General features: G+C 58.5%; 2 protein-coding genes and 1 long non-coding RNA gene across 8 annotated transcripts in view; 2 read left to right on the forward strand and 1 right to left on the reverse strand.

Annotated features, from left to right (window-relative positions):
• Positions 1-6,865: 6,865 nt before the first annotated feature.
• On the forward strand, positions 6,866-117,035 carry AHDC1 (AT-hook DNA binding motif containing 1). 6 transcript variants are annotated; one of them, XM_065576959.1, is made up of 7 exons: positions 6,866-7,115; positions 7,579-7,699; positions 93,934-94,102; positions 99,404-99,441; positions 100,116-105,194; positions 107,208-107,861; positions 115,604-117,035. In XM_065576959.1, the coding sequence occupies exons 2-5, from the start codon at positions 7,603-7,605 to the stop codon at positions 105,149-105,151; spliced, it is 5,340 nt and encodes a 1,779-aa protein (XP_065433031.1). In that variant the 5' UTR covers positions 6,866-7,115; positions 7,579-7,602; the 3' UTR covers positions 105,152-105,194; positions 107,208-107,861; positions 115,604-117,035. The 6 variants fall into 6 exon arrangements, with proteins under 6 accessions (XP_065433031.1, XP_065433030.1, XP_065433029.1 ...); XM_065576958.1 differs by having other exon boundaries at positions 7,109-7,236; XM_065576960.1 differs by lacking the exon at positions 6,866-7,115 and adding an exon at positions 64,588-64,840 and having other exon boundaries at positions 7,583-7,699.
• Positions 34,877-38,265, reverse strand: LOC135977241 (uncharacterized). The gene is made up of 2 exons (XR_010594623.1): positions 37,267-38,265; positions 34,877-36,472 (listed from the first exon to the last, which is right to left on the reverse strand). It is a non-coding gene; the product is annotated as an uncharacterized LOC135977241 (long non-coding RNA).
• Positions 117,036-127,693: 10,658 nt separating the features above from the next.
• Positions 127,694-138,280, forward strand: part of LOC101940480 (probable methyltransferase-like protein 24) — a 15,098-nt gene continuing 4,511 nt past the window's right edge. The window contains exons 1-3 of the mRNA XM_008170969.4: positions 127,694-128,240; positions 137,123-137,221; positions 137,984-138,126. Coding sequence (XP_008169191.2) covers positions 127,719-128,240; positions 137,123-137,221; positions 137,984-138,126 — 764 coding nt within the window. The 5' untranslated portion in view covers positions 127,694-127,718. The remainder of the gene's footprint in view (positions 128,241-137,122; positions 137,222-137,983; positions 138,127-138,280) is intronic.

A 138,280-nucleotide genomic window follows, 5' to 3' on the forward strand; every position in this document is an offset into this window, starting at 1 on the left:
AGAGCCCCCCAATGGCAGGTTTAAAATGCATTACCTCTGCAGCTCTGTGTGCCGTGCTGCGTTTGATCAATTACCTGCTCTTCTGGGAAAGCGGCAGGTCTGGGGAGGTTGTACTGCAGTGCGGGCGCTGGACACCTTCCCTCCCGTACAGCCAGACTCGCCTACGGATGAGCCTGCAAGAACAAGCCCCCGCTCCTTGTCTGTGTCACAGCCGTGCTGGGAGGGTCAGGGCGCTGGTGTGCTGGAGGCTGGGAGGGATGGTCCCTGCTTGCCATCTAAGGAGTCAGGAGAGGGGAACTTTAACGAAGGGGAAACGGAGCCCCAGAGGGAGTCCGTGACTTACCACCGCTGGGGTTTGAGCCTGGATCTCCTGAGTCATTTCCCCCACCCCAACCCGTGCCAGCCTTAACCACTAGGCCATCCTCTTTCTCATGGGCCCAAGTGCGCCCGCTGCTCCTGTGGGCTCAGTGAAGGGATTTGCATGTTAAGGAGCTTGATGAATTATTGAAAAGCCCCCATGATGCCTCGCTCCTCCAAACCCCATTAGTGCAGGTGGGCACAGTCACAACGCATACGGGCAAGGGGGTGGGAGGGAGGAGCACGGCCTTCCTTCCCCCAACGCCACCCCACTGCGGGAGGACTCCGGGCAGCGCTCTGGTGGAGGTGTAGAGCTGGGCTGGGGGGCGGGGGATGGGGGTTTGCCCTCCTGACACGGTTGACGGTCGCTCTGCCGACCCAGCCCTTGGCGTGGGATCACCTCTGTATTGTCACCCTTTGCAACTCCCCCCTGGGAAGTGTCAGCTGGTACCAGCCTGTCGTTTTCAGGTGCCCTGTGTGTTATACAATGCAGCATTCAAGAAAGCTGCCAGTGACCGTGATTAGAGCCACAGGAAGGATCCCCAGTGAAAGAGCTGGGCCATTCGCTTTCGAGAGGAGACGAATGAGGCGGGATAACAAGGTAACTCGGGCACTCCTATTTACCCTCTCAGACTGCGGGAACAAGGGGACGCCCAATGACACATTCGTTGCCTTTTCATTTGATAAAAGGAAATTGTTTGTTTTTTACCTGATTAGCTTCTGGAACTCCCAACCACATGATAACGGTGAGCATGGAATTTAGGTTTCAAGAAAGGATTAACCCATTTCTCCGGCTGAGAATAGCTGCAGTTACATTAGCTAGGGTAAAATATGTAAGGCACAAACCCTCATGCTTCAGGGCGTAAGCTGATCACCATGGGACTGAGATCAGGAAGGAACTTCCTCCAGGAGCAAGTTGTTCTATACTAAGTGGGGGTCCCTCTGAAGCAGCTGGGATCAGTCATGGGGGCCGGGAGGGATGGCATACCAGGCTTGATGAACCATTGGTCTCAGCTGGGAGCCCAATTCCTGTGTTCCTATCATTTAACAAATATAACCTCATGTGGTCTCCTCTACCAGTCCCCGCCTCCCGCTGAAACCACCAGAAATGTCTGGTTATTAATGTTCTAACACCCTTTTATTCTGCTGACACCAGACGGAATTTCCCAATTTGACTCCTAGGCCAGGCACAAGTGCTGGCTAAGCCACCACTGCCGACTTCTGGGGGCACCAGGAGAAGCTGTTTCCCTCAGCACTGAACCAGACAGCACCGGGAGGAAGGCGCAAAGTTGGGCCGTCCCCATGCAGAAAGGATAACACACCAGCGGGCCTGATTCAGAGCTGATGCCCACTCTGTCACATGCCGTGGAGTTACTCCTGATGCCGGCTGCGCATACGCTCTCACAGAGGCACTCGGGATTTCTCTCACACTCACAGGCACATGCTGGGCGAACCCACGCCCCTCTGTGACACCCGGAGCCCAGCGATGCTGCCAGATGTCCAGCTCTGGACGGTACAGAGATTGCATTGCCACGGCCCTCCCGGGAATTGAATCAAACTAACCACAGCGATTTCCTGCTTTTCAGACTTGTAGGCTGCCACAAAGGTCTGCAACAACTCAGTTAAGATCTGGCCTCCTCTGAGGATGATTTTTGCTCTAAACCCCTTCCTGTGCCCCGGACCATAGAAACCTAGCTTCTGCCCCCTGCTCTGACCCCGCTCGTGATTCGATGCAAGTAGGAACAAAATAGGTTTACAGACACATCGCTGCAAAGGAAGTGTGCGTCTCAGGAGGCCAGTCCAGCAAGCCTATCTTTAAATGTAAGATGAATACAGTGCATAGGGATGTGCACGTTCTCGCATGTTCATAGCCGGGCTATACGACTAGGCCGTAGGACAGCCCGCTGTTCCAGCCTGGTTTTCTAGGGTTTCCTTTCAGGTTTACAGATGGAGAAGTCCCTACAGTGCCAGTAAAGATGAAACAAAAAGCCTGGATCCTGTGCAAAAGTTCAGCGGGCGACAGACCTGCGCTCAAACCCAGGCGCAGAGGAGGGCCGGCCAGCCAAGCCAGCCACAAGGTGGCAGCGTAACCCCGCACTCAGGCTGCTGGGAGAGAGAAACCAGGGCCCTGGGCGAGTTGAGTTCCCGTTAGCCCCTGGTGCGTCTCTGCTCCGGGAAGATCAGCGGGAGGGGGTTGCAGGGAGTCGGGCCCCCATGTGAACAGTGACTGATGGGAGGCAGGTGCCGGTGGGCGTGCCCCTCTTTGCAGGCGGTGGCGTTTTTGGCATGCACTCACGCGCGTGGTGGTGTGCCCTGCCGTCGACGGAAGTGCTCAAGGCCTTGCGCGTGAGAACTGACCCTGGTTCGCGAGCGCCGCCTGCCTGAGACCCAAGCGATTCAACGCACACGGGCCCCGGGGACTGCGCGTCGCTAGATTTCCCCCTGGCAGGGAATGGAACCATCCGGGCCGGGTCCGCCTAGACCTATCTGAACCGGGGCCTGGCTCTGGCCGACGCTGGATCTCGCCCAGCTCCCCCTTCTCTCTAGAGCAGAGCAAGTCGGGCCCTGGAGATGTTTGGCTCTACGTCCAAGACACAGGGCTGTGGCCTCTGTCTAATGGGAATGGAGGAGGCTACAGGGTGGAGCCGGGATCAGGACCGCAGCCCGTGTGGGTGCCCTCAGGCGATGCAGTCCCTGGGTGTAAGTGGGAGGGTTGTCTCAAAGGCAATGTGGATGATCAGGACAGGCACCCACTCAGGACTGAGGCTTGAGTGGGGATTTGGGCAACTCAGACCCTTTTGGTTGTTGTTTGCCAGCAGGGAGCTGAAAGCAGCGATGGCACCCGCAGCCCCGTGGTGGTAGGAGAGAGGATCTGTTCTTCTCTAGCACCTTTCACCCCAGGAGCTCGGCGCCCTTCACACGGAGTAACAAATTAACCTGGGTCTGGTGGCTCAATGTGATTATCCCCGTTATGCACAGGGAAACTGGGCCACCAAGAGGTGACGTGACTTGCCCGAGCAAGTCGGGGGCAGAGTTGAGAACCCAGGAGTCAGCGTTTGCTCTAAGCAGGGACTCTTGCTTTAACTCTGTGTGTGTGTGTGTGTGTGTGTGTGTGTGTGTCTAGGTATAGACACATGCCTGGGCTGAAAGCCATTACATGGTGAAATTCAATCCAGGGGCTTGGGGATAGAATAAGCCCAAGTGGTCTATATTGATTCTCGGGCCCCTCGGATTGAGTTACAGCCTTAGGAATGGCTCAAGGCCCGTGCATTGTTATTCCCCATTGGAGAGGCGCACGTAGAAATATTCACCAGTCTAAATATTCAGCTAGGATTAATTGCTTCTGGAACAGAGACCTATGCAGGTGGCATAGCAGCACAGGGCCTCCAGAACTAGGACTCTCGGTCCGGTTATAAAATGGTGACTGGGTCACGGTTTGCTAGCTGCCACCAGCACCCTGTATGACAGCTGTAGGTGTGGTCATGAGCATCACACCAACAGAAAGCAGGGGAGGAAAGGTGACGTCCTGTCAAAGGCAATGCGAATTTTGCGACTAGTTTCAAACCGGAGCGAGGGGATGCGGCAGGTCCTACCCGGCTCCTTTTCATTCCCTGGGGCTTTGGGCCAGGTTGTGATATATTTTTTTATGATAACTATAGAGATGAACTTCAAACCCGACAAAGGACTTGGACAGTTTTAAGCAGCTCTTTGATTAATATGTGACCTTTCGGTGCTGTGGATTAAATTAATAAATCTTTTCAATTTAAACCTATGCCGCTTGCAATGTAATGTTTTCTGTACAGTCTTCCTGGGGGGAGGGATTTGCTCCTTTTCTCTGCCTCAGCTGTGGGTGATGCCCACAACTCCACTATTGTGCATGTGCATTTACACCAAAAGAGGCAAGATTACTACCAGGTAAAATCCTATGAGATCAGAATAGGTGGATCCTTCTGGATTTTGATCAGTGACTAAAAAATAGCAGAAAATTCAAGGCTGACCTCATGGGCTAAATGATAAAAACAGCCTCTCCATGTGCTCACTCAAACAACACGGGTCGTGTGCATGTGCAAATTCTATCAATGAGCCAGGTGGAGAGTGCCCATCCTGTTTGCAGCTGCAACGTCTAATATCGTGCCGCTCTCTGCATCATCTGCTTACCTACCAGTCCCCGGCAGACCCACTGACGTCCCTGAGATCAATGGGGTGAGTGCAATGAACAGGACTTAGTCCTAGGTGTCTGTTGATACCCAAATATTAATTAGAATTGAATATACAATAAGCACCCTATGGGTGTATGTGTGGGTGATATATCCCGGTGGTACGTTTTCTGTTTCATCCGCACCTATGTGTTACTTCATTGATGACTCACGTGTGATTAAAATTCTAGTGATATTCCCAATCCCCTGGAGTTAACCCTTCACTCGTCACTCAGGAAAATAAAATGTCATAACAAACATCAGTCATATTATGTATTTTAATTGTATTGTAGCTATGAGCCTATGTGAAATTAACAATGAGCGAGTGCTTTGAGATCCTTGGAGAGACAGGCCTATAGAAACGCAAATTAGTATTTAGATGCGGAGATGCAGGGGGCAGGACACTGGACTGAGGGACAGGAGACCTGGATTTTACTCCCAACCCTGCTACTGACCTGCTGTGTGACCTAGGGTAAAACATTTCCCTGCTCTACGGGGAAAGGAAGTATTTGTTCACACAGCGCACAGTCAACCTATGGAACTCCTTGCCAGAGGATGTTGTGAAGGCCAAGACTATAACAGGCTTAAAAAAGAACTAGATAAGTTCATGGAGGATAGGTCTATCAATGGCTATTAGCCAGGATGGCCAGGGATGGTGTCCCTAGCCTCTCTTTGCCAGAAGCTGGGAATGGGCGACAGGGGATGGATCACTCGATGATTCCCTGATCTGTTCATTCCCTCTGGGGCACCTGGCACTGGCCACTGTCGGAAGACAGGATACTGGGTTAGATGGACCCTTGGTCTGACCCAGTATGGCCGTGCTTATGTTCTGTTCCCCCTCCTGTTTTGACTGTAATCTCTTAGAGGCAGGGGCTGCCTCTTACTAGGTGTCCGCACAGCGCCGAGCATGGAGCGTTACCAATCTTCGCCAAGACTTCTAAGCATTACCATGATACCAGTGATGCTAATGCAGTTCCTAGGGATGTCGATCCCTCACCACGTTCTACGTGAACAAAATAGAAAGTGAGAAATGGTCATGCTGTTTCCTAGTGCTTCAGGCGCAGCTTTGGATTTTGCACTTGCAATTTTACCATGCATGTTTGAAGTGTGTGTGTGTGTGTGTGTGTGTGTGTGTGTGTGTGTGTGTGTTGATTGGGCATGTGAGGAATATTCCACCACGATCCACTTTGTACACAACCCTGTCCTGCCAACTCCAAATGTTCAAAAATCACAAGTCAGGGCCCCAAGCACCATGAGATTGGCTTAAAAAGCAGCAGACTCTTTAAAGAGAATTCAGCTGGGGCTCTTTTCGTTTGCCTTCTGGTTTGTGACGCTTTAGGGGGCCTCGGCGGTGTGTGTGTGTGTGTGTGTGTGTCACATTTTCAATCTTTTGGCCATAACCAGGGGTTAAAAACTAACTTGTTTTTAATAAAAACTGAGAATCTCTTGTACTCACATGACTCCAGGGGCTGGGGCTTTAATAAATACACCCAATACCATGGCAATCCCAGCACCAGTGGACTCCAAGCACAAATTCACCCACTGTATAAGTCACATGGAGGTGGCTTGAATATTTAGACTGATGTTTCCAAAGCCACTGTAAGGGATTTGGATGCTTCCTTCCCAATGGGAATGGGGTCTCCGGATCCTTTTGAATGGCTTTGGAAATGTCAGCCGGAAAAGACACAGCCGCCCCATCCAGAAACAGGGCACCCCCTAGACCCTCCACCACCATTGCCCCGACCCTAGCGCTGTATCCTGCAATCCTGAGGCAGTGCAAGGCAGTCCCTGTCTGTCCTTTGCCAGCACCTGTCCTGAGCCCTTGTCCACGGCTCAGACCCTGGTGCCACCCCCTCCCAGTGCCCTAGTCTGTCCACTGGCTTATCTTAGTCCACCCTGTGCTTTGCTGCACATTGGGCTACCGACATTTGCCTCTCAACTGCCCTTCTCTCCAAATCTGCCTGACCACCTAAGAGAAAACCACTGAGTTTTGGCAATGCTGAAAAAAGTGGATTTTCCCCATCCTGTGTGCGTTTAGGTAGCGAGATAATCAACGCCTAGCTCCCTGGGACTGTATAGTTCTCTTTGTCTCTCCCCAGAATATCCTAGCAACAGCAGGGAGGAGAGAACCAACTCTCCAGGAGCCCCACTGGAGCGGCAGGAGAATCCCCACCCGCAGTAGAGAGCCTATGACACACACACCGCGGAGCAGTCCCGCTTCCACCCCGCAGAGGGCAGCGGTGCCACATCCCATGAAGAAGGGGAAACAAAACAAAAAACTAAAACCCCCGAACCAGCCCGTCCTGCGGTTCCCAGCGGGATGCGTCCGGCGGTGGGTGCAAAGTTCAGCCCCAAACTTTGCAGAAGTTCGGGCGGCCGGGCGTGGCGTGGCTTCCAACGCCGCCCGGTTCCCTCCACGCGCTCCGAGCCCACGCACCCCCAGCAGCAGACAGCGCCGGGCACCCCGGCAGCCCAGCCCCGGCTCGGACTACAATCCCCGGCATGCCCCGCCGGAGCGCTCCCTGGGGTTCCGGCGGCGGCTCCGGCTGCTGACAGGCGAAGGTAAGCAGAGCTCGGAGGCAGGCGGCGGCAGCGGCAGCAGCAGCCCCCAGAGCTAGGGAGAGGCAGGCGGGAGCGAGCCCGGCAGGCTCGGCGGAGCCCGGCAGGCAGAGCGCAGCTGAAGGCGAGAGAGGAAGGGGGGAGGAAGAGGAGGAGGAGGAGGAAGGGGGGGGGGGACGAGCAGCCTCCGCTGCAAAAGCCAGGGCTCTGCTCTGTGTCTTCATTTCCTTTTCCCACCCAGCCCCGAGAGCCGCGGCGGAGGGTGGAGAGCGATTTCTCCCAGGCTTGCAACCCCCCCACCTCCCTCTGCTCCTGGCTTTTCTTTTGTGCGGTTCCCAGGCAGGCGGAAAGCAAGGGGGGGGGGATCGGAAGGGGGGGGTGGCTAGGTGGGGGGGGGGGGGGTCATGTCCAGCCGAGTTGCCGGAGGAGAATGTGAGCAGAGGCGATGAACATGCTGTCATTGAAGGTGGCCGGTGGTGCTGAGGGCTCCATGAATCTCTCTGGCAGCAAAGACTCAGCCCCGGTGGAAGAGAAAAACCTCCCGCGGCGGGCGGCTTCGGAAGGGCTGGGTGCCCCGCAGCCGGCTGGTGAGTCCCAACCTTTCCTCTCCCTGCCCCCCCCCCCCCCCCGGGACCCCCACGCTGCTCCGCTCGCCCGGGGCTGCTGCGTTTGCCAAGCGACCCCCCCTTTCCTTTAGCTCATTACTGGGAGGGGGGGAGGAATCTAGCAACTTGCTGCAGAGTGCTTGGGCAGCAAACTCTGTGGGGAGGGGGTTAAAGGGCACCGTGCAGTCCAGATGAAACAGCCTTTGTCTCCCAGTGTAGCGGCTTGGCAGCAGTTGAGGCCAAGTGGGTTGTATTTCTCTGATTTCCTGTCCGCCCTCCCCGAAGCCCACACCACTCCAGCGGCTGCCTTGCAATACGCTGCGAGGCAGCCACCTCTCCATCTCTCGGTGGCTGGCTGTGTGTGTGTGTGTGTGTGTGTGTGTCCCACCGCCACCCTTTACCAAAAAAAAAAAAAAAAAAACCTCACTCCCTACCGAAAATCGCTTTAGGTGTAAACACTAATCTTGCCTTGCACATGCAGATGGGGCGATGCAGGCAGGGGCCGTGCATTTGAGAAGCCCCAGAGTAAGAGGATATGTTTACTAAGTGGCGGGGTGGGTGGGTGGGGAGCTGCTTTGAAAGGGAAGGGTGGGTGGCGAGGGGAAGGGGGGGGGGTGGAATGGAAGATCAAGCCAACAGTCCTTTATTATTTTAGCATGTGGGTTTGGTTCGAGGCAAAAGCGTGGGGGTGTCGGGGACAGACGCCTCCTGGCTCTGGCTCATTCCCCCCCCAGCCCCCCAGTTTGGCGGGGCGAAGTTGCATCCTCTGTGAGAGTTGTTCCCAAATTGCTGGAGTTTTAATTGCAGTGCGAGGAGCAAAAGCCGCAGAAATGTTTGGCAAGGGGGATATGAAGGCGGTGGGGGGGGGAGAGGTAAAGGCAGGGGTGGGGAGACATTGTCTGGCAAGCAGAGTTGTGTGCACGCGCTGGCGGGGGGTGTTACTAGAGCCAGCGTTACCTGTGGAACAAAGTCGCCTACTTCTTTAAATAAATAAATAAGCGTGGAATCTATGCATTTCCTTTTGGAGGGATGTGATTTCACAGGGTTCCTCTGCCTGCCTCCCCCTGCATGTGGGATCGCTGAGTGACAGCTGTCAGGCTGGCTTCTGTCCACTAGAAGGCAGGCGGCAGTTATAATGAAGGATGTCAACAAAATTTGTGGTGATATTTCTTTTCTCGCGTGTGCGCCTGTATCTCTGGTATATCAACCCAGCCCTTCCTGCTGTGCCTCCCCCCGCCAGCTCCAAAGGGGTGGGGGCTGCTGGGCAGCAGAGGGATAGACCTTTGGATGGTGGGATTTGTGGGGGGGGGGGGAGTTTTCTTTGTGGTCCATAAAGGCCTTTAGTTGCAAACATGGTGAAGGTGCTTGGCTGAAGTATCCAGGGGGGATTTCTGCACAAAGTTGGATGCATTGGAGACCCTGCTGCTACCTTAAATTTTACAGATCTAGTTCTTAGGGGCCAAATTTTTTGTAAGAGTCTTTTTTCTTTTGGGTATTTTTTTTTTTTTAATTCCGTTGGTGCCAAGGCGCTGCACCCCCTGCTTGCTAATAACACACTGGAATTCTTAGCTCAGACCCAGTAACTCCACTGAGCGGCACTAGTGGGAGACCAGAACTACCCCCCTGGTGCTTAGTTGGAAAACACTGAGATTCTTATACATCCAGAAAACCAAACTACCCTATAATCCAGGCTGAGGAGACTGACTACTCCGCGAGCTCACTTGGCAGGGGCCGGTTTTCTCCCCATGCAAGACCAGGTGGCCAGTGCATAGAGAACTTGGCATGTTGCTTTGGGAGTGGAGATCAAAAGCCCTATTCTGAGCCCAGTTTCGCCGCTATAAATCCAGCGCTCAGTGGAGTGACTCCAGATTGACACCAGCGTGACGGAGAGCAGAAGCGAACTCTAAGGACTCGGGCACCGATTCAGCAAAGCACTTGAACAGGAGCTGAAGACCCACTGAATTCAAGGCGACCTCTTCAGAGCTTTGCTGAATCGGGGCGTGATGACTCACTAAATGTCCCCTTGCAGTGACTGTCGTCTTGTCGGGGCGGGGGAGAATGCTGCTCTTTATACCTGTGCAACCTGAATAGGCCAAACCATACCTGGTGCAACTCCACTGCAGCCCATTGCCTCCCGGGCCGTTACGTGGCGGGGCGTTTTTAGCCCATTGGACCTGACTGTGCCCTCACTCGTGCTGGTTTTGCACTGAGCAAGCACCCCACTCCCTTCCTCTAACGCATATGCAGAATAGTCTGGCTCTGTTGTGTTCAATGGAGCTGCTCCCGGTTGGCACCAGCGTTGCTCAGAGCAGAATTGGCCCCGTTGCCTTGAATGTGGGGTTGAAGGGGAAGTCTTGGCATGGCCGTGATGCAGCGTTGGGAGCCGGAGGCTGGTGAAGGAGAGGCGATGGAAGGTTATAGGAGGCTTGAAGGGGCTGGCTGGACAGAGTGCCTGCCCTGGCCTCCTTAGAAGAGGCAGCAGGGACCCGGGGCAGTCTATTTCTGCTGAGATCCCGAGGAAAGCTCTGGGAGAATTGTAGGCTTCTATAAATAGCATGTGTCAGCCAAGTGGAAACAGGGCCTTGAAATGCTCCTGCTATTCTCCGGAGTGCTGCAAACCAGCTCTTGGTAAACAGGGCTTTGGTGAGGAGGGCCCTTTCCTACGTCTGGACTTGTAATGTGGGTGGATGCGGGGGATTTCTGCCTGGAACTGGAGCCCAGCACCCCACAGAGAAGGGCCTCTGGACACCAGCCTGTGGCTCTGTCTGGCTGGATGTGTGGTGAGTCCTTTGCATTGGCGATCTTCTCCCTTGCCCGCGGTGCACCGTAATGGTCAGTCAGGTATGTGCTGTCCTGTCGGGCTGAGCCTTACGAAAGTGACTAGTGATTTTGGGTGCCCAACCTGCCGGGTTTTCAGTAAGTGCTGAGTATGCTCTCTCTGAAACTCAGGCCCCTTTAAAGTGGATCAGGTCAGGCCCCCAAAATCCCAAGTCGCTTCTGAAAATCCTGCCCCTCTGTATGAGTGCATATGATCAATGTATCTATTGTCGACTCGCTAGATCCGTGGGGGCTCATTGTCTTCTCCTCTGGCATGCCACCATTGACTTGGAGTTATTCCTGGTTCTACACCTGGTCTGAGCGAGGACAACTCGGAACGGAGATGTTTAGCAAACCCATTGTGCGGGGGGGCGGCGTAGACCGTGTTTTTGGCCAGATCCCTGGAAGGGTCATGTGAAACGTACAGTAGATCCGTACGTTTTATATCCATGTGAAATAAAATCCAGCAGGAGATGCTGTTACATTTCCAGCCCTGCTGATAACCTGGACCTCTGTAGGGAATAAGAATAAATGTTCAGCTTTCCCCACCACCTCCATGTCAGGTGATGCACGACGGGCGCTGCAAAGCCCTGACTTTTGGTGGGTTTGGGGCAGACAGGTAAAGCTTTGCTTTCGAGCTTGTGTGGTATCTCCCAGGCTGGGGAGCATGAAAAGTGTGTTGCCCCGTGGGCTGCTGGTTCACATCCCTTCCCACACTGGTACTCGCTGGTGCAATTCGTTGCCCCTCGGCTCTGCTGTGAGGCATTGTCTGTTGCACAAGAGTGCGTTGCAGTGCCTGCTGTGACTCCGCCTCTCTGTTGCACACCTGTTCTGGTGCTTTGCACAGTTCCCCAGGACACTTTGACTCTCATCCATAAACGCGTGACTGCATTGCTCACTGGGGCATTTGTGCACTCCTGAGGCAATGCCCTGATCACCGTGACACACACCAGCCAGAGAACGAATGTATGTGCAAATGCATCGCACTGTGCCCTATGGCTCCTAGGCTTTGTGCACGTGAGTGTATTACTCACTGTGAAATAACTGGTGTGTCCCCCTGTGCGTTGCAGGGCCAGTCATAATGCCTCCTCGCACGTACTGGTGCATTGCACGGACCAGCAGGACACCTGTGCTTCTTTGCACGCTGTCCTGTGCAGAGCACTAGTGCACCGCCTCTCTCCTGCATGCTCAGACTGGTGCATTGCACTAACCGTTGCCATGTCTCTTGTGTGCACACGCACTGGTGCATTTTATCATCCACTCTTTCACCTTTGCTTGGGCACATGGGTAAATATTTTGTTTCCACAGCAAAACGTAGCTTTAAGGCTGGAATTTTCTTTTTCTTCAGATGTGATCTCTGAGGCGCCTGCTGCGCTTCTTTGTGGGGTATATTCTGGAGCCCGGGATGACAGGGATCTGACACGCTCTTGGGATAGTTTGCGGCATAAAGAGAAACAGCCTGGAGTTTACTGGGCTGCGTTCGGGGCCCAGGCTTGCTTGCTGTCGAGAGGGTAGCATGTGCTTGCGATGTGATAAGGTGTGTGTGGGAGAACACGTGAGGAAAGCGTCCCACTTCCCGCTTGGCAGTACTCGTCCATTTGGGCTGGGAGCTTGCTGAACTGGGCTCGGTCTCAGCAAAGCACAAAGATACATGGCGGGGGGGGAGTCGGGGGCTGAGTCCCTGTTCCTCTCTGTGGATTGGCTGCTGGGGCTGCGTACGGGGAAGATCGGCGCGACGATCTCCTCTGCGGGGCTGGCGTCAGTCACCGGTTCCATTGGCCGTCACAGAACCGGGTGTCCCCCTGCGTCCTGGGTGCAACAGCCAAAAGCAAAAGTCGGCATCCGAGAGTCCTGCCGTGACCCGGGGAGGGGCGTCAATGGGAGTCACGTCCCTCTCCTTCCTCCCTGCGCCCCGGCACTGCACCTTCCCAGCACCAAGACAGGCTGATGTTTTCTTGGCATGGGGAAGGCTGCTAGCCCCCAATGCCCTCGGGGCGGGGAGGTTCCTGGGGCATGGAGAGACCACTCGGGGATCTAATTAACAACCGGAGCCCCCTGGCCCAGGGGAAGCAGGGTGCTGGGGGGGATGGGTGGAACGGGTTTCCAAACAATGGGCTGCCCGTTGGGGCTAGTTACTTGCCTGGGCAGGAGGGCTGCCCCAGGGGAGCATCTGTTAGAGCTTGCAGGATGCACACAGAGCCGAGCCGGGGAGAGAGACGCAGTGTATGTGAAGGTGGTGTGTCCCCCTCCATCTGGGAGCGAGCTGCTAGAGAGAAGAGTTGCCTCAATCCAAGGGAGGGGTGAGGCAGTAGCCGCCTGGGAGACCCCAAGCCCTCCCCCCAGAAGCTCTGACGGCAGTGGTTCTGTTCCCAGCCCTGCGAGTGGGATCTATCGGTTAATGGAAGTGGCTGATAGCGGCCCGTGGTCTGTAGCCTCCAGTTGGGTGGTCAGCGTCTCTGCCATGGGAGGGGGGTAAGACCAGACCAGGTTTGTGGGACAAAGGTGAACCTGGCTCTGCGTGCAAGGTGTTGGAGAGGGGGAGACGGCGGCCTGGTACCCAGGCCAGGGGAGTTTGTTCTGCATCCTCTGCCAGCCCAGGTGGGCAGCAGCAGCCCCGTGAGGTGGTGGAATGTGACTCGCAGGCCAGGCGTTGCTGGGTGCAAAGTGCGAGATGCTAGTGAGAAGTGGCAGCAGCCGTTGGGCCCTCGGGGGGGCGGGGGGGGGAGGAGAGAGATCCCAACCCCCCTCCAGGGAGGGCGTGAAAGGGATGCAGCAGGGCATGCTGGCGGTGGAGCAGGAGACTAGGTCATGTGCCTGGGAGACTCAGATTTTCATAGACATGGCAAGTCGGGGTGGGTGTTGAAGAGGCCACAATGGGGATTGTGGGGGGATGCCCCATCAGAGGCACGTGCTTAGAGATGGGGGGCTATTGGGGACCCCCAGCTCAGAGGAGATGATGGGTTGGTGAGCCGAGACCTGGATGGGGAGGGGATGTGTGTGCAAAGGCAGGAAAAAAGACGCTTTTTAGGGACCGAGAGACTCCCCTAGGCACACCCCTGGGGTGGAGAAGTGGGGCGAGACACATTGACGTCTGGCAGACAAGACCAGGGAGGGCAAGCGACCACTCAACATAGGTGCGTGTGGAGATGTGGGGAACGCCGACGCATCCTCAAATGGCAAGATATGGGGAGACTGGAGAAAATTGACCGTGGTACTGGTCTTCCGAAAGGAGGACGCCATGATCCTGGCGTTCGCTGGCCAGGAACTTCTATCCTCCCACGTTAAATAAAGGGGCGCACTTAAGAGAAAAATGTCAAAGGTCCCAACCCTCTAAAGTCTTGTGCAGTTGCTTAACGTCCATGGGTCTACCCAAGCTAAGCCTGGATGTTAGTCTGCGCAAGATCAGGGTCTAAATATCTGGAGGTTAATGGAACCTTGGCGCAATAAAGATCAAATCTTGCAGTGCTGTAAATCCAGGTGGCTCTTTGGAAGTGGTTGAAGCTACGCTGATTGACCCCAGCTGGCCCCCAGGAATTTACCCAGAATAAAATGTGATGGCTTTGCTTGGGATGATACAAGGGGTACTCTTAGGGGAGCACAATGGATGAGCTGTAATGCACCTGGATTTTAGTCGCGTCTTTGATAGGGTCTCATAAAATCGTCTTGGCCTGGAAGGAGACCTGTGGGGACCGAAAAGCGGCTGAAGGATTGTGGTCAGGCAGGGGTGATAAGTCAGCGCCTGGCCCAGTATTAGGGGCCTAGCAGGGGCTGCTTTAGAACCAGTCTTGATGGTCCAGAAGATACTAAACTGGGAGGAGCCGGGAACGCCAAGACAGACCGAAAAATAACCCCACGGGCTCTGGAGAGACCAGAAAATAACGAACGAAGATTTGGGTTTGGTGGAGGACATTCAAGTTGGATGGGACTTTGCTGCCAGAATGAAATTTTGACCCAAGATTGAAGAGGGGGGAAAAGCCATAACGTTTAGGGAAAGTTATCTTCCTCTTATTTCGTTCCTTGTTTTCCAGTGTGGCTAGTAGAAAGCCATGGGAAAACTAGCCGAACCAGATCTTGGATGAGAAGGGAGGAGTGTGGGAAGGAGTAATGGCCTGGAGAAACCGAAATGTGACAGTGGGCAGCAGGTTGAACAGGGAGGGGTTTGCATACTTGTGTGCTGGATGATAACAAAGAAAGCCAGAGCAGCCTTGGGCCTCTGTGCTCTGATACCTGGAACAGGGGAAGCTAGTGTCCTCCTTCCTCCCAGTACCACCCACTCCCTGCTTTGTGTGATGGGGGGCTGGGCTGTATTGACCGTCAGGGCCTGTTGGAAGGACCAGCAGGGGAGGCTGACTGGGATCTGGGGGAGGGTTTTATTTGTGCTGTGATTTGGAGGGGTTTCCCTTGGAGATCCCTTCTCTTGCCTACCAATCCACCAGCCCACTGGCACCTTTGTAACGCTTCCTGCAGCTCCTGGCGTTTTTATAAGTGACAGTAAATCTATAGGTAGTTGGATTATCCCAGCACCAGTGCCCCAGGTCTGCCATGCTGGGCTCTGGGCATCTCGTAACCAAGGAAGAACTGGGCTCATTTGGAGAGGGAAGAGGAGCAAAACCGATTCGGGGCTGGGGAGGCTGACATGGGGTTGAATAAGGATAGGTTGGCTATGGGCTGGAGCGAATGGGGCTGGGGGTATATGCCGAGACTGCAGGGAGATTAGTTTGCATGGGCCTGGGAGAGGAAGGGAGGCGGAGGGAAAACTTTGGTTGCTGTCAGAGGAGGAAGCTTCCTGGCAGTGGGAGCTCTGGGAGCGTGGCCTAGTGTCTCGGGGCACGTGCTAAACCAGTCCGCGTAGCGCGGCTCTGAGCCTGCTTTGGCCGGGGACGGGGAGCTGGGCTCGGTTTTTAGGTACTTCTGTGACCCCTCTTACTATAATCCCTAAGTGCCTCCAGTCTTCAGTGTGTTTGTCCTCGCATGCCCCGGGAGGCCAGGCAGCGCTGTTACCCCCTTGTGCAGAGGGGGGACCTGAGGCACAGAGTGATAAAGTGACTGGGGGTGTGAGAGGAAGGTCTGTGGCAGAGCAGAGAATTAATGCAGGGCTCCCAAGTTCCAGGCTGACGCCCTAACCCCTGGGCTCCCCTTCCTTGCTACCCATAGGTCTTTTCCATCTCTGATTGCTAGGGGTCCATACGCGTCGTGCGTGCTGGGGTGGGAGGGGAGACCCCAGGGATTTCTCCATGGCAAGGGAGGCTCCTGGTTCTGCAGCTGGTGGAGGGGCGTTGGGCGCATACTGTAACATGACCCTGGCCTGCTCTGGCCCAGTGTGGGCTTTCCCCAAAGGATCCTGGGGCAGTGTCTTGGACCATGTCCCCGCATAACCAGGTTTTAGCTGGTTTCTCTGCATCCCTCCTCTGTGCCGGCTTCCCCAGCAGCCCCCGCTCACATGGTGTGTTCTCCCGGGTGTCCCCAACATGCACACCCGGTCCGCTGGCTTCCGCCAACCGCGGGGTGCTAACGGGATGTTGTGGCGTCTCTCCCCCGCTCCCCAGCACAGCCATCCCTGAAAAGCTGCATCCTGGGAGGGCCGGGGGTGAGCGTGATGAGAACTCCAGGCCAAGAGGGAGGGGAGGGGAGGGGACAACCTCGTTCGGGACCCCCCTGTGTGGGAGCCCCTGGGATGTGCAAACAAGGGAAGCAGTGAGGATGGGGGTGGGCCTGCCGTGCCTAGGGGAGCTGGTGGGGTAGAGAAAGGCAGGATGGCAACAAGGAAGCACCCACCTCCTCATCACCACCTCCCCATGCCCACTCACTTGGGGGCTGGGGCGAAGTCCCTTGGGGAGGGCCGGGGAGAAGAGGCCTGGGCTGACCCATGACCAAAGGGGGATGCCGAGCATCTAGGGTGAGACTGGGTGCCAGGACCTCAAGCGGCGGGCAGGTGTCTGCCGGTCCCCAGGGCCCACTGCTGGGTGCAGAGTGGGGACGACCGCTGGTCCTGACGTGGGTCTAGCGGGTGCTGTGGGGAGGAGCAAAATGGAGGGGCCGAGCGCTGTGTGAAGGGGTGGGGGTGGCCACCCCTCCCCCCGATGTGCTAGCGAAGGCCGAGGCCCAGTCCAGCTGCTCATGTTGGCTCTCGATGCGTCCCAGCTGTCTGCTGGCCCCTGGGAGGTGCTGGGTAGCGGGGGTGGAGAGAAGGGGACAGGGCAAGGGACGAGACCGGGGGGGGTGTCTGCCATTTGGCTGCCAGGCGGGCGTGTGTGCGGGGTCCGGCTGGGGCCTGCTCCCCGTGAGCCAAGCTGCCATCTCGCCCCTGGGCTCGGGTGGGGGGGAATGGAGGTGGGTGTGGGGAGCTGTCGCCTGGCTGATCAAAGGTGAATTCCTGAGCCAAAACCCCAGGAGCTGTAATCCTCGGGCTGCAGCCTCCTGCTTTCCTGTCTCCCCCCCATCCCCCCGGCCCCACAAGCGAAAGGAGCCCGGGTGGAGGTGCCTTCCTCCCTCCCCCCACCCACCATCCAGGGGGCTCCTCATCCCAGGCAGTGTCCATGTCAGCGGTTTGTAAGGAGATGAAAACAATCCACAAAGCTTGTTCTCAGGCCTGGCATTCTCCCTCCCCTCTCTCTACCCCCCCCCCCGTTTTCTCCCTCCCCCTTCCCACCTCGGCTCCTCTCAGCTGCTTCAAACGCAGGGATGCCCCGAAGGCAGCAGAAGCACCTAGCGAGCACACACTAAATATTTGAACATTGATGGGCAGGCGGGAATTTTGCCTGTGACCCGCCTTCCCACCCCCCCACCCCCATGATCCCTTCTCCTCCCAGGGCGATGGGGCAGGAGGGACAGACATAAGAGCGGCCATACTGGGTCAGACCAACGGTCCATCTAGCCCAGTATCCTGTCTTCTGACAGTGGCCAGTGCCAGGTGCCCCAGAGGGAATGAACAGAACAGGGAATCATCAAGTGATCCCTTCCCTGGCGCCCATTCCCAGCTTCTGGCAAACAGAGGCTAGGGACCCCATCCTGGCCCGTCCTGGCTAATCGCCATTGATGGACCTACCCTCCATGAATTTGTCTAGTTCTTTTTTGAACCCTCTTATAGTCTTGGCCTTGACAACATCCTCTGGCAAGGAGTTCCACAGGTTGACCGTGCGTTGTGTGAAATTCTCTGCCCTCTCTACCCCGCTGGCCATCCCCATGTTCAGGAAAGGGGCTGTGGAGGTCTTTGCTCTCTGCCAGGCAGGGCATAACGAAAAACACCAACCCGCACCCCCTCCGGCAAGCAGCAGGCCTCTTTGCTAGAGGGGGATCTCGGCTACCTACGGAGAGCCCAGGAAATCAGCGGGCATCTCTTCGACACAAAGCTCTCTATCTGCCGCCCCTGGCACACAGATGCATGCACTAGGAGCCGCAGGGCCTGCCTACGAGCTAGTATCCCATTGCTGACACCAGCATGCCCCCAGCACACACTTAGTCTCCCCCAAGCCAAGAGGCACTGTCCCCCCATCACACATATCTGCACCCCCAAAATGTTCTGATACACACACACATCCCCCCTGCAGAGGCCTGCAGCTCCCCACCAGACACAGGCAAACATCTGCTTTCAGAGCCATCTCCCCCCCCCGCCACGGCTTCCCCCTCCCCCAGGCTGAGAAGCACCCTCCAGCCCAGCCCCGAACCCTGCAGGGGCTCCTGACTCCCCTCCCCTCCCCAGCATTCCATGGGAGTGAAACACAAGAGCTGGCAGGGGCCGTCTCTCTCTCTGGCCCGCTCTCTGATTCCTGAACAAAGCCTCCCCTAGTTCTCCTGGGAGCCAGGGCTGAAACAGGAGAGGCAGCTTCTGCTGCCGCTGGCCTGGAATGGCTAATGATCGTTCCTCAGTCCCACCTCGGCTTTGCACTGGGAGAGTCAGAGCCCGGGGTCGGGGCTGGCGCTGGGGGCACTGGGGAGGAGAGGAAGGGGCTGCAGGGGTCTGTAGCTCATCTAGGCTGGTCTGGGTAGTTGTAGCTGGCCCCTGTGGGGGTTTACCAGCACACTCCCTTCCACACTCCCATCTTCCAGGCCTTCCCCAGAGGGCATGCGGTGCTAAAGGGTGTTCTTGCCTCTGCTCTGGGGGGTTCCCTGTGCTGTCACAGGGCTACAGTGACTGCTCAGCTGTGACCCTTCCCTGGGGACCTCTCGGAGAGGAAGTTGAGATGCAACAACTGGAGTGTAAGCGCCTTACAGGCAGAAATGCTGGGCCAGTTCTGCTCTCCCTGCCCCCGGCTGGAGGGCAGATCAGCAAATCCGGATTCCTTCCGGTGTGGCCGAGAGCAGAACCTGATTGCTGCTATCCCTGCACCTCAGCAAAATGCCAGGCACCCCGGTGGTGCTCCCAGGATTACAGGGATCTCTTGGAGAAGACTTAGAAATCAGTCACCCTGGTGGATCGGGGGCGGGGGGGGAGCCACCCTCATGGATTCTGCTAAATTCTGGGGTCCCCAGCAGGTCCCCTGCACTTACCTAGCCCCGGTCGTCTAGGGAGCTCACTGCACTTTGCACAAACCTCACAACTGCCACATTGCGAGGTGGGTCTGTACCATTATCCCCATTCTAGAGATGGGGAAACTGAGGCCTGGAGCGGGGCTGTGACTTGACCAAAGCCAGGCTAGAATAGGGCTTTGTCAGAGCCAAGATTAGAAGCCAGGATTACCTGGCTCCTAGTCCGGTGTACAGGCCACCGGACTGTGCCATGCCGGTGGTATTCAGGTGGGCACATGTGAGCCTGCTCGCTCTCTGGGTACATACAGCAGAATGAGGCTTCCCCTCCCCATCCGCCTCCGGTGAAGCAAGCCCCTGTCGGAGCGCAGTCCCCGACAGCGAAGGTTATTTTAATGGATGCATTACTTTAAACGAACCCTTCGCCATCTGTTCCACCCCCTAATTACGAATGCAAAAAAAGCCCATCTCGCAGCCAGCACAGGAGAAAGTAAAGATATAAGTGATTTAAATGCATGTAGCCACCGCTCTGCAAGCAGCTGGGGTGGGCTGACTTCCACTCCTTCCTTTCGTCTCCTAAAGTGGGGCAAGTGGCAGGGGGCAGGGCCTCTGGTGCCCCACGCTGAGGGTATTTCTTCTTGCAATGGGAAGGGTGGCTTTGCTGGAGAGCAGGCTCCGGCTCTCAGGTGGGGGCCGCAAGGGGGCACCTTGTTCCCCTCCCCCGCAGGTTAGCTTTGCCCCACGGCTAAATTTCTCAGCTCCTAGGATTCTGAGTCTTCAAAGTGCAAGGAACCGTTTTCTGCCTTCGTTTGCTCCAGTGCATTGTGGGAATGCCAGCGGGGTGGGGGGGAGTGTGCGAGAGAAAGAGAGAGAGACACAGCTGCATGCCGTTTCAGACAAACCCTGGTTCTAATCAGCTCTAAGCCGTGCCACCATTGACACGTTCAAGGCAGCTATCCGGTCAGGATGCTGCTTATTAGATGTTTACGCTGCAGTCGTGCCTCGAGGCCAGGCAGTTTGGGACCCGGGGCGCTAGGCGCTGTACACACAGCTGGTAAATGACGGTGCCTGCCCCATAGAGCTTAGGGGGTGAGACTAGGTGACTTGCCCAAGGTCACAGGGGAAGTCGGTGGTGAAGCAGGGACTTGAATCCAGGTCTCCTGAGTCGTAGGTTAGTGCGCTAACCACTAGCCCATCCAGCCTACTAGTAGCCCCATGCTATTATGGCTTATATGGCACCATATGTGCACAATGGTGCCTCACAGGCCAATGGCAGAGATGAGACCCTCAGTCCAGGGAGTTTCCAGTCTAAGCTAGATGAAAGGTTCAATAAAAAACAACCGATCACCCCAGGAAGAGAAGCGAGGCTTGTCGAGGGGGGAGTAAGAGGGTTAAAGCCCACAAAGCGCAATGGGAGAGGTCATGTCTCGGAGAGAGCGTCGGCTGTTCCCAGGGCAGTGGATCATACGCCGTTGTGTGGTTTCCCGTATTTCGGGTCCGTCAAGGTTTCTCGCAGCCCAATCGTGCAAGGTTGCCCGGTGTCCTCCGCTCCCGCAGCTGCGAGCAGCCAGCGCTTGGCACCGTTGGCCCCAGGACTTTGTAACTTTAAAAGGAAAGCTAATGCGAATGCCCCTGTCTGAAGGGTGGCTATTGAAAGGGTTGGCAGGGGGGCTTTGTCAGCACCACCTCCCTGTAAGAGCAGCTGCACAGCTCTTCAGCGCCTTGCTACAAGATTCGGAGGGGGAGCTGCTGGAGTCACATGTGGGGTCATGGGACAGCAAGACGAGGGAGTGCCAAGAGACCCATTCTGCGCCCTGGGAGTAGGGGTATGTGCGTTAGACTGCGCTGGTGGGGCAGAGACCACGAGGTTCACCCGTCTGCAGAGTCATTGCCAGGCTGTTCTTGGGGGACCACATTCTGCACTCGTTCACACCAGTGTAAATCGGTTGTCTTCAGAGCAGTTACTCTGGATTGACACCAAGAGCAGAACCTGGCTGGTAGTTTCCAATGTCGTCATTGCAACTGGCTCTGTTGTGTATTACGTACGTGGAGGGGAAAGACTATTAACAACTGTAGGGCAAGATTTTCTAAAGTGGCTAGTGATTTGGGGGGCCCAAATTGGGCACCTGAAAGGTGCCTGATTCTCAGAGGTGGGGTTGCTCGGTGCTTTCTGAAAATCAGGCCTCTGTAAGGTGGCACCAGAATCACTAGTCACTTTTGAAAATCTTGGGCATATTCTTTGACAAGGGAGCTGAGCAAAACTCCTAGCTGTCCTCCTCCGTCTCGCAGAGCAGGAGAGCCTGAATCAAATGCAATGGGACCATTTCTGCAAGGGTAATGCCCCATTTCATTCCATTGGTTTGACCAGTCAGGTCAATTGATATGCCTGAAAATCAAGTGCCACACGGAAGGTCGGGGTATGTTTCTCCTAAGTGGTGCTGCAGGTGTGCATGCATTTGTGCAGCTTGTGCACTCAGAGACATTCTCTGGCCCTCAGCAACGCCCAGCTCTCATGACATTTTCTATTTTTTCTTAAAGCCCCAGCTCCCGGAGTCATGTGATTACAGAGATTCTTGGCTTCCATTTAGGAAAAAAAAAAGTGTGTGTTTCTCCCTCCTTCCCCCCCCCCCCCCGAATGGTTGCAGAGAAGCTGGAAAACACAATCCCTAAAGGGTTAAATACTAGAAAGCAAATAAAAGGCCCAAAATGTGTTTTTTTTAAATCTCGTTATTTTTAAGCCAATCTCATGCTTATGGGGGTCCTGACTTGAGATTGTTGATCACTTGTGGGCAACGATTCTGTCTTCTGGGCGTGCGTAGGGCTGTGTTTCTCTCTCTGGACGGACACACACACACACACACACACACACACACACACCCACCAAGGGATGAACTCTGCCAGCCCCGCTGCACAGTGTGTATTATCCCCCCCTTACAGATGGGGAACCGAGGCAGAGAGCGGAGAAATGACTTGCCCTGGCTCCTGCAGAGAAACTGGGGCAGAGAAGGGCATTGGACGCAGATGGCCAAACTCTTTGCCTTGTGCCTGACTCCACCAGATCCAGCCTTCCTCTCTGGGAAAGGCCAGGGGGGCCATGGGGTGGGTGAATGATGGGGGCGTGGGAGCCGTAGGGAGAATGTCACAGGCTCTGCAGCCAGCTCGCTCCTCCTGTCCTAGGGAGGGGAGGCAGGTGGGTGAGGGGCAAATTTGATCCTTTTTGCTGTCCCTGGGAGGGGTGGGGTCTGCCAGTGAGTTCAGGCCCACCCCCAGACTTGTCTGTGTTCCTGGGTGCTCCAGTCTCTCCGTGTTCAACTGCAGCAGATGCGCCAGCACTGCAGGAAGAGGGAATTAAGTTGGGCTGGAGGAATTTTAAAGCTTGCTGCAGGCCTAAGGGTCTTAGACACCCCTGTGGAGACGGGCAGTCATGCAGAATTAATCCGAGCGGCAGCCCGGCTCAGCTTCAGCCAGTGCAGATCTTCAGGAGAACAAGAGGGGAGTGGGGTGGGATGGGGGAGCATTCTGAAGGAAAAGGCAGCTCTCGATGTGGAAATTAATAATACAAAATTCAAGCTCTAACCTGGCCTTCCCCGGTCTCAAAGGTGGGGGCTGGTGGGGAGAGGAGGCGGATGAATTCTGCCAGGGCTTAAGGAAGACTTGTCGGAGATAGCAAATGGACCCCCACTGCTCCGACAAACAGCAGGTGTGGGCTTCGGGGGGGAGGGTGGGGGGCCGGATTCTGCTCTCATGGCCCTGACAGAGGTCGCCTGGCTTTGCACGTTTGTGTGTGTGTGTGTGTCCACCAGAGAAAGCGCTCCCTGATATCTCCCCCATCTGTCCCCCTGATGGGAAACCTCGCAGCCCTTCCCTGGATGGCTTCGGCCCGTCTGCTCCGGGGGTGCCTGGGCTTTAAAGGGAAGGCATGTGGGGAGATGGGGAAGCCTGGGCCGTCTCCACATGCTGGACCTCCGTGACCCGCGTCACGTGACCGGGAAGAGCCACCGATGAAGGCTGATCTCATGGAGCGGCAGGCCCCGGATCATGTGGCTGGCGGAAGCACCGGTCTGCAAAGGGGCTGCGGGAGGGGGCAGAGGGGCCTGATATTCCTTCCCCGCCCCCTCCTGAGTGGGCAGAGCATGAGGAACGCCCAGGCTCGCCCTTCCATGGGAGGGTGGGAGAAGGGGCAAGACTTCTGCAGACCAATGGGAAAATTCCCCAGCCCCCTCCCCCGTGTGCAGCCCCCCGGATTTGGGGCCGTGCCCGGCGGGGTCGTGGTGCTGTCGAGTGCTCTGCAGCTGTTGCCTGGCCCTCTGCTCCTGGGTTTTATAAATAATGCAGCACAGAGGCGTGTTGGCAGAGCGCGGTGCAGACAGTCGGATCGAAGGAGCCTTCAGCACAGAGCGAGAGAGGGAGGCTTGTGCAACTTGAACCTTGTGGTCGCTGAAGGTAGCCAGGCTTCGTCTGGCTGGCGCGTTCACCTGCCCTCTGCTCAGCCGCCCGGGAACAGCCACGGGGGCCCACTGGGTAGGTCTGCGCCAGCTGTCTGGGGAGCTAGGCCTCAGGGGAACTGCTTCCTTGTGTTTTGGAGGTGGCGTCCGCAGTGGCTTTCAGCCGAGGCCCGCTGGGTGCTGCGGAGGCCTTAGCTAGCCGCACGGCCACGCTGGGCCGAGGGGAGGTCTCTCGTGTCCACTGAAACCGAGGGACGGGGACTTGGCCAAAGACGCTGAATGGCAGAGATGGGGGTAGGAGCCAGGCGCACTGACCGCCAGTCGTGGGTCCTGACACCCAGAATACAGCTCAGAGTCAGGACTAGAACCCAGGTGTCTTGACTCCCGAGCCCTGGTCCTTTCCCAGAGCTGGGAATCGGACCCAGTAGTCCGGACACCAAGCTCCGTGCTCTCGCCACTAGACCCCGCTCCCTGCCCAGGGGAAGGGGGTGTGCATTTTCCGAGTGTAAAGGTGCGTGTGCGTGTGAGCGAGCCGCAAGGAGACTGCTGATCAGACCGTTCTGGGGGCACCCCGCAGAGTCTCCAAGGTGACACCCACACACCACGGGGGCCCTTGCGCCCGCGCCTCGTGGCTTAGTCGCCCGATGGCGGAGCATGGCTTGAAAGGTTACCATAGCAACCTGCCGTTGCTAAACTAACCTGAGTAAACATTAACGAGGCAGCCAGAGCCCCGCTTAGGTCGGGGTTGGAGGTTGGGATGCTCAGCGGGGGGTGGCAGAGGGAGCCGCTGGGGGAGGAGGTGGAGTGGGCAGTGTGGAGCTCGCTGGGGGGGCGGCTTGGGGCTTGGGCCCTGCAGGGATTAGGGCAGGGGGGTCCGAGGCCTGTCGAATGTCCATGGTTCTGCTTGTCTTCCCTACGCCCATCTCCCCTCCTCCAGTCACCGGCAGCTTCGGGCGCAGCCAGCAGGAAAGCCAGGCTGTCAGTGAGGATCTAGGAATGGACTAGAAAACAGGCTTGAGAAAGTATTTTTTTCCTCTTTAATTGAATTTCCGGCTGCGGTTGGACAGAGGCCTAGGGAGGAGTGTGGTCTATTGGCCAGAGCAAGGGGCTGGGAGTCAGGACTCCTGGGTTCTCTCCCGGGCTCTGCGTGGGAATGTGGGCCAATGGTTAGAGCAGGCGTCGCTGGGAGTCAGGATTCCTGGGCTCTTTTCCAGACGCTGGGCGGGGGTGTGGTCGAAGTGCGGGAATAGGAGCTGAGGCTCCTGGCTGCTGTTCCCAGCTCTGGGGGGAGAGTTTACAGCAAGGGCCTAGGAGTCTGGACTCCTGGGTTCTATTCGGGTTCTGCTGCTGCCTGGCCGGGTGACCCTGGGCATGTCACTTCCCCTCTTTGTGACTCGGTTTCCCCTATAAAAGGGGGTGAGAACACTTCGGAAACCTTCGTGGCACAAAAATCTTTCTGCTGCGTTACTCTAGCTGGCCTGTTGGCTGTACGTTGAGTGAAAAGGCCCGAGCCCAATGGGCAAGTGGTTCCAGGGACAGGGCATGGGGAAGGTTCCCTCCCAGCTAATAGAAAGCCATGGGGCTACCTGTGTGGAGGGGAGCCGAGCCTGTGAGCGGGAGATGGTGCGTCAGCCTGTGTCCCAGACCAGCTCCCGCAGGAGCGGCCGTGGTGCTGGGAATTCCCGGAGAGCCCTGCGCAGCCAGGGCCTCTGGCGCTTACTTTGGGAAGGAGCAGAAAGGGCCAGGCTCTTGTCCTGGGGGTGGGGATCGTGCAGGGAGCCAGGAAGTTGCACTGCAGAGGGTGGGGATTTTTTTTTCCCCCCCAGCTCCGGGCTGCGTGCGAGGGCTGTTGGTTTTGTTTGATGGGGGGAAGGCGGCTTTGCGGGCGACATGCAGATCTGCGGTGCTTCGAAGAGAGTGGGCTGCGGGTGGGCAGGCTGGAGGGGAAACCCCTCCAGTGGATGCACAGCAGCTGAGTCCTGCCTGGGTGTTAACACTCTTGTCAAAGAGCTTCAAAGAACTGAGCCTCCCAGCCCGCTGGGCACGTAGCCAAGTGTCTCCGCTTTACAGATGGGGAAACTGAGGCACGAGGCCTTGAACTGACTTGGCCAAGGTTGCACGGGGAGTCAGATTAGAACGCGGCTTCCTGGATGCCCGCCGGGGGCCTGGACCACAAAACGGGCCTGCGTGGCATAGGGTGTAAATCAGGGCAGCATCTGGTCTCCATGTGACATGGGTCTGGCCCCAAGCGCTGGGAGCTGGAGTCAGCGTCTGAAGTCGGTGATGCAATTGACAGCAGTGGCATGACTGAGATCAGAGTCTGACTCTTGGCTCCCGGCCCCTCAGCTATCAGCGAGGCACTGCCCTGGGTGCAGGTGTATTCCCTTTCCTTCTCCAGGGATGGGGGTGAGTCCCCGCCCCTGGTCCTTCAGCCCGGGAGCTCCCCTACGGCCTGGGCTCCAGCAAGGGAAGACGTTACCTGTGGCCTCGAGCACACCTGTATTTTCTCGGGATGGGTGGATGGCCGCAGCCCCTGCCCTGGGCTGGGAAAGGCGAGAGGAGGTGGGCATGCTGAGTTTGCAGGAGCTGCTTTGGGGGAGACCCCCCTGTGTGGGGGGGCTGGAAGGATGGCTCTGTGCGCTGGCTGCAGCTGCTCCCCTACCCCTGTTAGGCCTGAGCCCATGTGCGCAGCTGCTGAGGTCACCCCCGCCCACACACACACACACACAACCCCCACATCTCATCTCAGGGCTCCTGCTCCCCTGGGGTGTCTGCCCCATATCCCCTACTGTGTCCCCCCGGTGTGGGAAGCTAAGCAGCACTTCATCCCTGGGCCCCCCTGACTCTGAGCCAGCTGGCGGCGGGCAGGGGCCACCGGCGGCTGTGGGTGGCAGCCTGGCTTGTGGCACAGGGCCGAGGTGCAGGGAGCGTTCCGGGGGCGTGTGCGTGCATTTGTGGTGAGGCTAGGGCGTTTCTCGGCAGCCGCCGCCTCGCCTCCCCCACCTCCCTGCAGTTGCCACAGTGAGTCAACTGCCCGGGTCCCTCCCTTTCCGGGTGGCTTCTCTCTTGCTTTGTGGGGTACGGTGACCCCCGCAGAGCCAGCGCCCCCCGCAGTCAGAGGCGGTGCCGAGCACCAGGATTTGCTTGTTCCTCTGGCTGTTTCTCTCCCCTGGCCGCTGCGCTTCCCGGTGAAATTGGCGATGATTGGCTCATGGCAGTCCGGCATCAGTCACGGAGAAGGCCCTGTGCCCCCTCATTTGTGTCTCGGGGCTTCAGGACAGTAATGGAGCTCATTAGAGTCGGAGGTGCAGGTGCCCTAGGTACCTTGCTCATCCCAGAGGGCTGTTAATGAGCGGCCGTTAACGAGCAGCTCGGCACTGCACTGCTCACTCCTCCTGAGTCTGAGTGAGGGAAGAGGCTTGATTTGAAAGCAGGACTCGCAGGGCTGTGTCTGAAATTGCAGAACTGCCTTTCGGTGGGAGCGGCACAGCTGTGCCTGGGTTTGACAGGAAGGGGTTAATGAAAGGCCAGTGGTGGCTGGGGACAGGCGTCTCCTCCCTTGCCCTGGGTCTCAAAGGTCCCCCTGGTATTTATTTGTTTGGTTGGGGCCTGACATTTATTTCTTCTTTTCAGTGCGGAGGCTTTCAGGTTCTTTTCTTTGCTACCTGCTACCCGCTGAGTATTTGTGCAACAAAGCTTTGCTTGTGATTGCACCGCTGCCTTTGTGCAAAAGTGCTTCCGTGGGGATCCGTGTGTTGCACGGCTGCCCCTGGGCCATAGTGCTTCGGTATTGCAGACGCGTGGTTGCACGGCCTTTGTGTCACCCCCCCCCCCCACTCCCTTGTGCACTGCTGTTCCTTTCCGGGCATCAGCCCCCTCGGCCTGGCTGCCCCTCGTCTGACTCTGTGGCAGTGCCCTCCCCCTTCCGCCGGCTGCTGCGATTGCTGTCGTCCTGGGAGTTTGCGATGGTCCTAGTGGTTAAATGCTGATTGCACTTGCAGGCCTTCTGGCCCAGTTGTCTAACAGCCTGAAACCTGCAGGAAGATTGAGTGGAGACTCCCTGCCAGCAGCCTGCTGATTTCCTCTCTCACATCCACGCTGCACTCGCACCTGATTAGGCTCAGGAGCCACTTTCCTTCTGCCTGCATCACTGCAAAATAAATCCGCCTCTGCTTTTCCCTCCCTCCCCTGGGCCAAACTGTCGGCCCTACTGGCGCCTCCCTCTGCAGCTACTGGCTGGGTCTGGCATGCCACGGCCGGGGAGGTGTGTGCAGCCTGGCATGGGGGAAGGATCTGAGTGCTGATGCCAGCTCTGCCACTGACTTCCCCTGTGTCCTTGGGCAAGTGACGGCCCTTCTCGGTGCCTCGGTTTCCCCAAGTGCTCTTAGCCCCGTTTTCCCAGATGGGAAACTGAAGCACAGAGGGACCGAGTGACGTGCCCACAATCCCCCAGGAAGCCTGTGGCAGAGCTGGGCTTCAGCCTGAGCCCGAACCTCTACACTGCAATTAAACAGGCCCGTAGCCCGAGTCCCAGAAGCCCAAGTCAGCTGGCACGGGCCAGCCGCAGGTGTTGATTACCGTGTAAACACACCCAAATGTACTCCGCACCCACAGCGCCAGCTGAAGCCAATGGGAGCTGCAGGTGCTCAGTGCTTCTGCAGACCAGGCCCTGGGCACCTCAGGTGGAACGTCTGAAAACGCAGGCTCCCAAAATTAGGGGCTACTTCTGAAAAAGTTTGGCTGTAAGCGCCGTGCCTCGGTTTCCCCATCTGTGGAAGGGGAATGAGTAACCCGTTCTGGGGTTGCAGGGGGCGGGGGGGAGATAATGGTTTCATTAGTGTTCGGGGCAGGCAATTGAATGCAATCGTGGTGTTTGCTGATGGTGGGGGGACGCGCGGTGAGGTGAGGATGGGCCCGTGAAACCAGCTCACTTCCTGCCCCACTTGGCTCCCCATATCCAGCTCCATCTGCGCCCTGCATGTCAAACCTGGCCACAGTGCTCCGGTCCACGTGAGGCCGCCTGCCTGCCTATGGCCCAGTGGGGCTGAGAGGCGAGGAGAGTTCGGGTTAAGGGGATAGTCGCTAATGTCCCTTCCCCCGCCCGCACGCTTCCTTTCTCCATCCCGGGCCTCTCGCTGCCAGCTGCACTGGGCTTGCAATCTGAGTAAGAGACCTCCTGGCTCGCTTGCTTAGAGCGGGGCAGTCTGTGCGCCTCATAGGGGGCAGCCGGGAACCCCCCACGTCTTCCAGGTGGCGTGAGGGACGGTCCAGCCCTCTCGTGGCGCTCTTCAGGGGTGGGTGGGTTGGCTGCCTGGGGCAGGCATGGCTGGCGCCCATGGGGATCATCTGTGGGAAGTTGGGGTGAGCTTGGCAGATTGGGGCGAGGGTTGGGGGGCACTTAGCTGGCGAGAGCAGGCAGCGGGGAGGGGGGAGAGGAGGAGTCATAATGTGGGGGATTCTGCCCTGGCCCGGTCCTGCTCAGTCTGGATTTGGAGTTTATTCTATCAGCCACTTCCTGGCCTGGGGGGAAAGGGGTGTGGCGGGGCAGGGAGCTGAGGAAGGGGTGTGTTACCGGTGGCAGGGGTGGGGAGCTGGAAGAACGGGGCCGTGGCTCCGTTAATGAGCTTTGGGTTATGTATGCAGCGCTCGGGCTTTATCCCTGTCCCCGGATGGCCACATCCTCCCATCCAATCCAGCCACGGTGCCTCGGCAGCAGGGTTGTCTTCCGGCCGGGGCAGGTGGCGAGGTCAAGGTCGCAGCTGGGCTCTGGGGCTGGGGCCCATCTCTGGGCGGCGGAAACCACAGGGCACCTTCTGCATAGTGTGTGTGTAGGAGCCGGGGGCGGGGAGAGGGACCCCGGTGTCCGGGTGCCAGCTGAGGCTGAGCGTGGAATGGCTGCCGGGTTGGCACCAGCCATCACAGCCCGGCTGGACCCTACCGAGCCCTGGGGAAGCAGGTGTCCTGCTGTCGGCTCCTCTGGCCTTGATCCCCCGCCCCTCTCTACGGGGGTGTCGCTCACATACCCCTGCCCCGGGGGGGCCAGTCCTTCGCTAGAGGAGGGGGTGCCCCTCCCCCACACACACACTGGAAGATGGGCCAAGGAGGGGGATGAGCTAAGACCAAGTGGTGCCTCGTTCCACCCTACTTTCCCTCCCTCTCTCCCCTGCCGGGGACTCTTGCCCTCCTCCCACGCCAAACTCCTTCCTCTTCCTCCCCAGTGAGGAGGCAGGCCAGCCCAGCCCAGCCCAGCAGGCAGGCTGCCGCCAGCAGTGATCAGCTGGGCCTCTCCTCTGCCACCTGCTACGCTGCCTCTGACTCACTGCTTGCATCCGGGCCTCCCCCCGGCTCACAGGGCCGTGTGGCCCCAGGGAAGGGGGTGGGATTCTGCCTCGGCTGGCACCGACTGGCCCCATCGCTGCCTGGCCGAGGGGAGTTACTCGCCTGCGGGCGGTTCCAGTCCGAGGCAAGGATGGATCCTGGGCAGACGGGCGGCTCTGGGGCCCTTGCCAGCCACTGGACGCGAGTCCCTGGGCCTGCAGCAAGCTCACAGCCTCGGTGCTGTAGACGTTTGCTCTAGGGGGAAGTCAGGACACCGGGGTTCGATTCCCAACCCCGCCCCGGGTGTGTTTGGTGACATGTGTTTCCATGTGCCCCAGACACCAGCCTCCACCCTGTCCCGCTCAAGCCAATGGCCAGGCTCCCGTGGGCTCAGGGGCAGTAGGGACGGGCCCCCGTAAGGCCGGGGCTGGCGTCCCCACGTTGTGGCTGGGGAGGCAGCCGGAGAGGGGAGATAACATGTCCGCGGTGACGCAGTGAATTGGGGTCTGGGCTGGGCTCAGAGCCGGCGCCTCGTGGTGCAGGCTGGGAGGTCCCCGATCGTGCCTGGCCGAGGCGATTGTGGAATGCACCGTTAATGACGTAGTCAGTGGCCATGATCCCGCACTGTGGGCTGCTAGTTCGGATCCCCGTGTCTTTGTGCAGTCCCCGTGACATCAGTGTACGCGCTAGCTCTGCCCGGGGCATGGGCAGAGAAGCGTTGCTATGCTCTGTGCAGTCTTATCCTGCAGCCCCAGCCGTGACCGCCTGCCCTTCTCCGGCAGAGCCCTGACCCCCGTCTGTGAGGCATGGGGCTGTGACGTCTTTCAGCTCGTCCTCAATGCTGCTGTAGTGTAGTGAATGGAGGGCAGACGGATCCTGAGCTAACCGGGGTGGGCGTTTGGATAGAAGGGGGTCTCTCCTCCTGCGAGCATCCTGGAGAAATGGTGGGGATGGGCCATGGGTCGCTCCCAGCCAGGCCCTGCTGGTGTATGGGGTTCCAGGACTCCCCGCCCGCTCGCCTACCAGGGTGATTTCCCCCTGGCTGGGCCATGGGGCTGGGCCAGAGCTCCCTGCACATCATTAGTGAGTCAGGTGCATTGAGGGGAGAGTAACCCGGTGGAGCAGGAGTTCACCCCGTGAAGGCTGCTGGGCGCGAGGGGGAGGAAAGGGTGCGGACCTCACTGTTGCTGCAGGCGGCTCATGCTTGGCTGCAGATGGAATGGCCCCAGGTGTTGCAGGGAATGCGGGCGGCTTTCTGGGAAGCTGGAGGGGGCCGGGTGGGGGCTGGGCAGGAGGATTTAGCCTCATAAATCAGAGGTTCGTCCCCCCCCCCCCATTTCATCTCTCGCCAAACCTGCTTTTCCTGCAGGCCGTGTGCAAGGCCCGTGTCCCTGATCATCCCCAGAATGCAAAGACTGGAACAACGCAGCCCCACTCCCGTGCAGCTAGGGGTGGGATCTCCAAAAAAATATATTGTCCTCCCCTGCTGTCTCACCCTTCTCTCTACCCCTCACCCTCCCGTGCCCCCCACCTCTTCCCGTCCCATCTCTTCCTCACTCCCCAGCCTGCCCCTGGGCTCTGAGCCCACCCGGATGCTGCAGCCCAGGGCAAGTGTGTGAGATCTGCCCTGCACGGCCCATAACCCTCAGCCTACCCTGGCCCGGTTGCACTGCGGACATTAGACCGCTGACGCCGGGTGGGGAGACTTCTAAGTGGTGGTTTGATTCGCTGGTATCCCGGTTAAGGGGCTTTGGAACAGGGACTGTGTTGGTCCAGCGGCTAGCCCAGCGGGGGCCTGACCCAGACCAGGGGCTCCTAGGCGTGATCGCAGTGTGGCTAATAACCAGGGGACTTGGGGGGGGGGGGTCCCCAAGGTCTCCTTCGTGTGAAAACAGGCCGGTGGTTGCTTGGTAGCTCAGCTGCTCCTCCTGCAGAGTCCCCCAGCTGAAGTCCTAATCCACGGTGACACCGCGACCATCTCCGCAGCGGCTAATTGTGGTGTCCCCAGCCGAGGATTACGGTTTAAAGTGGGGAATAAGCAGCGGGAGCAGATGAGCTCCTAAGCAACAAAGCTCCTGTTTTCATGCAAGCGACTTTTATTATTAATATAATTAAAAGCCAATGGGAGGGAAAACGTGCCTCTGCTGAGCGTTCCCTGCAGGGTTGGCTGGGCAGGGGCAGTGCCGCAAAGCTTTCTACCTGTCGGTGAGTGCGTAAGATCCAGCCTGCGTTTTAGGGCATCCTGCCAGCCGTCAGGCCAGGAGCAGAACCCAGGAGTCCTGACTCCCTGTCTGCTGCTCTGACCATTCGACCGCGCTCCCTCCCAGGCTGGGAATAGAACCCAGGAGTCCTATCTCTACACACTCGCCCCTTCCTTCCCAGCTGCATCTCACGCATGCTTATCCAGCACCTTCCATTGGAGGGTCTCCAAGTGCTTCGCAGACATCATAGACTATCAGGGTTGGAAGGGACCTCAGGAGGTCATCTAGTCCAACCCCCTGCTCAAAGCAGGACCAATCCCCAACTAAATCATCCCAGCCAGGGCTTTGTCAAGCCCGACCTTAAAAACCTCTAAGGAAGGAGATTCCATCACCTCCCTAGGGAACCCATTCCAGTGCTTCACCACCCTCCTAGTGAAATAGTTTTTCCTAATATCCAACCTAGATCTCCCCCACTGCAACTTGAGACTATTGCTTCTTGTTCTGTCATCTGCCACCACTGAGAACAGCCGAGCTCCATCCTCTTTGGAATCCCCCTTCAGGTAGTTGAAGGCTGTTATCAAATCCCCCCTCACTCTTCTCTTCTGCAGACTAAACAAGCCCAGATCAATAAACATCCCCAGGCCGGGTCCCTCCCAGTCCTCTCTGAGATGGGTTCTGTGGTGCTGTCCCCAGTTCACGGGGGCGGGGGGGAAGCTGAGACTTGAAGTGGGGAAAGTGACTCGCTCACGGTTACACAGTGAGTCTGTGGCAGGAAGAGAAGCAGGACCCTTGATTCCCAGCCCCTCCCTGCTCTAACCACTTCTGCCTCCCCACTCCCCTCCCAAGGCCAGGAAGAGAACCCAGGAGTCCTGGCTGCCAGCCCCGTGCTCTAACCACAAGACGCCCCCAGGACTGTAATGCAGGCAGGTCTGTCTCGGGGGTAATCTGTGCTGAGCAAATCTAAACTCGGCCCCTGTGAAAGGGGCTTTGTATACGCAGGGTAGAAGCAGGCCTGGCTCCTCCCTGGACCGTCTCTCGGTCCTGTCGTGCTTCCCCAGGCTGCGCCTTTGCATCAAGGCCACCATTTATTGCTTCCTGCTCGGGAAGGTGACACAGTCAGCAGCTGTGGTTTAGCTCAGATCTGTCTGGCCACGTTTCCACAGCTGAGCGATAAGCGCAAGCTCCTCGCTAAGAGCCTGAGCCGCTGGGCCCGGCGCAGGCCGGTCTCTGGAGACAATTCTCTTTTAGAGCCACGGGCCTCAGGTTTGCCCCGTTCTCGGCGCTAGACAGGTGAAAATGGTGCTCGGAGCGTTGAAACCGCGGCATGCCTGGCATGTTCTCTTTAAACAGAACTGACGTGGATTTCGGGCTGGGCGGAAGTGACCCTGGAGGCCAGAATGATCCACAGAGCATCACGTGGGGAGCAATTCGCAATGCCTACCCACCCATGCCGGATTTGAACCGGTCACCTAGAGGTGAAAGGCTCCATGTTTCATTGTCAAGCTCTGCAGATGAGCGGAGGAGGAGGGGGAGGAGTTTTCTCCTTTCTGTACTTCTGTGGCCATCCCCACTGGAGAGTCTCCTAGCCTTTCTCCCTGGCGTTCAGTCTCCATGGCCCATTCAGTCCTGGGGGCCTCTGCTGAGCCTGCCACGATGCTGATTCTCAGGCTGTGAATTTCTGACCCGTAGGAACTGGCCTGAGACGAACCCATTCGTTTCAGGGAGCCCATCAAAAGGGGAGGAATGCGCAATGCCTACCTGCCCATGCTGGATTTGAACCGGTCACCTAGAGATGAAAAGCTCCATGTTCTATTGTCAATCCCCTAAATCTGAGCCAACCAGCCCCACCCCGCACGTGGCCCGCTCCAGCTCAAGTGCCCTCCCAGGGTGACTATTAGGCTGTTACAGCTGGCCACCTGTGGAGCACTTTGCCGCACTCAGGAACTGCCCTCCTGTAGCCCCCAGAGCAGGTCTCCCCCATGATCTGAACCGCGATTAGCCTGGCAAACCCCATGGCTGCAGTAAGGTCAATCTCCTGCTTTTTTAAACCCTCCAAAGTCCCTTCAATCCAGTCCCGTATATGGGCGTTTCTGGCTGCGCTGCCCAGAGGGGAGCAAAATGACCGTGGCGGTGCCGGAATACCCAGGCTATTTATGTCACACCTTCGAGTTTGTCAAAGCCTCCTTCCGCCTATCAGTGTGACAGAGCAGTGCCGGCAAACGGCAGTTCTTTCTAAGCGGGTGCTTCTGCCTGGGAGCTGCCGGTGCTCCGGTGCCTGGTGTGTTTGGTTTCTCTGCGTGGAAATCGGGGAGAATCGGCACTTTGGGGCGAATGCAGGATCCTTTGGGAGCTGTCTGAAAGCAGCCGCTTGGCTGGAGGAAGCCTGCTGCTGGCAAAGGGGTGTGATGATGGGCTGGGACACAGGAGACCTGCGTTCGACGCTCACTTCGGCTGTCTGCAGCGTCACCGGTGTGCCTCAGTTTCCCCTCCCACTCCATCTGGTTAGGTTATGAGCTCTTTGGGACGGGGCCGTCTCTCACTACTTTACTGTGCAGCGCCTAGTGCAGTGGGGCCCAGATCCCAGTTGGGCGCCGCTGTCCCACACCTGCTAACTAAGGGCGATGCTGAGCCCCCGTGTCCGTGCTGATTGCCTACCCCAGGTGCCCGCGCTGGCCTTGCTGAGGCCGCCCAGGAAAGAGAGAGAGAATTTGGTGCCTGGGGCTTGGCTCTTGGAGGAAAGTGGCTTTGGGGCAGGGCTGGATGTGCATTGCGCATTCCAAAGCAGGTGCCACTCACCTGGCCAGTTAGACAGGTAAGGGGCCAGAAAAACGGGAGAGAAGCCTCAAATCTCTGGCGCTCCCTCGTCTTCCCATGTGCACTACGTTTGTGCCTTCTTGTCCCTGCACTCAGCTGCAAGGCCCCGATCCCGGCCACGTTCAGGTCTCTCCTAAAGACCTGCTTTGGCCATTCTGCTTGGTGACAGGTATAGAAGTTGCCCATTGTTCCCCTTCTCCTAATGCCCGTGGATTGGTCCTTAGACTCTACGGTCCACCCATCCCTTTCTAGCGGGCACTGCCAGAAATAATGATACACAGTCGACCAAGTACTTGCTCTCCTCAAATATTCCCCTTCGAAGTTAATGTGGGGGAGGCGTGGTCACAGGAGAAAGGCAAGCGGGATTCAGCGCTCCGTGCCACTCGGTTCCCTGGGCTGCAGCCTCTCGCAGAGCCATGTAGTACCCGCGCTTGGTACGCCCACATTTTGAATACTGCGCACAGATGTGGGCGCCCCATCTCAAAAAAGATATATTGGAATTGGTAAAGATTCAGAAAAGGGCAACAAAAATGATTAAGGGTCTGGAACAGCTTCCATATGATGAGAAATTAGTAAGACTGGGACTTTTCAGCTTGGAAAAGAGACGACTAAGGGGGGATATGATTGAGGTCTATAAAATCATGACTGGTGTGTAGAACGTAAATACGGAAGTGTTATTTACTCCTTCTCATAACACAAGAACTAGGGGTCACCCAATGAAATTAATAGGCAGCAGGTTTAAAACAAACAAAAGGAAGTATTTCTTCACACAACGCACAGTCAACCTGTGGAACTCCTTGCCAGAGGATGTTGTGAAGGCCAAGACTATAAGAGGGTTAAAAAAAAAAAAAAGAACTAGATACTTTCCTGGAGGGTAGGTCCATCAATGGCTATTAGCCAGGATGGGCAGGGAGGGTGCCCTAGCCTCTGTTTGCCAGAAGCTGGGAATGGGCGACAGGGGATGGATCACTTGATGTTTACCTGTTCTGTTCATTCCCTCTGGGGCACCTGGCATTGGCCACTGTCAGAAGACAGGACACTGGGCTAGATGGACCATTGTCTGACCCAGTCTGGCCGTTCTTAGGTTCTTATGAATGCTGGGGGATCATAGATTGGCTGCTGCAGGCAGGTTCTCCCAGACCTGCCCACTGCAGGGCGTCTTGCGCCTTCCTCTGAGTTCGCTTCTGTCAGCCACTGAGCAAAGTGCCTCCCTGCTCTGATGCTGTCTGGCAGGTCCTGGGATGCTAGGGGTGGGCGTGGGAGACACGCTGGTCTGAAAGGTGGGTTTGTGTGCAGAGGTGAGGCTCTGACATCAGCATATTGAGGTTGATGTCCCCCCTTAAAGCTGCCCTGCCCCTGAAATGAGAACCCAACCGTTATTTCCCTGGCCTTTGCTGGGCTTTGAAGTCCTGCCAGTAGCACTCTGCAGATCTGCCTCATTAACAGGCAGCCAATTAACACCTCCCCCCCACATTCAGTCCCCTCGCTCGCTTGCCCGTCCTCTTGTTCCCTGGCCCAGGACCAGTGAGAATGGGGATGGAGGGGTGGGGGCAAGCCGCGGGGCAAGCACCCCCCTCTCACCCTCCGGTCCTTGTAAGCTCTGGCTCTCTGCATTGTCCTGTCCCATCCTGCTGAGTCCGTGGCCTGATGGTTCATTCTCCTCGATTCTGGCGTGCGGTGCCGGGGCTGCTCTCTCTCTGGACAGGAAGACGAATGAATTCCATTACGGGATCGTGATTTTATTCCACGTGTCAGGGAGTCGGAGATTAACTTGCTCACCAGTCTGTGACAAACCCAGACACACACATACACACACACACACGCACGCATAAACACAGAGGTGTTTGCACGCCTGCTGCAGGTGGGGCTGGAGTGGTGCACTGATCCCTCCCCTCCCAGCAGGGCCCGCAGGCAGACGTCCTTCTGCGCTGCAGCCCCTCATCCAGTGGGAGCAAATGCCACTGCCTTTGCATGGAAGCCTTGCAGCATGCACCTTTCCGGGGCTGCCCCCCCTGCCCTCCCCCACTCCTCTCTAACCCATGGGGCAGCAGCCTGAGGGTGCAGAGGGGGAACCTAGGGCGAGCTACAGGATGAGAACCTATGGACCGGATGGAGCTCCTCGGGGGCTGGTTCAGGTTCATTCGCAGTGGTGGGGGGGAACGGTGGACTGCTACTCTCACTTCCTCGGCGTGGTCTCGAGAGCAGCTGTCGTCCGGGTGTCTCCGAGCGCGTCAGCCTGCCCTGGCGAGCGCTGCGTTCCCAGCAGGGGTGTGGTGGTTAAAAAAGAAGTGGGGAAACGGCCCTGTGCTAAACTCCATATTCCCCAAGTGAGAAGTGTACGGCTGGCTCCCCGGGTGGGCCCCACCCCACTGCACCCCTCCCCAGTGCAGCGGGGCTGCAGACCAGGCCTGTGCTCCTCAAAATAGGCCTTAAGCAGCTTGTCAGCGGTGCCTGGCCTTCCTGCAGGCCCCTGGCACACAGGTAGCATCACCTTCAGCGGTTTTCCGGGTGGGGCAGTGAAGTGCCTTTGCCCTGGGGAGGGAAGGCCTGGTGGCCCGGGGTGCGTCGTTAGAGCTGGCGGAGGAGGTGTCCCTGGCGGTGGGCCTCCTTCAGTCTCGTAGCCCTCTGTGTAATCCCTGGCACGCTGGCTCCGTGTCACTGTTGCTAGGAGAGGGGGTCCCAGGCTGCCCTGCGCGGAGTCGGCCGCGGGTAGGGAAACAGGAAGGCCTCCTTGGCCCCTTCTCTGGGCCCTGGCCCGGCAGGCTGCTCGCGGGGGGGAGGACACGGCAGGAGGGGCTGAGTTAGCACAGCTGCCTGGAGGACTGGAGCGACAAGCCGTTCAAGGCTGGAATGGCGGAGCCTGACTCCCGAGTACCTGGCGAAATGGCACCGGCGGTCGGGGGCCGTGCGTCTGCCGGGGCTGCATGTGCCACATGGCTGCAGTGCCAGGGAGAGCTCGGCCCGGCTCGGCTCCGCTGGCTGCGTGTTAACAGCCAGGAAAGACGCACGCACGCAGGCAGTAATGAGCCAGGGAAGAATAGAAGGGCTGGGGAGTTGCAGTTGACCTTCCCAGTGCAGCTGGCGTCCTCCTTTCCTCTCCCGCCCCGCCCTGCGCTGATATGGGTGCAAGCAGCTGGCTATGTTTGCTGGAGGCTTTTGCATTCCACTTCTTGGGTCACTCGCCTTCTAGACCTCTCCAGGGAGCGAGGCTGCTGGGAGCTGGAGCAAACAACTGGAGGGCTCGGTGGGGGACAGACCCCAGCGTGGGGGGGAGAGGGTTCCCAACACCATGGCCTCACTCCTCTTGCTGCCCCCCCCCCCCCCGGCTCCCCTTGGGGTGAAGGATTGTGAATGTTGCATGTGAATTCCTGTAAGAAATGGGATAAGTGTTTGCTTCCTTGTCTGCGTGGCCCTGAGCGTCCGTGAGGGGCAGGCAGGTATTTCAAGCACCAAGGCAGGTTGGCTCCCATCCCCGGGGGACGGCTATGTTTTTTTTTTTTTTGCCTTTGGAGCTCTCTCCCCTCCCGCCCCCCCACCATGCGGGCACATGTTTGCCTCTTGGGGCAATTCCTGGGGTGGGCGTCAGTGAGATGCCAGGGTCTGGGAAGCAGGGTACTCCAGTTATGCGTAGGGAAAGCCTGGGGCGCGGTATTGTCTGGGCATTGCCTGTATCATGGCGGGGGGCCCGCTAGGTATGTCATGGTAGTCTGGGAGGTACCCCCGCCTGGGGGTTGGTGGCGGAGCGAAGCCAAGGGAGGGGTGAAGGCGGGTTTCCCATGACACAGTGGCAGGTGGAAATTGGGGTGCGGGTGAGGCCTGTTCTGGAAAGGAGAAGGAAGTCGGCCCCGTCCCTGCTTGGTGGGTCCCCTGGTTCTGAGCAGGCAGAGCTGCCCGCATTGTTCCTGGGCTGGCCTGGTTAATGTGTACTGGAATGCGCTGTGGAATTCTCCCTGGGAAGATTAAGGGTCTATGTGGAGCCACAACAGCGCAACATGATTCAGTGCTGAAGGGAGAAGGGGAGGGGTAAGTGTGGGGCAGGGCGGAGGAAGAAGGTCCATGGGGGCCAGGCTCTCCCAGGGAGCCTGGCTGCATGGGGGAAGGTCAGGTTTGGCCAGATGCAGCCCCTCCACCCTCCCTCCAGCGCTTTGCACATTAATGCAAATGCACAGGCCTGAGTGGTTCATTAGCAGCGTGTGGAATGGAATAATGCATCCGCATCCCATTAGCCTAATGAAAAAAGGGAACGGGCACCTGGAACAAAGCTGCCGACTCTTGGCTAGTGTCCTGGAGCTGGCGGCGCTGGGGCCCCCGCTTGCATCAGCCGGGTAACTTCAGCGGGCGCATCCTTGGGGGCCGGGGATGCCCAACTCCCTGCGAGGGGAGGCCAGTGAGAGAGGTGCCCGCTCTGGACAGGACAGGGACACACATGGACCGCTTCCCTGGTGCCTCGGTGGGGGAGTGTCTCCTCAGTCTGTGCCAGGCCCAGATGGCCCAGTGTGGGGTGGATCAGGCAAGGGTGGGCAGTTGAGCTCATGAGCGGTCAGCTCTGCAGGGAACCTCCACCCTGCAGAACAGTACCCTTGGCCCCTGGCCTGCTTCTGTGGCTCCCCCACGGCTCTGACCCTTGGGGCGCCTGGGAATCAGTGCCCCATCCCTGCCACCCCCTGGTTCTAATGGCCCAGGCAGCTTGCTGGCTGTGTTGGTGTCTGGACTGGGGCCCAGGGAGCACTGGGGCCAGGGAGCGCGGCGGGTGTGACCCGGAGCTTGGAGCGCCCATGGCCCCCTCCCCCCCCCTGAACTGGCCACATCCTGATTAGGATGATGCCGGGATTTACTCTGACAAACTTGCTCCATTTGCTTTGCAGCGTCCCCGAGTGCTCAGCAGGGCGGAGGCTGCTTGGACTCCGCACAGGACCACGCGGGAGCAGAGGCTGGCGGGGGCTGGAGTGGGGGAATTTGGCTCCTCTCCTGCCAGCAGGAGGGGCCGTCCAGACGTGGAGGAGTGTTAGCAGACAGCTCCTGCCCTTCTCCCTTCGCCCAGCCTCTCCCAGCAGGCGGCGCTGGAGGGAGCAGCGGGGGAGTGTTAGGTGTGTGGGAGGGAGCGGGGCAGGAGCAGGGGATTCCCAGCAGGCGGCGCTGGAGGGAGCGGGGCAGGGGCAGGGGGTTCCCAGCAGGCGACGCTGGAGGGGAGCTGGGCAGGAGCAGGCAGTGCTGGAGGGGAGCGGGGCAGGAGCAGGGGGTCCCAGCAGGGGGCGCTGGAGGGAGCAGCGGGGGAGTGTTAGGTGTGTGGGAGGGAGCGGGGCAGGGGCAGGAGGTTCCCAGCAGGCGGCGCTGGAGGGGAGCGGGGCAGGGGCAGGGGGTCCCAACAGGCGGCGCTGGAGGGGAGCGGGGCAGGAGCAGGGGGTTCCCAGCAGGCGGCGCTGGAGGGAGCGGGGCAGGAGCAGGGGGTTCCCAGCAGGCGGCGCTGGAGGGAGCGGGGCAGGAGCAGGAGGTTCCCAACAGGGGGCGCTGGAGGGAGTGGGGCAGGGGCAGGAGAGTCCCAACAGGCGGCGCTGGAGGGGAGCGGGGCAGGAGCAGGGGGTTCCCAGCAGGCGGCGCTGGAGGGAGCGGGGCAGGGGCAGGGGGTTCCCAGCAGGCGGCGCTGGAGGGAGCGGGGCAGGGGCAGGGGGTTCCCAGCAGGCGGCGCTGGAGGGAGCGGGGCAGGGGCAGGGGGTTCCCAACAGGGGGCGCTGGAGGGAGCGGGGCAGGGGCAGGAGAGTCCCAACAGGAAGCGCTGGAGGGGAGCGGGCCGGGGGCTGCCCGTCGGCCCCAGCAAGTTTTGAAAATAGCAAAGCAAAGCCCAGCTCCCCCTGCCAGAGTGCCCGGCTCCGCTGGGCAGTCGTTCTGAGCCGGGCAGAGAAATGCCCTGGTCTCCGGGGCTGGGAGAGGGGAGGCTGAAGGATTAGGAGACGCGTAGCCAAACAAACCAGGCTGTGCCGGAACCAATTAGCCTCTAGCAGGCAGCGTTTCAGATGCTGTTATTTCTGCCTCTGCTCTCCCTCCTTCTGTGTCTCTCTGCCATTCTCTCTCTCTCTGGCTCCGCGTCCCCTCCCCTTCCCCGCACGCCCGCCCGCCCCCAGCATCTCCTCTGTCTCCATTCCTCGCCGTGTCGGAGCTTGTTTTGGGCAGCGCAGGGTTGGAGTGAGTCACACCGCGCCACGCGGAGGGGATTCGAGGAGACGTCTGCTGTCGCTGGGCTTTGGGCCGCTCTGGTACCGTGGGTGGAGAGCGGTGTGTGTTTTGTGAAACCCCCCGCCCCCTCACCCGCCCGCCCCCCACCCCGTCGCCCGCCAGCATGGCCGGGGAGGGGGGGTCTCTTGGCCGAGGCAGCCGGCGGCTGAGTCACGGATGAAACTTTAGAGCCGTTGGAACTTCCTCCGCCGGGCCCCGTGCTGGGGGAAGTGGTTTATCGGGGCGACTGGGCCGGGCATGTGGTTACCCAGTTTCCAGACTGGGCCCAGCGCACCGGCGTGAAACCAGGGGCTTTATATAGAAGCCCGGCTCTGAGGCGAAGGAGGAGAGATGTCTCTCCCATCCGGGGGGGGGGGGGGGTGAGGCAGCCTAGTATTTCCTGCTGGCCCCCTCCCCTGCTGATCACAGCCATCTCCTCCCCTCGCCTTGAGCTGCACTGGTAAGATATTGCAGTGCCACTGGATCAGGAGATTTAGGTCAAGTGCTCAAGTGAGTGGAAACAGCCATCTGTGTGGGGAGAGGCCAGGCCATCCGGAGCCCAAGGAGCCGATGGCCAGCGTTGCAGAGCAGGCCTCAAGGTGGGTGAGGAAGAGAGCCAGGCAAGGGTGCTGGCTTAAAAAGGCGCCGCAGACTCGACGGAACGGGCGCTCTTCCCGTCTGCGGGCTCACGGCCTCCCTTTGTCTCCTTCCTGCAAAATAAAAATAACCCCCCCACCACCACCATGCGCACGCACGCTGGCAGGGCTGCTGTCAAATGGAGGGGGAAAGCTGCCGGAGCTGCCTTGGCCCGGATCCAAGACCCTCCTGACATCTAACAGGAAGGTGTGTGTTTGGGGAGGGGGGAGGATAAAGCGATCCGAGTGCCAGGCAGAATTAGGCCTCGATCCCAGCCCGCTTCTGGGGAAGGCTTGCCAATCTCCCTGCTGATAATGATCTAAACCAGGAGGAAGCATGGCCTAGTGCGTGGAACAGGACTCCTGGGTTCAGGCAGGGAACAAGGGTGGAGCAGCGGGGGACTGGGAGTCGAGATTCCTGTATGTTCTCCCAGCCGTGGGAGGGAGTGTGGTCGGAGGGTGTTGGGGAAGAAGGTATTTTCTTACCGTGAGTTAGCCAACGCAAGGTAAATCGTAGTGAAGACAAGGCCGTTTGTAGGGTTCATGTGTGAGCAGATCGGGGCAGACTCCAGGGGCTCTAGGGTTTGCCCCAGCCTGTGAACTCATGGGAAGACCAAGCCGGGGTAATTTTAAACTAGACTTTTACCTCATGTCAATTACACGGTAGCTAAGGCCACACCTTTGTCCTGGTGAAGACCAGGCCTGAAGGTTAGAATCAGGACTCCTGGGTTTTCTTTTTGACTCTCACTGACTCATTGGGCAAGTCACGTCACATCTCTGTGCCTCAGTTTCCCCATCTGTAAATACTATGAGCTTCAGTAAGCCTGTACCACCTTCCCCAGAAGGTGGCATTATATGCGTGGGCGTATATTGCTGTAGTGTTTGAAGACCCCCAATCAGGTAGCCGCCGTTGTGCTAGTCAGAGGTTTACAATGTTCTTAAAAGGTCTTTGAGATCCTCAAGGGCAAGGCACCAGAAGAAGGTAAAACAGTGTCATGAGTAAGTTCCCAGGCATCTGAGAACGGCAGGATGTTGGGACCGCAAGGGATCATCCTCTGGGTAGGAAACCAGAGTCTGGCATTTTCTGTCCTTCACCTGCCGTTCTTTAACTGTCTCTGTGTTTCCTGTGGAGTTCTTTAATTTTCTGATTGCGTGCATGTGACGGAAAAGAGGAAACCCTTCAAAATCCTGCTGTGGGCGGGCATATGCAAACCAGGCTCTTCCCTGCAGGTGGCACTGACGTGGGGTTGTGGGGCTGGCCCGGGCCTGCTGACTCAGCGTTCCGAAGGCAGGGGAGATTTCCTGTCCCGCAGTTTTTGGGTGATCGCATAAGCTCCAAAGTTAGAGGCGTGTGTAGGCGGGGGGCGAAGGAAAAAGCCTTTCTGTGCCATCTTGTCCCTTCCTCCAGACCCGGAGCTGCGTTAGTCACCACAGTGCTTTGCCCAGTCTTGTTCCAAATGGCCCAAGCCGAGGGGGCTCTCCTGCCCCCCTACTTGGGAGGCCGTTCCTCAGGCTAATGGATCCATGGCGCTGCTAAAAAGCTTTGCCCTGTTATTCAGCCTATTTACATGGTCATTTCATCCCCATTGTGCTATGGAGGTGAAGCATTGGCTCGGCCAGTGTGTAGCTGTTTCCTGAGGACGGGGTTTGTCTTGGTAGAGTGGGGTTATTTTGGGGGGCAGGGGGTGGTGAGATCCCAGTGCACACTTAGGCCTTGGTCCTTCCCAGAAGCTAGGAATGGGCGACAGGGGCTGGATCACTTGATGATTCCCTGGTCTGTTCATTCCCTCTGGGGCACCTGGCATTGGCCATTGTCGGAAGACAGGACACTGGGCTAGATGGACCATTGGGCTGACCCAGTGTGAATATAATGGCCGTATATGGCCATTCCTAGGTTCCTATGTCCTTCAAACTGCTGCCAGCGGCTAGACCCCAGCACCCACTCCGAGTCGCACCGATGTCAGGCCCCGCTGGCCCTCCCGCAGCGTGACGCCCGCTAACCCAACGGGGAGGAGAGGCTCCCCAGTGCAACGTTCTGCTTTTAAACTGAGCCGCTCTCTCGCCTTTCAAACCGGGCTCCCAAGCCAGCCCTGTCGCTGGGGGGGGCTTTGTCCTTTCCGTTTCCTTTCGTGATTTCGGTGGCTCTGTGCAGCTTTGAGGAATCTCCACTAGGAGCGTGATTTGATTTGATTTTCCCTCCAGGAGTCCTCGCTCCACTTTGCACTTGTTCTGCCGGCTCTGTGTGGCCCAGGGGGTGAGCAGCGCCTCCAAGGAGGAGGCGTGTGGGCAGCCGGTTTGGTGCTGGGGAGGGGTAGTTGGGGCAGGAGGAGATGGCGTCGCACATGTGTGTCCGGAGGGATTGTGTGGGGCTGGTAGGGAGAAGGGGGGGTCTGGGATGGATGGAGAGGCATATGGGGCAGTGATGGGGGACTGGGTGAGAAAGAGGTGGTGTAGGGTGTTGGGGGGGAGGTACCATGGGAGCTTAGTGCTGGGGGAAGGTTGGGGTCAGGGGGTGGGGTGGTGGTTAGGGGAAGGGAGTGACTATGTTGATTTCCCCGAAGCAGGGGATCCTTGGGGAGTGCAGTGGCTGGGGGCCGGCGGGTGGAAAGGGTCTGTGGATTCCAGGAGCTGCCAGTTCTTTAAAAGTCTCGGAGGGCTCCATTAATTCTTTAAATATCCAGCCTTTCCAGGTGGGTTTTGTTGAAAATTAATTTCCGGAGCTATTTTAATTTCGCTGTAGTTAATTTGCTGTTTATTTTAATTAATTAACGTTGGGTAAATCTCCTCCCGAGCATCCCGCAGCCGTCTGTGGTGGCCGAACCCGGGTGGGAAGGGTGTGGGGAGGGAGGGGATCGCGGGGGCCAGGGGCGCAGGAGGGAATCTTAGCCCCCTGCCCCATTCCTCTGTCCCGCTCGGTCTCTCGCCCCTAGAATGGCCTGGAGGATTTGGCTCTCGACCGGAGAAACGCATTGGGAGAGATTAACTGGAGCGTTCACTCTATGTCCAGCTGTGCTGTGGGTCCGGCGCCCCAGGTCAGCATGACCCATCAGCAGCAGGAGGCAGTGATGCTCCAGGTCCCTGCTCCATCGCCCAGGGAGGAGCCTTCGGCTCGTTGAAGTCAAGCTGAGGAGCAGTGTAGTCCAAGAGGTTGAGCGCTGGCCTGGCCGTCAGGGGATCTGGGTTCTGTTCCTGGCTCTGCCGGTGGCCTGCTGGGTGACCTGGGGCCAGACGTAAGCTCGTCAGGGCAAGGATTGTGTGTGTGTGTGTGTGTGTGTGTGTTTGTGCAGCGCCTAGCACAACTCCCTCCCTGTCCCGGAGATCGGCTGGGGCCACGAACCACCTGCTCCCCAGCTTCTCGCAAGGGGATAGAGCCCCAGGGCTGGGGGGCTAGCGGGGAGAGGAGAGCAGGGAGCTGTGGCAGGCACAGGGTCTGCAGAAGCAGTGAGGAGACTGGGGGGCGGCGGGGCCAGGGACCGGGGAGTGTGCAATGGGGCTCTACCTCCTAACCACTTTGTGACCGCTGGGGAGGAAACAGGGGTGTCCCCCAGGAGCTCCCTGCGCCTCCAGTACTGGGTCCCCCTGCCCCAAAGGCTGTTGGGCCTGGCCTGTTTCATCCCCTCGTGCAATGCATAGTCCCCCTGCCCCGGGTTGCTGCTCTCCCCTCCTGAGGAGCATCAGCTGGCCAGGCTGCTGTTGAGAAGGGCCTGCAGGCCCCGGGTGTGTCTCCATCCTCCCCCCGGGGGCTCAGGCCAGTGGCACCATGTGGCTCATCTCCTTCTGAGTCGGGCTCCCCCTGCCAATTCCACACCGCCCCCTAGGCCTCCCTCCTCAGAGCCCCACCTCGCCCCTCGGCTCCCGCTGTCCGGGCCTGACCTCACGGGTCCCTTGCGTTCATTGCGGGTGAACGCCAGGAATGAACTCTAGTCATCGGGGGGCTATCGGGGCCCACAACAAACAAACCAAACCGTGTGATGCTCCCAGATGCACCCCTGCCTGGGTTTGTGGCCTGGCTAATTCCGGAGAGGTCAGTGGGAACAGCAGGGGCTCTGCAGCCCTCACAAGGCAGAGCCCCTGGCCCCGATCCTGGGCTGCGTTTGAACCCCTTTCCCCCTCTCCTGTGCTGTAGAAGGGCTGGAAAGCAGATGGGTCCCCTTGCTGGGAATTCCCCCACAACCAAGAAGTGGGGCAGGATAGGTCAGGTAGAACAGACCGATGCTGCCCCCCTCTGCTGGCTTGGGAGGGGGTGTGGCCAGAGCACTGTTTCCCTGCTTGCCCAGGGTGCTGGAGTGGTCCGAAGAGGCCATAACTTAAAGCAGCATCTGGGGCTACCCTGCCTTACGTGAGCAGCCAGGCAAACCCTCAGCCAAGCCCAGAATTCAAGGGGCACAAAGGTGGCTCCTTCCCCCAAATTGGGGCCCTGGGCCCTGGCCCATCTGGCAGTGCCCCGCACATTTTGGGCACTGGAGGTGACAACCGCTGTTCTCTCCAGCACTGGGGCCATGTGGGGCTCTGCGTGGACAGATAAACAGGCCCATTTCTGACCTCCAGGAGCTTGCAATCTGACTTAGACTCAACGTAACCCCGAGCCCTGGGCCATAACATGTTGCAACAGCTGTGCTCGCTCCAGCCAAATTGCTGGGCTGACTTCAGTGGTGTCCTGAGACCGTGGAGGTGGAAGGGAGTGGTGAGGGTCTCCGTGCGTTTGCAGAGAGCTAGTCCTGGTGCCCAGGGCACTGGTGAATCCATGGAGACCCTCACAACACCTTGCAGTTACGCAGGGGAAGCTGGGCTCTGGACCAGCGAGGTCCCTGGAGTCTTTCCCTGCTGCACCGTGGAGCGTTGGAGGGTGGGGTCCGGCCAGAGATCTTTCCCTTGCAAAGCAGTCCAAAGAATGGAGGAGTTGAACTTGCCGGTGGAAACCTAAATCTCTCTAGAATGGAATCGACCCAAGGGGATGCCGGGCCAGGGCGCCGTCTGCGAGCACGCGCACGCTCGGTGCACGCCAGGGCCTTGACTTCTCTGATCCGGGGGATCCAAGTGCGGGAGGCTTTGAGGAGGCTGCTGCTAAGAGGTGGCAGGGATGTGCTGAGCCGGGAAGGGTTAATGGCACCAGGACTTTCGGAGAGTTCCCCTCCCTCCCCTGCCTGCCTTGTGTTCTTGGCAGGAGGCTCCCCTAGATAAGGGGAAGTGCACAGGGGGGAGTCGACCAGAGAGAGCCTTGGTGCTGGCAAGGAAGCAGAGACCTTTATTCAAACTATGTGTCTGGAACCAGCCTCTGGGAGCAACAGAGAGAGACAACAACAAGGACCCAGGGGTGTGGTGGGGGAGGGAAACGCCTGCCTGCCTGTTACATTTCACCCTCCGGCCCAACCGTCTGGTGAACGGCAAAGCAGGCTGGGCTGGTGGGGAGGCAGGGAGGGAGCAGAACTGTGTCTGTGCCTAAAGTGAGTCCAGATCCGCTCAAACCGCAGGGCTTTGGAGGCACTGCCTGTCCCGAGTGCTGGGTGCACAGCCAGCCTCTGCAGAGAGCAAAACTCCCAGGCTGTAGTCGTCTGCCTGCCTGCCCCTGCCTCGGCTGGCCGCTTCGTCTTGGAGTGCAGAATAGCCCAGCTCCCCAGCCCGCCGCGCGCAAGTGGGAAGGCGTCTCCCCAGCGTGCAGAGGAGCGCTGTATGGCTTAGCGAGGGAGGGAGCACTGCCTCATGGTTAGAGCAGGGCGAGGCGGCAGGCGACCAGAGTGCTTTGCCGCAGACTTGCTTGGGGCCGTTGGACAAGTCGCCTTGTAGGGGCTGATTTGCAGAGGTGCCGAGCAGCCATGAGGGATTTTGCCTGGAGCTGGCTGTGCTCAGCACCTTTGAAAATCAAGCCCTTTAATCACTCCGTGCCTCGGTTTCCCCATCTGTAAAAGAGGGATATTACTGCGCTGTGCTCTGCTGGGGAGAGGGACTGAGGATTCATTCATTAATGTTTGAAAAGCGCTTAAATAATTCACCACAGTCAGTGGCAAAAGAAACCTGGCTAGTGCATCAAGCCCCCTGCATCAGCCTCTCTCTGCGTCCCTGAGCATCACTCACAGCAGAGCGCGTAGAGACAGGAGGGGAGCAATCCGGAACTAGGAACCTAAATGGGTCAGAGCCTAAGGGTGCTGCAGGGAGGGGATCCTGCAGACTGGGCTATGCCCTCGGCAAGTCTGGGCTGGAAAGTTCTTACCGGTAACCCCAGTTATGCTGGTGATGTTTCCAGAGCATCCCCTTTGCATGTGTAAATCCTCTCCGTTAGCCCAGGAACGGCTGCCCTCGCCCATGCAAATGCACATATAAGCAGATGCATTTGCAGATCCAGTGCACTTGCAGATTACTGGGGGAAATTACTGCTGATTTATTACCAATGCGTTATTTGTATTCTGGTTGTGTCCACAGGCCTTAAAGTAGGATCAAGGCCCCATTTTACCAGGCCCTGGGCAAACATGGAGCGAGATGCCTTGTGGAAAACGTGGAAGATACTGAAACGATATGACTGCCCTAGTACTTTGCACGTGTATAGAACCGTTTGTGCTTACTGTGTCCTTACTTAAGCAGATGGTGTGGCCAACTGGCTCGAGCACTGGACTAGGACTCTGGATACCTGGGTTGTGTTGCCAGTTGCCTGGTGGGTGTAAAATGGAGCTGTTGATACAGACTCCTTTGTAAAGTGCTTTGAGATCGGTTGATGAAAAGTGCCATAGAAGAGCTAAGAATCATTATTATTAGGCTCGCAGAGGCGAAGTGATTTGCCCAAGGTCACACAGTGAATCGGTGGTGGAGACAGAAACAAAATCCATCCCTGCTCTGGCCACTTGCTCATCCACCACAATCGATCTGTTTGGTAACACCACGCTACACGCTTGTTGCAAGGCCCCACTGAAGTTGCTTGGATTTAGTGATTCGTGTCAGAAGTTTGGCTGAGGCCCGAGAACAGGGCTGGTTGAATTATTTCATTTTTGATGAAAATGGCTTTTTGGGGGGTCAAAATAGACATTTCTGTGGGAAAATGTTGATTTTGAGAAAATGGTGTGTGTGGGGGGGGGGGGTGTGGCTTCGCCAAGAAACGGCACATTTTCTGGTTCTAGCAACTGAACATTTTCAGCCAAATCCCTGCGAAATTTTCAGCTTTGGCAGCCCGAAACTGAATCCGCTTGCAGAAAAACGTCCATGAAAATGAATTTTGTTTTCCATTTGGGGGGAGGGAGGGGGGAGAAAGACAGAAAAGCATCTGCGGCCGTGTCCTACAAACAAGCCTGTTGCGTGAGCCTGGGCTGTATCAAAAGTTCCCGAAACGTGGGGCTTTCGTTCGGATTTTGGAACTTGAATTGCAGTTTCGCTCAGAGAAATGCATAGTGAGTGTGAGAATGTATGCGAATTCCTATGACTCAAACGTGAGGAGAGGTTCCTACATCCCCCCTGTGAACTGAAGATTGTCCCCGCCCTCCGTTCTGCCGGGCTCCAGGAATCTGCAATGCATTACTCTTTGCCTCTTCTTTATCTATAAAGAAGGTTGCCATGAGAATGGGATCTTTGTTTCACAGGGTGCATCTACACTAGGCGAGCAAGCTGCTGCAAGGACGCGCCACTGGCATGGAGTGGCTTGTCCTTGTATCGGGTCAGTGAATCCAACCCAGCATCTGACGGAAATGCTTTCGCTCCTTCGCACGCGGTGCACACAGCCTGGCTGCGCCGGTGCATTGTGGGATGCCTGTGGCACCCGGCGCGGTTGCTGAGAGCAGAGGCTTTTGGGTAACTTCCAGATGCGGGACAGAGTTAGGAGGAGCAGCTGAACGGAGAGCCTGGGTTTTTGTTTGGGTGGTTTTTTCCCCCTAGCCACACCGGGGAGAAATCCATTATACGAGGCATCCGCTCAGCCAGAGCCGAGATAAAGGGCTCGTCCCCCGGCGTGGCAGCCAATGCTTGTGAAAGGCCTGGATGGCTGGGCCTGGGCGCATGGCACTGCCAGCTGAGGTCATTCCAGGCAGTGGTGGAGATGGCCTGTTCTGCAAACAAAAGGGCTTGTGCCTTGAACTCCATTGCAAGGCATGGGGTCGGGAGAGCACTTAGAAGGGAGGGGCATTGCGTTATTCACAAAACAGGGCCTATCTCTGCTCAGGGGCACCTGGCCCCTCCACACCAATAGGATTCGGGTGTCAGGTGGGCAGCGAGCAGCAGGCTTGCAGGATACCTTAAAAAGCCCAAAGCTCCTGTTTTCATGCAAATTCCTTTTGTTCAGAGTGAGCTGGGAAGGCTGGAGGAACGGAGGTGGGGGATGACCTCTGGGGAGACAGGGGTAATCATTCAGCTGGAGTCAAGATTCAAACCTAGTGCTCTGTGAGGCTCTCCTCCAGTTATAATCAGGGGAGAGGGCCGCCTGTGCTCGGAAGAGGCCCGCCGCTGGGACAGCCGGGCTGACCCAATTCCAGACTGAGAGTCCTCGACATCCTACGACCAAAGCATCAGGGACGCTGGAGCTCCGTGGGCAAAGAAACAGCGACCCTGGTCCTAGACCTCGCTGTAGGCAAAGCCAGGGGTCTCTTGCTCCATTGCCAAAGGCCTCCCAGATATTAGAAGGTATTAATCAGGAGAGCGGCTCTCTGTCCTCGCCTTATCTCTGTCCGTTCCCGGGCAGATCACGTGCCCCTTCACCGAGCAGGAAGTTGTGGGAGACAAGCTCAGGCCATGGAGATAGAAGGTGCCTCTGTTTTTGCGAGTTCAGCTTGAGACACCTTGAGCCTGGCTCTCAGAGGGGCCAGACCTGAGCGGCTCTACACACTTCCCAAAACCAGGCCCCTGGTGTCTCAAGGGCTCTTGAAAAGAGCAGCCAAGAACGCTAGACATCTGAGTGTGTCGCCGTTGGACGTTGGAGCCACGCAATGGCCAGTGTGTCTGGATAGGGCTCTCCAGAAGCCATCCTTGGAGATACAGAAAGGCGCTAAGCCCTGACAGCGGGCAGGGCAATCCCGGTATATAAAAACTGGGGTCCTGGTCCTGGAGTCCCACGGGGCTACTCCCAGGAGGAAGGGCTGTGGGGTCAGGGCCTGTACGTGCGGTAGCCTGTGGAATCTGGCAGACTCTCAGGGGCCGTGAGAGCGAAGCTCAAAGGGTTTGGATTATGGTCAGAGGAGCGCTGATAGATGCGTATACATGCTGCAGCCTTCATAGCCATTGAGGGCAGGAGGGACTCTTGCCATCCCCTGGTCTGATCTCCTGCAGAGCACAGACTGTAGCAGTGCCCCCAGCGATTCCTGCATCACGCCCCATTTCCTGTTTATACAGTGAATGGATCCCCGGGAGTCTTAACCAGTCACCCGTTCGGGTGGATGCACCCTTCCTCCACACGGGGCTGGCCTCAGCGTGACGTTTGGCCCTGGGCAGGGCTGCTGTGGTACGTGGGAGATGTTCCGAGACCCCTTCGCGCCACTCCGAGCTCAGGGCCGCGCAGGAGCGGCTCTTAGCGGGGTTTGCAGCAGGAACGCAGTCCATCAGGATACGATTCACCTTTGGCAATTTCCTCCCGGTTCTCCAGTCAGCCACAAAATGATATTTCGTAGTATTGACATCAGGGCCGTGAAATGTGACTTCATTCCTAGCCGGCAGCGGAGTAGGTTTGTACACAGGCACCGGTGAGCTATTTAGAGTGTGACCTTTTCGGGGCAGAGGGTGTCTCTTGCTCCATCTGAACAGCACCTCACACGGCGGTGCCCTGATCTTGCCTGGAGCCTCAACAACATGACTGCAATCCAAATAATTAGAAATACTCCTATTTTGTGCGTACGTCTGTCTAATTAATCCCATAGGAAACTAGGGTTTGCCAGGCCAGCGGCCAAGCTAGCATCTAAGAGTGGCCTACGAGCATCGTCCCATAATGCACCTGATCAGTTGTGCGTCTCTGTAGATGGTGAAGTAAGAGCAACTTCTTCCTGATCCCTGAGGTGCTCAGCTCCTACCCTGAAGCCTGGAACTGGTTCACCCTTAGCCTGTATATAACGGATAGTGGTGGTAAAAATTATCCAGCCCTTTTCAAATCCAGCCACGGCACATGACCCCGAAACCTCCACTGTTCCCAGAGGAACAGTGCCTAAAGAAGCAATGTCTTTACCTGGCTCTATCTTCAGTGACCCCCTCATTCTCTAATGATGGCGCCGCAAAGCAAAGGAGCGTCTGATCTGCCCCTCGCAATCGCAGATCCGTGCACTAAGCCTCCTGGTCTAAAATGTAAATAACCCTCGAATTTCTGAAGCTCTTCGGCCTGGGCCTCTCCCATCCTTGATTTGCCGACCTTTCTTCAGCCTCTCCTGCCCCCTTTAAGTTGAGGCAGCTGAACCTGGGTGTCGGAGCTCCCCCTGTTCTGCTCCTGTTTGTACCGGGGTAATGGCAGGTGTGATTTTAGAGACCGGAATTCCGCCCATTGCTGGAAATGAGCGAGCCCTGATTGATCTTAGCGGTTGTCTTCTGGCAGCACCTAGGAACCCGAACCAGGGAGCAGGACCCCATTATGCCAGGGGCTGTACAAACACATAGAAAAGACCATCCCTGGCACACCAAACCTACAGTATAAATAGTCAGGCCAGATGAACCGATCTAGACAAACAGCTTGTCAGCTGTACAGCCCTTGTAAGCTACTGTCCCTCCCCACTTTTCCCCTCCCCAAACAAGTTTCCCGACTATCAGGCTGCCACAGCCGACCTTCTGCCCAATCTAATCTGTCTTGCATTATTTCCTGTCTCTTTATTAATGCACCCAAGCCTCCTGTTTGCTTCTTTCACTGGAGTAACCACAAGAGGGAAGTTGGAGTGCTCGATGATCCTGTCAGAGCACGGAGAGATGTGTATAAACTCATTCATGGGTCTCCTGCCTTGTGATCTGTGGAGTCAGAAGGCTTTCTCTGGGAAGCAGCTTGCACTGACCACTGTCAGAGCCGAGACGCGGGGCTAGATGAACCGTGGGTTTGATTCAGTCTAGCGAGCCCTATGCTCCTATTGCAATTTATTTTGTAACAAGAAGATCATGCTTTTGATCAGAGCCCAGAATGCTGTGCCCTTTGCCCTACGGCAGGGTGGCTGTAAGGTTCTGAGAGACCCGCACAGGAGGAAAGTTGCATCAGGATTTGTCTTCTAACTAGAGCTGGGCTTTTCAAAGCAGCCTAAGGGATTTAGGCACCCACCTTGCACTGATTTTCACCTGCCTTAGGGCCCTTAGCCTGGATCGGTTTCATGCACGGCTGAAATGCGGCTTGTGGTGGGGTGGGATTGTGAGGGGAGTTAAGCCCGGTCTGCACCGGAATGCAAAATGGTGCAGCCTGCAGCCTTTCTGGAAAGCTGTTCAACGGATGGGCTCCCTGCCGTTTGATAAGTCCGTGCTGCCGGCCGGCCTCTGGGAAGGAGGGGAGTTTTGCTACAGCATCCCCACCCAGAGCTGGGTTTGGACTGGGCGGGAGGGGCTCCTGCAGCAAAAATGAAGTCAGAGTCTGGCTGGGGAATGTTTTTCCCCAGCTCGAGTTGGGCGGAGGAGATAGACCCCACCCCCGAAGAGAGCAATTGCTGCTCGTCCAGGAGAAACTGGTGGGTAATTGCACACGGGTGGTAGCAGTAGTGTAGACAGGGCACAGGCACTTTTAACCACTCTCACTTAACCCAGATCTACCCCTGTCTACACTAGTGCTCTCCTCCCATTGCTGCCGCTGGTGGCGCCGCCTCTGTGGAGAACCCCGAAAGGCACTAGCAGAGACGCAGCCTAGTGAATTATCTCAGTCCATTCTGTGGTCCTGGTCCCCCCACCTCGTGTTGATGGCATCGTTTCATCACCCAGTTTGCCAGCACTTCATGTGAACGTAACCCAGGCTCCTGCCGTGCTAGGACGCAGCCGTGCTCAGACACGATCTCACGCTCCAGAGTGGAGGTGAAATTCAACCCGCTGTAAATGGCTGTTGCTCCGCGGCGGTCGTGATCTCCACCAGCTGAGATTCTGGCCCGGTGGCTTCTCTAGGTTGGAATGCTCCAGCGGCGTGGGTTACCTGTGCAGGAACCCAAGTGGGCTTTGTGGTTAGGCCAGCACATATGGACCTGTTGTGGGAGACGAAGCCAAACGTTGAGCGGCTGTAACCACTTAAGCCATGGGGCAGTTGGGTCTAACTCTGCCCTTTGAAATCATCTTGCTGCCGTAAAAGAGGTTTTGATGATGATGATTTTTTATTATTGCAAGTTTTAAATAAACTGGAGGGCTGGGACTCAGGCGATCGGGGGGTTCTTCCCAGCTTTACCCCTGCCCTGTTAGGTGACCGTGAGCAAATCATGTCCCCTCTCTGTGCCTCAGTTTCCCCATCTGTAAAATGGGGGTAATGCTACTGATTCTCCTTTGTAAAGCGCTGGTGAAAAGCACGGTATGAGAGCCAGGTGTTGTTATTGTGGGGAAAATGGTATATCCACAGCTCAGCGCCGCCAACTAGTGCTGGCAGATCAGCTGGTGGGACTGTAGGAGCACAGTGACTGGGGGTGTCAGAGCTTATGAAAAGGTTCTGGGCGGAGGGTTTTATTTTAGAATGCTGTCTCTGGACATGGGCCAGAAAGGACCCCGGAGACCTAAAATAAAATATTTTCCCAGTCGGATGCCTGTGATTGGAGGATCTGCTGCTGCCATTGTGCTGAGTGGGGTTTTGCAGCTGTGTGTCTCCGGGTGACAACCCTGCATGGTTGTGTGTGTGCGCAGTGAGAATAATTGGAACGTCTGGAGCACTTTGCTTGCGAGGGTCTCCAAGTGCTTTTAAAAAAAGTCCCTTTGTTAATCATCACAGCTTGAGGCAACCGCCTGACCCCTGCTTAACAAATGGGGAAACTGAGGCAGAGAGCAGGGTGGGGATTTTTCTGCGATGACACGGGGGGCTTGGTGGAAGACATGGGAATAGAACCAAGGAATCTTGACTCCCAGATGCCAGTGGCTTTCACTCTAGCTGTCGGGTATCCTGGTTTGATGGAGGCAGGGACTGTCTTTCATTATATGTTTGAAGAGCACTCGGCACAATGGGGACCTGATCGTGACTGCCTTTAGGAACTTACAAAATAGTATTTTCACTTCTTGTGTTGTCGCTTTAGGATCTGAGATGTATGTCACACACTCACGCATGTTTTAAAGTTGTAGGAGCGTATGAATAGCAGTTAGAGCAGGGGAAATGAGAACTGGGACTCCTGGGTTCTCTTCCTAGCTCTGTCATTGATTTGCTATGTAGCCCCAGTCACTGCCCCCTCTCTGCCTCCATCTGTAAAATGGGGGTGCTAACCAACCCGCCAGGATACTGGCGGGGTTCTGGCTGCCAGTGTTAAATTTCCAGATGAATGACCATCTGCAGAGGGCTGGGGAGTCCCCAGGTGAAAGGCATCATCGTAACTTAAAATGTGCTTTTCCCCCCAATTTGTAGCACTGAAGTTAGTATCCGAAGTGTCTCTGCCACCTCTCAGCAGGCAGCTGAAATCTACAAGGGAGATCGTGTCCTTGCTCTGGTGGATTTTCCCCACTGTCTCCCTCTGTGGAAAAGGGGGGCTCGGAGTGCTGGAAATCAGGAAAGAGGGAGTTAGAAGAGAGCCTCCCTTTGAAAACCCTAACCTTATTTTCCCAGGTCCAATGCCAGTTTCCATGGAAACAACAGCCGGGAGCAGAAACGGGAACCAGAATCCAGAAATGCAAAGCCTAGAGCTCCTATTAATTTCACTCGCTGGATTCCAGCTCCCGTTTCCCCAAGGAAACTGACTTCAGATGGAGGAGAATATAGGAAGGCTTTCTCTGTGGGACCACAATGGCTGCTCCCACCGACTCGGCCAGAGCCCGAAGCTTGCATTCCAGGCCAGAACTGGGCCTCATTTTTGTTGCTTCAAGCCCTGTTTCTGGAAACGCAGTCAGAAAAGCAGCCGGCAGCTGGGGCCAAGGCCTCGCCTTGGGAGATTTCAGCTGCTGGCTTCCTGCTGGGGGATGCAAGTGTTAGGTTCCAAAACCAGCTACGGATTTGGACCCATCTTGGGACAGGCAGTGGCTGGGCTGAGGGTTAATGAGCTAACACGTTCCAGCCTGCACTGTTAGCAATTTCATTCGCACACATACCACGGGGCGGCTGGAGATCACCGCAGTCGGGATCTGTGTCAGCCAGTTGGGCTCCTCCTTTCACGGCAGCCGTTCTTTCCTCGTTTTAGAAACGATGCCACTTTGGTTGGCTTTTTAGGCTTTTGGGCTCTTTTTTCTGATGTGGCTTATGATGATTTAATCGTCCTCTTTATTGTAATTGTCTGAACGGGGCCCCGAGCACCTTGGCCGAGGAGGGGAAGGGCATGGCTTCAAATGTGTACCTCTCTGTGGGTGAGCGTATGCTCTGTGTATCTGGATTGTGGTGCCCAACGTCTCAATCTGCACTCACGCCCCAGATGTGTTGGGTATCGCACAGACCTGTCCCTGCTTCCCACTTGCCATATAACCAGACACAACAGGTGGTTAACGCAAATGGAAAGAAAGACCAAATAAGTTGAACAACTGTGAGCAACATAAGAAGCAGTGAAGATATTTATTATTTGTTTTCTGATTGTGCGTAGGACCCCCAGGCATGGCCAGGCCCCCCTTGTGCCAGGCACTGTACAAACCCAGACCAAAAAGATGGTCCCTGCTCCAAAGGTGACAATCTAAGGGTGTGTGCGTGCGCGCGTGTGTGTGTGTGTGTGTGTGACACATGTAGGCACTGAATGCCGTGCACTACCTGTATATTGCTGCTCCTGGCTGGTCTTGGCAGAGGGGCTGGGGAGCGAGGCCCGTGTTGCAGAGTTCCTGTTCAGAACAGGAGACGGATCAGAACTTCTCCAAGGTTCGGGTGTGTCCGGAACATGGGTTTGGCCAGCCAAGAAGTTTAGCTCCCGTTCCCAACTCCGCAAGCCCCAGGAGGATCCAGATCCAGTGTTTTGATTTGGGGCACGGGGGTGCTGGAGTGAGGGGGGGCTGAAGCCATGCAGGGAGGGCTAGAGCTAAGCGGCCTGAGTAGAGGCTCTGGGAATAGGGGAGGTATTTTAGCCCGAGTCCGGTGCAGTGCAGTGAGGGTGCTTTGTGTCTCAGCAGTGCTCGCTCTGGCCCCGAGCTCCCTGCTCGCGTTCTCATGGCCGGATGAATGCTTTGCCGAGGGTTTCAGGCTATTCCTCAGGGTCTCTTTCCCGGTCTGCCGGCTTGGCTGGGGGAGGGGTGTTTGCAGCCTGACGGAAGAGAAGCAGAAGCATTGGACTGGAGGCAAGAGCAAAACATTCCCATTCAGAGAGGGGTTGGGCTGCTGTGTGGCGCCTGCATCCATCTGTCCTTACTGTCCTGCTGTCCTAGGAGGGCGTACAAACATATGCAGAGACCCTAGGCTGGCACACAGTTAGGGGAAGGCTGAGGGAGGGGCAGGATTTTAATCAAGTCTATTGTATGTGCTACGTGCGCACCTGGGAGTCAGGACTCCTGGGTTCAAGTCTTGACTCTTCCCCCTACTGGCTGGGTGACCCTGGGCAGATCCCAGCCCCTTCTGGGATGCAGGTTTTCCCATCTGCAAAATGGGAATAAGGAGACTTGCCTTCCTGTGCTGAAGTGCTTTGAGGGTCTCTGGTGACAGGTGCTGGTCAGATTCGAAGTTGCATTATTGGTCTGGGTGTCTTGCTGTTTTGCGCGTGTTATGACGTGCCCAGAAGCGACTGAAATGGGAGCTGTAGAAATACTTAAACAGAGATGGGCCCGTTGTGTATTTGGTTCGGCAAAACCTGCTGGGCCAACTGCCTGTTCTGCAAAACCACAAAGGGCTTGGACCTGCCATCCCATCTTTTGGGCTAAGCTGCGTGTGTACAGACAGGCCTGTGTTTTCCCAAGTTCATGGGCCTGCAGGCTGGAGCTGAATGCGCTCCTCGGGCTGTGCATGTGCAAATCCCCGCCTTGCTCTAGCAAAAGCGCTTGTGGTGTAACACACACGGCGTGTGATGTACACATGCCCTAGCGTCTCGAGGGTGCGCTAGTGAAGATTTCCAGCAGCTCTGAGAGGGTGGCATTGCTGCAGAATAGTCCAGGAACCCAGGAGTGTCTTGAAGGCAAATGCCGGTGCCACCACTGATGCCCTGTGTAATATTGGCCAAGCTGCTGATGACCTAATTTTCCAGAGCACCCGAATGTCCGCTGAAGTTGAGCGGAGTTGCTGAGTGCTTGGCACCTCTGAAAACCAGCCCATTAGCCTTTCCCAGCCTCTGCTTCCCCATCCATACAATGGGCACAGGGCTACTGCCCTCCCAGGCGGGTGTGCTGCGAGCGGGGCTCGGGAGCGATTGTCCGGGCAGAGCTTTGGCGCGAAGTGTCGAGTGGTATTTCTCTCCCCGTGCTGTGTGTTGAGGTTCTGGGATCTGTGCAAACTGACCGGTTAACACCGGCATTGTGTGCCCACACCGGTATACATCATTTGCAGACGGACAGGTATTAAGATCCATTATGGATAACTCCGAGAGAGAGACGCTATTAATAATACAGACACATACAGAGGGAAGAAAGTGCACACTTGATTCTCATGCTGCTACCAGGAGTTCTGAAACTGGCTCTGGCTGCCTCTTCCCACACGTGACTGCAACACAGTGGGTAGCTGACAGCCCAGAGAGACTGGCTTGGGGCCAGGAAAAAAGCAGAAAACACAATGTCTGTGCATATCCTCTCTCTTAAAATAACACTCCAACACCGTCTGAGACGAATTAAAATAAGATCAGGAGCGATCTTGCAGGGAGAGACGGAGGGAAAGGCAGGCAGGGAAATGTACATGGCTGGCTTTCGTCAGCCGCTGCCGCATGGATGCAGCCGCCTCTCTCGCTGGGTACAGGGCTCTTAGGTTTGGAACTTCAGTTTAAAAAAAAAAAAAAAGAGAGAGAGAATCCAAATCCATGTCAGGAAGCGGGAAGGTGGTGGGGGGAGAGAACCATGACGTCGTGTGTACTCAATGCCCAACACATGTCGGTCCTTTAGGGGAGACTTGGCAAGGCGAGGGATTGCGAGCAGAGCCTGCATGATGGAGATCATCAGGAATTTCCTGCAGCTGGAGAACACACCAAATACCAGAATGAGCGCGCGAGAGAGAGCGCGAGAGAGCACAGGGCGGCCGAAGGGGGGAGAGGAGAGAACTTTAAATAATCATTAATGAAAGCACCGCCAACGACACAAAGCTGCTGCCGCCCCGGTGGCTGGCGGGGTTGTCGGGAGCGAGCGGGAGCCGGGGAGGAAGGTGCTGGATCGGAGCAGGGCTGGGCGGTGGGGACACTGGATCGAAGAACCTTGGCTCTTGGTTTTTTTTCCATCCGTTGGTTTGCTTTTTTTTTTTTTTTTTCAAGGCATGCCGTGGGCTGGGAGGCTGCCTTCGGCTCTTCCAGCGCGATCTACAGCAGAGACGCTGGGTTTTTGCTTCCTTCTGTCCGACCCTGTCCCCTCCCCTTCTGATACATATAGGATGCCTTTCTCCCCAGCTGCATCCTGGCATGGAGCATGGTGGGAGATGTCTCTGATTTCTTGACCCTGGGACGTGGCTGAGACCAGGGCCTCGGGTGCGTGTTTCCCCGGTGGGACTGTGGCTTGGGAAAAGCTTGTTGGCTTCAATGTTTGTTTTTGAAAAAAATCAGCCCCTCAAGTGCCCAGCTTGTTTGCAAAACACTGGCTGGACTTGGTCCGGTCGACCTCCGCTCCGCTTCCTCATCTGCTCCCTTGGCTCATCCACCATTTGCTTCCCGTCTGCCCCTTCGCACCAGGGGCCATCTCCTCTGCAGTGCCTGCCATGTGGCTCCCTCCCCCTTAGATCTTCCCGTCCGGGCTCTTCCCGCCCTAGTCCTGTAGTGGGGCAGGAGCTATGGCTGCACCCGTGTTTCTGGTTAAAGGGGATGGTTCATGTTTGCGGTATTCCCTCCGCGGCTCTGTAGATCTGCAATGCAATTTGGGAGGCCTGGGGGATCGGGGAGGCAGATTGTTACTTATCTGTATTGTGGTAGCACCTACAGGCCCCGGTGGCGGATCAGCGCCCCTTTGTGCTAGGCGCTGTACAGAGCAAAGCTAGTCCCTGCCCCACAGGGGATGGATAAGGGTTAAAAGCAATAGCACTGGGAGCCTGCTTCCCGTCAGGGCCTGTGTTGCAAGGAGACAAGTTAGTGCGGTGACGCCACAGGCCCCGAAGGGCAGAGATCTGCAGCAGCCGTGGGTGTGCTGAGTTTGCAGGGCATGCAGCGAGCTGAGCGCAAGCAGCTGTGCGTGGAGAACCCTGCAGGCTCCTGGCTCCGCCACTCTCGGCAGCCCCGGATTAATGTCCTGGGACAGGCTTTGTACAAAACGAGCCTTTGCTGGGGTTGGGAGCCGCTAATGCAGCCAGGTGCAGGCTGCCCCCTCCCCCTCCCCGGCTTCTCCCCCTTGGATTTAGTACTTGGCTCTGCAGATGCTCACTCTGGCTCCCTCGGGCGGGCGTGGGGGGGGGAGAAGAGATCAGAAGGGGGCATCTCGCAATGCGGGAGCCAGGTAGCTGAAGGTCACAGGGAAAATCTGGAAGTGGAGTTTGGAGCTGGACTGGAGAGCCCTCCGCCTTTGATGGCGGGGAGATGGGAACAAAGCCCGGCAAAGGAGTTAGAGGGGAAGGGAGCAACGTCTCTCTTCATCCAGGCCCTCCTCTGCCAGGGGGCTGAGTGCCGGGCACGTCTCCACGGGACTGGGTTCCTTGGGATGTCCCAGACGTGTGGTGGGGGGTGGGATCTATGCAGTTGGGAAGGTTTGTGTTTTGCTTATTTCCCTGTGGAGCCCCTGTAATGAACCAGGTGGAAGGGCTGGACGGGGGTCCCAGGGACCAGCTCGTGCATTATTGCCAGAGCGCAGCCAGCTAATGGAGAAAGCAAGCCCCGGGTTGGCAGTCCCTGAACCGGGCACCTCGGTAGCGCCAGCTATTCCAGGCCACAGCATCTCCTTGACCCCAGCGCCCACATGACATGGCTCCTGGGCCCGTGCTAGGGATGCTGGGAAACAGCTGATCTTATTAGCAGGGCACAAACTTGCCCAGCGAACCCGAGGCCAAGTGCAGTAGCCTGGGGCAGAGGGAGTGGGAAGCCCGACTCCTGGCATTCTGTGTGGGCTTGTAGCCGAGAGCTGTGGGCATGTTGTCTTCCCCGCTCCCTGTTTTTGACGTGGAAGGAGCTGCTGCTTGTGCTGTTGGGGTATCAAGCTGGGCAGTGGCTTCCTGGGCCTCTAGGTTGTCTCCTTAGCCAGGCACGTTCCTGGCCTTTCTCCCGTCTCGCCGGCAGGTTCCCATTTCCACCTGGGGCGGCGGGAGCATAAGGTGCTGCCAGTGAGGGACCTGACCTGCAGGAGGCGCTGTGCCAGTGACGGCGCTGCGCCTCCTGCCGGCGCATGCACGCTGCATTGGCTCTAGAGAAGATGGCGAACCCCTGTCCGTGACTCATCCAGACAGGTCCCAACACTGCTGCGTATTGCTCTGGCCCCTGGCACCTGCTTTGCAAGCACGACTTGGTGACACACACGCACACCCCCGCACAGCGGCCGAGCGCTGTTCACACCCAGTCTGGGACTTACCCAAGGTCACGCGGCAAGTTAGAGGGAGAGTCCAGGATGGAATTTGGCAGCCTTGGTGTCCAGTCTGTTGCTCCGACTTCAGACTGTGCTCCCCTCCCCCAAAACAGAGTCCCATCCCCCCCCAAGCTGGCTTTTGGCCTTGCCTCTGGGGTGGCTGCTTCCCAAACAAACCCCTGTGGGGGGGGGGGACACCCGGGCTGAACGGGGAGTTGACCTGGTTTGGTTTTTCCATTGTTTCCCTTTGCAAGAATCCAGAGGTGCCCAAATGGAGCGGGGCGCCCAGTGATGGCAAGGGGGCAGGGGAGGCCCTCGGGGGGGGTGACTCGGGGCTGGCGGGGGAGGAGGCACCGGCAGGCTTGCTCCTTCCTCTTTGCTCCTCCTCTCCCCTCCCTATAGTTCTTCTTAATACTAGATTGTAAGCGCTCGGGATCTGTGTACTGCGTCTGTGCGGCACCTTGCACAATAGGGCCCTGGTGCTGGTTGAGGTCTCTGGGTGCTGCTAGTCTACAAATAACCCTAATAATTCATGGGCAAAGTAAAAGTCGTTACTGCAGGGAACGGAACAGGGGTGGAGGATAGTCCAGGGAGCACAGAAAGGCAGCGGGTCATACAAGGCATAGACTAATTCCTGCCCTAGCCAGCAGGGGGCACTGCAGGGGACAGGCTGGGAAGGGCCTTGCGTATGCTCTGCTAGCAGGGGGGCTGCCTCCCATCCCATCTCTGGTGCCGAAGAGGGCACTGGGGCCATCTCCCTCTCTGCCGAGATAAGGAAGTTGTCTCCGGGATTTTTGCGTGACGGGAATCTCTCCTGCCCCGGCTCGCTGATCCGCGAGGCGTCCCTTTGATCTCAGCGCGAGATGCAGCAGCCGCGGCCCAGAGAGGGGCTTCATTTTTACGGGTAATTGCAGGTCCTCTCCTGCTCCTCGGTGGGGGAGAGAGGGAAGAAAAGGAAGGGAGCAAAGAAAGAGAAGTGGGGGGAAGAAAGGAAAAGCAGAACGGATTTTTCGCTAACAAGCTTGAAACCCTGGGGAGGGAATTCGGGGTGGGGGGCTATTCCTTGCATCTCGGTGCTGCGTGACTGACGTGAGGAGCCGGGGTAACCCACCCCTGGCATGGTCAGTCAATGGTTAGCTTAAAATCGGGTGGATTGGGCACTCTGACAAGGGAGCAGGGGTGCAAAGCATCTCCTGCCCAGCTCTGCCACTGCCCCTCAAACCTGCTGCTCCAGCTGTGATCCTGACCTGCAGCCCCTGCTATTCCAGGCGGTTCTCCGGCCACTCAACCGCTCCGCTAATGCACAGCCATCTGCTGCGCCCCCTGCTAGGCCGGTCTTGGGCTCCCCACTCAGCGCTGCTCCTACGCTTGGTTCCTGACCCTATCCCCGGCCTGGGCCCTGCACAGCTCTGCCGAGGCCCCTCGGCCCTGAACGGCAGCCCCCCTGCGCTGATTCATCCCAATTCGGATCCACAACAGCCCCTGCCACCCTGGCCCCACCCACCGTCAAGTGCCTGCAGCCCAACTCCAGCGCCTTGTCCGGGAAGAGGCTGTTCCGGTCCCCGCCCAGGCCCATCCTTTGGGTCACTGCCTGGGATGAATGCAGAGCATCTGCAGTGCTCCCGCTCCCTCCCTGCCCAGGGACTGAGCTACCCACTTGGGAATCCACCTGCGCCTTGGTGCTGCAGTGGGCAAATGCCCAGGGGGCTCCCCTCCTACGCATGCGCTAAAACAGGCTCGGGGCCAGCTCCCGAGAGCTGAGAGGCGGTTCCCCCTCCCCAGCCACACGCGTAGGTCTCTGGGCATTCTCTTACGCCGGAGACGGGATGTTCCAAAGCTGACCTGTGGATCAGTCTGTCTGCTCGTGAGCGGTGGGATCCGCTGCCCGAGGGAAGTGGGGCCTGCGAAACATGGGGGTGCTGAGTGAAAACCGAACTAGTTGAGTTCCTCCTTTGATGGGTTTTCCGGCACGTCTGCTCCTGATTCTCCTCCTCTTGCTCCATGCCCGTCATTCTGCACAGCCTGTTAGCTCGACAGCCCAGGGGCCCCTGGCCATTGTAGCCAGGGCAGTCCCTGGCGTTGCCAGCAGCGGCAGCAGCGTTGAGCTCTCTTGCTGCCGTGGGGGCGGGCAGGAGGAGCTGTGGGTCCAGGTGGATGTTATGCCGTGGGAAGGAAGGAAGCGATGGAGGTCTGGGAGCAGCTTCATTGACCCGGAGATGGCTGGAGCTCAGAGCACGGGTCTCTAGGTTTGAGCTCAAGCGCCAGGCCCTGCGGCTGGGGCTTGTAACAAACTGGCACACTCTGCAGATGGAGGAGGCGGAAGGGGCACTGCTCAGGTTTCATCCGGCGCACACAAGAAAGGAGAACGAGAAAGACCCAGGCTCCCTCCTGGGGCTAGACCTGCCACGCAGACGGGGCCTTTGGCAGGCAGGAGCTAGACAGGGGGCCGCCCCTGGGGCCCTTCACTGAGCGAGATGGCTCTGGGCGCAATCAGCCACTAGCACAGTTCAGGGGGTGCAAACCCAGGCGTCAAACCCTGCCCTAAACTGGGGCCATTCCAGCCCTGTTCGGTCGACGGCACCGCGCCCGTTGGCTTCAGTGGGAGCTGAGCTTGCCCCACCCAGCGTGACCCTTGTCTAGTCTGGGAACAAGGTCTCCCCCGCCAACCAAACCATTTTACCCACTGCCTAGTTTAAACAGGACCCTAAAGCCGGTGTGGCGGGGGCCACTAGCTACTAGCAGCCCCTTCGCCCTTGCTAGCGGGGGTCAGAAGGAAGCGCCCCAGCCTGGATCTCTTCTTCTAACCCACCCCGCTCCATTTTCCTAAGCCGGTGGCTGAATGGCACTTGCAGGGGGCCGTGAATCATTGAACAGCTTTGCTCCAGTGCTGAGAAGAGTCTGTCAGAGGGGAAGGTCAAGCCGGCTGCAGGGGGACACTAGCACAATCCCTCTTGGCCCTTTCACCAGGGGGCCGGTGTGAGGCACGGCTGGGGTACCCGCCCGCACCCTCGGGCTCGTCCCTGGCTCAGCCCGCAGGGAGGTGACCGGGGATACTGGATTCAGCAAGTCTGAGCCTGGCATCTGTCGAATGTCACCTTACCCAGACAGTCTGTGCTTCCCTCTGTCTCCATATCAACCGTTCTGCTCCAACCACCTGCACGGGGGTGCGGTATCGAGTGGCTGGAACACAAGAGCCATTAGGCAAGAAGTATTAGCTTGCTGCCTCGGATCTGCAGCCAGTTCCCCACCTTCCGCCCATTTGCCTCCTCCCATAAATCACAGCTCTGGGGCCTAATCCCGAACGGCTGACTCACACTCTCCTAGTCCCACGGTGAAAGAAACAAGCTGAGAGATCCTCTTTCCCCATCCAGGCTGCTCTGCACGGCTTCATTTACTTTAACCCTGGGAATCGAGGGTGACGCCTCATACGGGCCAGGGCCAGCTCGGATGAGCTGGCAGCTGCCGGGGGCCCCTGGTCCCACCCTGACAAGGATGGTGGGATGGCCGCTGTGCGAGCTGCAGGACCGCGCAGTGAGGAACACAAGCTACTGGGAGCCGTGTGGGGACAATCCCTGGAGCATTTAAGCTGCCTCCCCCAGTAGGCAGGGACAACGATCCAGTGCGGTAGGCGCCCACAAGACCTGGGCTCGGTTCTCTGCTCTGCAGCCTTGGGCAAGTGAAGTCAGCTCGCGCTCTGTGCCTCGGTTTCCCCAGCTCTGAAATGGGGAGGGGCGGCTACCGATCCGTAGGTGAAATAATTGGAGACCTATGGGTGGGGAGAACTAATGCTAATGATCTCTCAGCTCTGCTGGGGACACAGCACAATCCCCGCCCCAAGCAGGCCTCGCAGAGAGCAGCTGTGGGGAAGAAGGAGGGGGGCCTTGCTCTGGGTCCTGCCCTTTGCAGATGGGGCCGGGGGGGGGGGGGGGGCTCCCTTCAACAGACCAGATGTTCTCACCCCACTGAGGGGCGGGTTGGGGAGCGAGGGCCCTGCCTGTGACTGGAGATAATGTGCACGTGCCCCAGTTACATTAAGCCCCTGGAGAGCCTCTGGGGTCCGAGCGGCCCAGAGTGGAGAAGCCCAGAGGCTGAGGGCACCTCCTGACTGCAGTAATGCAGGGAGGACAGCAGGGGGCCCTGGGCTTTGTTCTGAGTGACCCAGAAGCGCTAGGCGCTGTGCGCTCCCGTTCCCCACACCCAGCTCCAGCCCATGGCCAGGCTCTGCGTTGGGCTGAAACTAGGCAACAGGGCTTTGTGGGCTGTAGAGAACCTGAGTGAGCTCTCAGATGGACAGATGGACAGATCCCTGGGGCGTGGGGAACACGGACGCCTGTCTGGATAGCTAGATCGCTCCTTTGGCAGGGCCCCCATGTTCATTGGAGCCGAAGGGATGTTGGGGTCGGGGGATCCTCCACTCATGTGAATCGATGGAGCCCCATTGACGTCAGTAGATCTGGGCCAATTGGCACCCGCCAGCGATCTGGCCCCACGAGCACGTGGGCATAAGAGAGGCCTGATTCGGAGCTAGCGTAGCAACCGTTGCCGTCGGCGGAGTGGTTCCCAATTCGGGCCGGTGCATGAGATCGGACGTGCGTGGTGTGGGGGGGTGATGGCAGAGCCTGGCTGCCTGCGGGGGCATCCGGGCTGAGCGGGCTGGACGCGCCGGGCTCTGCCGTGGCCAGTGGGCCTGGCCCCGTTCCCCAACGCGGTTTGAATCCACTGCAAAGGGAAAGTCTCAGCTCCGCCTCTCAGCACCTGGTCCAGATCTGGAGGATGGGGGGAGAGAGATGGGCCATAGATCACTAGATTTGTTTTCCTTCCAGCCCTTCCATTGCAAGTCTGCCTGCTAGTGTGTAATTTTACCACGGTGCCTAAATGAGGGACAGAAGTAAATTGACCTTTTAACCCTTTTTCCTACCAAGGGATTATAGCCTGTTTCCTGTTAAATCTCCTCAAGAACCGGTTTCATCCTGCTTTGGGGGGGCGAGGGGGAGTCCAAGGGGGCTTTATTTTTCCTTCTCTCTCTGCAGTTCCAGTTGGGATTTCCAAGGCCTGCTAATTATCCCAGGCTGAGCGCTGGTGGTTGTTCCCGGTACATGGCCTGGGCTCCTCTCTAGCCCGGGAATGGGGAGGCAACGTGGAAAATCGCTAACAGGAAGGAGCCGAAGGCAGGGAGTGATAAATATTGAAAGGGTGGGATTTGGATGTGGGCGCAAACAGCTGCGGTGGTTCCAGTGTCACACTATCTCTCCACAGGTTTACTGACCCATTTCCATTCACACGGCTGCCAGTATCTTAGCAACTGCAACAGTCCCCCAAGAACAGGCATATTGCCTGCTATTAGTGACTGCTGCAACTGTGTCAAGGTTAGCCTGCTCCCTGAAAGCCCTGCAGTGTTTGTTTTTCACGAGAAGCCAGCACAGGCTGTTTTCTGACCCAGGCGCGCATGCGCAGGTAGAAGAGACTGGGTGTATGTGTGTGTGTGTGTGCTGGGGGGAACAGCCCCTCTCTCCAACCCAGCCCCCTTCTTCCCCGGATCGTGAACCGTCCGGCTGACCCATGCGTCAGCTCCCTGCAGCTTTCCCGGGGTGTCCCCACCATGCTTCTCGGTGTGCGGGAAGGGGCATGCGGTTGTATGCGCCTAGCTGCCCTGCTGTACAATGGAGCTGCGGGTATGGGCGACCTTAGCCCTTGTCTGGGGTGGGGATTTACCCCCATTCCAGCAATCGGTGGCCGGCCAGCCAGGGGAACCTTCTGGGCGGCAGTTACCAGCAGCCGGCCAAGCTCCCAACACAAATGGTGAGCGCCTTGGATTGGGAAGAACTGTGGCTGTTTGCACCGGGAGTTAGGCATTTGGGCCGCTAACTCCTTTAAGGTCCTTTGAAAATGCCACCTTGTGTCCACCGATGGGCCTGCTGCTTGTGGGTGAGCTTCCGAATAGAGCCCTGCATGGGACAGGGTTTTTTAATCTAATCCCATCCCTACTCCCACCTGCGCCCGCATTGTTTCTTGCGGTTTTATTCCACTCCCATCTGCAAAAACCTTAGATCCCGCGAGCGAGACAGATTCCCTCATGCTACTGGAAAAGAAACCCAAACGCGGTCGGTTAATATATATATAAATGGCATTCAGAGACAATTTTCACCACTGAAAGAATAAAACAAATCTTGCTTAAACCATTTAGTGTTTTCCTGCAAATTACCACAGTCTGTTTTTTGGGGGTTTTTTTGCCACCCAATCCTGCCCGCAACAAAGTACATTTTACCCACTCCCACTACTATGGCAGCGGGTCCAGTGGGACCCACGAGATCCCAGTCCCGGTGCAAAGCTCTGCTTCAGAGCCGTGACGTTTCTGCAGCTCCCGGCGTAGTGGGCCAGGCAGCTCCCAGGTGTTCAGGCACCTAACTAGCAGAGCAGATTATCACAAGAGCGTATCACCCAGCGGTTCCCACTGGGACACATGTGGCCTTGTATCCCAGCAGCCACCAGGCTGAGCTCTTGGGGATCTGGGCCTGAGCACTTTGGGAACTCACCCTCCATGTTGGTACTCCTAACACAAACGGGGCGGGGCTACCGTCAGTAATAACAGTCCTTCGGGATTGTTAACGCTTGTCCCTAAAACAGGTGCTCTGGCCTCAGAACACGCTAGCCCCGGGAATCAGTTTTTCCAAAAGGCTTTTTGGGTGGTTAGTCTGAAGTTGTGTTTTCCGCTACTGGAAGATTCCTCCATTTGGATGTTTATCTCGTATTTTTACCATTCAAAACCAGGCTGTTGGGATATCTTATTTTTTCCTCCCTAATGAAGTTTGGCAGGTGATTAGTCCTGGATGTGTCTAATCGGTTTTTTCCTTTTTCTTTGGCATCTTTGTATTGAAGAGACGTAAATAAATCAGGCAGTGGGGAGAGAGATTTAACTTTGAAAAGAGGCTGCTTAGAAGAGAAGCATCCGTAACTTTTTTTTATTTTCAAAGCTTCTTCTGAGTTTCTCCATCCTTGTGCTCGTCACAATCCTCTGAGGCGAGTGTGCGTGGGGGGCATGCCTGCTTGTGTACCACTGCCCTCTACTGGATAGAATCAGAACTGCACAACTGTGTGCCATAGGCCCTGTATTCTCAGGTGATCGGGGATCTCTGCACTTTGGCGGACCTGAGTTCTGCTTCTGCTAGGACCAGTGTGTGTGGAGCAGTAAGTTCCCGGGCATCTCAGAATTGGTTACAAGAAGCATCTCCATAACGGAGCTGCTAAGTGATTAAAGCAGATAGGTTGGGGGAGACACCCAGTTTCTCAAAGTCCCTAAATACAAATGAACGTAGTATAGTGCTGACTGTCTGTGGGGTAAGACCCCTGCCGTACTGTGTGTGTTGGGCAGGGAGGGGTCTGAGCCTGATTTACATAGAGATTTACAGAATGTTTTACAATCAAAGCGAAGCGCATCTCCTCCCTGAGTGCAGGGAAGGAGCTGTTCATTGGCAGAGCTCACCCACAGGACAAACCTGCGGTCGGCTCTGTTTTGGCCTTGTCACACATTTGCAGGGCAAGGCTGTGTTTGCCCCTCCAGAAGCCCCGGCCATGCGCCATCACAGTGCAGGCTGCGCAGAGTCACCGTGGCAAGGGGGTTGCCTTTGTACCCTTTGCCTGTTCAGCCATTGCCGCTAACACGCTGCATGCCTTCCAGGCGCACTGTAGGCCCCTGCCATCCCTGCGAACTAGCGCAGTGTCATTAGTCTCATATGCAGATGGGGAAACCAAGGCACAGAAAGGGGCAGGGACTTGCCCCCTGGCAGTACGCTGAGCCAAAGGCAGAGCTAAGAATAGAACCCAGGAGTTCGGGTCTAGGGCCAGAGTATTCACAAGGGCCCAGCTCCCGTTTAGTCACCGAAATAAGGGTCCAGTTTTTCAGAAGAGGTCAGGATGGTGGGTTCTGAACAGGCGGAAAACCTGGCCTTCGGTGTCCCACTCAGAGCTGTCAGGTGCTATTCCCCTTGAGTTTTTGGAAATCGAGCCCCAAACTCCCTTTGACTTCAGTGGGAGCGGGAGCAGGCCCCTGCTGTCTGTGCATCTCTGAGTTTAGACCAGATCCTGAGTATTGGTTCAGTGTAGCTTTGTGTCGGGGCCTCCCGTGTGCGTTGGTACAGCAATACCTCCAGGCCTCGTAGTGAGACAGTCCAAGCCCCAAAGTGCTTGTGAGCTCGATGGACAAGACAGACGACCAGGCACCAAGAGGGAAAGGGACTTGCCCAAGGTCACCCAGCAGGTCAGTAGCAGAGCCAGGAATAGACGCCAGGTCTCCTGACTCCCAGTCCAGTGCTCTTTCCATTAATCATGCTGCTGCCCATGTAAACAAAAGGTGGCCCTGGCCACCGCAGCTAGGCAGTGAATCAGAGACTTGTAGGACTGCAAGGGACCTCAAGAAGTCATCTAGTCCGGTCCCCTGCACTCATGGCAGGACTAAGTATTATCTAGACCATCCCTGACAGGTGTTTGTCTAACCTGCTCTTAAAAATCTCCAGTGATGGAGATTCCGCAACCTCCCTAGGCAATTTATTCCAGTGTTTAACCACCCTGACAGTTAGGAAGTTTTTCCTAATGTTCAACCTAAACCTCCCTTGCTGCAATTTAAGCCCCTTGCTTCTTGTCCGATCTCAGAGGTTAAGAAGAACAATTTTTCTCCGTCCTCCTTGTAACAACTGTTTATGTCCTTGAAAACTGTGATCATGTCCCCCCTCAGTCTTCTCTTCTCCAGACTAAACAAGCCCAGTTTTTTCAATCTTCCCTCAGAGGTCATGATTTCTAGACCTTTAATCATTGTTGTTGCTCTTCTCTGGACTTTCTCCAATTTGTCCACATCTTTCCTGACATGCGGCGCCCAGAACTGGACACAATACTCCAATTGAGGTCTAATCAGTGCGGAGTAGAACAGAGTAATTACAGGGCTGACCTAGGGTTCAGAGTGGTCAGCAAACTAAGGCTACATCTACACTACAGGGGGGAGTCGATTTAAGATACGCAAATTCAGCTACGTGAATAGCGTAGCTGAATTCGACGTATCGCAGACGACTTACCCCGCTGTGAGGACGGCGGCAAAATCGACCTCTGCGGCTTCCCGTCGACGGCGCTTACTCCCACCTCTGCTGGTGGAGTAAGAGCGTCGATTCGGGGATCGATTGTCGCGTCCCAAAGGGACGCGATAAATCGATCCCCGAGAGGTCGATTTCTACCCGCCGATTCAGGCGGGTAGTGTAGACCCAGCCTAAGTATGGATTTGCAGTTGGATCGGGCGGTGTCCTGCAGGGGCCCCGTGCCCAGAGATATCAGCCCAGCCCAGAGCAGGGAGATGAAGATTTCTCTCTGGGCGGCCCTGGTGAGCCCCCACAACCAGCCAGCTCCTGAACATCTCGGTGATGTGGACAAATTAGAAGGAAGCAACAAAAATGATTTAAGGGGTCGGAGGGATTGATTTATCCAGAACAATTAAAAAAGCGGAATCCGCTTAGCTCAGCCAAATGACAGCCAAGCAAGGTGGCGCTGAGACCTGTCTACCATGTCCAGAGCAGCCCGGGGGAGGAACCGTGCTGGTTAGGGTGGGTAAAGGGGATGCTCCTGGGCACGATGGTGCAAAGGGGTGGACGAGTCCCGGCTGAGTAGCCAGGACATTGTGCCCGTGGTGGCATCTGCAAGGCCTCCCTGACAGTGGAAGCGCCACTGGATCCTTGAGTTATTGCAAACCAGCCTGCACAGCCCAGGGCATGGTCCTGACTGGCTGGGGGGTGGACTTCGCCATCAGCTGTTTTTTGTCAGCGCCGTCCTGGCACGTGGGGCCTGGGACGGGACCCGTCCCCACCCCGCTGCTGGAACAGCTTACGGGCATCGCAGCGGTCCGGACTCAGAACTGAACTCCGGCTGGGAACAGAGAGAACCCAGGAGCCAGGGAACGCAGGGGCAAGAGACTGAAAGCTGACGACCAAGCCCAGGCAGGGAGGGCTGCCGAGCTCCGCTCTGGATTGAGGCGGGGGCTAATCTCGTTGGCCTCAGTGGAAGTTGCAGCCAGTTACCCCAGGGCTGCCTTTGGCCCAGCGTCTCGGGTTTAGAACCAAGTGGATGGCAGGGGAAGGGGTGGGGGGCACAGCTTGATCCTGGAGCTGGGCTAGGTGCCATCCAGGTGTCCCAGAGCGCCGGATGCCTCCCGGGCGTATCCTGAGATGGATGGCAGGGGAGGCTACAGCCCGGGTTTGTGCTGTTGCCAGCTGTTCCCGTTGTTGAGTCGCATTTTGAATGAGCCAAAGTTAGAAAAAAAACCCACCCCTGTTATAAAACTAGATTCTGGTCTAAATCCTGGTGGGCGGGGAACTGTGCTAATCCGTGGGGTTCTCTCTGCGCCCCAGGAACTACCCTGAGGGGGGGCCGTGGCAGGAGAGTTGGCAGGACGTGTTTCACTGTCCTCACCAGGCTACCCACGCGGGCTGAGGAATGGGGTGTCCCGTACCCAGGCGATCGCTCGGGGGAGAATTTCCGAGGTCGGCAGGACATAATTACCTGCCGGGGGGCTCTTGTGGACGTGGGATTGTCAGGGAGCACACGGGCCGGGGGAAAGAGGGCCAGGGGGGCCTTTGGCTCTTCCAGGAGTCAGCACCTCTCTCAGCACGGCGTCCCTTCGTACCTGTGGGGTCACTGAGTCACTGCTGACTCAGAGGGAAGTACACCCCATATGGAATCGCCAGTGCCGCTGCTTGAAGCAGGCGAGGTTTTCTTTGAAGATCTCCTACCCCAGTTCTGCACAGGCCACGCCTGGCTAGGTTGCTGGGATCTGCTCCCAGCCCAGCCTGGAATGGACACAGACATTTCCTCTGCTCCCGCCTCTCCTCCACCCAAACGTTTTGTGGGTCTCGCGGTCCGGGGGCGGTTCTATGTATTTTGCCGCCCCAAGCACGGCAGTCAGGCGGCTTTCGGCGGTGCGCCTGCAGGAGGTCCGGCTGGTAACACAGATTCAGCTGCGTGCCTGCGGGAGGTCCGCCGGTCCCGCGGCTTCAGCGTACCCGCCGCCGAATTGCCGCCGAAGCTGTGGGACCGGCGGACCTCCCGCAGGCATGCAGCCGAATCCACGTTACCAGCCGGACCTCCTGCAGGCGCGCCGCCGAAGGCTCCCTGACTGCCGCCCCCCGTGGCTTGCCGCCCCAGGCACGCGCTTGGTGTGCTGGTGCTGTCGCGGTCTGACCCTAAAGAAACTCAGCGCAGGAAGCTCTCCCCAACTCGGCAGTCAGAAAGCAGAGAGCTGCCTCCTTTACCATGGGTGTTTGTAGCTTACAGGAAACTGTAGCTTAAAACACTCAAGCTAATGAAACCAGAGGCCCTGGCAAGGTTGGGTAGGGGGTCTAGCCAGTACGTCTCCCTGCCCTGCGGTGCCGCGGGGAGAGAGGATCCTTGTCTGGGTACTGGGAAGGGAACTGGGGGCGTTCAGTGAAAAGACAAGGCGGCAAATTCACAACTGATGAAAGAAAATCCTTTTTCACCCAAGGTGTAAGTAGACGGTGGAACTCCATTGCCACAGGAAGTCACTGAGGCCATGAATTAGGCAAGATTCAAAGGGCTTGGACGTTTCTCTGGATGACACCAATCCAGAGCTGGAATAGTTCACCCCACATACGTTTTGGGAAAGTGAGGAAATTCGAGCCCATCTCCAACTACTAAGTTGAAACCTAATGTTGGGGCACTTGCCTCACACTCCGTTCTCTGAAGCATTTGGGGCTGGGACTGGTGCTGCTGGACACAGGCCCCTGGACTAGACGGACCTTGGTTCTGATCCAGTCTGGCAATGCGTATGTCTCTGCACTTCCAGGCCCCGCTCAGCCCCCACCCCCAACCAGCACCGTGCTGCTGCAGCTAGAGAAGGTGAAGGGTGGGCAGGCTCACTAGAGGGTCTGAGCGCTGCGCTCAGGGACTCAGCCCATGTGTGCCCTAAACTCCCCCATCGTCTTCCCCCAGCGCTGACTCTCGCAGCAGGATTTGCAGCCAGGAAGCGAGGGAGGCGTGTTCAGTAGGCCACCGGACTAATAGGAAAGCCCCCCACCCACCCCGCCCGGTCCTGGAAATGTCTTGGGATAAGCAGGGGTGTAACCAATGGGGATTTGGCCCCCTGCTGTGCTATGGGCAGTTCCTGGTGCCCTACCCTTTGCCAGCTGCCGGGGTGGTGAGATCAGCCCCGCTCGGGCCAGCTGTGGCTGCGGAGACGCTCCAGCTCCCTGGCCTGCCTGGGGCAGGGTTGCTGCCGGCAAAGGGGCCTGTGGAGGAGGGAGGCCCAGCCGGTTTCAGCAAGTACAGGTTGAAGCTTCCTGCAGCTCCAGCGTAGCTCTTCCTGGGCCCGCAGCAGCGGGAGCCGTGGCGAATTCTCCAGCTGCTTCTGTCGGGAGATGTTAGCCTAATTAAAACAGCCTTCCACCTGGCAGATTGGTTATCGGCTCCCGGCTGCCAGAGAGCCACCGGGGCCGAAGGCTCTAGCCCAAAGCATATGGCTCTGTGAGCGTGTTTGAGAGCGAGGGCATGAGCACGGAGCCCAGCCGGGGCGGGCGCACAGAAACCAAGTTGCCTTTTCAAGGAGATTACCTGGGCAAGGGCCACTTGTTGCCCCGGGCATTCCACTCACTGCCCCCGCCCACCAGATGGGCGCTGCCACAGCCAGCTCCGTGCCCCTCGGCGGTGAGATCTAGAGCCGGCCGGAGCTGGGCCGGAGCCGGGAGGCAGCGAGGAATGTGATGAATAGGAACAAAAGGTCTAATATGCCATCGGATGGGGTGAGTGGAGCCAAAAGGTTTTCTGCTGACCCCGCCGCCGCTCAGCCCCGTCCAGGCTCCCTCCCTCCCACACATACAATCCCTTCTGTTGACATGTCAGCATTTCTTCTTGCTCGGGCCACCAGGTGTGGGGCCTGCTTGGGGGGCTGCCAGCAGCCAGGTCGGTGTGAAGATCTATTTGTTTCACAGAGGGCTGGGGGAGGAGGTTGTTAATAATGTGTAGCTCCGGTATAGAAGGGCTCTGCAGCCGTAAAGCACTTTACAAAGGAGGCAAGGGAAAACAAAAGAAAGGGAAACTGAGGCACGGGCAGGCAGTGACACGGCCAAGGTCAACCAGCCGGCCACTGGCAGAGCTGGGAATAGAAGCCAGGTCTTCTGTATCCCCGTCCAACGTCCTGTCCGCTAGGCCACACAGCCTCCTGGTGTGATAGTGCATCAGACCAGGTTCCCCCGTAGAGATCTTCCCCTTTCCTCTGGGACTCCAGGGCCCTTCTGATGGGCCTTCCTGTTTGGTTTGTGGGGAGCGATGTTCAGTGTGGCTCTAGTGCTGGTTTGAGGCTGGACTCCTTTATTTGTGCCGGGAACAGGTCCAGAAGCGGTGCAAGCTTTTCTGGGGTCTGGTCAGTGCTTGCTGTTAAGTGGGCCGGTTCATGCTAGTTACGATAGATTTCATTCTTCTTCTTCTCTGTGCTCCGTTGCGCTAGGTGCTGCACTAGTACATGGGCGGGGTCTACACAGGAGTTGTTATAGGCGGGAACCGAGGCCCAGAGAGAGGAAGTGACCTGGCTGTGGTCATATGGGGAAAGCTGGCTCTCATGAGGGCTTTTAACCGGGGAAGGAAGGTGCCTGTGATGCACCCCTCTACTCACTGCACACCTCCCCCCATGCTGTCAATACCCTGGCGTTAGTGGAACAGGTAAGAAAACACTTTGCATTGACCCTTTCCATCTCTCGTCACCGCCGACCTGGCCTGGATTAATACCAGCATCCTAGGAGGTGAAAGCTGCTCCCATTACCAGTCACTAGCCAGTCAAGGAGTGGAAGTCAGCTAAGAAACGCATAGTAAAAGAAAAGACTTGCAGAGCTCCAGTGTACTCCGAATCACCCCTCTATAAATCCAGAGTGACTCCATGGGATTTACACGGGGGTAGCTGAGGTCAGAATCTGATGCACCGCGTTGGTCTATGTGTCTAACCTATATTGAGCTCATGGTATCTTGGCACTCTAAGAACTGGGCCTGTTTTCTAACTGGGGGCCTGATTCTGATCTCACTGGAGAAGGTTTTACACCCGTCCATTGACTTCCTGATTTACCCAGGGGTAAGCTTGAGGAGAGTCAGGCCTTGTCAAGCAAACGGCCCCCCGAGCTGCCCCATTTCACCTCCTCTTTGCCCCGGCCCTACCAGATCAGTAAGCGCTGCCCGAGTGATGCGTCGCAGGCTGGGAGCCCTGTTGCTGCTGTCTGGACATGAACAGGCTGCAAAGCGGGCTCGGGCGTTTCTGTCCCCGAGCGCGCTGCACCAAACCAACCCCCTGCATTAGAAACCGACGGGGCCCCGGCGAACGAATCCCTGCTAGGGTGAGGCCTGGCTCCCCTGCCACCGCGCGGTGCCTCTCGCAGCCCTGTGCTCAGAGACTTACGCTGACCCGCGGCAACTCCACGCCAGCAGCAAATCATACAGTGCTGTGCTGGTGAAGTGATGGGCAGGGTCAGTTCTCCGCAGAGTGGCCGGGGGGGGGGGGGGGATTCCACTCCTTTGCAAAGGGGGGGGCGCACCCCCATCTCACTCGGGTCCATGGCCCCCTGCTCCCCTCTCAGCCTCCGCGGGGCATCACCTGCTGCTGGCAGAGCCAGCGACTCAGGGCACAGTGGGATGGGGAGGTGGGAGAGGGTTTGCTGGCCATGGGTGCATGCAGGTGACTCCTTTCCCCCAAAGGCTGAGCCAAGGGCGGCCACCCCAGATGCCCCTGCCTAAGACTGGGCTAGGAAGGCAGCTAGGAATTGGCGCTTGTAGCTGTTTAGCAGAACTGTTCCTCTCCCTCCCCTCCTATCTCCTGTGGCCTGAATAGAACAGGCAGCGGTGGGAAAAGCCACATGTCCTTTAGCTGGCAAGAACCCGGCTGGCTCACCTTGCTGCACGGTGCAGGACACTGTCCGAGCTCACTGGGAGTGTCTGACCCTGCTCCCTGCTTTAGAGTCCCACCCCCCTCACCCTAGCCCCATTGATGCACCGAGCTTTGCCAGCGTTAGCCCCATTTTGCCTGGGGGAAACTGAGGCACAGAGCGATGAGCGACATGCCCCAGGTCGCCCGGTGGGTCCGTGGCAGAGCGGGCAGTAAAACCCAGGGGTGCCCCCCTCTAACCACTAGACAATGCTATCTGCCTTGGTGGGTGCTCTCCACCTCGCCCGTGGGCGGGTCCCGGCTGCCTCTGGCTGCGAGCCGGCTTGCGGCCCGGTTTCTGGGGTGGGACAGGTGGCAGTGGCCTGGCTCAGCGACCCCGGCAGCGGCCCGGGAAGGGTTAATGGCGAGTTTGCTGCTCCTGCAGACAATTAGTGCCATCTCGCTGACAACGCCACAGTGAGCTTCCAGCCTCCTCCACCTCCCTCTTCCCGGCCATTTCAGCTGTTTATTCTGAGCCTTCACAATTGGGATTCTGACTGGAGGAGTTGGCTCCCCTCGCTGCCCTCTGACCCGCTGTTGCTGTGGAAACTGGAGCCAATGTAGGACTCTGATGGCAGGATTACTGAGCCTGAATTCACAATCTCTAAACTCCCTTGAACATATAGAGAGCTGCCCCCCCCCCCCCCCCGGTTCCCATGGAATCCAGCTCCCGTCCCATTCGGAGTCGGGGCGCTGAGTCACGTGCCCCGGCCCCAACAGCCCTAACGCCAGAGCCTGCCCTAAGGGGGTCGCACTCCCCATGCCAAGGGAGGGAGCATGGGCCTGGCAGCCAGAACTCCTGGGTTCAGCTCCCAGCTCTGGGAAGGCTCAAGGCCTAATGGTTAGAGCCAGGGACTGCGGCTCCGGACTCCCGGGTTCTCTTCTCAGAACAGCAGGGGGGTGTTTTTGTGGGGCTAGAACAAGAAACTGGGTGCCAGGACTCCTGGGTTCTGTTCTCAGCTCTGCCCCTGACTCTCTGCATGGCCTCGGTCAAGTCTTTGCCCCTGCCCATGCCTCAGTTTCTCCAGCTGTCAAATGGGGCTAAGTGCCCTTTAACAGGAGTGGGGTGAGCTTTCAGAACTTGAGCTTCCCAGGCGAGCCAATGACAAAACCGCAGTGACGGCCAAGGGAGCAGGGCTGGGCTCCGCTCGTTGATGTTCGCTAAAGCTCCGAGTGAGCCTTGCGTGGAAGATGCCGCGGAGCGGCAGAGGGTTCGAACAGCCTGGCCCGGGCCCGTCGCTGGAGGACTTGAGTGCCCAAGATGGCGCCCACGGACTGTTTTGCGGGCTCTTTGGGGCTGGTTGGCTCGGGGGGATCGGAGAAGCGTCTTCCTTCTCTCGGCTAGCTCTCCGGGCTTCCCCCAGGCAGCCTGCCTCCCGTGGACCCCACTCCCATTCCTAGGGGTAAATCCCTGAGTCTTGCAACTTTTCTTCTCCCCTCTGTGGCCTCAATTCCCCCTCCCGAACTGGGGGCTCCTGACAGCTTCTTGCTGGCTGCCTTCCCGCTTCACTCCCAAATCTCCCCACCGCTAAATAAAGCAGGAGTGAGCGGGGGGGGGGGGGCGCAGGGGAGAGCTCGGAGCCTGGGCTCGGCTGTGAATGGCCTGGAGAGAGCCCGAGAGGTAGAACCGATAAATCCGCTAGCCCTTGATTAGAGCAACACAGCTGCCTCCCTTTCCCCTTCCCCGGCGCTGGGCGCGCGCCCTCTGCTCAGCTCTGTAGCCAGACAGCCCTGCCCCAGCCCAGCTCCCCCGGGCCAGATCCTTTGTGCCTTCACGCGCACGACCCCATTGGCTCCGGTGGGGTTTGGCTGGCAGGAGGGCTGCAGGGGGAGACCCGCTCCGGTGCCCAGGAGCAGAGCTCGCTGTTTTTTCTTGTGCTGCCCGCTCGCTTCCCCCGAGCAGCCAGCCGGGGCGCAGCCCTCGTGAGGACCCCGATGCCGCATCCCCCACCCATCTCACCCCCCGCGTGCCACAGACCGAGGCAGCTGGGCACGTGGAGGACCCAGGGAGAGCGGCCGGCCCCGAGGGGCAGTAGAGGCCTCAGTCTACTGCCAGGTCCTGGCTCTGCCCTGGGAGCCCTTGCGCTGTTCCCCTCCTCCCCCAGGCTCCGGCCCTCTGGCCTTTCCTGAGCCGGCTGCTGCTGGAGAAACCAGACCCCTTTCCCACACTCTGCTCCCAGCCAACTGCCCCCAGCTGAAACCTGAACCAAAAGCATCTGCAAGCCTCATGCCCCAGCTGACATTCCAGTTGTGAACGGAGCCCTCCCCCCCCCTCGCCCCCTCCCCATCACTCCTCTCATCTGCTGCCTCCTTTCCTCTCTTGCATGCTCCCCTCCCCCTGTTCCTCCCCCCCACCTGCTCTCCATGGATTTTCTTCAGGGCTGCGAGCCCGATTTGGCTTCTGATTTCTCCCTTCCCTCCTGCAGGCACCTTAAGTCTCTCTGGACCTCGTCCACCTTTCTGCTCCCTGTTCTGTCCAGTGCTGCAGCCCAGAGATTGAGTGGCGGGGGATAAGCCCTTGAAGTCTTTTGAAAACAGGGAGCCCTGTCCCCCATTTTAAAGGTCGTCCCCCTTGCTCATCCCAGGGGAGGGAGGGAGAGGCCTTGTTTGGCTGCGCCCCTGGCTGGGTTGGTGACTGAGTGTCAGGCTTCATGCTCCGGGCCACTCAGAGAACCCGGAGCTGCGTTAGTCACGATCAATTAGTGCCGCTTGCCGCCCCTCCGTTCTCTGCGTCTCCGCGTTGTGCCGCTCTGAGCGGGCCCCTTTCGGTACCGATCGCACCCTGCGGGCGCACGGTGCCCCCCAAAACCCCTCTGAGCCAGGGCACAAGCGCTGGTGCCGCAGGGACAGGCAGGGCGCCCTCCGTTGCAGCAGCGTAGTGCGTTGGCATCCTGCAGCGTGGTGCCCCGGGCTGCAGCGGGTGCTGGGGACTCAGGAGAGCTGTTGGGAAAATTGGGGGAATGGATGTTTTTGGTGCCTCGCTTCCCGGCCAGCTTTAGTAAAGGCGTTTTGTCTGCGCTAGATGCTGCGTGCCCCAGTGCAAACTCCCCGATCTGCGTCCAGACGCTCGTTCTGCAGTATACCGCAGCAAATGCCCCCAGATCTGCCCGCAAACACGCTGCTTCCCTGCCGCATCCTGCTCCGGGCTGCCCTGCCAGCCAGTCTGCTGTGCATCCGTCTGCACTACAGTCAATTTTGCTGCATTATCCTGCCAGGGTAGGACGCTGGGCTGCGACCAGGCATCTCATTGCCAGACAAAGCCCAGGAGCCCGGTTCTCCTCGCTCTTCCCCCGGGTAAATCCAGGGGACGTGTGCTGAAGTCAGCGAAGATCCGAATCAGGCCTCTGGGCTTTGGAAGGTGCTGTGAGCAGCCCAAGGCGGAGGGAGGAGCCCGTCCGCTGAACTGTGGGTCGAGTCAGGGTTTGCAGGAGCCTGCCCCTGTTGAGACGCATGGAGATCCAAGCTCCTTGCCCCTCCCTGTCACATGCCACTCAGTGGGCTGGATTCCCCTGGGCATAAGCAGGCACAGCTGCACCAGGGTGAACAAAGCTGGCTGCAGTGGCCTTCTGCTTGCTTACAGCAGGGCTGAATTTGGCCCAGGCTGTATTTCCTGGGGGTGTCTCCTCGAGACTCATCAGGGGACTTGCCTCAGGTGCAGTGACCGCCCACCGCCCCCCAAACGACACAGCCCCCTCGCTGTGCCCAGTAGAGGCGTCGCTGGCGTTGAGCCGAGTGCTGGGAGAACCTTGCTGGGGCAGCGGGAGCTTTGTGCATGGTGTGTCAGGCCCTAAACGGGAGCTTGCGTGCCACAGCCGTCAAACCCAGCAGAGCTGCACCTGCCCTCCCCAGGCCGGGCACTTAGCTACGCTGCCTGGCACTGTGGGCATTTCCCCTGGGGTCTGGAGCCTCCAGGGCTTCCACCGCTTTGTATCAGAAAAAGCAGGAGGCGTCCCCAGGACGCCAGCCCCATCCTCTCCCTCCCCTCCGTTGCTCCACCCTGCCCCAGGTGCGGGCGAACCTGGAGGGAAGGGCTGGCTGGACTCTGCTCTTTGGCAGACCCCTTGTTCCTCCACAGCTGTACCTGTTCCCAGATGTGTCTGCCCCTTCCCATTCTCTTTGGTCCCTTCCTCTCTTTGCATCGTCATGGTGCAAGGTCCTCCTTACCCTCACCCCTGCCTGCCTTGGGGTTTTGGAGAGCAGTTTGCAGTTCCCACTTCTTGAAGACGCGGTGCTATCGCAAAAAGCAGATGCACGTTCAGTCAGCCAGCGCCGTACACCTGCCGGGTCCATCTCCGCCATCACGGCGCCCAGCCAGGCAGGACTCCGGCACTTCGGTGTCCTTTGCACCGGGGACTGGGGAGATCTGGACACGTCCTCTCCGGGGAGGGGGGAGTAGTCCGTGAGGATGGATCTCGGTTTGCCTGCGCCTCTGTCCATAGCGTAGCTGAGGGTAAAAGCGGGTGAACGGAGTTGGCCCACTTCCCATTTGGGGAATATGGAGTTTACCCACATCTCGCCCTTGGTGTCCGCCATCACCGCTGGCCTGCAACACCAGAAAGCTTAGTTCACCCTCTTCTACCACCACCCCCTCGATAGAAGACCTCGGTCCCCTTCTCCACCTCCCCTGCCCCTCTGGGCTCTTGGCCTTCTGTAGCCCTGCTCTGAGCAGCTCTGTCCCAAGGGCTCGGCCTGGCAGGTCTGCGTGGGCCTCCCCGCCGAGAAGGAGCTGCATGCACAGGCCAAGAGGCGCTGCTGGTGCCTGGACTCCGCTTCCTTTGGAAATGGATTGTTACTTCTCTCCCAGGCCTAGGTCTTCAACTTGGGGTTTCCCCACCTGAGACCCATCCTGTTAATGTGCGTAAAGTGCTTTGAGGCACTTGGAGGAAAGCCCTAGAGAACGGCAAAGCCATCACTCCTCTGCAGTTGTGGGAGCACCGGCGTCATGACAAATGCCAGCAGGAGGTAGCCTCCTGGCAGGTCAAGCCCCGCCCAGTGCTCCGGCTGGATATTCAGTTTTTGCCCAGCCCCGGTGATCTTGTCACGCCACCAAAGCTTTTGGTGACGGCTTGATTGCCGGCCACGTAGCCCCACTCATTGGTAAACACACTTCCGAATTCATTGGTCTTCCTTCTGAATAACATGGCCATACCAAGAAAGCTGGGGCACGGATTCCCCCAAAGCGGCCGTGGCTGAGGTCGGCCCCTGGTGCCCCGGTTTTGCCGTCACAGGTGCAACGTGGCCGCTTTGGTCGCTGGGCATTTACTAGGAGTGGTATTATTTTGTCTCTTGGTGGAGCTCTCAAGCGCCACCGGAACCCATCGACAGAGAGCGAGCCAGCCTTCAAAAGGAAGCCACTCCGTCAACGCCCCTCAGCAGCTGCGTTCTCCTCAATTAGAAGAGGTAATGGAGCAATTTATGGGCATCTCCGAAGTGATGCCTGAGTGACAGGCCGCATACAATCAGCGCCGGGGCTCCGCCAGCAACTTGTGTTTTTCCAATTTGAATGGAAAGCTCCCTGGCAAAAATAATAACAAATCCCCCAGTGCGGCAAGCCGGCCTCTCTCCCCAGCTCCATCATCAGCTAAGAGTAGGGCTGGGTCCCTCCGTTCCTTGCACTAGGGCTGGGACTGGTAGCCCGGGATAGGTGCCCACGTTCGGGTTCAGGTTTACTCCTGGAGCTGGCAATGCCATGGCTGGGGTGGGGTTGGAGGAGAGCTCCTTGCAGCACCCAACAGTGCCCCCTCTGGCCACGTAAGGAACAGCATTCGCTCCAGCCCAAGGATGGCGACTGTAGTGCAGAGGCGTGGCGGGGCTGTTAAACGGAGAGGATCCTCCTGCAAGTGCGAGAGATGAAGGGCCTCGCTGCTGGGTCTGGTTTGGGGAGTGGGGGCTGGGAATCAAGTCGCCTGGGTTCCATTTCTGGCCCTGCCGCTTGCTTGCTGTGGGATCTTGGGCAAGTCGTGTAATCTCGCCACGCCTCACCGGTAAAACAGGTCTGATCATACGTACCTGCCTTGCAGGTGTGCACGAGGGATCCCTCACTAGTGTGGGGAAAGTGCTCTGAGATCCCGGGGCACAAGGCTCTGCACAAGTGCAAAGTGGTTGTGCTCTCCTCTCTGCGCCGTTCTGCCTTGGGGCCAGGTGTACAACGCTCTGGGAGGGGTGGGCATGCGGGGGGTTAGGGGACAAGGAGAGTGGGGCAGGAAGGATTCCAGGAAGCAGTGGGGTTGGGGGGCAGGGGAGCTGGGTGCCGTGGGGCATGTGATTGAAGGAACAGAGGGAAGGGGGGAGCTGAGCAGGGAGGGTGGAGGGGACGTGAGCGGGGAGGGCGTCTTGCAGGTGAAGAGCTTGGACGCGGTGCAGTGAGAGATGGAGAGTTCAGGGGGGCAGTGGGGGGCCTTCCAGGCAGCGTCCTGGTGATACCTGGGAGGTGGGGCGGCTGGAGAGGTGGAAGCTAGAGGTGCAGGCACCCCGGGAGGATTGGGGGGGCGCAGCCCCACAGGATCAACCCCGCCAGCCAGGGGAATAGACACAGTTTCCCTCCACCGGCGCTCCCGCTGCCCTCCTCAGACCTGCCCCCACTGGGCACAACGGCAACCCCCTGCTGGGGACTGAGCCAGGAGCTGCTGGGCCCGATCCTGCCTCTCACCCCCAGTACAGTGCACGGCTCGGCTCCAGCAGCCCTCCCCACTGTGGTGTGAATGCCTGCGCGAGGGGTGGGGCTGGGGGACCCGGGACGGCTCTCCCAGCTCAGTGTCCCACTGGGGGAGCTCCAGGGAGCATCTCCCGTTCCCGTGGCCTGCTCCCGGGGATGGGACCGGGTGCCGTGGCTAGCCGGCCTGGGTCTCTCTCTCTCTGCAAATGGCAGATGGGGAGCTCTAGCTTGTGTGTGTTTGCTTCACATGCTTGACTGGCATGCTCACTTAGGCGTTATGCTGTCCCTGGCTGTTCACCTCTCCAGCCGCCAGGATCTGTGCGGCAACATGCCTCCTTTGGCAGCCTCCCCATAGGCCCCTCTCGATCCCCGTCGGCCCTTCCTAGCCTCCTGCGCCGACGTCTGGGTCTCCCGGGAAACCGGCTTCTCGGCCTGGAGTTTCCGCTCAGCGAATGCGTGCCTCTGAAAGCCCACCAGCGGGCTCGTAAATCCTGCCGGGGAATTCTGCCCTTCTTGTCTAGCTGGTTTCTAAAATTGGCCAAGGGAGGGACCTGTCCCCCCCTCCCCCTTTATCTGCCCTCCTCCCCTGCCCGGTTTGCTGGTGAGTCACCAGCATGGCAGGCGAAGTGCACAGGGGCTGGGCGGATTGAAACCCAGCCTGGGTTCGTCGCGCTCACGCTGGCCTAAAATAAGGACGGCGTGTAGGGGTGGGTCACCTGGCGAGGGCGGGTCAGCGCCGGGCACTGCCAGCCCACAGACTCAGTTCCGTGGGCTAGGAGGGCAGACGGGGGCATGGTAGCTGGGGACATGAACCGCTGCAGTTGTTCGCCTTGCACACCTGAGCCAATCTCAGGAAACGGGCCCAGCGATTCCTCTGCCTCTCGCTCCCTCGCCGCCTCTTTCCCGCTCTGTCCATCACGCCCTCCGCTGCCCGCCCTGCAGCTCCCTGGCTCTCTCCTCCCCCTGCCCCAGAGCTTCCTGCTCATGGGGCTAAAAGCCGAGCTGGGCACACAGGTGGCTGGAGTCCGTGCAGGGCGTTGCACGCCCGCCTGTGTGACAGAGACACAGAGCGGGATCGCTTTGCCTCCCCCGGGTGTGGGCATTTCCACCCTCCTGCCCCTCTCCCCCCGGCACTGGGGGAGCACCGCCTCTGGAGCTCTAGACCTTGGGACGGGCACGGTTCCAGCTGGCGCCTTCCAAATGTTACTGGCCTCCCAGCATCCAGCCTGCCCAGCGTTAACCCTCTGCGTGCCGTAGAAAGGTTAGAGCCTGTCCACCCGCCAGCCTCCCCCCCGACACACACAAACACACAGCCCGGCTTGGCTTCCATAGCCAGCCTGAGATGGGAAAAGAGCCCACTCCCTGCGCAAAAAAGCCCGCCTGTGCCATGAGCCGGCGTGGGGCGGGCGCTGGGCAGGGATACACCCGCGCTCGGCCTCGTGGTCTGTCTCTGGGGGGGACCTTCTGCAGATACTTGAGGGCAGGGTGGTAGCCACCGTCCTGCCCAGAGGGGGCAGTGGTGGGCACCAGGCCCAGGCGTGGAGCATAGGTGACTGGGCAGGGCGGGCCCGAGGTGGGAAACAACCACACCTGGCACAATAAAGCTGAGAGCAGAGGCAGGCGTCGGCAGGGCCGCTCAGCCCTGCAAGGCATGCTGGGCCAGGGAGCTGCTGGAGGAGAGGAGCACCGGGGCGGGGGAACAAAGCTGGCACTGAGGCAGGCAGCTAAATTTAGCCCTTTCCCTGCTAGCTCTCTGAACTGCAGCTCTCTGTTCCAGGCGGCCGAGGTGCCACGGCTTCGGCAGTCCATCTGTCGGCTGATTTCCCAAGCCCCACCTCCTCCGCCGAAGCACCTTCCCTGAGCCCCTCCGAGGAAGGGGAAGGGGTGGGGAGGGAAGGGGCTGGAGGGAGGCAGGCCCGGTCGCTCCACCCCAGCCAGGTAGGAAACAAGGGTCCGAACCCTGCCCAGCTCCCCTGGATCCAGGGGCGGTGAGGCAGGGAAGAATCTGGCCTTTAAGGATAGAATCACCCGCCCCCCAAGGGGCAGCTGCACCGTTGAACCCCGCACATGTGCGGGGAGGCTAGTTTGTTGCCTGGCAACCCCTGCCCAGACCGACTGGCTCCAGCGGGAAAAGGCCCCTGGGCTGACTGGTACCAAGCGGGCCGAGCATCAAAGGCCCTGTCTGCTCCGGGTGGGACGGAGCCGAAAGAAGCCACAGGCTGGGCCCCTTGGAGCGCGCAATGCCTGGGCTGCGTCAGCGGCCCCCCTTGACAGCTGCCCGAGCGCTGGGGCGCCCCAGGAGGAGGTCGGTCAGTCTGTCTGTCTATCCAGTGTGGCTTTAGCAGCAGCATCTCTCGTGGTTTCCACCCAGCATGGATGGGGAGACAGACGCGTTGAGCTGCTCCCGGGTCAGACGGGCTCCCTAATCCTTTCCCACCGGGCAGTGCTTGGGGGTTGGAGGTCGCCCGAAAGCCCAGGCTCCCAGAATGCACTGCTATGAGCCGTGTTGGTGAGGTGCGTGGTCAGGGGAGGAGGCCAGGCGGTTCTCTTAGGATCGCCGTGTGACGGCCGTGCTGACAGGGCAAGGGGGGGTGAGAAGCCAGCTCTCTGGTGCCATCGGTGCCCCTGCGGTGGTCTCGTCTCTTAGCAGAGCTGCCCCCGAAGGGAGCACACGCCTCTCGCAGCACTGGGAGAGCAGCCTTTGTGGAGTTAGGCAGCAGGGCGGGCCCAGGAGTGGGAGGGTCATGCCCGCACGTGGGGCCCAGAGCGGGCGAGAGTTCTTTGGAGCGAGGTGGTGCTGAGCCGTTGAAGTCAGTGGATCCACGTTCTCATGGGGGTCGGTCAGGCTGATTGCAGCAGGGAAGCGTTGTGGCTGGAGAGGGGGACAGAGGCGTCCCCACTCCTCGGAGCGTCACAGAGGCAGGAGGTGCCTGCCGCGAAGATCTCTGGTATGCTGCTCTCTGTTGGGTGAGAACTTAACTCTCCACTGCCTGTGTCTAGCGCAGAGCCCTGCATGGCCGGGCTTTGTGCATGGGCTTGCGTGCGCTGCCCAGATCCCAAGTGACGTGCCAGAGTCACGAGGAAGGAGGGGACTGTCTCTAATGCACCCTCCAGGGGTCCTCGTCTTCTGAGCCTGCATTACCCCTGCGGGGGCCAGCCAGGTGGCTGTGTCCAAGCCTGCCGCTGTAGATGCTCCACAGATGGAGGCTTCTACCCCTTGCCGAGAGCTAGCTTGTCGCCAGCTCCGTGTGCCAGGTCTCCCACCCAAATCCAAAGAGTGGGAGTTTCCCAGGCGGTGCCCGTAACGGGGCCATCTGCCTAGCAATTCTGCACCCCGCTGCTAGGCTCCCAGCGCCCGCCATGGAGCATCTCACATGTGACATTTCGCTCCATTCGCTGTCGCCGCTAGAGTGGATCTGGGTTGCGGCCATCTCTGCTGGAGAGAACTTCCCCGGCTCGCTACCCAATTCCGCTCCAGGCAGCAGAGCTCCATGGGACCTAGCTCTGCTCCCGTGGACTAGAGCTCCAGTGGGCTATCGGTGTAGCTCCAGGAAACCCATCAGCTGAGGTAAGTCTGCTGGACCCGTTACCTAAGATGAAACACTCTGGCCATCTGTTCTGTCTCCTCATTATAAATGCCAACAAAAAGAGTCAGCGGTGGAAGGCTCGAGTGTCGCGAATAGTGATGGGAGCGCGGGGGGAGAGGGTTGTTCTTTTCTGCAGGATGATGGCTATCGTTAAGGTCAAACAATCCCTCCGCGCGCACACCCCTCTCCCCCCAGTCCTCTGCTGTTCCACCTCCAAAACCCTGGCTGCCCAGCTGAAATGAACTGGATAAAATGGCTTTCTCGGTCTCCACCTGCTCCTCTGTCTTCACGCAGCCAATCTGCAGCCGCGTTGCCGACTCTCGTGGTTTGAGCGCGAGTCTCGCAATGATTTTGTGGGTTTCCTACGGACCCGGCTCCTGGAGTCATGGGAGTTTGTGAGAACCTCCATTTTCATTGGGTGGGGGGGGTGGAGGGATAGTTTCTCGTTTGGGAACACGCAAGACAAATACAAAAGACCGCCGCCACGTTTTGAGATTTAAAAAAAAAAATCTTGTGATTTGGGGCGCGTCTGACTCATGATTTTTTAACACTGGGGTTGGCCATGCTACCGCCGCCACCGCTGTTCAGTGAGAGCGGCTGCCCCTGCTGAAAAGTAGAGGAGATCTGGAAGGCTGTGGGCTGCCCCAGGACCGCAGCAGGAATGGAGGGGCTGCAGTTCTGCTCTGCTTTGCGTCAGTACAGAAGGGAGTTGGCAGAGATGGGGGTGGAGCTAGGAGTGGTCTAGCCGGGGGGGGGTTCTCAGGTCAGGATTCTGGGGCACTAAAAAAGCTGTGTGGACAAATTTCTCTTCTGGGGTCTCTGCCCTCCCCCGGGTGTCTGTGTGAATGGGGGGGGGGAGGAAGCCGAGGGTTGCAGTTGCTATGCCAAGGTACCCCCAACACAAGCTCCTTGGGGGTGGTCCTTGAGAAAAGGCTGGAGTTGCGAATCCAGACCAGCTCTTCACCGACGCGGCGAGCGGGAGCGCGCCCAGGCCGGTGGGGGGCTCAGTGATGCGTTGGAGGAGCGGGGGCATCGGCGAGGCGAGCCTCATGTGCAGTAACATGGACAGGAGGTGCCAGGGGGTGAGAGCAGCCGAGCGTGTGCCTGGTTCATTTCCTCTGGAAAGCCTGCTGCAGAGCCCTGCGGGGCTGGGCAGCCAGCGAATCCCGGAAGAGGCTTATTCCTGAATCCAGCATCCGTCACAGGCGGGTCTCTGAACACCATGTGCATTTGCATCCAAGGATTTGGTGACAGGAGGTCTGTGGCTGCACCGTCCCCGCTGCCATCAGCCCCGAGTCCTTCACTGATGCTCTGTCAGCTGTCTCACCAGCGCGGGAATGGGGAGGGGGTGATCCCGGGTAGTTCTTCCGGTTTGCATCTTAAGCCCTCAGTTCTTGTTCTCAAAGCCCCTAGCTTTGAAGGAGTCTGCGTTTACAAAGTACCGCCGCTTGCTTTTGGGATAGCATCGCTCTAGGGCAGGGGGAATCAATAAGCGGCCCACAAGCCAAATCCGGACCGCCAGATACTTTTGAACTGACCCCGGAATCTTCTTATTGTCGTTGATGTTATTTTTTATTATTTTCTCTGGTGTCTGGATCTTGGCTCTACCTTGACCGAGAAATTTGGACCTTAGCAAAAAACTAATTGACTACCCCTGCTCTAGGGTATTACCCAGGGCCCCGTTGTGCCAGGTGCTGCACAGAAACAGAGGGCGAGGCAGGCCCTGCCCGGAGACTTTCCGATAGAAATAGACAAGAGGCAGGGTTAACACCCCATTGTGCGGATGGGGAGCCAAGACACAGAGAGACGAATTGGTTTTCCCGAGGAAGGTTGTAGCAAGGCCAGGGATTGAATCTCACCCTGACGAGTCCCAGTCCACAGCCATCACCACAACGCCATCCTTCCTTTTTCTCCTCCACCTCCCTCACTTCCCCCACGTGCCGCAGAGCACTCAATAGCACAGTCACTGTGATGACGGAGAGGGAGAATGAGCTTTGGAGGGTTGGGCCAGGGAGGAAAGACCTGCAGTTTGGCAATAGGCAGCGAATACAGCCGGGAGCTGCACAGGAGAAGGCTCTTGCACCAGATGGCAAGCGAAGGCAGTTGAGGAATGGAGCGGGAACAGAAATGGGCACGGACAGGAGAGGGACAGAGGTGGCCATGGGGCCAGATTCTTCCTGGGCATCAGTGTGTCGGAACCGGGACTGACTGTCCTGAGGAAGGTGGTTCTGGGTTTTTCTTTTGGCGTTTCAGTTTCCCTATTACACCGAGAATGTGAATTTGTTTCTCTTCACAGCTCTGCGGCCCGGGGCGGGGTTCGGACCTGGCCAGCCCCGGCCCGGGCATTTTTCATCTGCACTTTGTGTCTGGAATGAAACGAAACAGAACCCCCGGTTGTGGGGGTGCGCCCGGGGAGGGAGGAGAGCGTTCTGGCTCTCTTTCCCCTAGCCCAGCGCAGAGCTGTGGTGGGTGGCACGGGTGCATACTTCCTTCTGTTCTCTTTTGATATAAAGCAGCCCATTGGATGTGCGGGGAATCGGTTTAAGTTGGGACTTTCCCGGGGAAACCCCGGGGTTCCCTGTGCCTCCCCACCCAGGTAACGGCTGAGCTCCTGCCCCCGGGACGCTACACACCGTCTGCTCCTCTCTCCAAGTGACCTCCACCTCCCCGCCTCTCCTCCGCCCCGTCCACCCTGTCTCTGTTGAAGGCCTCTTCCGCCCCTCACTGCTCTGAGCCCTTCTCTGTGGCTCCCCCCCACTGCTGAGGTGTCAGCGTGGGGGACATGGGCCTGGGAATCCAGGCCGGCTGGGCTGGGCTGCTTGCCTCACTGTTTGCTTTGGCTCGTGGCCCTTCCCTGATTTCCCCAGCTGTGGAAGGGGGGGTGATGAGCCTGCCCCACCATTGTGAGCGCTGGGGTGGGGGGAGCAGGGCCGCGTAGGGCCACAGAGGGGAGTGCTCCTACAGTTTAGACTCATGTAGCTTTTAAGCCCAGAAGGGCCCATTAGATCATCTCCTCTGCCCCCCTGCAGAGCTCAGGAGAGGAGCTGAGTGCGGGGAGGTTGGACAAACACAGAAACCCTCTGAACCCACCTGCCGGGGAGTCAGCACCCTGCTGATCTCCATCCATGTCAGCAAGCCCCTGCCTGGGTCCCGGGACATTTGTTCGATGGAGCAGGTTGGGGCCAGCGGGGGCTGAGCAGTGACGGCCGGGGGCGTGGGGGGCCCACAAAGCACCATCTACAAATGGCCGAGGGGCAGAAAGAGCAAGGAGGGAGCAGCTTGGGGTACAGTGGTGAGCGATGGGGGGGCGTTGAGAGAGTTCCACATTTGCAGTCTCGCCACCCCAGTGGCCCGCCAGCAAGGACGGGCACTGGGGTTGTTAGGAGGGGGGAAATAATTCTGGAGCCAAGGACAAATCGGCCGGGCAAACTGGGAAGCCAGGGGAAGGGTCAGGTGGCTGCGCCCAAGGGGGCCAGCGTGTGGCGCTGTTTCAGTGCAGCATCCTGGTTAGTGAAGGAATTAGCAGGCGCAGTCCAGACCCGGCAAATGTCTCCAGCGCTCCAGTCTGCACAGCCGCTGGGTGACTGCTGTTTGTCTGTCCATCCCGTGGTCTCCGGGCGGGCCTCAGGGCCAGTGCTCATCCGTGTCCTGCAGGGCATTCCCACTTGGATCTCATGTCCCTTAGCTCCTCTGATGGCTGTGCGGAGCAAGTCCCTTCCCCAGGGGACGCTGCCGCCCAGCACTAGGTGGGGTTGGGCTTTCAGCTGGGTTGATGACCACTCACTCCCCTGCCTAATGCAGTCTCCCCGCGGCACCGCTGGCCAGCAGCTGTTGCATGGGTGGGTGAGCGGCAGAGCGACGCCTCTCCATTACCCCATCAGCCTGGTGCAGGCGTGCGGGGCTGGGCTGTGGCACTGACCGGGGGGGCTAGTCCTCAGGGCAAACAAGCCCTGTCCTAGCTCTCCCCCTCCGCGCTTGGCCCAGGCCACCCCGTCCGTCCGTCTGCTGGGCTCAGAGCCGGTCAAGGTGGGCCTGAACACAGCTGGCTCCCCCCACCCCCAGCTCAGCACCAGACTGAAATAAACACCTTGAAAGAGGCCATGTCCTTCCCGGAGTCACCTCCTCCGGGGTGGGGGGGGGATTAGAGCTTCAGAGGGAGCCCCCTGTGCCCCCCATCCCTCCGGCGTGGGGCAGAGGGCGCTGGACAGCTTCCCAGGAGAGGGGAGGGCTCGCGGAGTCTGCGTTTCTGCTTCCTGCCACCAGGAAGCCTGAAACTGCTAAACTAATTAAAGATTTTCAGCAGCAGGATTAATGCTGGGCTGGGGGGAAGGGGGGAGCTGGTGAGCCCAGGTAGTCGGGAGGATATTGGATTTCTGAAAGGCGAGTCAGCACTCTTCAGGGCTGTTATCTTCCCGAGGCTCCAGGGGTCAGGAGGTGGGAAACAGAGGTGCCTGCAATCTCTCTCTCTCACACACCCCGTGCATTGCTCTTCTCTCTCCTTCGGTGTCTCTTCCTCCCTCCCGCCCCGCTTCTCCATGCATCTCCCCCCCATGCATCTCTTCCCCCCCCATGCATCTTCTCTCTCTTGTGTGGTCTCTAGTCGTGTTTTGTAACCAGCGAGAGAGAGAGAGAGAAAAAAATCCCCCTGGCTAACAACCCGGGAATGGTGAAGTCCAGAGCGCCTAATGCAGAACATGTGGCAGGCTGCCTGAGGCGGAGCAGAGGAGGTGAAAGTGAACATTGTGTAGAGAGCATCCGCCTAACGGGCCCCTCCCCCGGGCCCCCTCCCCAGCCCACTCCCACCCCTCTCTGGGCTGTGTCTGCCAGCGCGCCGCACACCCCAGATGAGGGGGGTTGGGCTCTGCCAGGCAGTGGGTCGGGGTGGGAGCTCACCACCCCCTAGGCACAAGCAGTGACGAGGTGCCTCCCTCCCCCCAACTCCCTCTGGGCATTGGGGGCGGGCAGTGCCCGGGGCCGTCTGGGAGAGGAGCAAGAGGCTGTGTTGCACGGTGCCCATTATATAACACGGGGGAGCGAGTCACAGGTCTGTTCTGGGGGCCTGGAGCCCCCCTCCCCCGCATTCCGGTTCTCAGCAGGCTCTGCTGGCCCTGTTGTGGGTGGGAATCCGGAGTCACCCCCCATGGAACGCAGAGGAGTTACTCTGCGTTCACACCAGGCTCGCCGGGAGCCCGCCAGGGTTATCTGCTTGAGCAAGCCTTGCTATTGCCCCATCAACGTCCGCGTCGCTGCCCCAGGGGACCCGCTTTCTGCGCTCGGCCAAGGGGGCTGCGTTCTGGTGCGCCCCGGCCCTCCATTTGGAAAAGCCCCAGAGCAGGGGTGGAGGGCGGAGGCCACAGTCTCTGTCCTGGCCAGGTGAGCATCCCCCACTTGCCCATCCTACGGCAACAGCAGCTGAACCCGTCAGATGTTGCAGGTCCCCATATCCCACCCCTATGCCTAGCACAGAGCCATGTGCTCCAGCCCCTCTGCCTTTTGGGGGCCAGCAGTGGGGGGGGAGTCGCCTCCCCTCTGTCTGCTCGGCAGCTGCTCAGGTCTGTGCCTAGTCGTTAAGAGGCTTTAATAACCCTTAGCAAGTGTGGTCTTGTTACAGGCAGAGAGGAGCCCGTGCAGAAGCTGGCAGGAGCTGTGTGTGTGTGTGTGTCGGTGACTGTGCGCGCGTCTCTCGGGGTGCGTGTGTGCCGTGTGTGTTGCCCTGGGTGTGGCCGGGTGACTCGGTGTCCTTGTGACTGGGTGTTCGCCGGCTGTGCGTGGCATGAGCTTGCATCGCCCTGGCCACGGCCTGCCCTGATTTATACCGGCGTCAAGCTGGAGTAACTGCCCCGAACCCGAGGTAGCCGCTCTTGATTCACCGAGATACGGCTCTGGCCCCATCCCAGTCCCGGCAGCAGGGCAGGCTCCCAGTCCCTGACTGGTTTTCAGTCTCTCCACGTTTCACTTGAATTAAAAGGGAAAGCAGCATGTGCGGGGGGGGGGGGGGGGATTGGTACCCCGGGGGCTGTTCTGGAAAGTCGTCTGTGCGCTTCCTGCCTCTCCTCCAGCAGCTCCCAGCTCCGGGCACATTAGCAGCTGCATGAGAGACTAGACCGGTCTTTCTAGTGCATATTTTACATTGCCCCTTGGTGTAACTCTACACCGTCCAGGCCAGCAGCAGCCGCTCTCTGCAGGGCTGGAGACAGAGCTGCCTGCATTTCCCTGCCAGGCAGGAGACCCAAGGATGGGGAGGGGGAGAGATGTGGACTGAGTAACTGACAGGTTTGAATTCTCCTTCTCTGCCTTGTTGATAAGTTGTCACGCTAATGCAGGCAACGGGAACAGTCTGGATCATGCTGTGTGTGTGTGTGTGTGTGTGTATGTGTGTGTGTGTGTGTGTGTGTGGAGCAGACAGACACACATGGGAGAGGCACCGGCAGACACACAAAGATACAGAGAGACACACACACGTAACGATACAGAGGAAGAGAGACGGAGACACCCGTACAAACGCAGACGCGGGCCCACAACCCAGGAGGGGCTGGTCGCCACACAATAACACCGACTCACAATCGCACAAAGAACGAGCGACACAATCTGGGAGAGACGGAGACAGAGGCATGCACACACACACTAGCGCCCGCACATCCGCACCAACACACAAAGAGAGCGAAAACCACAACCCAGCAGCACACCCACAGGCAGGGGGAGCCCTAATGCAGAGCTCAGAGCCTGGCTGACTTCCTCCAGGGCCCTGGTAGATCCTGAGTCAGACGGACAAACAGACGCGAGCCAGAGAAGCCAAGAAAGTGCGAGATGGGGATGGGGCCGAACTGAGGAGTGGTGGCTGGGCCCTGGAAATACACTGGCAATGTCAGCACGAGGCCTGTGGCTGATGCCGCCGGGACAGGCCGAGGCCCTGTGGACATCCGTGCGTCCATCCGGGCTGACGGAAAGCCGTCTGTGTCCAGAACGCTGCCCAAGCAGTGACCTTGGGCGTGGGGGGAGAAGGAGGCGCCCGCGTCCCCCCTCACTCGGTGGCCAGAGGGAGCCTGTCAGTTCTCTCCGGCACATTTGGGTGGAGAGGGAGAGAGAGCGGCTTAGACAAACAGACAGTTGCAGACAGATGGGTAGGCGTGAATGCCTGTGCTGCTATCTGTACCCGCTCGCTCGCTCTCTCTCACACTCACACACGCGCACACAGGCTGAATAACCCTGTGGGAGCCTGTGTTTAAGATGCCAGAGTGGAGCACGATTCAGCAAAGGGCCCTGCTGGGCTCTCTTCTGCTGCTGCTGCTGCTCACATAAGCCTCCCCGGGGCCTGCCATGCAGGGGGTGGGGGTGGGCGAGAGCCGCTGCCCCTTTGCGCCCCAGGCGCCGTCGCTGCCCCCCCTCCGCCCGCGGGAAGGGCATTTCTGGGCCCATTCACCTGTGGCTGGAACAAACCCCCGTCACCGCCAAGTTCTCCCTTGCCAGCGCGGGACCCTGCATTCCCCCTCAGCTCACGCGCCCGGGCCTGTGTGCTGCTCTTTCACAGATGGGAGCTCCCTCGCCTGCCAGCCCATCGGCCTGGAAAACGGAGCCAGCCCGCCAGCCGAGTGGTTCCAGCGCGCCCAGGGCTCCGGGCTGCGCCAGCCCGACAGCGAGGCGGACGGCGGCGAGAGGAACTTCAAAGTGAATCTGCACTGCAAGCACTCGCGGCCAAGGTAATGGCTCCAGGGCGCAGGGCAGCCTCGTGTTCTCTGCGCGGGGCGGGGGGTAGCCCTGTGGTATCTGTAGGGGATGGAGACAACCCCGTGGTATCTGTAGGGATGGGAGCAGCCCCATGGTATCTGTAGGGGATGTGGGGAGCGCCGTGTTATCTATAGGGGATGGGGACAACCCCGTGTTATCTATACGGGATGGGGACAGCCCAGTGTTATCTATAGGGGACAGGAGCAGCCCTGTGTTATCTACGTGGGATGGGGGCAACCCCATGGTATCTATAGGGGACGGGGCAGCCCTGTGGTATCTGTAGGGAATGCGGGGAGCGCTGTGTTATCTATAGGGAACAGGAGCAGCCCCGTGTTATGTACAGGGGATGGGGCAACCCCGTGTTATCTATAGGGGATGGGAACAGCCCTGGGTTATCTATAGGGGGTGTGGAGAACTCCATGTTATGTATGGGGTATGGGGGCAACCCCGTGCTATCTATAAGGGATGGGGGAGCAGCCCAGGTTATCTATAGAGGATGGAGGGAAGCCCCGTGTTATCTACAGGGGATGGGATAGCCCCATGTTATCTATAGGGGATGAGGGGCAGCCCCATGTTATCTATAGAGGATGGGGGAGCAGCCCTGTGTTATCATAGGGGATGAGGGGCAGCCCCATGTTATCTATAGGAGATGGGGGAGCAGCTCTGTGTTTTATTTTTCCCAGAGCACGGGAGGCCGGGGCCATCTGAAATTGGGCCTGCGGCTCTGATTCACGCCTGTTCTGGGGCAGCCATGCGGGTGGATTGTGCTGCCTGTCTCTCCCCTGCCCCTTCGGCTGAGCAGGCGTGCTGCAGACGGGCTGTGCCCAGGGTTGAATGGGGCCTTTGTGTTTCTCCCCCCACCCCCAGCAGCTGAATCCGGGCTGGGCCTGCCAGCGCTGCCTCCCCTGGAGCACCTGCCTTTGCCCCGCGGCGAGCGTCTCACTCTCTGCTGCAGCTGGCCTGGGGTGGGCGGTGAGCAAAGGGGGTGGCAGCACCTGGGCACTTCGCCCTAGCCTGGCACTCCGGACTGAGGATGGGCAGTGAGGGGTCAGGTCTGCAAACCCTCATCAGCCTGGGTTTGGAGCCAGCTCCGTTCATCAGAACGCCCAGCTTGGAGGGGACAAATGCTCGGCTCTGGGCTTTGCCCACCTCTGTTCAAGACCTCCACCTCTATTTTGTTCGGGAGGGGGCACCTCAGTGTTTCTGGCTGTCTGATCTTTCTGTGCTGAATGGTGACTCCAGGGCTGGCGGGGCTGCAGGTTGGGATTGAGGGGCCCTGGCACAGCTATGTAGGGAACGCTTGCCTAGATCTTGCGCTTGCCCATAATAAGCTAGTGCTACCCCTCACCAGCTAAAAACCCACCCAGCACTTAGCCAAAACCCAGCTCTGCTGGCCAGCCTGGCTGCTGTCAGTGACTCCCCGTGGAGCTTGCCCCTTGAGCACGCTGGGGGAGCGCAGGCCCCGGGCTGCACGCTGCACAGAGAACCTGCCTGCGAATAGCCACCGTGGGCCGTGGCGACTTGCCCGGGCAGGCAGCCTGTTTTCTAAGTGCAATGAAATAACCCATTCACCCCAGCCACGTCTGCCAGTGCCCCTCTCTGCGCCCGTGCAGGGGAGAGACAGGGCCCAATATCTGGAGCTTCCCCACCGCCCGGCACTGCGTCCTCTGTCCGTGGCAGTTCCGCCCCAGGGAGGCTGGTCAGTATCATTAACCCAGAGGGGAAATTGAGGCACGGGGCAATGAAGCGACTGGCCCACAGTCCTGGTGTACCCGTTCCCCCCTGCTGCAGCCACTGGCCCGCCCCGCCTCTCCTCCCGCCCCGCACATAACGACAGCGCCGCTGCGTTTGATCCCTGCTGGCGCTGGTGCTTTTTCATGGGATCCTGACCCTTCTCACTCCACATCTGGCCAAGCGTTGCCTGGAAACGGCAGCCCTAAGCACCGGGTGTTCTCAGGGGGAGGGGGCGGGAGAGGAAGGGGAGCCAGGGCCCCTGCCGGTGTGTGAAAGGCAGGCCCCAGAAACCAGGATCTTGAGCCGGTCCGTGGGGCGGACGACGCTGGAAAAGGAGGGACACGTGGTGGGGCTGAAATGGCCGAGCTGGGGCAGGCGGGGTGGAGACGGGGGGCCTTCTGTCCCGGCCTGCAGAGGGTGCTGGATGGCGCAGCGCCCAGCCGGGCTCAGGGCCGCGCCTAGCACACGGCAGTGCCCAGCAGGGCCTGCCAAAAAGCTGAGGTCACTTCCTGCTGCAGCAACTTTCCATGAGCGGCGCCGGGGGCGGAGGGGCTTTGGGGGTGGGAGGGATTCGGAGCAGGACAGGAGCCATTGAAAACCCCGGGTGAAAGCTGGGGAGGGGGCAGTAAGGTGGGGCGGGGGAGGAATGCTAAACAGGGAGCGAGAAGGAGGGGTGCAAAGGGGGACGAGGCCTGGTGGGAGGAGGCAGAAGTTGACCCTCGGGTGTCCTACCCTCCTTTGGAGTTCCAGCCTCTGGGGAAGGATGCTGAGTGCCCTCCCATGCCCACCCCTCCCTGATTTACCCTGTGGCAAGGGTGGGGGAGGGGTGGACCAACCCCTCCCCCTCTCCTGCTGTCTTGCAAATTGCTGCTGGCGGGAGTGGGGGAAGACTCCTGCCTCATGGGGTTCCAGGGCGGGGGGGAGGAAGCCAGCAGCTCCTCCTTATTTAGCCTGTTTCAAGCCACAAGGCCGGAACAGCTGGGCCCAGTCTGAGAGCAGCCTGCGTCCTTGCTGGGTCCCACCCCAGCCCCCCTGCTGCACAGGGGGTGTTTGCTGCCTGTTTAATAGTGCTGGCGTTCGCGCCTCACTGGGCCAAACGGGGGAGCCTCCCGCTTCTCTAGGTGCTATCGGTCCTAGCAGCATACGGCTCCAAGTAGCGGGCCTGGTCGCACAGCTAAAACGTAGGGCGACCGGGCTGCAAAAAATCCCACGCCCTGTGAGACGTAGCGCGGTGGCCCTGACGTGGCTGGGCGGGTGGAAGGGATCTTCCGTTCACCTAGCGACTGCCTCTCGGGGAGCTGGATTGACCACAGCGACGGGAGAACCCCGAAGCAGCTACGTACAGTTCTTCAAGGAACGGCGTCACCCCCCACGAAGAGCTTGGCTCTGTGAGGGGGGCTGGGTTCCTGCCATCCAGAGTGGACAACTGATGGGTGTGCGGGGGTGGAGATTTGCTCGGTGCTGGGGTGAGCGCCCCCCATTGCAAGACGAGCTGCCCATCAAGGTGGGGGACATTACATGGGGGTCTCTCTCCTCGCCTCGGGCTGCTGACGAGGGTCCCCAGCCTGATCGCCAGGAGCCAGACCCCGGCCCTCTCTGCTCTGGAAGGAGGAATGAAGCCAGGTTCCCTGAAGAGCCCCTCACTGCCTGTGGGGCGCGGGGGAGATGGGGCCTGGGGCGTCTCCTCTCCGGGCCCATCCATCCTCGGGAAACGCTGGGAACAAAGAACTTTTCTTTCTCCCGTCCCCTTCCTTCCTTGCAGACCCGGGATGGGGGGCGGGGACGGCCGGGCTGTAATGGATCCATTTCCAAACCTCAGTGCCAGGTGCTTGCTTCTCCAGGCGACTGGGTGGAAGGAAAGGGCTGGCTGGCCGGGCACAAAGGGGAATACAAAGGGGCTTTCTCTCAGGCCACAAGGAGCGCAGGTTGCAAACTTTAAGCAGTAGGTGGGAGTAGCTCTGCTGACGGGGAAGGGGAGGGGGCAGTGGGGAAGGAATCCAGGAGTGCACAGGCTTAGCTGGTTAATATGCATCAACACTTGGAGGAGGATCCGTAGCTCACAGGGGACACCTAGCGGTGGTACGTCCACAAAGCCCTTTCCCTTGGCGTGGGCTGCTTGGCACTCTCCGTCTGGTGCAAAGGGACCAGGAGGCTGAAGGAGCAGGCTGGAAAATGTGCAGAAGGTCCAGGGACTGTGGAGCAGGTGTACAAAGTCCAGGGGCAGCATCCCGGCCCATGGGACAGGCTGCAAGGGCCGGGGCCGATCCCCAGCCTAAGGGCAGGTGTGCAAGGCCCAGAGCAGATTCCCAGCCCGTAGCTCAGGCGTGCGAGGCCCAGCCCGTAGCTCAGGCGTGCGAGGCCCAGCCCGTAGCTCAGGCGTGCGAGGCCCAGCCCATAGCTCAGGCGTGCAAAGCCCAGCCCGTAGCTCAGGCGTGCAAGGCCCAGCCTGTAGCTCAGGTGTGCAAAGCCCAAGGCAGATCCCCAGCCCGTAGCTCAGGCGTGCGAGGCCCAGCCCGTAGTTCAGGCGTGCAAGGCCCAGTCCGTAGCTCAGGCATGTGAGGCCCGGGGCATATCCCCAGCCCGTAGCTCAGGCGTGCAAGGCCCAGCCTGTAGCTCAGGTGTGCAAAGCCCGAGGCAGATCCCCAGCCTGTAGCTCAGGTGTGCAAAGCCCGAGGCAGATCCCCTGCCTGTAGCTCAGGCGTGCAAGGCCCAGTCCGTAGCTCAGGCGTGCAAGGCCCGAGGCAGATCCCCTGCCCGTAGCTCAGGCGTGCAAGGCCCAGCCCGTAGCTCAGGCATGCGAGGCCCAGCCCGTAGCTCAGGCGTGCGAGGCCCAGCCCGTAGCTCAGGAGTGCAAGGCCCGAGGCAGATCCCTTGCCCGTAGCTCAGGCGTGCGAGGCCCAGCCCGTAGCTCAGGCGTGCGAGGCCCAAGGCAGATCCCCAGCCCGTAGCTCAGGCGTGCGAGGCCCAGCCCGTAGCTCAGACGTGCGAGGCCCGAGGCAGATCCCCTGCCCGTAGCTCAGGCGTGCGAGGCCAGGCACAGGGCAGGTGCATTACCTGTGTTTGAAAGGAGCAGACGGAGCCCCAAATCCCATGCTCCGGTGTTGGTTTTACCCTGCCCGATCGCAGCAGAAGGGCACTTGCCCCTTGGGGGCCAGCCAGGGCTCAGCCTGCATCGAATGAAAGGGTTAGCGAGATGCCTTCAATCCTTGCCTTGGTGCCAGAGCTTTGGGCCAAATCCAGCCCATGCCATAGGCGCATGCAACCCCCGCTGGTTTCCATGGGAGCGGCCCCTGCTGTGGAATTCTTACCGTGGCCCCAATACCACGGTGATGGGCACATTCGAAATCGACAGGCCGTGCCAGCCAGGGGAGCTCGGAGTGAGTTAGCCATCCAGAGTCTGCCCCAGCCCAGGGTGAGGGCGGGGAGTCGGGGGGGGGCTGCAGAAACAGGGCTGGGGTCTCTGAGCTGAATCTAAGCTCCAGGCTGTGCAGAGACGGCTCTGCTCTCCGGGCTAAACGCCTCTTCTCTTCCCTTTGCAGAGAACTCAAGTGTAACAGCCGGAGCAGCAAGGCCGAGGGTAAGTGCCATTCCTGGGGCCTTTCACCCGGCCAGGGCCCTGCAAGGGGGGCTGTGGGGCAGCCGCAAGACTGGCTGGGGGGCAGTTTGGGTATCGACGGCCTCACCCCTGTAAACAATTCCCAGCAGCTCCCGTTCCCCTGCCCCCGCGGGTGGGCTCTCCCCAGAGGGGCTTTCAGTTCTGACCCCGTACCGGGGCTGGGGCAGGGAGCTCTGTGAGTAAGGGGGCCCCAGGGATGCCTGGGACGCTGCCATAGAGCGGGGTAGGGGTCCAGCCCTGGCAGGCTTCCGCTGGGGGGGGGCGGATTTTGCTAGCGGGCATCGGCTGTGGCTTCTGTGTTGGAGAGGGATGGAGGGTGTTTGTGATGGGCTCTAGCTTAGCTAGCAGGAGACGCTTTCCGGCTCCCGACGGGTTCCCCTCTGGAGCAAGATCCTTAGGGTGCTTGTGGACTCCCCGTTTTTGAAGGGTTTTAAGAACAGCTTGGACAAACACCGGCAGGGACAGTCCAGGTGTACCGGGCCCGTCCCTTCCAGCCCTCCCCAGGAGGCATCGCCGTACCATGCTTTATGGAGCATTCACCCCTCCCTTGGAAGTCCGCAGGGTGCCACGCTAGCTGGCCCAGCGCTGCCCTGCCCTGCATTAAGAGCCTGACTTTGCTTCTGTGCCTGTTTCAGGTCCATGCATCGGCTTCCCCGACACCCATGTCAGCAACTGTTCCACCAAGAGGCACCCGGGGGAGGAGGAGTTCAGGATGCGCGTGAAGCCCCCAGGCCCAGTGGTGACGTCTGGTGCCATCCGCAGCTCACCTGACTACGTCCGCGAGCCCAAGTTCTACCAGGCAGGGCATCCTGGGCAGAGGCCGGCAGCGTGCCCGGCAGAGAAGGCCTTATCCTGCAGCGTGCTGAGCTTCCCTGAGGGTTCCTGCCCGGCGCTGGGCCGGGAGCACCAGTCCAGCTCGCTGCTCCATGGGGACCCGGCTGACAGGAGCCAGAACCTCCACGCCCTTGGTCCCACCAAGGGAGAGGACTTCTCGGCCAACGCTCTGGGCTGCGCCAGCGACCCCCGGATCCTGGTGGGGGGCCTGGATGAGACAGCCATCCACGACCGCGCCCCCAAGACCTTCTCCAATGCGACGTTGGCCTCCGGCCGCTGCAACGTCGACAACATCGTCTCGCTGCTGAAGAGCAAGTGCGGTAACGGGCGAATCAACCTCCACCCGGTGGTGCAGCTGATCGACATCATGAAGGACCTCAACCGGCTCTCCGAGGACCTGAAGAACAGCGGCGTCCACCTGGACTGCGGCAGCCTGCGGCTCAACAACCACCCGGCCCCCGGCGAGGAGAGCCGGACGCCGGCCAGCACCGGGGACCGAGATCTCCAGTACAGCTTCTTCTCCTCGGCCACGCTGGCCAACAGCATTCGCAGCCCGGAGGAGAGGGTGGGACAGTGCAACGCCAAACCCGAGCCACTCCGGCAGACTCACTCTGCCCTCTCTGAGGAGGAGATGGAGGGGGGCAGGGAAAGTCCCCAGCTGCCAGGATGCCAGAGCAGCGCTGCCCCGGCCTCGAAGCCACCCGGCAACCCAGACGAAGCCAGCTGCTCCGAGCCAGACACCACGGATTATTCTGAGCTGGCTGACGCAGATATACTGAGCGAACTGGCCTCGCTGGGCTGTCCAGGGGCCCAGTTGCTGGAGACTCAATCTCTGGAGCCCCAGCCCCAGTTGCTATCAGCCCAGGAGCTCGATTCCCAGTCCCAGTTACTAGATTCTCAATCTCTCGAGTCCCAGCCTCGGCTCCTAGATGCCCAGACTCTGGAGCCCCTGCCCGAGTCTCTGGAGCTGCAGAGTCTAGAGCCGCTGCCAGAGTCGCTGGGGCTCCAGTCTTTAGAGCCCTTGTCCGAGTCTCTGGAGCTCCAGTCTCTAGAGCCCTTGTCGGAGTCTCTGGAGCTCCAGGCCCTGGAGCCCCTGTCGGAGCCTCTGGGACTCCAGGGCCTGGACACTCTGCCCGAATCACTGGACCCGCAGCTCTTAGACTCCCAAGCCCAGCTGCTCGATCCCGAGGCCCAGTTACTGGACCCTCCGTCTCTAGGGCCCCTGCCCAAGTTGCTGGAGCCGCAGCCCCAGCTCATGGTAGCCGAGCCCCTGGGGTCCCATGCGCTCCAGCCCCGCCTCAGTAGCTGCCGGCTGGGAGAGGTGATGAAGCGGGGCTCCTGCGCGGGGCGGGGCGCGGGGCGGGGCGGGGACGACCACCGGAAATACGCACTGCGCAGAACAGACAAACCAAAGATGCTCGGTCGCCGGCGGCGGGCGGGGCGGGGCCGGAGGGCGGAGGTGTCTGCCGAGAGCCGAGTCCTTCCCCTGGCCGTGCCAGCAGAGGTAGCGACGGGGCCGCCCGAGCCCAGCGTATCCATCCTGTTGGCAGCTCCCATCCCGGAGGCCAACGACGTCCAGAAGGCAGCCCTGCAGGCCAAGAAGGGCAAATGCCGCGGGGTGCGCAAGATGGTGGTGAAGATGGCCAAGATCCCCGTCTCCTTGGGGCGGAGGAACAAGACCACCTACAAGGTCTCCTCCCTCAGCAGCAACCTGAGCGTGGAGGGCAAGGAGCTGACGGCCCGCACGTCCATGGAGCCCACCCCGCTGCTGAAGATGAAGAACAATGGCCGCAATGTGGTGGTGGTCTTCCCCCCGGGGGAGATGCCCATCATCCTGAAGCGCAAACGGGGGCGACCCCCCAAAAACCTGCTGCTGGGGCCAGGCAAGCCCAAGGAGCCCACCCCGGAGGTGAAGAAGAGGCGGAGGAGGAAGCAGAAACTGGCCTCGCCCCAGCCCTCCTACATCGCCGACACCAACGACAGCAAGGCCGACTACTCGGATGTGCTGGCCAAGTTGGCCTTCCTGAACCGGCAGAGCCAGTGCTCAGGGCGCTGCTCCCCACCACGCTGCTGGACCCCCAGTGAGCCCGAGTCCATCCACCAGGCCCCCGATACGCAGAGCATCTCCCACTTCCTGCACAGGGTGCAGGGCTTCCGCCGGCGCGGGGGCAAGGCGGGCGGCTTTGGCGGCCGGGGAGGGGGCCACGCCGCCCGCTCGTCCCGCTGTTCCTTCAGCGATTTCTTCGAGGGCATCGGGAAAAAGAAGAAGGCCCCCGCGGCCGTGCACGCCGACCCCGTCCACCCGCGCAAGAGGGGCCGGCCAGAGCCGGATCCCGTGGGGAAGCCCAAGCGGAAGAGGCGAGCTCGCAAGAACGGGGTTCTCTTTCCAGAGCAGAACCCCAGCCAGAACTTCAGTGACGGCACCTCGGAGTGGGCCGGGGACAAGGGGAGCCCGTGGGCGCCCCACCACGGCCACCTCTCCAGCCAGGCGAGCAGGAATTGCAGCTACCAAGGGGCAGAGTCCCGGGCGTTCCACTCCTCGGCGCTGGAGTCCAGCTCTTCCAGCCGGGCCGGCTTCTTCACCGGGAGCAACCCATCCTCCCAGACGGAGGTCAACCAGGAGAGGCACAACCTCTTCACTGGCTACTTCCGCTCCCTGCTGGACTCGGACGACTCCTCAGACCTGCTGGACTTTGCCCTGTCGGCCTCGCGGTCCGAGTCACGGAAGTCCTCGGCCACCTACACAGCCCCACCCAACACCATGCCCAGCCAGCGGGGCCTGGCCTCCTACCCAGGCAGGAGCGCCAAAGTCACACCCCCTGCCGCCGCCACCACCGAGGCACCCTTCCATGCGGTCATGCCGAGCCGGCAGTCCTTCTCCCACAGCCGGGCAGCCGGCTACGGGGTCTCCCAGGCCGCCTCGGATTGCCGCGGGGCTGACGCTTTCCAGAAGCTGGTGCCGCCCTCGGCCGTCTCCAGGTCGCCCACCACTCACCCCACCGCCACCGCCAGCTACGCCCAGTACGGCAGCTATGGCTCGGGGCAGAGCATGACGCCCTCCAGCGTGTTCCAGCCGGGAAAGCAGTACCCCGCTGCCCAAGACTGTCCCAACAACAAGGACTGCAGCTTCGCCTACGGCAGCGGGAACAGCCTCCCTTCGTCCCCCAGCAGCGCCCACAGCGCCGGCTACGCCCAGCAGACGGTGGGGCCTAGCTTGCCGCTCAGCAAGGCCTCCTTCTTCACCAGCTCCGAGCCGGGACAGTTCTCCAGCTCCTCGCACACGCCCCTAAGGTGCGACAGCCGAGCCAGCACCGTGTCCCCCGGCGGCTACATGGTCCCCAAAGGTTCGGCTTCTTTCCAGCCCTCGTCCGAGAACTGCCGACAGTTCCCCAGCGCTGCCCAGTGGACTTTCCGACAAGGCTACGGTGGGCTGGACTGGAGCTCCGAGGCCTTCAGCCAGCTCTATAACCCGGGCTTCGAGTGCCACATCAATGAACCCAACGTCATCCTGGACATCTCCAACTACACCCCCCAGAAGGCCAAGCAGCAAACAGTCTCGGAGACCTTCTCTGAGTCCTCCTCCGACAGCACCCAGTTCAATCAGCCGGCCGGGTACAGGCGGGCCAACAGCGAGGCCTCGTCCAGCGAAGGCCAGTCCAGCCTGTCCAGCCTGGAGAAGCTCATGATGGACTGGAACGAGGCCTCCTCGGCCCCGGGTTACAACTGGAATCAGAGCGTCCTGTTCCAGAGCAGCTCCAAGCCCGGGCGGGGAAGGCGGAAGAAGGTGGACATGTTCGACGCCTCCCATCTGAACTTCTCCTCCTCTTCCTCCTCCTCCTCGGTGTATCCCTCCAAGAGAAGCACGGGGCCCAGGCAACCGCGGGGCTCCCGAGGGGCCTGCGCCTCCAAGAAGGAGCGGGGCACGGGGAAGGCCAAGTTCTCCACCAAAGCCCAGCAGGTCAACGCGCTGTTTCAAGAGAGCACGGACTTGGGGCTGGATTATTACAGCGGCGACAGCAGCATGTCCCCGCTCCCCTCCCAGTCCCGGGGCTTCGGGATCGGCGAGCGAGAGCCGGGCGACTACGCTGGGCCCTACTCCATGAACCCCTCCACCCCTTCCGACGGGACCTTCGTCCAAGGCTTTCAGAGCGATTCCCCCGGCCTGGGCCAGACGGACTTGGAGAGCAAACACTTCCCCACCCTGCCGCACCAGCTGGCCGCCCCGGCCCAGCAGACGGTGTTCGAAGCCAGCTTGCAGAAAGTCTTCTCGCCTAACTGCTCCCCGACCCTGGCCTTCAAGGAGGACCTGCGGCCGAGCGACATCCGCAAGCTGCCGGCCTGCGAATCACTCAAGCACAGCATGCCGGGGAGCGGCCTGGCCCACCCCACGCACATGGCCTGCCGAGACCTCCCCATGCCTCAGCCCCTCTACGACTCCCCCAGCTGCAAAAACCCCAGCTACTGGTACTCCCCCAACTCCAGCACCAGGAGCCCCCCCTACGAAAACAAACCCGGGGCCGGCCTGCTGGTGGACTTCATGGGGAGGGCTGACGCCTCCTGCCTCAACCCCCACCTGAGCAACCCCTCCAAGGGCGAGAAGGAGCCCCTCGAGATGGCCAGGGCTCACCACCGGGGGGCGTACGCTTGCCCCTTGATGAATGACTTGAATATCTCCCCAGTACCGAGAGACTCTATGCTGCAGCTGCAGGACAACTACAGGTACCCGAGCTTCCCGCCCCAAGGGCATCCGATCATGGCCGCGGCCCAGAAGAGCGGGTTTTTGGGTCCAATGGTAGAGCAACACCCCGAGGACACTTTTACAGTCACCTCATTGTAGTGTCATCTAAAGTGCCAACCGGACAACGAGGTTTTGTTACAGGGTACGTTCTGGGGGGGGCTCGGGGGGAGGGGAGGCACCAAGCTTGGCCCCTAACACCCAGGGACGCAGGCCTGGGCCGCCACGTTGGGAGGGCATGGTTAATCTTGGAGGGTAAAGCGGGAGGGGGCAAGGATCGAGGGAAGGAATGGAGGGGGAAGCCCCCCGGGACAAGGCGGGGGCAATGAATTGATGGGTAGAGGGTGTGAGCTCAGCTCGCGCTGGGGAGCGGATCCCCCAGCAAGGCTCAGGTGCCAGGCTCGGGGTCCCGCGAGAATGCCCAGAGGGGAACCGCTGCGTCTCCCATGTTCACGTTTCTGCCCACACGCGTGCACAGGAGCTCTCACGTTACCCAATCGGGGAGGTGACACTCTGATGCTAGTGTCTCTGGGCGTCTAGCTACAGTATGTAGAGGAGACCGGTCCCTGGAGGGTCAGGGTGCAGGGAGAGGACTGTGTAGCCAGCATGACGGTGCCAGAGAGGTTTCCGAACATAACTGGCTGCTCCTTGGGCCGCTCTCACCTTTCTGTAAGTGGGGCCTGGGCATCCTGCTCCCCTGGATTTGCCAGCCAGTGGCTAAGCGCGAGCCCCAGGACACCCTTCTGGCTGCGGTGGGGTTCTCTTCCGCGGGAAATCCTGCTCCCCAAACTTGAAGCCAGGGTGCTGTCAGGAGCCAGACACCCTCGCTGGCCGATGGCTGCCAGATTCCAGTTCAGCCGCGCTCTATAGCTTGGGTGGCGAGGAGGGACTGTGGGTTTGTTTGCAGTGTGTGATGACTGTCCAGTCGAGGCCACGGCAGTGAGGAGAGCCCTGCCCCGCTCTGCACCTGCTCCCGCTACATCTCCAGACACAGGATTTGCCCCAGCAGTGGTCCAAGCTGCAGCCCAGGCCCAGGGTTTCCATGGCACCAAGCCACTGAGGGCTTGGAGAGCTCCCTATCCCCCCCCCCCAGGCCTATTTGATCCCTTTCCCAGCGAGTCTGTTCGCACCCAGACTGTGCTCCATCCCCTATTCACAACAGAGGTCATCCAGCCTCTCCCTTCCTGACGGCTGCAGGGGCAGGAGGGCATTGCTTCCCATGCAGAGCATTGCAAGTGGGGCATTGACGGGGACGGTTTGTCAGTAGATCGGCCAGAGGCAGGACATGGGAGGTTATTGACCAGTAGGTGGAATCCAGCAAATAGCCTTGAAGCAGACTATATAGACTTGATGGGCAGGGCCCACGATGGCAAGGGGTACGGCCCAGGTTGATGCAGAAGGCCCATTGGCTTCAATTGCTCTTCCTGGGTATAAACTAACTGAGGGTAAGATTTGGACGGTGTGTGGGCTGGGATCTCCCCTCTCAGGGGAGTGAGATGGTTTGGACCAGGGAAACGCCTCAACTCAGGAGTAACTCCACTGAAGCCAGGGGAAAGCCAGAGCGAGAGGGGAAGGTCTGTCTTTGTGGGCCCCGGGAGAGCTGGCTCTGCCACAGACCCCCTGGATGACCTTGGGCATGTCACTTAGTTCCCATTTAGCACATGAATAAGGCCTGGATCTCCCGAAATGCCCAGCGCTCAGCGTGCCGCTTGGAGCCAGATTTTCCAAAGAGTTCTGAGCTCGTTTGCAAAACAGGCCACTTATTTCACTGCCCCGGTCTCTCTGGGCATAAAACAGGGCTCTTCGGCTTTCATTTCTCCCACCCTGTGAGCCTGATTCTCATTTGCACCCTGGCCTCTTTATGCTGCTCCGGAAGAGCAATTCACATTCCCATGGACTTTACGGCCTCTTTACACTCCCAACGCCGTGTGCAAGGGCCTTGGTTTAAACAAGAATCGGGCCCGTTGTCTGGGTTACTATTAAAACTGCAAGCTCTTTGGAGTGGGGCCTGTGTCTCACCACGTGTCTGTACAGCACCGAGCACAGTGGGGGTCTGATCTCTACTGAGCCATCTAGGGGTGACCGTAATCTCCAAGGGGATTGGCTGTGTTTGTCGTGTCCGTTTCTCACCCTAGTGTTCTGTCTCTTTATTTTTCAGAGTTAATTTAGCCAGCACTTTTTCTGGAACACTTTTCAAGTTCTGTATTTAACTGAGATCGAGAACTGTTTGTTTGTTTGCTTTTCTAAAAAAAAGAGAAAAAAGAAAAAAAAAGAAAGAAAGAAAGCGGAGAAGAGGACGAGAGAAGCCCCCTGTTTTTTTTAAAAAATAAGAACTCGCTCCGTCTCTGAACAACGCGGCTGTGATTTTTGGACCAAGCCGTGTTGTCGTGTCCCCCCCCAACACACACCTCCCGCTCCACAGCCTCTAGCAGAAAGACAATCGGACAGCAGCCGCCTCCTTCCCGCCCCCGCCTGCATGCGTGTGAGCTGACAGCGGAACACAACTCGGGACGGCGACGGGAGGGGCTGGGGGGGGCTGGGATTTTTTTGTTGGTTGGTTTGATTGGTTTTTCTACAAAAATAAATGAGATCTGTGAACTCGAAGGAAAAACTCACGGATGCCGACTGAGGACTTGGCTACGTCCCCTCTTCCGCCACGTTTGCTGTTTTGGAGGGTTTCTTTTATTTTTTGTTCCCCAGTGTGTTTGGTTTTGGGGGTATTTTTGTTGCTTGATTATTTTTTTTTTTCCGGAGAGCCAAATATATATATATTAAAAACTCCGCCAGTGGATGGAGACACACCTATTGCCTGGTAAGTAACTGAGCAGGACCTCCCCTCCCCTGCTATGTCTTTTCTGCCCCTCAGACCCGCTTATGGGAGCTGGTGTGGGTGGGTGTTAGGGGTCGTCCCCTTCCCTGATGAATCTTGGGGGGCTGGACTCAGCTGCTCTGTGCCATTATCAGAGCCGGCTCAGGTTGGTGATTACTGCAGAAGGCTCCATTGATGGGGGAGCTAAGCTGTGGGTGGGAAGGGGAAGGTCTCTGCGTCCCGTCGCCAGTGTGGATCAGGGGAAGGCTGTTGGTTGAGTTACTCCATGAGTTTTGTAGTGGAAGAATAAAGCTGTGCCCTGGAGGAAGGGCCCCTGCAGACTCCGGCGTGGTGTTAGTCCTTCCTGGGCTGGGGGACAAGCCAGACACCCCGTTGGGTGGCAGAGGGGGTCCCAGCACCACAGCCCGCCGAGATCAGTCGACAGGCTCCTGGGGTTTGGCGTGAGCCCCAGTGCAGTTTGTGGGCAGTGAGGAAGGGACGCTGCCGCCCACGCGCTCCCCAGGTCTGTGTTGGTGTCTCACTCATGGAACTAGGAGCTAGATTCTCCCCTCGCTCGCGCTTGTGGGTGTCACGGCAGCTGGGCAGGGTCTGGCCTTGCTTGAGACCGGATCTGAGCTGCCCTGGTTTCCTCTCGCTCTGCTCTTCCCCATTACACCGTCTCCTTCCCCCTAGCTCTCCTCTCCCATCACCCCCTCAACTGCCGTGGGGCTGATGAGATGGACGATCCTAGCACACCTGCAGGTGCCCAGATTTCAGCATGGCCTGACTGGGCCATGATCTGCACTTACCATCCCTGCTTGGGGAGGTTGAACAGCCTTCGCCCCCAGCAGGGCACGTGAAATGTTCCCCGTCGGGGCCGGTGCAACCATTTAGGCAAACTACGCAGCCGCCTAGGGCGCCTAGTGGTTGGGGGCGCCTAAAAGCCCGCTCAGGCGCGGAGGTGGAGTGGAAGTGAGCTGGGGGGGGGGGGCGTGTGGAGGGCCGCCCGCAGTAACGGCGGGGGTGGGGGGCGCACAAGGGAACCGCTCCCCGCCCCAGATCACCTCCACTCTGCCTCCTCCGCTGAGCACACAGCCCCCGCTCTAAGTCACCTCCAATCAGTGCCGCAAGCCTGCGAGGGGAGGAGAATTAGAGCGGCGCCGGCGTGCTCAGTGGAGGAGGCGGAGCGAAGGTGAGCTGGGGTGGGCTTCCCAGGCGGGGTTAGCTGCCGCGGGGGGGGGGGGGGGTGTCTCCCCAGGCGGGGTTAGCTGCCATGGGGGGGGGGGTCTCCCCAGGCGGGGTTAGCTGCCGCGGAGGGGGGGTAGCTGCTGCAGGGGAGGGCTCCCCGGGTGGGGGGGGTGGCGGTTATCTGGGTGGGAGGGTGGCGCAAGGTGGAAGTTTCGCCTAGGGCACAAAACTGCCTTGCACTGGCCCTGTTCCCAGGCCCTGTTCACGGCGAGGCTGGTAGAGGCACGGATGCGTGCGTCTCCAAGCACGGATGTAAAGGGCTGGGTTCAGGCTCCCTCGTCCTCTGTGCAGGGGTGGGGTGAGAGGGGGCGCAAGGAGCCCTTTCCTTCCAACTTCACCCCGTGCCGTGGGCAGTCCTCACCTCCCGGGGCGTGTTGGGAAAACGGGGGGCTTACAGCTGCTGGCCCAGTGCAAGGTTAACAGCACTCTCCCTGTGATGCTGTCCTGGGGGTGGAGTTTCAGGGAGGCGGGTCTGTGAACTGGGGCTGGATGATGCGCCTGCAGTGGTACCGTCCGTGCTGATGGGAGGGCAGGCGACTCTCACCGGGGCCATAAACTGGTCACTCCGGGGCTGTAGGAGAGATTCTCCCCCGTCACCTGTACTTGGCCAGGGGCCCTGTGGGTCTGGGTGCTGGGAGGCCCTGTCTGAAGCATCTGTCACTGACTGCTGCTGTCGGCAGATCCTGTGTCCCGAGGCCTCCGCTCGCGTGGGCTGTTCGGTGGAGGAGGCCGCTGGGTCTGGGATTTGTGCCTAAATCAGGGGTCAATAGGAAGGGCCATAACACGCCGTCCCCATGCCTCCTGGGCTCTACAGCTCAGCCTGCGTTTGACTGGGACCACCCGGGCCGCTGGGCTTGGGTCTCTGTTCACCCTCCCCTGGCCCTGCACTGATTTCCGCGGGATTGCTCCTGATTTACATCCGTGTCTGCGTCCCATCCAGCTCCCACTGCCGTCAACAGGAGTCTTTGCGGCGGCTCCTTTGGGAGCCGGATCAGGCTGCCAGGGAGAGGAGAATCAGGGCCACGGAGAAACGGTTCTGCAGCACCCCCTCGGCAGGCTGCCTCCGCTGGGCAAAGGGGCAGCCGTCAGCTCCGTGCGGCTGGAGTCGCTGCCTGTAGAACTCGGTGTGGAAAACGGGGCACTTGCTGATATGGGGTTGTGCACGCCTGTTTGGGTGTCGGTGTGCGCACATGCGTGTTGGTGTGCGGGGCACATGTCTGTGTGTGGGGGAGAGAGACACATTAGTGGGCAGGGGTCCATATTTGCATGTCCGTGTGTGCATATCCATGTCTGTGTGCACGCATGGCTGTGGGTGGGGTGGGGTGTGGCTGAATGCCTGTCTGTGTGTAGGACTTTAGATCAGTGCTTCTCAACCTTTCTGTACTGGGAGCCTCTCTGGCCAGGAGCTGGCCACAAGCCCGTCCCAGCTTGCAGTATAGGAAGGGTAGGCTGGCTGCCAACCCCTGACCCCGTCCGTGCCCCCCAGGGTAAGAACCCATGACTTGGATCCTCTGTCAAAGCCCGCTGCCTTGGGTTCCCTACGTTCGGCCTGATGGCTCCTTCCAGGTGTGTGCATTCCCCTCCATTCCCATCCCAGCTCTCTGCCTGGGAAGCCACTGGCTGTTCCCTGCCCCTCGTCCTGGTGGGCAGGACCCCTGAGCCCTGCAGAAGGAGTCCCCCTGGGTGCTGAGTCAGGATGCAGTTAGAGCCCTCAGTGGCTGGGTAATTGGGTGCCAGGTTTGTTTCTCCCTTGCTGGGTCAGTTTCAGTAAGAGCTCTCCCTTGCCAATGGAGCGATGTTGAACTAACAGGCCAGAACTGCCTTAGGAGAGGCACGATCAGGGCTCAGGTCAGGCCTTTCACGCTCAGCTTCTCTGTAGGCACCTAATGAAATGGGTCGACTTCCAGCAGTGTTCAGTATCCACTGAGAATCCCCCACCTGCCCCACTGAGAACAATGGGGAGTTCCCCCCCACACACCCTCCCCCCCACTGAGGATGGTGGGAGCTGCTGGGCACTGAGCTCTTGTTATTACAGTCACACCTAGAGGGCCCAGCTGCGATGCAGGCCCCATTGTGCTAGGCGCTGTACATTCCCCCAGTGAGAGATGGGCCCAGCCTCAAAGCACTCACAGTCTCAATGGACATGGTAGACAAAGGGGAATGGGGGGACAGAGGAGAAATGATGTACCCAAGACAGATCAGAGACTAGAATCCAGGTTCTCCTGACTCACAGCCCAGTGCCTTATCCTCTAGCCTGTACTCCCTGGCCAGCTGGTATGAAAATCTGCACTGAGCGGTCCTGAACCTCCAGCCTCTCATGCCCATGGGCGGATCCTGCAAGGCGCTGAGTGCCTCTGAGAAATCCCCAAGGCCTCTCCGGGACAGGACGGAGGCAGCGTTCCCATTGCCCTGGCTGTATCTGCTCTGTCGAGAAGCAGGAGCCCTCGGTCTCTGGGGCTGGAGGATTCGAAGCTCTGGGGCCTGGCTGTGGGTCCGGTGGGAGAGTGACAGCCAGGCCTGCAGTATTGTCACCATCTCTAGCTCCCGGGGGGTGGGGGGCACCTCCTCACCATCGCCTTTGGGAGCGCCATGGCCCGTGCCCACAGCAGGCATGTGCCCCTGTTTCCAAGCCAGCCCTTTCCAGGGAAGGGAGACTGACTCTGGGATGGGGGGGCTGAAGGAGCAGCGCAGAGGGAGGGGTTTCTGCAGGGCGGGGAGCTGTCTGCGTGTTCGGGAGGGCGCTTCAGGCAGCGGGGCGACCCTCAGGTTAATGCCCCGTCCTGCAGAGCAAACTCCCACTGCTCTCATGCCCACCAGCCCCTCTGTGGGCGCCGCTCGGCAGAGCTCCCCTGGGGGCGGTGGAGTTCTCCAAAGCCGGTGGAGCTGCGCTGAGTTACTCCAGCAGAGGATCTGGCCCTGCTGTGAGGACCCCTCCGCTGCAGCTCTACAAGAGGTGATTTGCTAGGTCGAGCCCAGCTCAGCTACCGTATCTATGACAACTGATCTTGGCTCCGGCCTGAGCTCTCCTTGTTCTTCCCCTTCCTCCACGTTCTCCTGCCTCTGGACCCTCCTGCTCGCTGGTCTCTCCTGCCCTCCAAAGCTGGGCCCGCCAGGCTCACAGGCATCTTGCTTTCCTTTGTCCAGCTCGGCACGGCCGCCTGATGGCACAGGGCCAATGGGAGTAACCCCGCTGATGTCAGCTGAGTCACTCTGGATTTACATCAGTGGAACCCAGAGCGGAATCTGGCCCTTGGAGCGTTTCTTGTGTCAGTTAACACAATGGATGTAGTGCAGGTCTGGTTCCTACACTGGGCCCCCTCCTCTGCTGTGGGTGGCCAAGCAGCCATACCCATTCCCTCCTGCCCCCACCGTACATGTCTGGTCCTCAAAGCACCCAGGAAAGGTGCCACGGTGCTGACTGGGTGCTGCACGTGCACCCAGGTCCCCGCTGTGAGCGCGGCTCCAGAGAAGATGCATTGGCTCATCTCAGAAAGTCGTCTGCTGTGCGGCAGGGAAATCTTTGCCCTTCTCCCCATGTGCTTTGGGCCGGGCCTGCCTCCCTTCTGGCTTAAACAGGTTCTGCTGCTCTAGAGAACGAATGGATATAAACTGGCCGTGGGGAAGTTCAGGCTTGAAATTAGACGAAGGTTTCTGACCGTTAGAGGGGTGAAATATTGGAACGGCCTTCCGAGGGAAACGGTGGGGGCGAGGGATTTGTCTGGCTTTAAGATTAAGTTAGATAAGTTTATGGAGGGAATGGTTTAATGGTAAAACATAGTTGTCAAGGAAAACCAAGCAATGGTAGGTAAATAGCATAATGGCTAAAGGGGTCAGGATGGAGACTCTTGCCTATATGCTCGGGGTCTTACTGATCGCCATATTTGGGGTCGGGAAGGAATTTTCCTCCAGGGCAGATTGGCTGAGCCTCTGGAGGTTTTTCGCCTTCCTCCGCAGCATGGGGCAGGGATCTCTAGCAGGAGGGTCTCTGCCGATTGAGGTCACTAATAACAGGATTGGGGACTTCAGCAGCAGAGTCCAGGGAAGGGGCGGGGACGGTTTTATGGCCTGCAGCGTGCAGGGGGTCAGACCAGATGATCATAATGGTCCCTTCTGACCTTAAAGTCTATGAATCTATGAATCTATAAGATGCTAAAATGCTTCTGAACTTCAGAATCCTGCCAAACCTCCCCTAGTTCGAAACAAGCTGGGTTCCATCTGGAGCTATGACAACCTGGATCTCCTCACGGGTGTCAAACCAAAGCCAGACCCCTGCTTGACCTACTGAGTCACCTTTCGGACAATGGCCGGGAGCAGCCAGTAGAGATCCTATGTGCTCTTTTGCAATCCTGTGCCATGAATAACATTTCTTCCTGAGCCCCTGTGACGCGGTCGGGAGCGGGGTGGATTGACCTGGGAATGTTGTGTAGTTTTATTGGGACTCTCTGCATGGGGGATGGGAGAGCAGGGCATGACTTTAGGTGGGGGACGGTACCTGAGCCAGGAACGGGGTGGGGCGAGTCGACACCTTCTGGGAAACTGGACAAAGGGAGAGGGGGAGAAAAGGAGGGGGAGAGAGCCTGCTGGAGGGGTTTTGGGTTTCAGTTTTGGGCTGGCTGGGAAGAGGCAGGGAACCCCAAATCTGGGGTCTAAGATCCTTGCCCCCAGGGCCGGCTCCAGCATTTTTGCCACCCCAAGCGGCGGTGGAAAAAAAAGCCGCGATCGGTGGCACTTCGGCAGCAGGTCGACCGCCGCTGCTTCATTCTTTGGCGGCAATTCGGCGGCAGGTCCTTCCCTCCGAAAGGGACAGAGGGACCCGCCGCCGAAGAGCCGGACATGCCGCCCCTTTCCGTTGGCTGCCCCAAGCACCTGCTTGCTGTGCTGGTGCCTGGAGCCGGCCCTGCCCCCCCAGAGGGACCTGGCGGAGGGGTCCTGGTTGTACCTACAAGCCCTGCTTGGGACTGTGTTCCTATCGTCCAATAAACCTTCTGTTTTACTGGCTGGGTGAGAGTCCCGGTGAATCGCAGGAAGAGGGGGGGGGGGCGGGCCCTGACTCCCCCACACTCTGTGACACCCCCAGCTCATCAGCTTATGCCCTGAACCAGGAGGACTGAGAATCCTGGGAATTTTTATCCTACGCTTGTGTGATTGCAGATGGTTATGGTGGGACTTGACTCTGAGCTTCAGCGAAGAGAGACTTTTCATGAGCGGCATGACCCACAAAGTTCAATGGTTCTGCCCAGGGTGACCAGATGTCCCGATTTTATAGGGACAGTCCCAATTTTTGGAGCTTTTTCTTACATAGGCATCTATTACCCCCCAACCCCTGTCCTGATTTTTCACACTTGCTTTCTGGTCACCCTAGTTCTGCCTCTCAACCTATGACAAGATGGTGTCATTGTTACCGGCCCGTTCATCTAACAGAACCTCAGCACCATAGTCTGGATTCGGATCGGGCTTTGAACTGCACTCACACCTCTATTGACACCACGCTGGCCTGATCCCCTCTGGCTGAGAGCCCTGCGACTCTGACTCACGCCAGAGTAACCGAGAGCAGAGCCAGGCTCACCGAGCGTATATGTCATGGTGATGAGTACAGTACCGCCCCGCGACCTGGCACGACGCCCAGTGCTGCCAGCAGCGAGGCAGGAGGGCCCTGGGGGTCAGGCGTTGGCCTAGGGTGCAACTGACTTCAGTTCCTGCCTTTGCCTCAGGTTTCCTGTGGGACCTTGCTCCAGTGTCTAGTTCCCCACCTTCGAAAGAGAGCGAGAACATATGGCCTGCACCTGGCACCTCTGTGTTCTCCCACCCTTTGTCTGCCGGGTTTATTTTGACTATCAATGGTTCGGGGGTAGGGACTGTCTCCTATTAGAGGTTTGTCTACACTGGGCATGCTACAGCCGCAGTTGCGACGCTGTAGCACTTCAGGGTAGACGCTGACTACGGTCATGGGAGGGGTTCTCCTGTCCGCGGAGGTACTCCACCGCCCCTGGGTCGACAGAAGAGTTCTAGCGCTGTTTAGGGGGTTCGCTCAGGGGGTGGGTATTTCACACTCCTGAGCACCGTCTTGTATGTACCGTACCTAGTGCAGTGCCGAGGAACCCCAGCCATGGACCTGGGGCCGGATTTTCAAAGGCATTTAGCCACCTAAAGATGCAGAGGAGTTGGGCACCGCGGTGCCCTTCTGTGATTCGCCACTGGTTCTTGTCCCATCCTCATCCCCGTAGTGTCGTGCAGTAAGCGACCTGCCCAGCGGCGTCTTTAGGCACCTAAATACTTCCTGCAGCTTTGGACCCCCACTGTGCTAGACACTGAAGAGAAACACAGGTCCTGCCCCCACGGCAAGACCCCCATTGACTGCAGTGGGTGTTGGATCAGACCCATAGGCCTCCAGGGCCCAGGGGTGAGAGCGTAGTGGGTCATCAATGTCTGTTTCATACCAGTGAGCGGGTGGAGGCAGGTGAGTTCCATTCATTTCCTCTCTCGTTTGTCTTTTGCAGCTTATATAAACAAATGAGAAGACCCCACCTTGCCCCATCCCAGCCATGAGTTCACTACACCACAGTCTAGCATCCACCGGCTACTCTGGGCAGATTTTTTTTTTCATTTTTTGGCAGGGGCGTGGGGAGATGGTGAGCGTCCCCCACTCCCAAAGCATCAGCGTGCACCGAAATCCCAGCCAGAAGAGTGAACAGCATCGCCCCGCCTGATCTCCACCCCGGGTTGGCCTCTCCACCTCTCTTCTCCTCCAGTCCCCCTTCCCCGCAACTTTCTTCTTCTCTCCCACTCTGTTTGGCAGCAGAGATGCCCCCAGTCTCTCCTCTGTTTGGAAGCAGAGGGATGTCTATTTTTTTTTCTGCACAAAACCAGCAATTGTATATACTTTTGAAGAAAAGAAAAATGTAAAAAAAAAAAAAAAAATCAAAAACAAAAAACCCACACACACGGAAAAAAAATTAAAAATAAATAATCCAAAAAAAAAGTGGAGAGGCAAATATGCAGGAGAAAGAAGCAAAAACCCACCAGTATGCACTGAGAAAATTTATTTACAGATCGATCGACAAAAAAAAAAGTAACAATAACCTATTTATTGTATATACTGTTTTATTATAAATCGTGTCTTGTATATTGCATTCTGTACATCTGCTGTGGTTTGTGATGTGCAAATTCCGCATGGTTTCATTGGGTTTCAGTTGCCTTTTTTATGACAATGACGACGACTTTAGTTTTATTTTTATTATTATTAATAATAATTTTTTTGGCAGGACACACCCAAAGATCCAAATTTGTATAAAAAAAAAAAAGGAAGAAAAAGATTTAAAAAAACAACAACACACCCTCTTTGTGGGGGAGGGGGGGTTGCTTGGTGGGGGGACTTTGGGGGAGGGAGGGTTGCGGGGCCAGGGTGAAGGAGTTGTCTGAGTTCTTGTTTGCCACTTGTTAGCTACACCAGTATTCCTTTCTCCATGCTTTCCCAGCTGCGCCTGTGATGAGCTCAGGGTGTGTGTGCGCGCGTGTGTGTGTGGGTGACTTTTTATTTTTGCCCCCTCTTTATCCTGCCCCCCCTCTCCCTTTCCCAGGGTTTGGAAACTATGTACAGCTTTGTGGATTGTGCAAAAAACAAACAAAAAAAAAACAAAAACAAAAAAGCCCTCCTGTGTTGTCCGTTACTGATCTAACCTGCGCAGTGCTTGTATGAAATATACCAGAAATCTGGTCACTTTCAGGCGGAGCGCCTGCTCTGAGCATCCGTTCATTAAAGACCATGAGCTCCTCCTGCTTTATGATTTCTTTGAAAAGGCCCCCTTGAGTCCATTCCCCTCGCTCACCCCAAAAGTCCCTTTCGCTTTCCCACTCGACTGGTCTTTTTGTATATTTAGGAAGGAATTTTTAATAGGCACTTTTTTATATTAAAAGAAACCTATATATTGAGCGATGAGGCTTCTTCTTTTTGCTTCTGTTAACGGTTGGAGAGGATGATTGGGGGGGGGGTTAATGGAGTCTGTCTCCCCGCCCTCCCCCCCATCCCCTGGTGTGCAAAGGGGTTCTGGAGCTCTGCAATGGATTAGCTGGTATGGCGTGAGATGCTGTGATTATGCATTAGCTGGGGGGTTGGGTGTTGGCGGGGGAGGGGGATGGGTGTTGCTTACGAGGCTAGATCCGGAGCTAATGGGAGTTTAAAGCTGCCTGCTGGAAATAACCAGTATCCTGAGTGACAGGCAGCAGCCAAGTGAATGTGATTCACGGTGCCAGGCTTTGCACGCAGCCCTGTCAGTATTGGGATTTGCACTCCCAGCCTCCGAGGGGATGTCTGCCATGCAGCTGGGCGCGGGCCTCCCAGCCCGGAGAGACAGGCGGGTGTTGGCGTGCTTAAAATAGCAGCATGGACCAGGGGGTGAGGGGTGTCTGGCCCGAGCCTCCACCAGTGTTATTTTCAGCAAGCTAGCCCGAGCTCTGCTAGCGCGAGTCTCTGTGTGGACACCTGCTAGGAGCCTTTTCCCAGCCACTGGTGCAACCATCCTGGTGTTGGCAGGACCCGGGCATTTTTACCACCCTGTGTTCAACAAAGCTTAGAGGACCCAGGATGGCACTAAACATGCACGGGGAAACCAGTCTGAAACCTAGCTCGGCCGAGGCCTGAGTGAGCCTGGAACAGCCTCGTCCAGGGCAGGGCTTGGGAGATCGGCCTTTCTCCTCCGCCGCGGAAGGAGAAAGCAGCCAAGCCAGGTTTCAGCCTAGCACTGGAAAAATCAGCTAGCAAAGAGCTCCGGGGCTCTGCTCTGCAAGGCGAAAGCTGCCTCTTTATGGCAGATGCATCGCTGGAGGGAACGTGGAACCCACTAGGAGCGTGGGGTAGGACAGGCGGCTGCACCAAAGGGCTGAAGCAGGACTTACGCGGTGCCTAGATCTTGTGGGACTTAAGCAATGCCGGTGCCTGGAGCTGGGGCTGAATTCCTTGCTTGTTACCAGGCCTGGCTTTGCAAACATGCCACTGGCAGGGGGAAGGCGCCTGCTCTTTATCTGCTAAATGGCTTCTGCTTTGTCTCTTTCCTCCCCATCCTCCTCGCCCCTGTTGTGTGTCCTTTCAAACCCGCCCGGTTCCAAGAGTGGGGGTTGGTGCTGGCTCAGTGCAAGCAGGGACAGATGTCAGGATCCGAGGGGGGCGGCTGGGTGCTGCTGGATTCCTGCGTCCAAAGTCATGGGCAGGGGGGGACCCACTGCAGGATGGCAGAGCAGAAGTGGGAGAGTCGGGGCTCAGCTGGGACCATCCCGGAGCTGCAGCGGGGAAGGCCAGAGATGCATGTTAGGAGGCAGGTGCCAGCGAGCGTGTTTACAGATGGGCTGTGTTGCCTTAAAGCCACAGCTCCGAGCGTCACAAATCTCGGCTTCTATTGGGGAGGAAAGTATGTGACTAGTTGTGGTGCAGAGAAAAGCTTGAAGATGTGACTCTCTGAGACCGGGAGGTGAAGAAAGCAAACCCCCAAGTCTAATTGGTTTAAAAGACCTCATGATTTTTAACTTGATCTCATAATTTGATGGGGGGGGGGCTGATTTTGAATGCTTGAGGTTGGCCGTGCAAGATGTAGGGGGAAGAGAGGCAAGATCTGCCCAGAGCCTCTGTTCCTTACAAGTAGGGATGGATGTGGCTAGTGGGCCTGGGAGACAGGCTGCAATCCCCGTAGCTCTGCTCCGGAGAAAGGCCTGATTCAGCGAAGGGCTGCAAAAACTGCTTTCGTTTTGGGGATACCAACCAGGTGCCTGGCTGGGACCAAATTCCTGCCTTTGGACGGGTGCCGGTCAGGAGCAGCTCTGCTAAAATCCTGACCCTGCTGTGGAAGGGGGAGAAGCAGGTTCCAGGAGGGAGAAGGGGAGACAAATAGCAGTGGACAGAGCCATCAGAGAGAGGTGACAGCTTGGACAGGGAAGGAGGTGATGGATGAGACACGTCTCCCAGCAGAGCCTTGCACTTCCAGCCTGGTGCATTATAATGCCTCACCCATCATAGCAAGGTGCACAGAGAGCAGGAGTGGCAGACAGGCTTAGGGGCTATTGGGGCGGGGAGCCTGGCCTATTGGGTTTTAGTCCCAGCTCATCCTGTGTGGCCTTGGGGTGAATCACCTCCGGCCGCCCTTGGTTTTCCTGACTGGGAAATGGGCATAATCAGGAGCTGAAGTACTGGGGGAGGTAAGTGTTGGGAGTCTGCTGTGGCCCCACTGGTCATGGTATCACCCTGAGTGGCTCTGCCTTGGGACTACATTGCCCCTTCTTCCTTGGTGACTGCTGCCTCCTTCTCGCTTTCAGCCTGCCATCTAATGAGGAGTATCAGGGTGGAATCAAGAGAAGGAAAACGTAGTCTGCAAAAAACAGGGCCTAACAGTGAGGGAGGGGCCCAGTAGGTAGTAGAACAAGCTCCCAGGGGAAGACACATTGCTTGGGACTTTTAAAGCTAGCTGGGAGAATATAGTGCTATAGCCAATCCTGCACTGGCAAGGAGGGTATTACGGGGCCTAATTGCTCTTTGCTGTATCTGAGGTCTGTGTTATCTAGACACTGACTAAACTCATTAGTTGGATCAGCAGTGAAATAGGCAACAGTGTTGGTGGCAAGTTATTATGTTTCAGAGTCAACACCTCATTCAGATGAATGGGGAAATCCAAACCTCTCCCAGCTATTCTTCCAGATTGTCTATCTACAGGCGTAGACACGCAGCCCTCCATGGGGGCCCATTTGAAGCGCTTTCTCTGCGACCATCAGAGCTGGAAATGGGGGGATTTAAGGAAGAATGAAAGGTTAAATGCTAACAAAATGGATAGGGCCAATGGAGAAGAACTGGAACCGTGAGCCTTGGGAATAGGAAAGCTCCACTCTTCACCCTCAGTGCCCACTGATACGGCAACCCCGGCTTCTTTAGCAATTGCAAAGTGTTTTAAGATCTTCTGCTGGAAGGTGGCTTGGAGGTTAAAGGTGTTGTTGTTATTATTGTACCTCCTATTTGTCCGATACCCGAAAACGAGGGGCATAGGAGAGCGACTGCTGCAGCAGGACGATGGGCTACGGCTGCCGCAGGGGGTGGCTTCGGTCCAGTAGCACAAATCACATTGTTCTGTGGCATCTCTAGCCCGGAATGTGCTTATCACCACAGAAGCTGGGCACAGCTGGGTGCTCCCTGACACAGCACCGCTGATGTAAATCGGGTGCAGTAATAGAGGTGAGGCAGCAGATTTGGGGGCTAGACAAGGGCTGGCCCCTGTAATGAGCAATGTGATGAGGGAAGGCAGGGGAGGAGGAGACGGCCAGTGGGTGGAGTGCAGAGGACATAGGTGGCTTTCATGGGGACTCTGCACTGAGCGGGAGGCAAGGCTTGGGGAGAACGGGTTAGGAAAGGAGGCTTTTGTGGCTGTGGGGAAAAGTCTGACAAGAAGAAGAACGGATGTGCCCTGTGCCCCTGTTAATGGCAAAACGCCCATTGGTCGCAGTGAAAGGGGCCCTGCTACGTGTGATTCCACTGAGCACTTATTGCAAGAGCCGGCGCGCTCTGGTGTGCCGATGATTTCAGCGGGCGCTCAGCTCTTTGGGGCAGCAGGGCTCTGTGCCTAGCTGGAATGAGCCCCGGGGTCTGGATTTGAGTGCTGGGCACAAAGCCCTGGAAGCAGAGATTCTGTGTCCACCAGCCAGGGAGCAGATCCTGGGACGATCTCCCCCGCCCCGGAGCAGCGGCTGGCGGAGAACCAGGCAGCGGGACTAGGCTGCCCTTGCTCAATGTGACCGTGGCCCCTTGAACATGATTGAACATCACACTGCCTGCTCCCCTCCCAGCCCGCCTCTCACTCAAGGCTGCGGGGAGCATGAATCGGAGCCGGCGCTCTTTCTCCTGGCCATGGGGCCGTGCCCTTTGCTGTCCGTCGGTGTCAGGGAGGGACCCAGGCCCCCCCAGCACGCAGGACAAAGGGGGCTCTCCATGCCAGAGCGACGGGGCGCTTGACAGATAGATCAGCTTTGCTCGTCTCCCTGCCAGCAACGGGAGGGGGAGACCGCGTCGACTTTAGGCTGCAGACAGGTTAAGAGAGAGAGACGGATGGGAAAAACACCAGTGCCATCAAGGGAGCCCGGCGCACAAGTTCCAGGAACGGGAAGCTAAACCCACCACCGCCGGCCCGGAGGGAGGGAGGGAGCCTTGGGGCCTGTGGGCTGGAGAGGCTGGCAAAGCGCTCCAGCTACCTGTGGGTGGGAAGAGGTTAGCGAGATCCACAGGGTCATGGCTACTGCAGCTAAGTGCTTTTTGCATTGTTGAGGGGGGGGAGGGAGGAAGGAGGTTGCCATGGAGAAAACCACATGATCCGTACTGATGGACTGGGGGGGGGATTGGGGAGCGGGAGTGAGATCTGCCGTAGCAAATATGAGAGGCTTGAAAGGCATCTGCACAGTGCCAGGAGAGAATGGGGGGTGGGGAGGGGGGAGCTGGGACTCTCCGATGCAAACCCCACGTCCCCTTTTTGGGGCGAGTGCTAAGCCAGCCTCCTCTTTGTCTCTGACCCGTGCACACACCCCAAGGGAAAGGACACCCTCCCCCACGTCGCTTCTGAAGGCAAAAGAACCTCCCAAGTTCCTGCCTTCCCTCCTGTGCCATCATGGCCAAATCAAACAAGAGCCTGGAACCAAATCAGAACACCGCCCCCCGCTCGCCCACCCGCCCGAGCCACCTGCCAATCTGCCACTTCTGAGCGTGACCCGGTGGTGCCTGATTTAAAGGGCCAGCACCCCTATTTTCACAGGGCTTAGGCAGACAGAGGCGGAGTGGCATTTAAAGGGCCACAGGCCCTGATCTATATGGGCCTGCTGGGAGGGGCTGTGTTTGCAGTGAATGAAGGGGATGGGCCCAGGAGGAAGTGCTGTGGGCTTTTCAGAAGGATTGCATGGGGCTGGGCATCTGGCGCCTGCTGCCCTCACATTCGCCTCCCTCCCCATCGGCAAACTGCTCCCCTGCCAGCAGGGCAAACGGGATGGGCCAGCGGGGCCCGAGACAGGCCGTTGGCTGCTACATGGCAGGATATGCAGCGGCTTTTTGGGGCACAGGCACAGGCTTCCAGCCAGACCTGCAGTGGGAGGCCGGTGAAACATGCACAGACTAGAGGAGACAGCACCCGTTCCAGCCAGCTGCTCTGGGGCCTTTCACTCCTTCACTGCTGGTTCTCTGGAGGTGCATTTCCCCCGATGAACCAGCCGCAAGAGGCCGCTCCACGGTGACTGCCGCTGCCGGGGGCAGCTTCCAAACAAGCCTTTTCCAGTTCACAGCACAGCCGGTGTGGCTGCAGGTGCCCAAAGGCCGGAGTAACACGGACGGAGGGTTTGCAGGAGCTCTCAGGAGCTGATGTCTCCGTAGCAGCCACCCCACCGTTGGCTTATACAGAATGAAGGCATGGGACCGGATTTGCTTATTGCAAAAGGACACGGCAGGCCTTAAAGTTCACCCCTCCTGCCCGCCCGCCACTGAGGGAGTGATGGAAGGTTTAGGTATCGCTTACGTCCCACTACATCTTGCCTGGGCCTTGTCTGCCCCTGTGCAGAGGGGTGGGAAAGAGCCATGTGGATCCAACTCCTGGAACGACTCGGGCGCCAGCAAGATCAGGGGTGCAGGCTGAAGAGATCAGGCTCCTGGGGGGCCGATGGCTTCACGCAAGCTTTGCAGGCTGTCAGCTCTGTCCAGGTGTTTGGGTGGGAGGGGTTTAAAACCCCTCCGCCCCCCGTAGCACCAATACCCATGAGGATAGAGCACTACTCCTGGACTAGGAAGCTGCAGGATCCTTGGCCAGGCGTAAGGTGGGGCTCAGCGGGGCTTGAAATCCCATCACTGGGCAACCCCCAGCCCAGCCATCCCGCCCGGCTAGTATATGACGTGGCCGCTGCCAGGCCGCCGTCCCGGCCCCTTGCCACCCCCTTGCCCCGAGGCCAGCTGCTAGAATTGGCCTGCGCACGGCGCTGTGGGGAGCCGCGCGCCAAACAGCGAGGCTGGCGAGGAAGAAGAGCAGGGCCGTTGCCTGGCAACAACTCAGCTGTCTGTTGACCTAGAAGGAGCCGCTCACTCTTGATACAGCTGGTGTTTACACGGCGCCAAGGCTTTGCCTTCGCCTTCGCATGGAGCTAGAGCAAGGCCCCGGCCTCCCCCCTCACTCCCAGAGCCACTTGCAAAAGGCAGAGACAAAAGAGAGAGAGAGAGAGAGGGAGGCACAGTCAGCCACACACACACACACACACACACACACACACACACAGCTTGGCAGGAGTGAGGCTGCCTGAGCCCCGATGCCGTTGCTAGCTGGGCACTGCCCAGCCCCTGCCTTGATGCCAGCAACCTCCTGAAAGTGGCTGGTGGCCCTCAGCCCCTGCTGAGGTTGGTGGGAGTGGCTGAGGCTGAGGGACTGGCACAGCCAGCGTGCGGGGCCCTGGGGAGAGAGGAATGACTAGTCACGAGAGTCAGACTGGGGCGCTCACTGCTAGCACTTAGCACCACATAGTGAATGTTGTTGTCCTTCAAAGTACATAGTGAATGTTAACCGATTCCTCCTCCCCCTGAGAGGTGGCTAAGTGTCGTTAAACCCCTATCTTACTGATGGGGAAACTGAGGCACGGGGGTGGTGGAAGGAACTTGCCCAAGGCTGCACAGTGAGTCAGTGTCAGGATTAGAACTCAGGCATTCCTGGCCCCCAACCCTATGCTCGAGCCGCTCCACGCCACAGCTCCCTGTTTATACACCTGAATCAGGCTGTACTGCTTGTAGGGGGGGAGGGATAGCTCACTGGTTTGAGCATTGGCCTGCTAAACACAGGATTGTGAGTTTAATTCAGGGGGGGAACAAAAACAGGGACAGTACTTGGTCCTGCTAGTGAAGGCAGAGGACTGGACTCAATTACTTTCAAGGTCCCTTCCAGCTCTATGAGATAGGTATATCTCCACATATAGGCCCCAATGCATCATTGCTCTGCACCTGGTGCACTAGTGTAAAAAGGGTGCAAAATGCTACAGCATTCTGAACTGGTAGCATTTTCACACTCACCTTGCATTGGTGTAAATTACTGCACAAGGGGCAGCACTACAGTGACTTGGACCCTGGTGTCTAATTGTGAACATGTTTAAAAAGACCACAGATCCCACCTGATTTACTGTCTACCTGAGGGCCCAGGTGTCCCATGTGTAAGGTTACCCTTTCTGCCCTCATTATAGAATTCTACACTATAAGTGTTAAGGTTAAGTTCTAATTTCTATTCAAATCGCTCTTTTCAGTCACTCTTAATTTTCTCAAGAAAAGCATTCCTTTTCTACTGCAAAGGCCTATGCTCGGTCTCAAGATTCTTCTTTTTTATTATTTTTGCAAAGTTTCAGACAAATTAATTCAGATTTATCTTAGTTACTAGTGTATGGTGGGGGGGGGGATCCATCCTATGCACCAATGAATAATTTTGCATTTAGGTACCATAAGCGAGAGACTGATTCTAGGCACTGCAAATTTGGCTTGTTGTGCAGATCTCACTGAGATCTGAGACTCAAGTCAAGTTTGAAGACGCTTGCTATTGTAGGTTTAAAGTTACGATCATTTAAAAGGGCCAACTTCACAGCTGCACAGCAGAATTTTTTCCAACTTTAAACGGTCAACGTTTTCAAACGCCTGATCTGATTTTCTTGAACTACAGCTTGATTTTTAAGACTTAGTTAAAAACAGCATGCGCTAGTCACGTGGCTGAGAAAAAGCTTTTCCGATTGGTTCGATCGCTATGTTTTTTATCAGCGTAATCCAGCCTCTCCTATCAGCCCAGCTCCTAGACGTGTGTCGTTGATTACAAAGTTTTGCCAGCAGAGGCTACTTGAAAATGACTTTAGATTTTTTTGGGGGGGGGGGGCTGAAATAATCACATTTAGTTGATTGATTGATTAATTAATTGTAATAGCATGTGCCCATCAAACATGATTTACATAGTTTAAAAATAGAATATAGATCTCTATTATCAGAAGTGATTCCAGATTCAAGCTGGAGTTATGTTGACTTCTTTGAAAAATGTCTGCCTCCAGCCATACAAACCTACAGTCTGAAGGGCCACCCAGAGGATTCAGGGGGCCTGGGGCAAAGCAATTTTGGGGGCCCCTTCCATAAAAAAGAAGTTGCAATATTATAGAATACTATATTCTCCTGGGGGCCCCTGCAGGGCCCTGGGCAAATTGCCCCACTTGCCCCCCCCCCCGCCCCCCGGGGCGGCCCTGACAGTCTGACAGCAGAATGTGCTTCAGCTGTTATGGCAGCACAAGGGAGGAAAGGTGGTATCTCAGGTAGCTTAAAGAGGCCCAAATCAAGATTGGGCCCCATTGTGCTAGGCGCTGTACATGGTAACAGTCACTCCTGGCCCCCAAAAGCCTACAATCTATAAATAGACAAAACAGAGAAAGGGCAAGTGACTTGTCTGAAGTCAATCAGCAGAGTTAGCATTTGAAGCCAGGGACGGTGGGTCTCGAACACTGCTCTACAACAGTCTTTAGCACTAGCAGGCGCCAACCTACCCTCTTGAGATGGGCTAAGCACTGTCAGAATAAGGACCTGAACTCAGCCAGCAGACCCCCAGTCCTGGGAGCTGATTGGCAAAATGCAGGGAGCCTTGATTGGCCCACAGCCCCTATTTAAACCCAGCACAGGAAGAGGAAGCGGTCTATGGAAGTGGGATTCACTTTGCCTTGGACTGTGTGTCCCTTGTGACTCCTGCTTCTCTGGCTTGACTTCCTGGCCTGATGCTGGTTATCAATCTGCGGTTCTGCTCTTGGGTTTGTCTCCTGCTTCTGATCTCCTGGTAACCTGATCCTTCCTGCCTCCTGACACTCGATTCTCAGTTTGCCCTCTGGCCTGGCTTGGACTCTGACCTCCTGGTATCCGACCCGGCCTGACTCCTGCTTCGACCACTAGGTCAGGCTGCCCATGTCCCGTGGTGACACCAGGTCTCTTGACTCCCAGTGCAGAGGTCTCTCCTGTAGACCGCACCGCCTCTCCATAAGGCAAGGGACCACGTAGGGCAAATGACCCTGTGGCTTCTCTTCAGGTTAGCTCTGCTCTCAGCAGGCTCCGTGGGAGATGGCCGACTTCTCCAAAGCATGGCCAGGGCTTTGGGAAGGCCTGGTGCAGAGGCGGTGCGGTGCTCCGATACCACGGTGATGGACCCATCGGAAATCCACCTACATTTGATAACAGTGTGAGCTATATGGAGGGTGAGCATTGCACAGTATGGGCCGGGCCCTTCAGGAGATGGCAGGGGGGAGGCATAGCCAGCTAATGGGCCGTGACCCGGGCTAGGCATGGCGATGCATTGTCCCTGGCATAGGCTGGGTACACAGCTGTCCTGGGAAATCTGGGTCCTTGGCAAATCCATACAAGTGCCACCCCGTGGCTGCAAGGCCTAAAGTTTAGTCTACGACCCCACCTGGGCCCCGCTGCCCCGCCCTGCCCCCTGTGGGAGAGGCTCATCCCCACTGGAGGGGGAGAGAACACGCCAAGATCCAGTCGTGGGTGGGCGCTGGCGTGGGGGGGCTCCCGATAGCCCAGACACCCCACAGTGTGGCAGTACAAAGGCCACCAGCAGCATTTCCATGTGTCCCTGCTGGCGTGGGAGCCCCAAGAGCCCCCTGCAGCTGCCACTTTGGCAGCATTCCTGGGTCCAGAGCCCAGTAGAGTCTGGACAGACATGAAAAGGGACAATAGGGACTAGGCATGGTGTGGGCAATATATGCCATTGGGCTATGAAATTATGGCTCGGACCATCCTGGCTTTGCCTGGGCACCATCTAGCCTGGATGTGGGAGAGCATGGAGCTGGGTATGCCCATGGATGGGTTGGATTTGGGCACACGGGTGGGTGCAGAATGGACAAGCAGGGCATTGGAGCATCTGGGCACATGGCCCGGGTGTGGCATGGACCCACAGGGCATGGGTGGGTTTGAGCACGTGGCCCGGGTGTGGCCTGGATCCACAGGGCACAGGGGGTTGGGCACGTGGCCTGGGCATGGCATGGATCCACAGGGCACAGGTGGGTTTGGGCACGTGGGCCGGGTATGACCTGGATCCACAGGGCACAGGGGGTTGGGCACGTGGCCTGGGCATGGCATGGATCCACAGGGCACGGGGGTTGGGCACGTGGCCCGGGCGTGGCCTGGATCCACAGGGCACAGGTGGGTTTGGGCACGTGGGCCGAGTATGACCTGGATCCACAGGGCACAGGGGGTTGGGCACGTGGCCTGGGCATGGCATGGATCCACAGGGCACGGGGGTTGGGCACGTGGCCCGGGCGTGGCCTGGATCCACAGGGCACGGGGGGGTAGTTGGGCACGTGGCCCGGGAGTGGCATGGATCCACAGGGCACGGGTGGGTTTGGGCACGTGGCCTAGGGCGTGGCCTGGATCCACAGGGCATGGGTGGGTTTGGGCACGTGGCCTGGATCCACGGGGCACGGGGGGGGTTGGGCACGTGGCCCGGGCGTGGCATGGATCCACAGGGCACGGGTGGGTTTGGGCAGGTGGCCCGGGTCTGGCATGGATCCACAGGGCACGGGGGGGGGGGGGGGGGGTTGGGCACGTGGCCCGGGCGCAGCATGGAGCCGGACACACAGGGCACGGACCCCACGGCTGGCTTTGGGCCCAGTGCGGGGCACGGGGAAGTTTGGGCAGAGTCCGAGCAGGTCCGGTCCGGGTCCCGGAGCTCGCCGCGGGCGCCGGGGGAGGCAGGGTCGCGGCGGGGCCTGGGAGCCCGAGCCCAGGAATGCAGCCGCCGGGCGGGGAGCGGGGGCCGCGCCGCCCCTCCTCCGGGGCCGGTCCCGGCCGGGGCTGCAGGTGGAGGAGCCGGCGGCTGCGGCGGAGCCATGGGAGGCGGCTCGGCTCTGCGGCTGCTGCTGCTGGGCTGCTGGGTCCTGAGCCTGGGGCAGATCCTGCTGCGCTGCGGCCGCCCGGGGGACGAGCCGGGGCCCTTCACCATCATCACCATCCGCGGGGAGCCCGCCCCGGGCAGCGCCGCCCCCCGCCACGAGGGGACGGGAGCCCCGGCCGGGGGGCCAGGCGGGCGCAGCCCGGGCTCCCTGCAGCGCTACCAGGATGAGAACGAGAACCTCGGCCAGCCCGTAAGGAACCGAGCCCCCCCTGCGCCGCTTCTCCCCTGCGCTCTGCCCTGCAGCCCCTCTCCGGGGTGCCTGGCTCCCTCCCCAGCCAAGGACTTAACTCCGGACTAACCACCCCTGATCTAACTCCTGGCTTCCCTCCCCTCTCCCTCCCGCGCTGGCTTTTCTTCCTCCCTTCCGTCCCTTGATCTCAAAGAGCCTTTTCCTCCCCTCCCCTGCACACTCTGCATTGGACCCCCTTGGGGAGGTGGGGGAGAGAGGGGGAGAAAGACTGTCTGGTTTGGGGGTTGGGGGGTGGCGCTTTCCCCACTAAACCTCCTTCTCTTCTCTCCCTTTGCCTGCTGCTTCTGATGAACGGGATTCAGAGAGACTCAGGCCGAAGGGGCACGTAAGGAACCCCCGGGAAGTGGCTGCATTTATGTCTGGAAGGGCCCAAGTAGGGTGACCCGATGTCCTGATTTTATAGGGACAGTCCCGATTTGTTTTTTTTTTTTTCTTATATAAGCTCCTATTACCCCCCACCCCCATCCCGATTTTTCACATTTGCTGTCTGGTCACCCTAGGCCCAAGCCCACAGGAGTCAGAGGGCGATGAACGGCCAGCCCTGGGGGAGGTTAGCCCAGGGCTGGGCACTGCTCCAGTAACCCTATGGGCTGGCAGCCTGTGCTTCTGGTTAGTGTGCAGTCATGAGATTAACCAGCCCAGCCTGGGTTCCACACGCCAGTGAGCTACTGGCATCTCCCTGGGGATTGCTAGGGGGCCCTGCCCCTCTGTAGTTTGGCTTTTTTTTTCCTATTCGGAAGGTGGGTTTGGAATTGCATTAACGTGGGGGCAGCCCCCTACTCGTGCAAAGATGGGCTTGCATGCTCGCCATGAGACTCCTTCCATAAAAGTGCTACTCGGGTCAGGAAGGTTTGCTGGACGGGGGCCAGGATGGAGCCTTGCCCATGTGCTGAAATCTTGGCTGGCATTGCAGCAGGCAGGAGCGAACCTCCAGGGTAGAGACGTGTTTGGTGCTGTTTTAGTTGCCTTCTTGAGGGGTGTCTGTGAACCGTCCTGGTTTGTTGCAATGCCTCTGTCTGCTGAGATTAGGAGCGTTGCTGCCTATTGTAATGTGCAGAGCTTCTTTATAATGAGGCTTGGCAGGTTTGCTGCTGGGATTCTGGCTGGGGGGTGGGGAGAGCCAGAGGGAGGACTGCAGGTTTTCCATGATTCTAACTTTTCTATTCCCTTGGGAACAAAGAAGGAATTTGCCTCCCCCCTGCTTCTCCAGGAATCCCATCCCCTCCACCCGAGAGTGAGTGGCCTGATCCCTTTACAGCGTGGAAGGCTGAGAAAAGTTACAGACGCCCACAAATTGCCCATAAGGGGAGACGGGCTCTGAAAGAGGAGTCCCTGCGGGCTCATTAGGGTGGGAATTCATGGGATCAATGCAGGGCGGGCAGAGTTGAAGCGGCACAGCTGTCCTGACGCATCCCCCTTCCCCCTGGTCCACGCACCGATCCGCAGGCATCGTGTGCACACACATGCAGTCTCACAGTGACGCCTTGCAGCTCTGTTCCTCACATCCAGGAAACCTCTCCCGGAGACCCAGACAGTGCTGGTCCACGCAGGAGAGACGTGCTGTCACAAAACTCTGTTGAAGAGAGTGAGATAGCACTGTTATCTCACACACACACAGAGTCTCGATCAATCACAGTCCCCTATTAAGGGCCCCATGGCAGCCAGTCTTGTTACACACAGGGTCCCCTGTTAAAAGGGCTGGTCATGGCAGCTATACACACATACGCGGCCACCGGTGGCAGGGGACCCGGTGGGAGCAGAGAAATGAACAGGGATTTTGCTGCGACTGGAAGGTTGGGGGAGGCTTTTTGTGTGGGTTTTGCAGCCTCTCCATCTGACTGTTCTTGTCTGCGTCATCCAGACATCTAAAACCACCAGCCGTGTCTGTACCAGTGCAGGCGGAGAGCTTCAGGCTAAGTATCCACGGGTTCAGACTGGTACTGTATCAACAGCGGCAGAAAGGGGATGGATGGGTTTCCGCTGGTGAAGTGACTGCCTCACCCCACAGCCCCGGCACTAGATGTGATGCCAGTTGAAGGCTTTTATTGAAGATTACGGTTAAACAAAACGAGGGAGATTAAACATAAAACAGCATTAAAGCTGCATTCGAGGTCCGACTTCTGCATCAGGGAAGGAATTTAGCGTGGAGGTTGCTGTGTCCTAAGACACACTGCTGTGCCTAGGTGTTACAACCTGTCTGAACATGCTGTTCGGAGACTTTGCACACCCTGGGTACAGGAGAGTGAGTGATATACACACAAATCCACAGTCACGTAGGACTTCGCAGCTGGCTCTGAGCCACACCTGGGCAACTCAGCACTTTGCAGCAATAGTGGGGATAGAACTCAACTCCTCTTGCTCCTAAAGTCCACTATGATTGGTTCTAAAGGAGAATCTTCATTAGTTGTTACCAGTATAGAGTCCATGACACCGTTGCGTGTTTCTAATTTCAGCCAGAAGAGGGCAGTGAGGTACAAACACGGTAGCCAGTTCATTATGTGTAATCCCAATAGATGCTGACTGAGATTTTCAAAGCTGCCTCGGAGATCTGGCCACCCGATTCTCATTAAAATTACTGGCTTTGAAAATCACAGTCATTACTCCTACCTTGCATCCTTTATACTTGGTAACTTCAATCACCTGGCATGTGCCAGATCAGACCTGTGATCCGCCAAATCTGGCACTTTGATTCAATAGCAGATGTGGCCTGAAAGGTTTCAAGATTTCCCTTCTCACTGATTTCACTGAGAGTGTTGCCTGAGTGAGGTCAGAGTAGGAAGTTAGCGATGGACTTCAGGATCAGCCCATTCTCCAGAGCTTTCCAGCTGAGGATGAAAATGCCCTGTGCCAATAATTCCCCTCACAGCCTGGAGAATTCCCATTCCTGTTTTATGGATGGGGAAACTGAGGCACAGAGAGGGGCTGGGGAAATACCTCGTCCAGAGCTGGGCATAGATTGAATCTCCTGACAGCCAGACCGCTGCTTGTAGCCATGACACCATCTGGCCCCTGTTACTAGCCATAAAGCTGTCCTTCTTGTGCACCCCCCGCTGAAGTCTTCGACCCTGTCACCCCCTGTGGCAGCGCGTCCTGTGGGCTGAGTGTGTGTTGCTAGCGGAAGCTTTTCCCTTTGTTTGTTTTTAAATCTCCGAGCCAGAATGGCTTCCCAGCGAGATTTTCAGAGAGGAGGAAGTGTCCCGGTATCTGGGAGGGAGTTCCTGAGAGATGGTGCGATGCCGTGACCTCTCCTGAGCCTTCTGACTGACAGGCTGGGGCCATGTGCAGACGGGGGTGCATGCGCCTCTGTAAATTACATGGGGACAACATCAGGTTCTTTCAACCCTGGTGCTGTGCACAGCACCATTCCCACATTGCAAGGGTGAGAATTCTCCCTGCAGCTGCAATGCTAAACCTCCCCTGCTTTTCCCAGTGGGATCACCCATCCCCAGCAGCACACGCTTCTCACTCATGCCAGAGTGCCACACCCAGGAGCCCCTAACCCTTGGCCTCAGGACTGGAGGCTGGCAGCCAGGCCTCCCAGCTCTGATGGGGGGGTGGGGGTGGTAGGAGGTACCTGCTTCCCTGGTAGAAACTGGACTAAGGCCCAGCAAACTCATTTCACGTACCAGCGAAGAGGACACTGACATTCACTCACTACTGCCTTTGGTTGGAATTGAACCAGCAACTTCCATCGCCTGTTACTGTTCCCCTGAGCCATTTAAGCCCCTTCCTGCTCTGACTTTGACTGGATATTAAGCAATCACAGCCTGGTGCCTTTTGAACGAATGGGGGGCGAATTTACAAAGCCCTGCCTCGCTTGGTAAACGCGCGCGCACCTTTTGCCTGCATGTGCACCCTGGGCATCTGGTTTGCAAGAGCAGATGAGCGTGTGCGCCAAGGTGGTGATGGTGGTGGAGGGAGGGGCGGGTTGCAGTTGCTCTGATGCGGCATTTGGCACTGCTCATCCTTTGTGTGGGGCTTCAGAAACGTGGCCCTCGCTGTCATGTTTTGAGCATGTGGGGGAGGGAAACCAAAAGCCGATGCAGCTGGGGGCAGCTTTCAAAGGTCTCCACTCTCCAGTAATTTTGAAAGCTGTTTTGGAGACCAGAGGAGCTGAGATCAGCAAACCATGGGGAAAGGAGAGCTAGAGAATAAAAGCAAAGGTTGTTTTATGTAGGGGGCAGGGGGTGGGATTTACTTGCTGTGTGTGTTGCTCAGTGTTGTACACAACAACTGTCTAAAACAAAATCCAGGCACCAGAACTGATAGGGAGGGAGGGAAGAAGTCAGGACACCTGGGTTCTATTCCTGGCTTTAGGCAGGAGTGTGATTTGGAGATTCGAGTAGGGGACTGATGGGAGTCAGGGAGCATGATCTAGTGAGGAGATCAGGGGATGGACATTCTGTTCTTCTTGGTTCTGGGGCGGATGGGACCCAAAGGGGGCTTTGAAGCAGGGCTTGTGTGTGTAGCAGAGGGGCCTTGGCCCTGCGTGTGTTGCTGAGTGGTGGAGCCCGGCCAGGCTGACTCCAAGGTGGCTGCTGCTTCCAGTGGCGGTATGGCCCTGCCTGGATCTAGTCTAGGCAGTCACTCCCGCTGAACGCTTTGCTGCCCGCATGCCACGCAGCCTGTCTCGCCAGCAGAAGCCAGGGACATCTGGGAGCGGGTAGGCGAAAGTGACATGTCAGGGCCCTGCCACAGTACTGGTAAATATCATCCTGGCTCGGATTCCAGGCAGCCTTGGCAGGGCCTAGCCCGAGGTAGAAGGGAGCCCAGAACAACCAGAAGAATGCGTGGGTGATGGAGGGGCTGGGGGGTGAGTGGGGAGAATCCTCAGAGAGGGGAGGGCAGAGCTCTTCAGCTGGGGGGCATAATGCAACCCAAGGCATTCGTTCATTTTCCATGGGCCCAGATTGTCTGAGTTATCAGCGGTGGCAGAAGCTCTGCGCTTCCTGTCTCTGCGCGGAATGCAGGCTCCTAGGGGAAGGGATTAAGGGGATTATATTATTATTTGTTATCGCGGAGGGGGGAGAAAAAAGAAGAAACCTTCATCGCTGGGAATTCAGCCTAATCAGAGTGGAGATTAGCCTCCCCCCCCCCCCCCCACAGTTCATTTGGCAGCCTGGGATGGCTCCAGCGGGCAGCGCGGGCTGTCCAGCGTCCAGCACCCTCCTTCTGGCTGGGAGGGAGAGGTTCCAGCGGGCATGTTGGGTCCCCGCTCGCTCGCCCTCGCATCTCCTGCTCTTTGATCCCACATGCTGCTGATCTTGGCTGGGCCCAGCCCCTTTGTGTCTAGGATAATTAAGAGTAGATATTAGCACCATGAATCACAGCCCCCTCCCCTCCCGATAGGGGACCCGTGTCCCATCCTGCCCCTCATGCCTGTGAACTGCACGGGAGGCAGGGAGCTTGCAGGCTTCAGCTGGGTGCTGAAGTATGTGCGGTTCCAGGCCAGATTTCTGCTGCTGCTCCCTCCCCCATCAGTCCCCCCAGCGGTGCCCCCATCCCCCACCACCGCCCCCATCAGTCCCCCCAGCGGTGCCCCCATCCCCCACCTCCGCTACCTCCCCACATCAGCCCCCAGCAGTGCCCCCACCTCTCCTCTGCTACCTCCCCACATCAACCCCCATCTCTCCTCTGCTACCTCCCCTGATCAGCCCCCAGCGGTGCCCCCATCCCCCACCACCTGCCCCCGTCAGCTCCCAGCAATGCCCCCACCCCCACCTCCGCTACCTCCCCCCATCAGCCCCCAGCAGTGCCTCCACCTCTCCTCTGCTACCTCCCCTGATCAGCCCCCAGCGGTGCCCCCATCCCCCACCACCTCCCTACGTCAGCCCCCAGCGATGCCCCCGCCCCCACCCCCACCTCCGCTACCTCCCCCCATCAGTCCCCCCAGCAGTGCCCCCATCTCCCACCACCTCCCCCCATCAGCCCGCAGCGGTGCCCCCATCCCCCACCACCTCCCCCCATCAGCTCCCAGCGGTGCCCCCACCTCCGCTACCTCCCCACATCAGCCCCCAGCAGAGCCCCCACCTCCACTACCTCCCCCCACCAACCCCCAGCAGAGGCCCCACCCACCAACTCTCCTCCATCACCTTCCCCCATCAGCCCCACCAGTGCCCCTCACCTCTCCACTCTCTTACCCCTGAGCATTCCGCCTCTCCTCCCCCATCCCCACCAGTACCCACATCTCTCCCAGCCCCTTCCCACCAGTACCCCATCCCCTACCCCCCACACCTTGCCACCTCCACCTCACACCTCCTTACCATCACCAGCCCCTCACCACCACTCCCCCCATGCCTCTCCATACATTCCACCACTCACCACCTCCCTTGTTCCCGCCTCCGTCTCCATGCCCCCCCCCCCGAGCCGGATGGGGGTAGGGTCTGCAGATTGGTACCACCCCTAAGCATTGGGGAACAGGTGGGTGATGAAGCCAAGAATGTGGCAGCTCTGGGAGGGGAGGACCATGGGCTAGGCTGGGGTAAAGGTTTAGCTAGGATACATATGTGCTGGTCCAGTGTCCCCTGGGCCTCATGACAGCGGGCCGCAGTGCAGGAGGGGTTGGGCTCGCCCTGGATTTAAAGGGATCTGTGCAAGCCCTGGGAGGTGCATGGGGAGCAGGCATTGAAAACCCAGCCGTGGGCTCTCAGTGGGGGGAGGACACCGGCCCCCGGGTGAGGCGGGCCAGGGAGGCGGTTGGCACAGCCATCGTGAAGACCGGCTTTTCGTTTGATAAAGCCCTGACCTGATGAGGCTCCACCACTTGGTCTCCCCGCTACGTGCTCTGAAACGGGGCCCGGCGGGGAGCTGGCTCTGCTGATCCTGCCAGGCAGAGGGAGGCTGGGCCAACCTGTGAGCTGGATGGAGCTTGCCTGGGACCTGGGGCCCTAGATGGTCATTAGTTTGCTTACGCTTAAGGCTGGCTCTGGCCATAATTAACGACCTGCCGGTCCAGGAGCTGCAGCAGGAGGCTGCGGGCTGTTTGCTGGCCTATTGCTGATCACACTGATAAAGGCAGAGCAGATACGGAGCCATTCTCCTGCTGTAGCTGACTTTCCCTTTGTACTCAAAGCCTCCTGCCTGCGCAAAGGGGTCTTTGCCTCCCACGTTGCCCCTTCTCCACCCATAGAATATCTGGGTTGGAAGGGACCTCAAGAGATCATCTAGTCCAACCCCCTGCTCAAAGCAGGACCAATCCCCAGACGGATTTTTGCCCCAGATCACCAAGTAGCCCCCTCAAGGATTGAACTCACAACCCATGCTGGAAGGGAGGGAGTTTCTGTTTCCTTCTCCTGGTCCACAGTACTGGGAACTGTCTGTGGAGTGTCTCGTTCAGGAGACAGCATTCCCTAGGAGTTAGAACACAGGGTCAAGAGCCGGGACTACTGGGGGTCTATGCTGGGCTCTGCCACCGACTTGCAAAGTAGCCTTGGGCAAGTTACTCCCCCGCTCTGTGCCTCAGTTTCTCCACTTGGAAAATGGGGATAATGGGACCTCACCGCTGCTGGGGTGTGTGTGTGGGCGGGGAGCAAGTAGTGAGACATGGTTAAGTAGTGTTTGTAAAGAACATGGCACCCCTCAGGCACTAGAAATGCAAAGTCTCCTGTGTTAGCTAGTCAGCCCTACAGTCCGTTTTTGCCACAGCAGCTCTGGGGAGGGAGAGCCGACAGGAGCTCACCCGTGCAGTGGGGGACCCTGGTCAGCTGCAGCACACTCTGCTCCCCTCTTCTCCAGTGTGGATCAGTTCGTGATGGTGGTGGTACTGCTGTTAACCCCACAGCTGAAACGGCAGGGAGAATTTTAGGCAGGCAACGTGCAATTACCTGAGTTGGACTATGGCCAGGACACTGGGCTTAGCACCCCTACTTTGTGAAATGTGTCGGAAGAGCTTATAGTGGCTAGGAGCGATCAGGGCCTCAGCTTCACACCTCAGTCAAAAGAAATTTCCACTCCAGCAGCACAGCACTGGGGCATTAGGTTCAGGCCTGACTCAGTGGAGAGAGCGCCCCCTAATGGCTTACCTACCCATTGCTCCCTGCAGCACGGCGCCCCCTAGCACTGCGCCGGGGCATTGGGGTCAGGTCTGACTCAGAGGAGAGAGCGCCCCCTAATGGCTTACCTACCCATTGCTCCCTGCAGCACGGCGCCCCCTAGCATTGCGCCGGGGCATTGGGGTCAGGCCTGACTCAGAGGAGAGAGCGCCCCCTAATGCTTTACCTACCCATTGCTCCCTGCAGCACGGCGCCCCCTAGCACAGCACTGGGTCACTTGGGTCAGGTCTGACTCAGAGGAGAGAGTGCCCCCTAATGCTTTACCTACCCATTGCTCCCTGCAGCACGGCACCCCCTAGCTCTGCGCTGGGGCATTGGGGTCAGGCCTGGCTCAGTGGAGAGAGCGCCCCCTAATGCTGTACCTACCCATTGCTCCTTGCAGCACGGCGCCCCCTAGCACTGCGCTGGGGCATTGGAGTCAGCAGTGACTCAGAGGAGAGGATCACTGCGTCACTTACACGTCTCCCTGCAGCACCTGGGCTGCCCTTAGAAGTTTCCCATCCAAGTGCTGCCCAGCCCTGCGTAGCTGATAAAAGCACAGCCTGGAGCGCTAGCACTGCAGCAGCGGCCGTCCCCTGGCTGTTCAGGCACTGGGGTGCTGCTGTGCTGAGCCTGTGTTTCTGGGTTATTAAACCCTTCAGTGCCTTGGCAGGTTCCTCCGCCACGTCAGAATCCTTTTAGACACTCCGGAGCCGAGGCTGGTTCATTTCCCAGCATGCCCCATAACTCCCAGCGCTTGACTCACTGTGCATTTCATCTCTGTGACCTTAGAAAACCCAGCAGGAGGTGGCCCTGCAGCCCTGGGCCGATGGCAGCGAGTCCCTCCGAAGCGAAGCCGAACGGTTCCTTACGTACATCAGCACCCCCCAGGTAGGTCACACAGCACGGCTCCCCCTCCCCACGCCAGCGCCCGGCTACACAACACGGCCCAGAGGTGGGAATAAGAGCTCCGGGGGGCACTCCGCCTGGGAGGGAGCCTGGATTCCACCTGGATAAGCCTCTTGCCTGGAGAGGCAGTGACCTTTGGGGTTCTGCCTCTCCCCTGATTACTCCCCCACCCACTCTCCGGTGGCTGCTCCGCTCTCCTCTCTTCCACCCTCATTGCTGGCACTCGCCTCTCACATATCAGAGGAGTGCCCCGGTGGTTTGCAGAAGGGCAGGATCTGAGGGGTGGGGGAGAGAAAATCCCAATCCCCGACCAGTGCTGTAGAAAGTTCCCTGTGGCCTGTGGTGGAGACGACACAGCCCCGCAGAGTCCCATCCCTTGGGGGCCATGATGGCATGGGGAGGTCTCTAGATAGGAAGGAGGCCTAGGGCAGGGGGAAAGGGGACATTCCTATGGGGCCGTTAGGGATCAGGAAGGCAAGGGGCTGGTGGACCTGGGCTGGAGAATCCTGAGATGAAGTGAGCTCTCCTGGAGAGGGATGGGGCTGGCTTGTTGACATAGGGGAGGAGAACTGCTTCTGTACACTGGCTGATGAGAACTGGCCGCCACTGGGCTCAGGCAGGGGATGGCTGCTGAGCCGTGATGAAAACAGAGCTGCCAAGGGCCAAGCACCTCCCAAGCCCCTGGTTATGAACCCAATCCAGTCCCCAGCTAAAGGGCTGATTTTGTTCTCCCTTCTCCTTCAGCTGCCCTGCTCCCGAGCTCTGAGCCAGGCTGGGCTCCAGGATTTCACAGCCAGCACTGCCGGGGCGTGGCGAGTCTGCCTAGATCACATGCCCACTGCGTCGCTGAAGCTTCAGCAGGAGAGGTGCCTGGTTTATACCTTCAGGTGAGCACCGTGCTTCCGTGGACGGGCACCCGAAATTTGGAGGGACAGAGGCAGGGAGGGCCGCCGAGGAAGGATGGATTCGGGGGGGTCGGGACTGATACTTACTCGACAGGAGGGCAGGTCACCGTCTTTTGGATTTTGATTTTTTCAATTA

This window comes from Chrysemys picta, chromosome 23, assembly GCF_011386835.1.
Source record: "Chrysemys picta bellii isolate R12L10 chromosome 23, ASM1138683v2, whole genome shotgun sequence".
NCBI classification, from domain to species: Eukaryota; Metazoa; Chordata; order Testudines; family Emydidae; genus Chrysemys; species Chrysemys picta.

Bases quoted from the DNA above. Each gene is read 5' to 3' on its own strand.
- AHDC1 (XM_008170968.4), top strand. From the start codon at position 22,999: ATGAAGGCTGATCTCATGGAGCGGCAGGCCCCGGATCATGTGGCTGGC. The intron at 23,519-93,933 runs GTAGGTCTGCGC...GCTCTTTCACAG, and splicing joins CAGCCACGGGGGCCCACTGG to ATGGGAGCTCCCTCGCCTGC. The intron at 94,103-99,403 runs GTAATGGCTCCA...TTCCCTTTGCAG, and splicing joins TGCAAGCACTCGCGGCCAAG to AGAACTCAAGTGTAACAGCC.